Raw genomic sequence first — 131,938 nt, forward strand, 5'->3', positions numbered from 1 at the left:
GCCAATTAATCTATGACAAAGGTGGCAAGACTATAGAATGGAGGAAAGACAGTCCCTTCAATAAATGGAGCTGAGGAAACGGGACAGCTACATGTAAAAAAATGAAATTAGAGAATTCCCTGGTGCTGCAGTGGTTAATAACCTGCCTGCCAATGCAGGGGACATAGGTTCAAGCCCTGGCCCAGGAAGAATTCCACATGCCGCAGAGCAACTAAGCCCATGTGCCACAACTACTGAGCCCACGTGCTGCAACTACTGAAGCCTGTGCGCCTAGAGTCCATGCTCCACAACAAGAGAAGCCACTGCAATGAGAAGCCTGTGCACTGCAACAAAGAGTAACCCCCGCTCGCCCCAACTAGAGAAAGCCCACGCACAGCAACAAAGACCCAATGCAGACAAAAATAAAAATATATAAATAAAATAAAGTATCTTTAAAAAAATGAAAATAAAACATTCTTTGACCCCATACACAAAAGTAAACTCAAAATGGATTAAAGACCTAAATGTAAGACTGGATACTATAAAACTATAAGAGGAAAACATAGGCAGAACACTCTTTGACATAAATTGCAGCAATATGTTTTTCGATTTGTCTCCCAGAGTAACGGAAATAAAAACAAAGATTAACAAATGAGACTTAATTAAACTCAAAAGCTTTTGCACAGCAAAGGAAACCATAAACAAAATGAAAAGAAAACCCACAGAATGGGAGAAAATATTTGCAAACAATGCGACCAACAAGGAATTAGTCTCCAAAATTTACAAACAGCTTATACAGCTTAATATCAAAAAACAACAAACAACCCAATCAAAAAATGGGTAGAAGACCCTAAGAAACATTTCTCCAAACAAGACATACAGATGGCCAAGAGGCACATGAAAAGATGCTCAACGTCGCTAATTATTAGAGAAATGCAAATCAAAGCTACAATGAGATATCACCTCACACCAGTCAGAATGGCCATCATCAAAATATCTGCAAACAGTAAATGCTGGAGAGGGTGTGGAGAATAGGGAACCCTCCTACACTGTTGGTGGGAATGCAAATTGGTACAGCCACTATGGAGAACAGTATGGAGGTTTCTTAAGAAACTAAAAATAACATTTTATTTTTAAAAAAAGAAACTAAAAATAGAGCTACCATATGACACTGCAATCCCACTCTTGGGCATATATCCAGAGAAAACCATGGTTCAAAAGGATACAGGCACTCCAGTATTCATTGCAGCATTGTTTACAATAGCCAAGACATGGAAGCAACCTAAAAAATTTCCATCAACAGATGAATGGATAAATAAGATGTGGTACATATATATGATGGAATATTACTCAGCCATTAAAAAGAATGAAATAATGCCATTTGCAGCATTATGGATAGACCTGGAGATTATCATACTAAGTTAAGTAAGTCAGACAGAGAAAGACATGTATCATATAATATCACTTATATGTTGAATCTAAAAAAAAAAAAAGATACAAATGAACTTATTTACAGAACAGAAACAGACTCACAGACTTAGAGAACAAATGTATGGTTACCAAGAGGGAAGGGTGGGGGGAGAGATAAGCTGGGCGTTTGGGATTGACATATACACACTACTATATTTAATATAAAATGCCAGGACTTCCCTGGTGGTTCAGTGGTTAAGAATCCACCTTCCAATGCAGGGGACATGGGTTCAATCCCTGGTCAGGGAACTAAGATCCCACATGCTGTGGGGAAACTAAGCCCGTGTGCCGCAACTACTGAGCCTGCATGCCACAACTAGAGAGCCCATGTGCTGCAATTACAGAGCCCATATGCTCTGGAGCCCATGCACCACAACGAGAGAGAAGCCCACACCCCACAATAGAAAGAAGCCCACATGCCACAATGAAGAGCCCATGCACCACAATGAAAAATCCTGTGTACCGCAACTAAGACTTGACCCAGCCATAAATAAATAAATAAATAAATAAAATGCCTTTCCATGAAAGAAACAATTTTTTAAATAAACTATATTACAAAGATATAGTAATCAGAACAGTATGGTACGGGGGGGGGTTCCCTGGTGGCCTAGGGGTTAGGATTCCAGGCTTTCACTGCCATAGCCTGGGTTCAATCCCTGATCAGGGAACTGAGATCCCACAAGCTACACAGTGCAGCCAAAAACAAAACAAACAAAAAAACCAGTATGGTATAGGTGTAAAAGTAGGCACTCAATAGGGCTTCCCTGGTGGTGCAGTGGTTGAGAGTCTGCCTGCTGATGCAGGAGACACGGGTTCGTGCCCTGGTCTGGGAAGATCCCACATGCCGTGAAGCAACTGAGCCTGTGCTCCACAACTACTGAGCCTGTGCTCTACAGCCCGTGAGCCACAACTACTGACCCCATGTGCTGCAACTATGGAAGCCCATGCCCCTACAGCCCGTGCTCCACAACGAGAGAAGCCACTGCAATGAGAAGCCCACGCACTGCAACAAAGAGTAGCCCCTGCTCTCCGCAACTAGAGAAAGCCCGCATGCTGCAATGAACACTCAACACAGCCAAAAATAAATAAATAAAATAAATAAATTTATAAAAAAAATTTTAAAAAAGAAATACTTTAAAAAAATGATAATCCAGTTTTAAAATAAGCAAAGGCACAGGTGTGGAAAACAAACTTATAGTTACCAGAGGGGAAGCGGGGGAGGGATAAATTAGGAGATTGGGACTGACACTACTATATGTAAAGTAGATAACTAATAAGGACCTACTGTATAGCACAGGGAACTCTTCTCAATACTCTATAATGAGCTATATGGGAAAAGAATCTAAAAAAGAGTGTATATATGTATATGTATAACTGATTCACTTTGCTGTACAGCAGAAAAAAAAAGAAAATATACATACTCCTAGGCTTTCTGTGTAGACAATTATGTTTGAAAATAATGACAATTTTTTTAAACCTTTCCTTTTGAAAAAATAAAATAAAATGAGCAAATGACCCAAATAGACATTTTTCCAAAGAAGACATACAGATGTCCAACAGGTACAAGAAAATGTGCTCAACATCACTAATCATCAGAGAAATGCAATTCAAAACCACAATGAACCATAACCTCATACCTGTTAGGATGGATTTTATCAAAAAGATAAGCAATAAGAAGTGTTGATGAGGGGACTTCCCTGGTGGTGAAATGATTAAGAATCCACTTGCCAATGCAGGGGACACGGGTCCAAGTCCTGGTCCGGGAAGATCCCACATGCCGCGGAACAACTAAGCCCGTGCGCCACAACTACTGAGCTTGTGCTCTAGAGCCCATGAGCCACAACTACTGAGCCCACGTGCTACAACCACTGAAGCCCGCATGCTCTAGGGCCCGTGCTCTGCAACAAAGAGAAGCCGCTGCAATGAGAAGCGCACACACCGCAACAAAGAGTAGCCCCCGCTCGCCACAACTAGAGAAAGCCCGCGCGCAGCAACGAAGACCCAACGCAGCCAAAAATAAATAAATAAATAAATTGGAAAAAAAAAAAGAAGTGTTGATGAGGATGTGGAGAAAAGGGAACCCTTGTCATTCTTGGTGTGAATGTAATAATATGCATAATGTACAACCATTATGGAAATGGTATGGAGGTTCCTGAGATCATGAAAATTATTATAACTACCATATCATCCAGGAATCCCACTTCACAGTGTATATATGAAGGAAATAAACTCAGTATCTCAAAGAGCTTATCTATTCCCAAGTTTGTTGCAGCATTATTCACAGTAGCTAAGATATGGACACAACCAAAGAGTCTGCCAATGAATGAGTGGATAAAGAAGATGTATATATACATATATACGTATGTATGTATATATACATATGTATATACACACACACACACTAGAATATTATTCAGCCATAAGAAAGAAGGAAATCTGGACATTTGTGAAAACATGAATGAACTAAAACACATAATGCTAAGTAAAATAAGCCAGATAGAGAAAGATAAGTATTTATGATCTCTCTTATATGTGGGATCTAAAAAACAAAACAAAACCCCTCAAAAAGGTGCAATTCATACAAACAGAGAGTAGAATGGTGGTTACCAGTGTCTGGAAATGGGGGAAACAGAGAGATGCTGGTCAAAGTGTAGAAGCCTTCAGTTATAAGATGAATAAGTTCTGTGGACCTAATGTACGTACAGCAGAGTGACTTTAGTAAATAATACCACATTGTTTTCTTGAAATTTGCTAAGAGAGTAAATCCTAAGCATTCTTGCCACAAAAAAGGCAACTATGTAACATGCTGGATACGTTAATTAACCTAATTGTGGTAATCATTTCACAAAGTATTCATATAGGAAATCATCATGTACACTTTAAATATATACAGTTTTATTTGTCAATTATATCTCAATAAAGCTGTAGAAAAAAAGTAATGTACCAGGACTTCCCTGGTGGTCCAGTGGATAAGACTCCACGCTCCCAATTCGGGGGCCCTAGGTTCGATCCCTGGTCAGGGAACTAGATCCCTCATGCATGCAGCAACTAAGAGTTCACATGCTGCAACTAAGAAGTCCACATGCTGCAACTAAGAAGTCTGCATGCCACAACTATGAGACTGTATGCCGTAACTAAAAGATCCTACATGCCTCAACTAAAGATCCCACATGCCACAGTGAAGATCCTGCATGCTGCAACTAAGACCTGGCACAGCCTAAAAAACTAAAAAATAAATAAATAAATATTTTTTAAGACATCTTAAAAAAAAAGTAATGTACCAGATTAATAGAATGAAGGGGAAAAAGAACACATGACCATTTTGATTGAGGCAGAAAAGGCATTTAACAAAGTTCAACACTGTTTATTTTTTAAAATTCTTTTCCATTATAGTTTATTACAAGGTATTGACTGTAGTTCCCTGTGCTATACAGTAGGACTTTGTTATTTATCTATTTTATACATAGTAGCTTGCATCTGCCAATCCCAAATCCTAATTTATTCTTCCCCCCAATACATACACTTTACCCTTTGGTAACCATAAGTTTGTTTTCTGTCTGTGAGTCTATTTCTGTTTTGTAAATAAGTTCATTTGTATCACATATCTAAAATGATACCACATATAAGTGATGTCACATGATATTTGTCTTTCTATGTCTGACTTACTTCATTTAGTATGGTAATCTCTAGGTCTATCCATGTTGCTGCAAATGGCATTATTTCATCCTTTTTTATCCTGAATAATATTCCATTGTCCATATATACCACATCTTCTTTACTAGCCATCCATCGATGGACATTTACGTTGCTTCCATGTCTTCACTATTGTAAATAGCACTGCTGTGAACATTAGGGTGAATGTATCTTTTTGAATTAGAGTTTTCTCCGGATATGGTAACTCTATTTTTAGTTTTTTAAGAAACCTCCATACTGCTCTCCATAGTGAATGCACCAATTTACATTCCCACCAATAGTGTAGGAGGGTTCCCTGTTGTCCATACCCTCTCTAGCATTTATTATTTGCAGACTTTTTAATGATAGCCATTCTGACCAGTGTGAGGTGATACCTCATTGTAGTTTTGATTTGCGTTTCTCTAATGATTAGCAAGGCTGAGCATCTTTTCATTTGCTTATCAGCCATCTGTATGTCTTTTTTGGAGAAATGTCTATTTAGGTCTTCTGTACATTTTTTGATTGGGCTGTTTGGGATTTTTTTGTTATTAAGTTGTATGAGCTGTTTCTATATTTTGAAAATTAAACCCTTGTCAGTTTCATTGTTTGCAAATGTTTTTTCCCAGTCCGTATGTTGTCTTTTCGTTTTGTTTATGATTTTCTTTGGGGCCCCAAAGCTTATAACTTTGATTAGGTCCCATTTGTCTATTTTTGCTTTTATTTCTATTGCCTTGGGAGACTGACCTAAGAAAACATTGCTATGATTTATGTCAGAGAATGTTTTGCCTGTGTTCTCTTCTAGGAGTTTTATGGTGTCATGTCTTATATTTAAGTCTTTAAGCCATTCTGAGTTTATTTTTGTGTATGGTCAAAACCCTTTCATGATAAAAACAATAACAGAAAACAGCAAGTGTTGGTGTGTTATGGACATGGAGAAATTGGAACCCTTGCGGGAATGTGGTGGGAATGTAAAATGGGACAGCTGCTGTGGAAAGCAGTATTGCAGTTCCTAAAAAAATTCAACATGGGATTACCATTTGATCCAGCAATTCCACATCTGGGTATATACATAAAATAATTTGAAGAAGGGACTCAAACAGATATTTGCATACCAATATTCATAGCACCATTCATCACAAATAGCAGAAAGGTGGAAACAACCCAAATGCCCATCCATGGATGAATGGATATACAAAATGTGGTATATACATACAATGGAATATTATTCACACATAAAAAGGAATGTACCTTTAATATATGCTACGTCATGGACTGAACTTGAAAACATTATGCCTAATGAAATAAGCCAGACAGGACTTCCCTGGTGGCGCAGTGGTTAAGAATCCACCTGCCAATGCGGGGGACACAGGTTCAATCCCTGGTCCGAGAAGATCCCACAAGCCACAGAGCAGCTAAGCCCATGTGCCACAACTACTGAACCTGCACTCTAGAGCCCACAAACCCCAACTACTGAGCCTATGCACCACAACTACTGAAGCCTGCAAGCTCTAGGGTCCACATGCCGCAACTACCGAGCCCATCTGCTGCAACTACTGAAGCCCACGTACCTAGAGCCTGCGCTCCGCAACAAGATGCTACCGCAATGAGAAGCCCACACACCACAACGAAGAGTAGCCCCTGCTCGCCACAACTAGAGAAGCCCACGCGCAGCAACGAAGACCCAACGCAGCCAAAAATAAATTTTAAAAAAGAGCCAGACACAAAAAGGAAAATATTGTGTAATACCACTTGTATGAGGTACCTAATGTAGTCAAATTCATAGACACAAACAGCAGAGCAGTGGTTACCAGGGACTTGGGGGAGGGAAGAGGGAGAATATTTTTAATAGATTTACTTTTTTCAAGTTTTATAGAAATGTAATCGACATATAACATTGTATAAATTCGCAAAATGATTACAAGTGTAGTTAGTCTCCATCACCCTGCATATTTACAATTTTTTTTCTTTTTCTTTTCCTTTCTTTTTTGGCCACGCTGTGCAGCATGTGGGATCTTAGTTCCCCAACCAGGGATCAGACCTGTGCCCCCTGCATAGGGAGCATGAAGTCTTAACCACTGGACTGCCAGGGAAGTCTCTACAGTTTTTTCTTGCAATGAGAAATTTTAAGATCTTTTAGCACCTGTCAAATATACAATACAGTAATGTTAACTATAGTCATCATGATGTAATTACATCCCCTGAACTTATTTATCTTATAACTAGAAGTTTTACCTTTTGACCTCCTTCACCCATTTCCCTCACCCCTCACCCCCACCACTAGTAACCACCAATCTGTTCTCAGTTTCTATGACTTCAGTTTTTTTTTTGGATTCCACGTATAAGTGATATCAAACAGTATTTGTCTTTCTTTGTCCAGTCTTTCTTTGCCCTTCTCACTCTACTTGGTCTTTGACCTCTTACACTGGGCATACTCCTCCATCCCCATTGCATTTGTGCAATGGCTCCACCGTTTCACACCAGCTGCCACTGCCATCGCCCCGCAACACACACAGTTGCCCTCCTCACCACTCTTGGACCTAACACCTTGGGCTGGTTGCTGTCACCCCTCCCTATGGATGCCCTCTTTACCCAGCTGGAATTCCAATTCTCCACATTTGCCTTCTTCATCCCACTTGAGTCCAACACCCCATGGTCCCTCCTTTTATTGCCCCCTCCCCAATATGTGGATACATTCTTCATTCTTGCCGGGCTTCAACACCTTGCTTTGGGCCATTACCACCACTGTCCCCCTCCCCCGCGCACAGACTCCGACATCCCACACCATACTGCAGGGATATCCTCCTCCCCTAACTTGTGAAACCACACGTTGAGCTGCTTCACACCCACAGAGACTTACCTTGCTTGGAACCACCTGATGGCTTTTGGAATGAATTTTGCAGAAATGAAGGGAGGGAAGGAGGGAGGGAGGAAGGGTTACTTTTTGTTCATGGCTAACACTGATTTTTCATTTATGGCATATATAGAATACAATTTTTTTAGTAGTTTATTTTTAGAGCAGTTTCAGGTTCACAAAAAATTAAACAGAAGGTACACAGATTTCTCATATATACCCTGTCTCCACAAACTATCAAAAGATGACAGCAGAATAGTTTATTTGTCATAATCAAGGAACATACATCGACACGTCATTATCACCCAAAGCCCATAGTTTACATTAGGGTTCATTCTTGGTGTACATTATATGGGTTTTTACAAATGTGTAATGATATGTATCTACCATTATAGTATTGTACAAAATAGTTTCACTGCCCTAAGAATCCTCTGTTCCACCTGTTCATCCCTCCCTCCCCCTTAACCTCTGACAACCACTGTGTCCATTGTTTTGCCTTTTCCAGAATTTCGTATAATTGGAATCATACAGTATGTAGCCTTTTCAGATTGGCTTCTTTCACTCAGTAATATGCATTTAAGCTTCCTCCACATCTTTTTAGGGCTTGATAGCTCATTTCGTTTTAGCGCTGAATGATATTCTATAGTCTGGATGTACCACAGTTTGTTTATCCATTTCACCCATTGAAGGACATCTTGGTTGCTTCCAAATTTAGGCAATTGTGAATTAAGCTTCTATAAACATTGTGTGCAGATATTTGTGTGAAGATAAGGTTTCAAGTTATTTTGAAAAATACCAAGGGGCACAATACAGTAAGAATATGTTTAATTTTGTAAGAAACTGTCCAACTGTCTTCCAAAGTGGCTGTAGCATTTTGCATTCCCACCAGTAATGAATAAGAGTTCCTGTTGCTGCACAACTTCACCAGCATTTGTTGTTCTGGATTTTGGCTATTCCAATAGGTGGCATTTCATCATTTCAGTTTGCATTTCCCTAATGACATGCGATGTAGAACATATTTCCTTATGCTTATTTGACATCTGTATATCATTTCTGGCAAGGTGTTTTTTCAGGCCTTTTGCCCATTTTTTAATTGAATTGTTCATGTTCTTACTTTTGAATTTGACGAGTTCCTTTTTTCCAGTTTTATTGAGATATAAATGACATTTAACACTGTATAAGTTTAAATTGTACAATGTAATGATTTGATATATATATTTATTGTGAAATTATGACCACAATAAGTTAAAACATCCATCACCTCACATAATTACAAAAGTATTTTTTCCTTATGATGAGGACTCTCAAAATCTACTCTCTTAGCAACTTGAAAAAATACAAAACAGTATTGTTAGCTATAGTCATCATTTTCTCTTTTTTTTAAGCAGCCCTAATCTTTTTTTTTTAATTAATTAATTTATTTTTGGCTGTGTTGGGTCTTCGATGCTGCTTGTGGGCCCTCTCTGGCTGCCGCAAGCGTGGGGCCACTCTTTGCTGCAGTGTGCAGGCCTCTCACCACGATGGCCTCTCCTGTGGCAGAGCATGGGCTCCAGGGTGCAGAGGCTTCAGTAGTTGTGGCACACAGGCTCAGTAGTTGTGGCTCGCGGGCTCCAGAGTGCAGGCTTCAGCAGTTGTCACACATGGGCTTAGTTGCTCCGCAGCATGTGGGTTCTTCCCTGACCAGGGCTCGAAACCATGTCCCCTGAATTGGCAGGTGGATTCTTAACCACTGCGCCACCAGGGAAGCCCCTCATTTTCTTATAACTGGAACTTTTGACCACCTTTACCCAATCCCCTCCTCCCCGCCTATACTAATCTGATCTCTGTTTCTATGAGTTGGGTTTTTTTAAGTTTCACATATAAGTGAAATAAAACAAATATTGTATGTCTTTCTCTGTCTGGTTTATTTCAGTTAGCATGATGCCCTCAAGGTCCATCCATGTTGTTGCAAATGACACAATTTCCTTCTCTTTTATGACCTAATAGTATTCCATTGTGTATATACCATATTTTCTTTAGCCAATCATTCATTGATGGACACAGGTTGTTTATTTTTATTTATTTATTATTATTATTTTTTAATGAGGTACGCAGCCCTCTCACTGTTGTGGCCTCTCCCGTTGCGGAGCACAGGCTCCGGACGCGCAGGCTCAGCGGCCATGGCTCACGGGCCCAGCCACTCCGCGGCATGTGGAATCCTTCCGGACTGGGGCACAAACCCACATCCCCTGCATCGGTAGGCGGACTCCCAGCCACTGCGCCACCAGGGAAGCCCGGGTGTTTATTTTTTTAAATGATTTTTTTTTAATTGAAGTATAGTTGATTTACAATATTATGTTAGTTTCAGTTGTACAGCAAAGTGATTCATTTACACATATATATGTATATATCTATATTCCTTTTTTTGATTCTTTTTTATTATAGTTTATTACAATATATTGAATATAGTTCCCTGTGTATACAGTAAATCCTTATTGTCTATCTATTTTATACATGGTAGTGTGCATGTGTTAATCCCATACTCCCAATTTATCCCTTCCCCACCCCTTACCCTTTGGTAACCATACATTTGTCTTCTATGTCAGTGAGTCTGCTTCTGTTTTGTGTATGCATTCATTTGTATTATTTTTTAGATTCCACATATAAGTGATATCATATAGTATTTGTCTTTCTCTGTCTAACTTATTTCACTAAGCATTATATTCTCTAGGTGCATCCATGTTGCTACAAATGGCAATATTTCATTATTTTTATGACTGAGTAATATTGCATTATATGTATATGTATATGTATATGTATGTATACCACAATGTCTTAAGCCATCCTCTATTGATGGGCACTTGGGTTGCTTCGATGTCTTGGCTATTGTAAATAGTGGTGCTATGAACATTGGGGATGCATGTATCTTCTCAAATTAAAGTTTTCATTTTTTCCAGATATATATCCAGGAGTGGAATTGCTAGACCATATGGTTGTTCTGTTTTCAGTTTTTTGTTTTTTGTTTTTTTGGGGGTTTTTGTGGTACGCGGGCCTCTCACTGCTGTGGCCTCTCCCGTTGCGGAGCACAGGCTCCGGACGCGCAGGCTCAGCAGCCATGGCTCACAGGCCCAGCCGCTCCACGGCATGTGGGATCTTCCTGGACTGGGGCACAAACCCATGTCCCCTGCATTGGCAGATGGACTCTCAACCACTGCGCTGCCAGGGAAGCCCTGTTTTTAGTTTTTTAAGGAACCTCCATGCTGTTCTCAATAGTGGCTGCACCAACAGTGTACAAGGGTTTCCTTTTTTCTACATCCTCTCCAGCATTTATTATTTATAGACTTTTTGATGATAGCCATTCTAACCAGTGTGAGGTGATACCTCATTCTGTTTTTGTTTTTAATTTATTTATTATTTCATATTTATTTTTGGTTGCATTGGCTGTGTGGGGTCTTCGCTGCTGTGTGGGGGCTTTCTCTAGTTGCAGCGAGAGGGGGCGACTCTTCGTTGTGGTGCGTGGGCTTCTCATTGCAGTGGCTTCTCTTGTTGCGGAGCACAGGCTCTAGGCACATGGGCTTCAGTAGTTCTGGTGTACAGGCTCAGTAGTTGTGGCTCGCAGGTTCCAGAACACAGGCTCGGTAGTTGTGGCACATGGGCTTTGTTGCTCCGCAGCATGGGGATCTTCCTGGACCAGGTCTTGAACCCATGTCTCGTGCATTGACAGGCAGATTCTTAACCACTGCGCCACCAGGGAAGTCCTCTCATTCTGGTTTTGATTTGCATTTCTCTAATTATTAGCGATGTTGAGCATCTTTTCATGTGCCTCTTGGCCATCTGTATATTTTCTTTGGAAAAAATGTCCATTTAGATCTTCTGCTCATTTTTTGATTGGGTTGTTTGTTTGCTTTGATATTGAGTTGTATGAGTTATTTGTATATTTTGGATATTAATCCCTTGTCGGTCACATCATTTGCAAATATTTTCCCCCATTCCACAGGTCGTCTTTTCGTTTTGTTGATGGTTCCCTTTGCTGTGCAAAAACTTTTAAGTTTGAATAGGTCCCATTTGTTTATTTTTGCTTTTATTTCTTTTGCTTTGGGAGACTGATCTTGGAAAATATTGCTACAATTCATGTCATAGAATTTCACCCATAAATTTCACCTATGTTCTCTTCTATGCATTTTATGGTGTCATGTCTTACATTTAGGTCTTTAAGCCATTTTGAGTTTACTTTTGTATATGGTGTGAGGAAATGTTCTCATTTCATTGATTTGTATGCAGCTGTCCAGCTTTCCCAACACCACTTGTTGAAAAGACTATCCCTTCTTCATTATATATTCTTGCCTCCTTGTTGTAGATTAATTGACTGTAGGTGCATGGGTTTATTTCTGGGCTCTCTGTTCTGTTCCATTGATCTGTGTCTGTTTTTGTGCCAATATCAGGCTTTTTAAATTACTGTATCTTTGTGGTATAGTCTGAAGTCTGAAGGATTATATATCCAACTTTGTTCTTTTTTCTCAAGAATTGCTTTGGCAATTCTGGGTCTTTTGTGGTCCCACGTGAATTTTAGGATTATTTGTTCTCATTCTGTGAAAAATGTCATGGGTATTTTGACAGAGATTGCATTAAATCTGTAGATTGCTTTGGGTTGTATGGCCATTTTAACAATATTAATTCTTCCGGTCCGTTTCTTCTAGGTTGTCCAATTTGTTGGCATATAACTGTTCATAGTATTCTCTTATGATTTTGTTGTTGTATCAGTTGTTATTTCTCCTCTTTCATTTCTTATTTTGTCTATTTGGGTCCTGTCTCTTTTCTTCTTGGTGAGCCTGGCTAGAGGTTTGTCAATTTTGTTTATCTTCTCAAAAAACCAACTCTTGGTTTTATTGATCTTTTCTATTTTTTTAATCTCTATTTTATTTATTTCCTCTCTGATCTTTGTTATTTCCTTTCTTCTGCTGACTTTGGATTTTATTTGTTCTTCTTTGTCTAATTCTTTTTTTTTTTTTTTTTTGAGGTATGCAGGCCTCTCACTGTTGTGGCCTCTCCCGTTTCGGAGCACAGGCTCCGGATGCGCAGGCTCAGCGGCCATGGCTCACAGGCCCAGCCGCTCCATGGCATGTGGGATCTTCCCAGACTGGGGCACGAACCCGTGTCCCCTGCATCGGCAGGCAGACTCTCAACCACTGCGCCACCAGGGAAGTCCCTGTCTAATTCTTTTAGGTGGTAGATTAGCTTGTTTATTTGAGATTTTTCTTGTTTCTTGAGGAAGGCCTGTATCACTATAAACTTCCCTCTTAGAACTGCTTTTGCTGAATCCCATAGATTTTGTAAAGTTGTGTTTTCATTTTCATTTGTCTCGAGGTATTTTCTGATTTCTTCTTTGATTTGACCTCATTTCTTCTTCTTCTTTGACCCATTGGTTATGTAGTATCTGTTGTTTAGTCTCTACATTTAGGTTGTTTCTATGTCTTGGCTACTGTAAATAATGTTGCAGTGAACACAGGGGTGCAAATATCTCTTCAGGACAGTGACTTATTCTCCTTTGGATATATACTGAGAAAATGAGTTGCTAAATTATACAGTAGTTCTATTTTTAATTTTTTGAGGAACCTCCATACTGTTTTCCATAGTGCTTGTACTAATTCACATTCTTACTAATATGCACAAGGGTTCCCTTTCCTTTGCATCCTCACAAGCATTTGTTATCTCTTGTCTTTTTGATGATAGTGATTCTGACACGTGTGAGGTGATTTCTTAATGTGGTTTTGACTTGCATTTGCCTGATGATTAGAGATGTTGAGCACCTTTTCGTTTACCTCTTGGCCATTTGTATGTCTTTTTTGGAAAAAAGAAGGTCCTTTGCCCATTTTTTAATTGGCAATATTATTATTATTGCTAATGAGTTGTATGAGTTCCTTACATATTTTGGACATTAACCTTTTTCAGATGTGTGGTTTGCAAATATTTTCTCACATTCTGAGGTTGCCTTTTTGTTTTCTTCATTATTTCTTTAGCTGTGCAGAAGCTTTTTAGTTTGATGTAGTCCCACTTGTTTATTTTTTTATTTTGTTGTTTGTGCTTTAGTGTTATATCCAAAAAAATCATTACCAAGACCCATGACAAGAAGCTTTTCTTTGTTCTCATCTAGGAGTTTTATGGTTTCAGGTCTTACATTTAAGTGTTTAATCCATTTCAAGTCAATTTTTGTGAGTGGCATAAGATAGGAGTCTAGTTTCATTTTTGGCGAGTAAATATCCAATTTTCAGAGCACCATTTATTGAAGAGACTATCTTTTCTCCATTGAATAGTCTTGTCTCCCTTGTCAATTATTAGTCGACTGTGTATTGCATGGGTTTTTTCACTGGACTCTTGATTCTGTTCCACTCGTCTATATGTCTATTTTTATGCCAATATCATACTGTTATGACAACTATAGCTTTGTAATATAATTTGAAATCAAGAAGCACTTGTCTTCTCTCTCATGATTACTTTGGCTATTCAGGGACTTTTGTGGTTCCATATGAATTATACTTTTTTTTTTTCCATTTCTGTAAAGTTGCCACTGTAATCTTGATAAGGATTGTGTTGAATGTATAGATGGCTTTGGGTAGTATGGACATTTTAACAATATTAATTCTTCCAATCCATGAACATGGGCTATCTTTCCAGTTGTTTGTGTCATCTTCAATTTCTTTTGTTAATGTCTTATAGTTTTCAGTGTAAAGATGTTTCACCTCTTAGTTAAATTTATTCCTAACTATTTTGTTTTTGATGCTTTGGTCAGTGGGATTATTTGCTTTATTTCTTTTTCAGATAATAAGTTGTTAGTGTATTGAAACTAGTGTCTTTAGGATTTTCTACATATAAAATCATCTGCAAATAGAGACAGTTTTGCTTCTTCCTTATCTTTTTTTTTGTGTGTGTGGTACGCGGGCCTCTAACTGTTGTGGCCTCTCCCGCTGCGGAGCACAGTCTCTGGACGCGCAGGCTCAGCGGCTATGGCTCACGGACCCAGCCACTCCGTGGCATGTGGGATCTTCCCGGACTGGGGCACGAACCTGTGTCCCCTGCATCGGCAGGCAGACTCTCAACAACTGCACCACCAGGGAAGCCCTTCCTTATCTTTTTTTTTTTTTTTCCGGTACGTGGGCCTCTCACTGTTGTGGCCTCTCCCGTTGCAGAGCACAGGCTCCAGATGCGCAGGCCCAGCGGCCATGGCTCACGGGCCCAGCCGCTCTGCGGCATGTGGGATCCTCCCGGACAGGGGCACAAACCCACGTCCCCTGCATTGGCAGGCGGACTCTCAACCACTGTGCCACCAGGGAAGCCCATTCCTTCCTTATCATTTTTGATGCTTTTATTTTTCTTGCCTGATTGTTCTGGCTGACACTTCCAGTACTATGTTAAATTGAAGTGGCCCATGTGGGCACTTTTGTCTTTTTCCTGATCTTAGAGGAAAAGCTTTAACATTTCACCATTAATAAGATGTTAGCTGTAGGTCTGTCATATATGGCCTTTTTATGATGAGATATGTTCCTTCTATACCTGATTTGTTGAGGGTTTTTATCATGAATGGGTGTTGAATTTTATCAAATGCTTTTTCTACATGTATTGAGATGGTCATATGATGTTTATCTTTCATTCCTTTAATGTCATGTATCACATGTACTGATTTGTGTATGTTGAACTATCCTGGTATCTCAGGGATGAATTCCTCATGATCATAGTGTATGATCCTATATTGTGCTGCTGAATTTGGTTTGCTAGTATGTTGAGAATTTTTGGATCTGTATTTCAGGGATATTGGCCTGCAGTTTTTTTTTCTTACAGAGTCCTTCTCTGGCTTTCATATCAGCCAGAATGTTGGCCTCATAAAATTAGTTTGGAAGTGTTCCCTCCTCTTCCATTTTTTGGAAGAATTTGAGGATTGGCATTAATTCTTCATTAACTGTTTGTTAGATCCAATAAAGATGTTAAAAAAAAGATGTTTGGTAGAATTCACTAGTGAATATTTCTGGTCCTGGGCTTTTCTTTCTTGGGATATTTTTGATTAATGATTTAATCTCCTTACTCATTATTGATGTGTTCAGATTTTCTATTTTTCCTGATTTGGTTTAGGTAGGTTGTATGTGTCTAGGAATTTATCCATTTCTTCTAGGTTGTCCAGTTTGTTGGTGTTTTAATTTTTCATAGTAGTCTTCTATGATCCTTTGTATTTCTGTGGTATTACTTGTTATGTCTCCTGTTTCATTTATGATTTCACATTGATTTTTGTTCTTTCTCTTCTTGGTAGTCTAGCTAAAGCTTTGTCAATTCTGTTTATCTTTTCAAAGAACCAACTCATTTTCATTGATCTTTTCTATTGTTTTTATTTTCTCTGTTTTGTTTATTTTTGCTCCAGTCTTTGTTATTCCTTCCTTATGTTAACTTTGAGCTTAGTTTATCCTTCTTTTCCTTGTTTCTTTATGTGTAATATTAGGTTGTTTATTTGAGATCTTTCTATCTTCTTGATGTATGTGTTTACATATATAAACTTCCCTCTTAAAACTTCTTTTGCTGCATCCCATTGGTTTTGGTATATTGTGTTTCCATTGTCATTTGTCTCAAGATACTTTTAATTTCTCTTTTAATTTCTTCTTTGATCCATTAGTTGTTCAGAAGTATGTTAATTTCCATGTATTTGTGAGTTTTCCAGTCTTCCTCCCATTATTGTTATCTAGCTTTATGCCACTGTGTTCAGTGACAATACTTGGTATGTTTTCACTCTTCTCAAATTTGCTAAGACTTGCATCTCATGAATCTGGATGTCCATTTTTCTCCCCAGGTTAAGAAAGTTTTCAGCCATTATTGCTTTAAATATACTTTCGGTCCCTATCTTTTTCTCTTCTCCTAAGATTCCCATAATGTGAATGTGGTTTCTCTTGATGGTGTCCCATAAGTCCCCTAGGCTTTCTTCATTCTTTTTCTCATTTACCTGATACTACATGATCCTTGATTCCTGTTGATTGCAATCTGCACATTTGAGTAAACTCTGCTCTTTCAGACAAAACAGATTCACTTTGGCAGAGATAGTCCTTCACCAGTTAGCTCAGCTTGGGGTTCCAGATGGGTCAGCTGGTATTGTCCTTGGGCAGGTTGGGAATGCAAAGTTCTTATGGACTCAGAAATTCATAGGGAATTACTTCCACTATATTCTGTTGGCAACACAGGGCCAGGCCATATTCACTGTGAAAGGGAACTACACATGGACATACCGTTAATTCTCATTATTTGCAGTATTTAAATTCTATAAGTTTTGTAAATCAACTATAGTTAAATAAAAAATAAATTTAAATAAATAAATGAATTCTAGAAAGTCATCATGAACACTGAATTAGTGAATACAGACAGAACCATTGCTCCTAGGGGAAATATAAGGTTAGGTTCCTGAAACCCTCTGGTCACAATTTTTTTTTTTTAATGGAGTATTGCTTTACAATGTTGTGTTAGTTTCTGCTGTACAATGAAGTGAATCAGCTATATGTATACATATATCCCCTCCCTCTGGGATCTCCCTCCCTGCTCCATCCCACTCATCTAGATCATCACAGAGCACTGAGCTGAGCTCCCTGTACTATACAGCAGGTTCTCACTAGCTATCTATTTTACATACGGTAGTGTATTTATGTCAAACCTAATCTCCCAATTCATCCCACCCTCCCCTTCCACCTCTGTGTCCACATGTCCATTCTCTAAGTCTCCCTTTCTATTCCTGCTCTACAAATAGGTTCAACTGTACCATTTTTCTAGATTCCACATATATGCATTAATATACAATATTTTTGTTTTTCTCTTTCTGACTTACTTCACTCTGTATGACAGACTCTAGGTCCATTGACGTCTCTGCCAATGACCCAATTTCATTTCTTTTTACGACTGAGTAATATTCCATTATATATATGTACCACATCTTCTTTATCCATTCATCTGTTGATGGACATTTAGGTTGTTTCCATGTCCTGGCTATTGTAAATAGTGCTTCAACTAACACTGGGGTACATGTGACTTTTTGAATTATGGTTTTCTTGGGGTATATGCCCAGTAGTGAGTTTGCTGGGTCATATGGTAGTTCTATTTTTAGTTTTTAAGGAACTTCCATACGGTTCTCCACAGTGGCTGTATCAATTTACATTCCCACCAACAGTGCAAGAAGGTTCCCTTTTCTCTGCAACCTCTCCAGCATTTATTGTTTGTAGATTTTTTTTAATTAATTAATTTATTTATTTTTGGCTGCATTTGGGTCTTTATTGCTACGTGCGGGCTTTCTCTAGTTGCGGAGAGCAGGGGCTACTCTTCATTGCGATACGCAGGCTTCTCATTGTGGTGGCTTGTCTTTGTTGTGGAGCATGGGCTCTAGGTGCAGGGGCTTCAGTAGTTGTGGCATGTGGGCTCAGTAGTTGTGGCTCGCGGGCTGTAGAGCGCAGGCTCAGTAGTTTTGGTGCACAGGCTTAGTTGCTCCATGGCATGTGGGATCTTCCCAGATCAGGGCTCGAACCCGTGTCCCCTGCATTAGCAGGTGGATTCTTAACCCCTGTGCCACCAGGGATGTCCTATTTTGGAGATTAATCCTTTGTCCGCTGCTTCATTTGCAGATATTTTCTCCCATTCTGAGGGTTGTCTTTTTGTCTTGTTTATGGTTTCCTTTGCTGTGCAAAAGCTTTTCAGTTTAATTAGGTCCCATTTGCTTATTTTTGTTTTTATTTTCATTACTCTGGAAGGTGGGTCATAAAAGATCTCAAAGTGTGTTTTTCCTGGGCTTCCCTGGTGGCGCAGTGGTTGAGAGTCCGCCTGCCAATGCAGGGGGCACGTGTTCGTGCCCCGGTCCGGGAAGATCCCACATGCCGTGGAGCGTCTGGGTCCGTGAGCCATAGCCACTGGGCCTGCGCGTCCGGAGCCTGTGCTCTGCAATGGGAGAGGCCGCAACAGTAACAGGCCCACGTACCAAAAAAAAAAAAAAAAGTTTGTTTTCCTATGTTTTCCTCCAAGAGTTTTATAGTATCCAGTCTTAACATTTAGGTCACAACGTTTCTGTCAACTGATTAATCCATAACCTATTTTTATGCTTGTTTCCATTTAAAGACACCTTATTTACTATATATTGTTGGCTATAATCTAATAGCCAATGGCACTCTAACTCATGCCAGAACAAAGCTTATTTAATAAGCTTATCATATTTTCTCCATAAGATAATCACAGACTTCTTGTGCTTAGTAACACCAGATAGCACTTCAGCACTCTTCTTGAGGATTACTAAATAGACTAATAAAGGCAATCACTAATCTACTTTTAGTCTCTATTAATTTACCTTTTCTGATGATTTTCTGTAAATGGAATCCTATCATATAGCCTGTAGTGTTTTCCAACACTACACCAAGTATGTGGGGGTTTTTCCCCGTATTAACCAATTCTCCAACTCCCTAGACACTAACTGGGTGTCCTACAATTCAATACATTCCTTTTTTTCTTTTTCTTTTTGTTTTAGCCGCACTGTGCCGTTTGCAGGATCTTAGTCCCCCAACCAGGGATCAAACCCAGGCCCTTGGTAGTGAAAGCGTGGAGTTCTAACCACTGGAGTGCCAGGGAATTCCCCAATACATTTCTGATCCAACTGGAGTTAGTACAGAACCCACATTTTAAGGACTTAGTCCCATAAGACTGCCCCTTTAGATACCAGTTGCAAGCCCCAGGTAGCCACCTTACTTCTGACCAACCCACTATAAATCAGGAGTTCCTGTGAATTGCTCCTCAGTTTCAATTATTTTCTAGAACAGCTCACAGGACTTAGGAAAACATATTACTTACTATTACCAGTTTATTAGAAGAGGATACAAGTCAGTAACAGCTAAATGGAAGAGATGCATAGGACAAGGTATGGGTCTACAGGTACAGGGCTTCCATTCCCTCTCTAGGCACACCACCTTCCTTGCACTTCGATGTGAAAGCTCTCCAAACCCCATTATTTAGGGGTTTTTATGGTGGTTCCACTGCATAAGCATAATTGATTAAATCATTGGCCGTTGGTGGTTGAACTCAATGTTCAGCCCCTCTCATTTCCCCAGAGATCCAGAGATGGGCTGAAAGTTCCAACCCTCTGATTTACATGGTTGGTTCCTTTTGAAACCACCCCCCATCCTGAAGCTATCTAGGGGCTCACCAAGAGATATTTAATTAGCATAAGCCTTGGTATGGTCAAAAGGGGCTTATGAATAACAAAAGCTGCTCCTAACACCCTTATCACTCAAGAAATTCCAAAGGTTTTTGAAGCTCTGTGTCAGGAACTAGGGACAAAGACCAAATATATTTATTATTGTATCACATACAGCATGTTGCCTTTTATGTCTGGCTTCTTTCACTTAGCATAATGTTTTCAAGGTTCTTCTATGTTGTGGAAAGTATCAGTACTTTGTTTCTTTTTATAGCTGTATTACATTCAATTGTATGGATATACCGCATTTGTTTATCCATTCACAGTTGATGGACATTTGGGTTGTTTCCACTTTTTAGCTGTTATGAAAAATGTTGCTGTAAACATCTGTATAAAAGGTTTTGTGTAGACATGTTTTCCTTTTCTCCTAGGTATATACCTAGTTTTGGAATTACAGGATAATATGGTAACTTTATGTTTAACTTTTTAAGCAACTGCCAAACTGTTTTCCAAAGCAGTTCCGCTATTTTTTTGTTGTCTCTTTAATTCAGTAATCTTTCTTTAAAAAGATTATTTTGACAAGAAAAAAAATTTTGTAACTATGTATGGTGTTGGATGTTAACTAGACTTACTGTGGTGATCATTTAGTAATATATACAAATATCAAATCATTATGTTGTACATCTGAAACAAATATAATGTTATATGTCAATTATACATCAATTTACAAAAGATTATTTTGATTTTTAATTTATTTCTTTGTGTTTTGTTTGTATATGTTATTTAAGTTTTGACAGTTTCATTGTTTCATTTGTCAGTATACTTCCATGAATAATACACCACAATCTTAGCTCTTGACTGTTAATTTTGGCTTTTATTGGCAAAAAACCAGAAACAATAAAGTTTGTTTTGCCACATTGGGGTGAAAAATAAATTTTCCTTCTCTAATTTAGCTAATAATTTTAAGCTAGATATATATTTCTTTTAAGACTTAATTATCTATAAAAATTTAAACGATTATAAATTTGGGAGCAGCTTAACCACGTGGTTCTGGCACAGAATCTCTTACAAGGAGGTGGCAATCAAGCTGTCAGCGGGGCTACAGCCATCTGACTGACTAGAGCTGGAGGATATGCTTCCAAGGTGACTCACATGTGGCTGTTGGCAGGAGGCCCCGGTTCCTCACCCCATGGGCTTATCCACAGGGATATTTGAGTGTCCTCATGGCATGTCAGCAGACTCCCTCCAGATCAAGTGACCTAAAAGAGAGAGCTAGGGTAAAGTTGTGATTTCGTTCATTACCAAGTCTCAGAAGTCACAAACCATCCTGTCTACTATATTCTGTTTACTAGAAGTGAGTTGGGACTTCCCTGGCCGTCCAGTCATTAAGATTCCATGCTGCCACTGCTGGGGGCACAGGTTCAGTCCCTGGTCACGGAACTAGGATCCCGTGTACTGAGCAGCACGTCCAAAAAAAAGAGTCATAGTTCTTACCTTCCCTAAACTACTGTAGTGAACATAAAAGTTCCATTTCCATTCATTTAAGATACCAAAAAATATGCTTGAAATGAGCAAAAACAGTACAGGAATGTAAATAATTATAAAAAGAAAACAAAAGAGAAGTGAGTTAACAAGTCCAGTCCATACTCAAGAAGAGAATTAAGCTCTTCCTCTTAAGAGAGATGTATTAAAGAATTTGTGGACATCTTTTAAAACCACCACACTGGCTGTTGGCAAGAAGCCTCAGGTCCTCACCATGTGGGCTTCTCCACTGGACTGCTTGAGTGTCCTTATTACATGGCAGCATGGCTTCCACTGTGGAAGTAGGTGACCCAAGAGAGAACAATAAGGAATTCACAATATCTTTTATGGTCTAACTTAAGAAGTTACACTCTGTCATTTCTGCAGTATCCTATTGGTTACACAGGTCAGCCTTATTCAGGGTGGCAAGAGACTAAATGAGGACATGTATCTCAGGAACCAGGAATGACTGGGAGCCATCCTGGATGCTGGCAACCACATATACCCACAGGAAGTAATAACTAATTCTGCCAGGGCATTCTGGGGTGGGGTCCACAAAGGAATGACATAGAGATGGGCTTTTTGGATCCCACCTTTCGATCCCACAGACTCTGAGAAAAATCTGAAGGATCAGTAAAGGTCATCTAGTCTATCCCTTATTTGAAGACAGAAAGTAAGAAAGAACCAGGACAGATGCCAGGGGAGTCTACTTTCCACTGGCTTTTGATGCTATTTCTAACTTTGCTCAAGAGCTCTCATGTGTGCTGCTAAAATGCCTGTAGGTACTCTAGTCTCACAATATGCCATTAGGCCAGGCAGGAGCTTCTTTAATAACAGGTATTAAGTACTTGATGAACCAAAATGGCTATTTAAAGCCGCTTTTTGTTCTCTCTTGTAATTCGGATGTGCGCTTCCTCAGGGGGGTTGGGAGAAATGAGGTAACAGCCCCCACCTCTACTCCTGTCAGTGTTTTCACATTCAGAACACAAAATCTCTACTGAGGAGCCTTTTAAAGCTTCTATATTTTTGGTGGGAGAGGAGACGAAGAGCAGTGAGAAGCTCAGCAGATTCTTAAAATATAAAATTTCCCATTCCTCTTGGAAAACCAGAAATAACTCCTGAGTTACAAATTAGAGGTCTTTGTTCTTTATTGTTTTTCCCCCAAAAGGTTTGGCATCATCACAACACTGCAAAGGTGGTCATTTCATTTTTTTAAATATTTATTTATTTATTTTGGCTGCACCGGGTCTTAGTTGCGGCACTCGTGATCTTCGCTGCGGCATGTCTAGCTGCGGCATGCAGGAGCTTTAGTTGCAGCATGTAGACTTCGTAGTTGTGGTATGCGGACTCTTAGTTGCAGCATGCATGTGGGATTTAGTTCCCCAACCAGGGATGGAAACTGTGCCCCCTGCATTGGGAGTGTGGAGTCTTACCCACTGGACCACCAGGGAAGTCCTGGTCATTTCATGTTTACTCTTTTTATTTTGTTATAAACTTTACATATTTCCACAAAAGAATAGTCTACAAACAACAATAAAAAAAGTAAATACAAAGAACTGTCCATGTAAAGAGAAAGAGGGTGAAGAAGCCTCCCTCATCTTTGTCCTGAAAGAGAGCTTTTCTTTCCTTCCTATGAGGCCAATAACACACTGGATCAGGGAGCACTTGTTGCAGGAAAGCCACAGGCTCAAAGCAACTCAAGACACCAGCCGTCCTTTACAGCTGGGTACCTCTGGACAGTGCAAGACACGTACCCCCACTGGCCTGCCCTGGAAACAGAGGGGCCTCCAGAGGTGCCCATGCCTTGCTTTCCCTACTTTGTTTTTTCCTCTCATACTATTAAATACTATTTTGGGACATCTTCTCTGTGCCTGTGCTTTACATTTATTGACCTTCATCCTTCTGAAACCCTGTCACATTTTACAGTTACAGAAAGTAAAGCTCAGAGATCATATTAATCAAGAAGCTTTCTTTTACTGAAATGGAAAACTCAAATTCAAAATGGCTTAAGCAGAAAGACTGTTCATTGGCTCAGAGAACCAAAAAAGCCAAGCATATGACGGGCTTCAGGCATAGCTGGATCTACGTAGTCAAGTGAGCCACCAATACCGCCACCAAGACCACATTTCTCTCTCGGCCTCTTGTTTCTATACTCCGTGCAGGCAAGCTCTTCCTTCCTGGTATCGGGGGGGTGGCTGAGACAACAAAGACACTACATTTGATTAAGTGTGGCAGCTGAAGGGGTGCTCCATTTGGATCTCCCTTCTTAAAGAACTTGCCATTCAGCTGAAGGAGCACCTTTAGCTGACAGCCTCCAGCTGTACCAGCTTCAGGATCCATGACCTTCCTGGTCCACTACCAGCCAATGCCTGGACATGGCAGGGCCTGGTCACTTCTGCCCAATGCATGACTCTTCTAATGCGTCAGAGTTCCCGTGGGATTGGCTGAGAAAGTCAGAGCAGATAGTGTTCTGAGGCTCCTCCTTTATCAGACATTACCCTCTCCCCTAAATAAACCTCTTGTGCCTCAAACTCCATCTCAGTAGCTTCCTCCTTCAGGGGTTAACTGAATCATCACATCTCACTGGCTTACTCGCCACTAGAAGCAGATGTTCTTGCTTCACACAGATCCCTTTGGATAACTTTGTACTGATTTTCAGTGTGCTCTTCTAACACCCAGCACCTTCAGCTGTGCCCTGGAGTTAGCGCTTCACCCTAAATGAACATTCAGATGGTCCAGGACCTACATCATCCCCTGCTTCCTCTCCTCCTTGCCCACCTGACGAATGACTGGCAGGTTAAGAGTCTCAATGCCAAGCCTCTTTGCCTCCAGGCAGACCTTGTAAGAAATAACCTGCCCCCCAAAGTTCCTTGGAGGGGTCAGGGTAAAGCTACCTTCCACAGGACTCTGCCAGAAATCACTTTGCCTGGCCTTCTCACCTTCTCTGCCCTGCTTCTCCCCCTCCACTTCCCATCTGTCTGGGCATACTTCCTTACTAAATCACTTACATGTAAATCCTTCTCTAAGGGTGTGCTTCTCAGGAACCCAACCAAGAACCACAGCTGGGGCCACAGCACCTGTCAAGTGGATCTCTCCTATGGAACAGTCCTTCTGGGTCCTCTCCCGCTTTTTGCTCCATCTGGCCTATGGGTGCTAGCTGCTTCCTACTGTCACTAACTCTACAGCGCTTTCCTGGTCCTTGATTATTTCCCTGGGTCCCTTCCCATCCTTTTTGAGTAGCCCTTTCATTAAACTCTCCCCAGTCACCCCTTTGAAGTGTGCTGCCTGTTTCCTGCCAGAACCCTGAATGATAAATGTGATCATTCCAGGATTTTTTTTTTTAATTACCTATCTAGGGACTTTCCTGGTGGCGCAGTGGTTAAGAATCTGCCTGCCAATGCAGGGGACACGGGTTCGAGCCCTGGTCCGGGAAGATCCCACATGCCACAGAACAACTAAGCCTGTGCACCACAACTACTGAGCCTGCTCTCTAGAGCCCATGAGCCACAACTACTGAAGCCCGCACTCCTAGAGGCTGTTCTCCGAAACAAGAGAAGCCACCGCAATGAGAAGCCCGCGCACCGCAACGAAGAGTAGCCCCCACCCGACGCAACTAGAGAAAGCATGCACGCAGCAGTGAAGACTCAATGCAGCCAAAAATAAATAAATTTATTTTTTTAAAAAATTACCTATCTATCTGTCTATCTATGTATCTATCTATCTATGAAATTCATAGTAACCTAGAGGTTTGGAAAGAGACACAAATTTTACACTGAGGAATGATTGCCCTTTTATCCCATCCAGTCAGTTTGGCTGTGGGACTGACTGTATGTAATATAATAAGCTAAATTAGAGATAATATCAAGAGTCTGATTTTAAGGTTCTTCCTGATGTGAGGGCAGAGGTAATGATCTCCTAACTCCATTCAGCTCTCAAAAAGCCTTCCAGCTGGAAACAGCCAGTAAACAGCTTGCAGAAGGTGACATCTGGCACTAGATGGCAGTCATGCCCACTGGTGCTCCTGCTCACAGAAGCCACTGAGAGTCCCAGCTTGCCTGGCCCTGCAAAAGCCAGTTCGCCTGCCAGCTCTCTACTCTTAAATCAGGGTTGTTCCACATTCCTCCAACATAGAAGCAGCTTGTGGGTTTTCCAGCAGCTTGTGGTTTTCCAGCACCTTGGGCCAGGGCCTGGGAAGGTTCCTATTTGTATCTCCTTCTATTGGCCCTCCCACAGTACCTCTGTTGCTAGACACTCAAACACTGATGCAGACCCACAGACCCACTGGGTCTATGGGGAAGAGGCTGTAGAACATAGATGCTTAGGGGGAATCCCTCCTGGTGCAGGAAATATTGGTGTGTTTGGGCTGCCACTCTTCCTTGCTCAATGACCTCCACAATTGCTTTAGTGGGCCTCCCCTACCACCTTTGAATTTAGCAAATGAGTGACATTAGTTAAAATCATTATAGGGACTTCCCTGGTGGTCCAGTGGTTAAGAATCCCCCTTCCAATGCAGAGGACGCGGGTTCGATCCCTGGTCGGGGAACTAAGATCCCGCAAGCTGCGCGGCACAGCCAAAAAAAAAAAAAGAGACACTTTAAGTTGCAAGTAACTGAAGCCCTATGAAAATGAGCTTAAGCCAATAAAAAGATAGAAGAATTGTTTAGTCAATAGCGTTAAGAGCCATACATATGTGAATTTAGTCACAACTGTATCCACATGAGCTTCAGGCGTGTCTGGAAAAAAAAAATGATCAGTAATCCATTTGTCTCCATCCATCTCTTCTCTTCTCTCTTGAGTGCAAACTCCCAAGTGCTGAAAGAAATAAATGTTTTTCTTCGTAGTTCTGCCAAGATCCCTAGACTAATCACGTGGAAGGGGGCCTGGGAGATGACATACCCAGTTTGGTTAGGTCAAGTGCCCATTGCTAGAAAGAGGCATAGGTCAGGATGAGAATGAGGGAGGCTTGGATTTCCAAGAAAAAAATCAAGGTACTCTCACCTGAACAAGGGACACAGGACAAGCCATGTCAGCAGATGCCCATGACGACCAGGCAGCTATGTAGTTCCCTTTCCCTTTATTACACTCACTTATCTATTGACTCATCCAGTACACCCAGGGGCTCCTGCCAGCTCTCGCTCTCCATTCCTGCTGAGGTAAAAGTCCTGCTTATTCAAGGACTCCTATCACACAGTCTTCTAACATCCTGTTCTTTTCCTTCAAAGCACTGATCAGTTCAAGATTATGTAGTGACATGTGTGATTATTAATCTGATATACATCTTTCCTCTAGATTTTGGTGCCCCTAGAGCCTCGCACAGTGACTGGCACATAGCAGATACTCAGTAAACATGTGTTTATTCATTGATTTTATGCTTATCTATTAGACCCCCAGGTATAGTAAGTCCAACCAGACATGGCCCCCACCCGGCTTCTATCCTAGTGATGGAGACAGACAAGTAAAGCAATGCTCACAGTCCAAATGCAATGCTTTCTACAAGAGTGGTGGACTCAAGGGAGCCTGGGAGAGGAATATCTAAATCAGAATGGTCCAGGAAGTTTCCCTTCAGAGTCATGATGTTGGTCTAACTTTAGAAAAATGAGAAGGCATATGCAGCAAGATGAAGGAGAGGAGGATGCCCTCAGAAGCACATTGGAAAACAAGGAAATGGGACGTAGCCTGATGTAGTCTCAGTCTCAGTGCATTGACCCTCTGGGACAGGGGGTAACCACATAAGAATTATGTCTTTTAGCTAAGCCAGTAACTTTTTGTGAAAAAGAAAATAAAAGGGGACGGCATCAAAAAACAATTTTGGGGCTTCCCTGGTGGCGCAGTGGTTGAGAGTCCACCTGCCAATGCAGGGGACACGGGTTTGTGCCCCGGTCCGGGAAGATCCCACATGCCACGGAGCGGCTGGGCCCATGAGCCATGGCCACTGAGCCTGCGCGTCCGGAGCCTGTGCTCCGCCGCAACGGGAGAGGCCGCAGCAGTGAGAGGCCCGCGTACCGCCAAAAAAAAAAAAAAAATTTGCGGGCAAAAAACTAGCTTAAAAGGATATGGAGAAGCCCTCTGATTATAGTAGCACCTGGCAGGGCAACTGCCACATATTAGGCCCTCAATAAATGTGTGAGTGCGTGGATGAAAGTCATTGGAATCAATATGTTTTGCTTAAAACAGAAAACAAAGCCAACCTGGGATATGGCCCATTAAGAATCCAAGCAGACCCCTAAAGTTACACAAAATAAAAGGCAAAAGACATTACTGTAAAACGAGATTTATATAACCCTATCTGCGTGGAATAAAAATGTGCCCAGTTTCACATGCCACTTGCTGCCAGGATCTGAGATTGTGCTGAGAAAGGGGTGGGAGGAGGCTGTTGGGGGGAATCATGTACAAGGCCAAGACACAGGCACAGAGAATTCAACATTTGGGGGTTTGAAAAGAAGCCCTGGAACACAAGCCTCTTTTGTTTCTCAGCCTTCTCTTAACTGCCATGTTTGAGACCTGGGATTTATGAAGGAAGTACTATTCAAAATGGCAGTTTCCACTTCATTATAAAGAAAGTTCAGTCACAGTCCCCAATTTCCCCTCAAGTTGTATTACTCGAAAACTGGTGGGTGTCGAGCCAAAAGACACAACAAAGCCAAACATCGGGAGAAGGAAGGATTTACTATTACTTGCAGCAAGTAAGGAGAACGCCAGGAATTGGCAAAATTGGGGAAGTTTTAAGCTAAGCGTACATGCATATTCATGAAGGCGCTTGGGCAGTTGACAGAGTCCAAGCTTTAGTTGAGAGCACCTCAGGCTAATCTTTACCATTGAAACAGAACTGGGAGTCTTTGCAACTGATATATTATCATTGCTATTGTTACTTCTCTTGCCAGATAACAGTTGTTTCTGTATTCTTTTGTTCCTTTAAGATCATTAATTACTGAGACCTGTTCAAGGGCAAGCATTGTGGCCAGGATTAAATCACAAAATGGCTTAGGCCAAAAATGGCTTCCCTTATGTCAAGAAAGCCATGCCTGGTTCTCTTTCTCCAGGGACCCCCTATCTGCTTACAGTTGCAACCTGAGTCATTTGTGGAACAGCTGTGTTAAGTGGAGAGGAGAGTTATAAATAAAATCAGTGTGTTTTGTTGCAAATTGAAGCAGTTGCTGCTCCCCAGGCTGCCAGCAAAATCATGATTCAGAGTCTAAAGTTCTAGAACAATGTTTGTGAATCAACTCTCACAAAGGGCAATCAGCAGTTATGCCCTCACCCCCAGATTTCCTCTGTGTGAACCACCCCCAAGTATGCAAATTCATTGAACCTGGAAGCTCTTCATTCCAAACTAAGATGGGTGAGCTTTTGAAAGGGGTCTCTTCCCGTCACTGTATCTCACAGCCTTAGGCCAAAGGAAACCTGTCTTCTTTATTCAATACTTAATGTACAGAGAATTTTCCTTATTCTCCCCTCCAGATCATTAAATCTCTCTCAATAATAGCAAAGGCTTCTCTAGATCTTGTCCCAAGCCAGTCACTGTTTTAAGTGTTATATGCATATTTAATTAATTTGATGTCACAACAATCTTAGGGGGGACATGCTATCATCCTCCACTTTTCAGATGAGAAAGCTGAGGCCAGAGGTTTGTTAACTTGCCCAGGGTCATACAGCCCTCAAATGGTAAAGCCAATATTAGAACCAAAGCCATGTGTCTCCACAGCACACATTCTCAACCACTGTGATGCCTCATATGAGGGGTGCCACCTAAGCAGGGCTGAGCTATCCCTGTCACAGCCCCACTCTACTAACCATGCCTGATTCCCTCCTCCTTCCCTCTTCATTCAAGGGATTCGGAAGAAGCTGCTAACCTTGACCAGGCATGAGCCAATCATCCATTTTCCCTGCCTCAGTGATTGGCTCAGAGCTGGGCTTGTGACCCAGTCAGAGCCAGTGAGTCATGACCAGACTTTTCCTGGGGCTTCTGGGAGAAAGAAGTCCTCCGTTCCTTCCTGGTTTTGGTGGATGGGAGGAGGTGGGGAAGAGGCGCTACTACAGCACTTTTATTGCTTTGAAGAGAGGCCAGCGAGGGGGAGTCAACAAACCGAGAAAACAGAACAAAAAGAGGGACCCACAGCATAGAACTCCAAGGGCATTGCCAAGAGTACATAGTGTTGGGCTCATGCCACACAATATAACGAGGCCCCCTGGAGTTGGGCCAGGCATATTGCCACGACCTGATTTGCGCTCTGAATCCAGTGACTCTTGAAGTGCCAAGGACCTCCACACTCTTTGGTTCCATGAGTCAATACATACCTTTTTAAAAGCCAATACGAGTAGGGTTTTCTGCAACTTGAATCAGAATGCAGCTTAATCAAAACAATCTCAATAAACCTTGTGAAGACTGGGCCAAAAAGCCCATTAGTTACCAATGCTATGATAGAACAGTAGGCTTGCTGATCAGAGATGAATCATGCCTCAAGTTTCTCACCATGCTAAAGAACAGAGAAAGGGCCAAGTTCCTAAAATTCTCAACTGTTCTCAAGTTTTACATTTTTGTACAAATGGAGGACAACAGCAGCTCAGATAATCCTCCAAAATGGCTGTGAATGGATTCACTTTCCTAATTACATTTAACTCTGGTTAATGTTAAAATGACTTTAAATGCTCTTTCAGCAAGGCAGAGGGTCATGGACCAGCAGTCTGTTGAAGGGGCAAAGTCAGCCAGGCGTCAAAAAATAGCCAGGGAACCTGGGCTGGTGAGGAGTGTCCAAAGAGGACTTTAGCCTTATGTATGTGTTGATATCTTATAAAGGAATGTATTTGTAAATTATTTGTTATTAAATAAAAATTAACTTTAAAACAGATAGGGTTAAAGGACAAGTCATGTAATTGCATTATCTTTGATGAATGTTTACTTTTTTTTTTTAAATAATGGAACCTGTCAAATGAAACATTATATGAATCACCATAGTGAACATCTGTTGTGTTTCTCCTTCTTTGGTATAGAATTTTAAAATGTAATAGCTTGCTTTTTGGGAAACACCTTCTCCTATTAACACCTGTGATTCAGGTACACAGTACTTGGTCCTGGTCTGGCCATGGGAGCAAATACAATAATTTGCTTCCTGAGCTCTCCTGGCTCTTTTTTCCTCCCTAACAATACTGGAAAGACAAAGCAGCAGCATAGTTTTTTAATCTCCCTGATCTTCTCTCCATCAAAAGAAAAGAAAAGAAAAGAAAAGCAGACAGAGCAACTAGATAGTAAAACCAAAAACTATGGACAACATCTACAACAAAACCAGGTGATAAGATGTGCCTGCCAAAAGTCCAAAATACAGGAAAGGGAGGACAACCACTACCAACACTATAAGATCTAAAGGATATTCACATTTATGCAGGAGAAACCAGAGGGAAGAAACCAGGGCATCTGATGGGCCAGCAAAAGGGTATTCATAGGAAGGCAGAGTGGACTGATTTGAGCGAAGCGGTTGAAGTGACAAGGGTTTGGCCTGCTCCAATATCAGATGAGTACAAGGCATCTCTGATTTCAAAAGATACAAGATATCAAAGATTAACATAAATCAGAACTAGAAAATTATGGAATTAAGTGATAAATCTCAGGAAAAATTAGGAATAAATAAAAGTTATTTCAGGAATGAAACTAAATCAAAAAGAAAGCAAGAGTGAATACACATTATAGATATTGCCTTATGAGAAATAGAAGGTGAAAAAAGTTTTAAAATTAAAAAGAATGAAGAAAGAAAAAGGATTCAAGAGAAAGTGACAAATACTGAAACCATGTAAATAAGATTCAACATATTATAATAGGAGTAACTGAAAGAAAATCAAACCAAGGGAACAATATGACAAGTACTAAAAATTATAATTCCACAAAACTTTCTTGAAATAAGATTTGAGGGGCTTTCCTGGTGGCGCAGTGGTTAAGAATCTGCCCACCAATGCAGGGGACACGGATTCAAACCCTGGTCCGGGAAGATCCCACATGCTGTGGAGCAACTAGGCCTGTGCGCCACAACTACTGAGCCTGCGCTCTAGAGCCCGCGAGCTACAACAACTGAAGCCTGTGCACCTACAGGTCATGTTCCGCAACAAGAGAAGCCACCGCAATGAGAAGCCCGCGCACTGCAACAAAGAGTAGCCCCTGCTCACCACAACAAGAGAAAGCCCATGTGCAGCAATGAAAACCCAACACAGCCAAAAATAAAATAAATTAGAAACAAATAAATAAATTTATTTTAAAAAATAAGATTTGAAATTACATACTGAAAAGGCACACCTACACCTGAAAATGTTGACCCAGAATGACCAACACCAAGAAATACTCTAGACTTTAAAGGAAAAGAATTAAATTGGCCCTTTTTTGCATCAAGGCAAAAAGGCCAAGTGAATTATGATGGAAAGAAAATTAGATTTTCATTAACCTTTCCACAGCAATGCTTTATGCTGGAAGAAAATAGAGTCATATATAAGATAATCAAGGAGAGAAAATATGAGCCAAGGGTTTTGTATCCAATTGAACTGAGTATCCAACAGGGTAAAGGGGCACAGAAACAAATAACACATTATCAACATGCAAAAACTCAGGGAATCTTTTTTTTCTTTTTAAGATTTATTTATTATTTTATTTATTTTCAGCTGAGTCAGGTCTTAGTTGCTGCAGGCGGGATCTTCATTGAGGCATGCAGAATCTTTTCATTACAGCGCACGGTCTGCTTGGGTTTCTGTCTAATTGCAGTGCACTGGCTTCTCTCTAGTTGTGGCACGCAGGTTTTCTCTCTCTAGTTGTGGCACGGGCTCCAGAGCGTGTGGGCTCTGAAGTTTGCAGTGTTTGCGGCATGCGGGCTCTAGTTGAGGCGTGTGAGTTCAGTAGTTGTGGTGCGCAGGCTTAGTTGCCCCCGTGGCATGTGGGATCTTAATTCTCTGACCAGGGATCACACCCGCGTTTCCAGCATTTAAGGCAGATTCTTTACTACTAGACCACCAGGGAAGTCCCTCGGGGAATCTTGCTTCGGTTTGTGGTCACTTTGAAAAAGGAGTGTTTGTGATTGAGATGAGGCATATGGATGGCTTCTGAGATGGCTGACAATGTTTTATCTCTTTTCCTGAGTGGTGGTTTTAAGAGTATTCACCTTACAATAATTCACTGATCTATATGTATGTTTGGTATAGTTTTCTGTAAATGTGTTTTATTTTATAATAAGTTTAAAACAACAAAAATAAAATAAAATAGACAATTACACTTAGAGAGATTTGAACATAAACTAAGGATGATATCAGGGAACTATTGTTAAATTTTAGGTATGATATAATTGTATTGTAGTTATGTAGTAGAATGTTCTTATTTTTTTGGAGATGCATGTTGAAAAATTTACTGTAATTTACTTTAAAATGCTCTAGCAAAACAAAATTGATTCTGAGTAATATTTTGTTACTTTAAGTTTTATAAGACATTATGTATTATATAAAGATCTTAAGTGGTACAGTTACATGAGTTTTGACAAATGCCATTACTCTATCAAAATACAGAATATTTTCCCCAGAAAATTTTCTCCTGGCTCTTCCTAATGAATCCCCTCTCCTGCCTTAAGGGAACCACTGTTCTGATAATCTCTTTCACCATAGATTAGTTTTACCTGATCTAGAACTTCATCTAATGGAATTATGTAATATATACTCCTTAGACACACTTTTTTTTTTAACATTTTTAATATCCCTGAAATTGGAATGTATCTTAGAAATTGGTGGTGTCTTAACAATTAAATGGCAGTGTTTCCTCATTTTTACTGTTTTATAAAATAATGGAATGTCTTACAGTCAATGTCACCTTCTATTTGATGAAGTGTATTATATATATACAGATGAAGCAAATATGGTGAAAATGTTAACAGTTGTTGAATCTAGTTGGTGTTACATGGGTGTCCTACTTTTCTGTGAGTTTGAAAAGTTTTATATAAGAAAGTTTACTGAATACAGAAGTAAATAAAAGGATACCACAATTGTTATACCTTTTTTCCCCGTTAATTAAAGTGATGCTTAAATAACGGAATTGGCTGGAGCCCTTCTTGTCCTCTGCGAGGCCCTGATTATAGTAGGGACCTGGACACTCTAGACAGAGTAGCACATGATTATCAGTCTTTGTAAGATTTGCTTTTTTCTCACATATATTAGTTTTCTTCCCTCTATCTCCCCAAACTTTTCAAAAGCCAAGAGCCTCTGTCCTCTGTGTCCCAAGGCAGTGAGAAAGGGGAGCTCTGCACTTGTGACCAAAGTGTCTAATCAAGCATCTAATCCAAATCTATGGCAAGAAAGAAAAGCTGGAGGCCCAGAACCAGGGCCTTGCAGCTGGAAGGCCAAGGTGCTGGTCCTCTAAGTAGAGAAACACTTCCAGTTGCTCCTTGTGAGTGGTGCTTCTGGCGTGAAAGCTGACACTTTTCTTTGCACTTATAGGGAAGGTGGCAGTGGCCAGCAGGCCCTATCCTCATCATCTGGGACTTGCATCACTGCTGTACCATCCAGCAGAAATGGTCCTAAAAGGTCTGAACTCCTTTCCTTTCCTGGAATCTGGCTTCCCCAGTCCCTTACCCTGTCACCTTTAGGAAGAGGCAGCCTGCCCTTTGTCCATGGAGGCAGAGAAGGTGACTCCACACTGCATATGTCACTTCGGCCACAGGCAGAATTACAGCTGACCACATCATGGCACAGACGTAGGTTTCCAATGGGAAGTTCAGACTTTGCCATTAGATAACCCATGTGGCCCAGAAGAAATCTGGAGCTCTTCCATTCCCAGTTTCCTCATTTGTAGGACAGGCTAACAGCACCCACCGCTCAGGGTGGCTGAAAATTAAGAGGACGAAAGGGAAAGCACTTAGCAAACTGTAAAACTACTTTCAATGTGGGCAGTTAACTTTTGGGGGGGAAGGGTGAGAGAAATATTTGTCAGCTGAAAAAAAAAGCACAACCTAAAAGTTGAGAATTATGCTTTATTTGGGGGACAAAACTGAGGACTTAAGCCCGGAAGACAGACTCTCAGATAGCTCTGAGGGACTGCTCTGAAGAAGTAAATGAGGAGCCAGGATATATAAGAGTTTTTGCAACAAAACTCAGGTGGTTGGAACATGAAAAAATTACTGGGTTTTTAAAATTTATTTATTTTATTTATTTATTTTTGGCTGTGCTAGGTCTTTGTTGCTGTGCGTGAGCTTTTCTCTAGCTGCGGCGAGCAGGGGCTACTCTTCATTGCGGTGTGAGGGCTTCTCATTGTGGTGCCTTGTCTTTGTTGCAGAGCACGGGCTCTAGGCGCGGGGGCTTCGGTAGTGGTGGCTAATGGGCTCTAGATCGTGGGCTCAGTAGTTGTGGCGCACAGGCTTAGTTGCTCCATGGCATGTGGGATCTTCCCAGACCAGGGCTCAAACCCGTGTCCCCTGCATTGGCAGGTGGATACTTAACCACTGTGCCACCAGGGAAGTCCCTTTTTTTTTTTTTTTTAATTTATTTATTTCGGCTGTGTCAGGTCTTAGTTGCAGCATGCGGGCTTCTTAGTTGCAGCACGCAGACTTCTTAGTTGTGGCATGTGGACTCTTAGTTGCAGCACGCAGGCTTCTTAGTTGCAGCAAGCGGACTCAGTTGGGCAGCATGCGGGCTTCTTAGTTGCCGCATGCATGTGGGATCTAGTTCCCCGACCAGGGATCAAACCTGGGCCCCCTGCATTAGGAACGCAGAGTCTTATGCACTGGACCACCAGGGAAGTCCCAAAAGATTACCGTTAATTAAAGAAAACCAGACATCTCAAGTTAATGAATTTAATGATTTTCTGTGTTTGGGAAGATGCGAGAGTCTGGGCTCATTGAAATCATTCCTTTGATGTGCATCTTAACTATCTAGGGCCAGTGTCCTGTTTTCTCCATCCTGAGTCCCCTCAGGGTGCACAGTGAGGGTTGGCTGCAGTGGCTGCCGGCTTGATGGCTGCAACATCCTTTGCTTACTGATCTGGCAGGCAATATTTTTCATCCACACACTTCACCTCAGATCTCAATTGGCTGATGGGTGGGCAGCAGTCATAGCCCCCACTGGCCCCTATCCTCATGGAGCCAATGAGACGCTCCATGGAGGAAATAAAGACACCAGCTTCCTGGTGTTTTTACCAGGCCCTGGCTTGTCCCACTTCACCTGTTACCTACCTGGTGGAGACCACAGGGAATTTACTATGGTCACATGTTATTTAAAAGGTGCTTAGAGTGACATCAGCAAGATGGTGGACTAGGAAGCACTAGGCCCTTGGAATGTTCCCCCATGGAAACATTAAATCAACAACTAGAGATTGGCTAAACTAACTTAAGAGGAGCTCTGCAAATCAGTCAAAGACCTATAGCAACCAAGCAAATGCCCAGTTTAAGTAAAAGCCACATTCAAAATGCAAGAAGTTTTGTGGTGTTTTTACTTGCCCCTGCCCCACACTCTCCTCAGCGTGGCACACAGTGGTTTAGGGGAAGTGGCAATCCAATCCCCAGTTTTCCTCCATGAACCAGAGAAGGCAGAGTGGACCTAATTTTCAACATTTTAACCTGTGTGGAAGCTGTCTGATTGGTCCCTGTGTCGCCTAACTTGGAGCTCAGATGGCCAAACATGGCACAGCTCAGATCTCAGGCTGGGAAAACCTGTGGGCAACAGTGGGCATGGCTCATGAAAGCCACAGGGGGAATACAGACCCACATATGCCTGGGGCAGAAGATTACTGATTGAAGAATACAATATACCACCTAGATCCCTTTAAAAAGCAGGGTGAGACACTTAGGGAAATTAAAACATTTAAAAGGTGCTGTGTATATGGGAGAATTGGGAATCGGAGTTTTTCGCTAACAGGGTGGCTCAAAGTGAGCCCTTAGATATTTTCAAGAGAGGAGTAGGCCATGCAGTTGATTAGAGGGTTGGAAATGTCAGCCCCACCTCCCAAACTCCAGAGAGGTGCGTGAGTCTAGAGGTTAAGTTTAATCACCAGTGGTCAATGATGTAATCAATCATGCCTATGTAATGAAGCCTTGATTAAAAACTCTTGAACAGGGAGCCTTGGGGAGCTCATAGGTTGGTGAACGCGAAACCAAGTCCCCCTAAAACCAAGATCCCTTACCGAGTTTATGATTAATCTCTCTATCCAAAACATTATTTCTTTTCTTCCCTCTGACCTCAATTCTGTGCTAACTGAACACTAATCAACCAGAGTCAGATGACTAAAATTGCTGTTGTAGGTAACATCATTAAGATAACATTGTTAATGTACAAAAATCGGTTGTAGATCTCATCATTAACGACAAACTCAGGTTGTTTCTCCAGGGCAGGATGAGCCCCCCCAGGCCATGGACCACCTGACCAGAGACATCCTGACTCCTGAAACTATGATCAAGAAATGTCGCAAGACGATGATTAATCCCAGCCTCTTTTTTCTTCCCCTTTAAAAAAACCCTGAACTCAAAGACCAAGTAGGAATGGGTCTGAGGCTTGTCTCCCCACTCCTTTGCTTTGATGCCCTACAGTAAACGCTGTACTTTCCTTCCCACAGCTTGGTGTCAGTAGATTGGCTTTGCAGTGCATCAGCAAGTGGACTCAAGTTTGGTAAGGTAACAAACACACCCATGTGCTGGGAGGAGGGTATGCCCTCCTCCACTTCTCGTGCCACTGCTCTCCTCTCCATACCTGCCCTACACATCTCTTCCATTTGGCTGCTCCTGAGTTATATCCTTTATAATAAAATTGTTATAATAAGTATAGAACTTCCCTGAGTTCTGTGAGTCATCCTAGAGAATTACTGAATCTGATCAAGGGGTTGTGGGATCCCTTGAGTTTGTAGTTGTCGGGCACAAGGGCAGGTAGCCTGGGGACTCCATTTGTGGCTAGTGTCACAAGTGGGGGCAGTCTTATGGGACTGAACCTTTAACCTTTGAGATCCTAAGTTCAGGTCTCAGCTCTGCCACTTATTAGCTGTGTGATCTTGATAAGCAGCCCAATCTCTCTGAACATCAGTTTTGCTATCTGTGTAATAAGGATCATAGTAGTAAATATGTTAGGGTTGCTCTGAGGCTTGTATGAAATGATGCAGTAAAGCACTAAGCACAGTATCTGACACATTAAAAATGCTTAATAACTACTAGCTATAATTTTAATAATATTATTACTAATAAAGAAAGCTTTGGGCCAGGCCACCCTGATACTAAACCTAAATCACAGATAATCTGTGCCTGTTTCCCGAGGCATAAAATAGGAAACAGATTCCCTTTCTTTAAGAACTAGAATCCAGGAGTTCAGGGTTTTTAGAGCACTAGTCACCCATCCTCCTTGTATTGACGCCTTTACAATAAATGTTGCGTTTTCCTTCCCCACACACACAAAATAATAATAATAATAATAATAATTAAAAGAATTAGAATCCAAAACTCCAAAAACTAAAGGAGTAAATGAGAACAACAAATGACAAGGGCTTATGGTATTGCACAAATATTTTTTTCTCTTAAGTTCCTAAGTCCCAAAACTATTTTGCAATCTTCTCTAGGTGAAAGATTCTGTGGCTTCATGAAGAAAATATCTGGGAAAACTCAGAGGGTAAACCAGTTGGAAGTATTGATTTGAGCCATTGCTTAACATTTTGTCTGTTTGGGGCACTGAATAGCTGAGGTCATTGAGTTTGCTGCTAAGGATTCTCTTTATATTAATCCCTTGGACTGTTTCTGAAACCTTTCCCAAATGTCCTCCATGGAAGAAGTAAAGTCAAAGAGTCCTCATATCCCGGCAAGACCAGGGAGCAAGAAATCAAGGAATGTGGAACAACAGACACACTCTGAATAAAGGAGGTTGCATTTGCTTCTGAAGCTTATACAACTGTTCTTTCTCTTTCGCTCCTCTACTCTTCCCTCTCCCTGTTCTCCAATACGTGGATTTTGTTGAGTCAGCTGCTAAGACCACAACGTGTCTGCATCTGTTTTGAAGTGTTATCAATTCAATACTGAACTGCAAATACTGCTTTTGTGAAATGTCTCTATTCAGCACTCACGTGCTGCCCATCTCCTGCTGGACTGCAAACACCTTGAGAGCATGGACCTTGTAGAATTGACTTCCTCATTCATTCAACAAAAATTTACTGAGAACCTCTGTGTGCCAGGTATCATTCCAGGTTCTAGGGATGCAGAGGAGCCTGTCCATTTCCCATCACCCCACACCCTAGTCCAGGCCAACCCTGGACCTTATTTGTGCCACAGTTCATCCTCCTGCACCCTCTATTGCCCCCCTCCAATTCATCCTCCACACAGCAGAATTTTAAACATAAATATGATCATGTCACTCCCTAGTTTTTTAGGCCTTCCAGGGGCTTCTAATTGTTCTTAGGATGAAAACCAAAATTCTTACATTCAGGACCTGGCCTGCCTGTCCTACCACTGCTCACCTCTGACCCCTGTCTTTCAGCCCTGCCCCTCCCTCACTGTCTGACCTGCAGTCACCCTAGCCTTCTTGGAGGTCTTCAGACCTCTCAGCCTTCAGCGATCCCTGGCCTGGGATGCTGTCCACCTCACCACTGACACTGAGATGGAGTGTGAGGTACAAGATGGATATTAGGAATCCACTCCTGTAAGAGGAAGTGGGAGGAAGCAGTATCAGGCAGAGAAAGAAAAACCATGATGCAGGTCTGCCAAAGCTTTGGCCAACCTCCTGGGGAAGGCCTGGAGCAAATACTGCTCCAGCATGTCCCACAGGCTTCTCCAGTTAGGGTGTGATGGTGATCTCTCAAGGCGGTTCTGTGCAGGTGCTGTGCAAGGCTGTCTGCTGACCGCACCCCTTGGGTAAAGGCAAGTTCTCCCTTGACAGGTGAGAGGGCACATCTCTGTGTCTACCACACCTGCCAGTACTGCTATCCCTCATCATCCAGCCAGGCTGCCAGGCAGCTCCAGCTTGCGGGCCACTTTCTCTGGGAAAGCTTTGCTCAGACCTTTGGGCTATAAGTGCTCATAAAACTCCTCAGCAGTTATCATAGTTTGTAATCATGTTTGTGTGTGCAATCAATGTCTGCCTTCCCTAAGAAACTATATGTTCTGTGTAGGCAAGGAAGGTCTGTGAGACTCATTATAGACCCAGAGTTCAGCCAGCACCTGGCCCCTGGTAGGTACCCAGTAAAAACCTGCTGAGGAAAGAAATAAAGATTGGTACCATGTCTTGCACACGTATGACTTTCACAACTGTGTGGGTCCTCAAGAGCTTGCTGTGTATTTGGATCTCTCAGCTAGCTCACAGGGAGGGCATTTATGATTATTTCAATCAGGTTTTATCTCTGATATTTAGGAGCCTGCCTCCTGCCCTATCTTGACCTGGTCTAGAGGCAAAATAAAGGCAGAGTTCACACTATTACCACCACCATCATCATCACCACGACTACCACCCAAAAGCCTTTTAAGGGCTCAGTGCATTGCAATGGGCAGCTCCAATTTCCAAACCCAGAGAGCTACACAAGCCTGGTCTCTGCATGTATGGGCTGCAGCACTGGGTTAGGAATCACACTTCCTGCTCTACACTTAACTGTGCCACCTGAAAAGATTAAGTAACAAGTCAATCTCTCTGAGCTTCAACTGTAAAATAGGGATAATGTCTGCCCTTTCTCTTTCATTGATGTCTATCAGGTTCAAACTCCATGATAGGCAAGAAAGTGCTTTGCAAATTGTGAAGTGTGGTTCACAGGAAAGTAAGGGAGCTTTCTTCTCATGCAATCATGACAGGTTGGCAAAGGACATATTTGGGACACTAGTTTTCTACAATGGTGACGTGGGAGCCCACGTACATGGACTATGTGCTGGGCGTAGATGGGCTATGTGCTGGGTGTTGTTTTTCTCAGTTACGCAGATGGATTTGTGCTCACCTAAGCCCGCCCTACCTCCCAGTCCACTGTCCCTTCTGATCAGGGGTGGAGACAGCAGGAAGGGACTGTGTTTACAGCATACACAGGTCAAGGTTAAGCGTGTTTTGGAGGTAGAAAGGAGCATGTGGGTGTGTGGCTCCCGAAGTGGGCAGAGCGAGTAAGAATATGACATTAAAGGCAGTGGAGTCCTTAGAGAAGCTAAGCTCCCCAGGGGAGAATCTTTAACCTGGAGACTGAATACCTAGCCATTGAGACAGAGACTAGGAAGGAGCTAGTGCAGACACAGGTGCTGGGGATGGGACCAGTGATGAGAAGCCCAAATAACTTTCCAGGGACCTCGGCAGGCCAAGACAGTTTGCTAACATAGGAATTCTCAGCGCGATCTTTGGTTTCTGTTGCTCTCCCCATCCCCCTTTCCCCTTCATTGGTAATCAATTTATTTAACCAAAGTATATGGCATTCCCTTGATAAGGATGAACAAGAGTGATCCACAGCACTAGGTTCCAAACTCTTGACTTTTACAGTTACCTCACTGAACTTTCCCCAGAGTCCCACTAGGTAGGTGTGTTACCCCTTTTCACAGATGGGGAAACTAGGCTTACAAAGGCTAAATAACATGTTCAAAGTCAGCCAAGTGGTAAGTGGCTATATGCACCTATATTCAAACCCAGATTTTCTAGTACCTTCTCCCTTACACTGCTGTGTTTTTAAAGTTCCTCTTGCCCCCCACTTTCACGAATCTAATGTGTGTGTATTTGTTGGGGTGAGGAAGCTCTGGACTGTTTATCTGCCTGAAAACACCTAGACACAGAATTTCCAAGCCCAGGAGGGACCTCAGAGGTCATTTAATCCAACTTATTTTGCAGATAGAGAATCTGAGGCCCAGAGACAGGAAGTGACTTCTCCCACATCCTCTCTGTCGATTTTGTTGTCTCAGAACAGTTGTCTTCCATTCCTACTCCTGCCCTGTACTCACTCTGGGTAAGCCAGGATGCCTTTTCCTGCAGGTACCTCAGCCAAAATAATAGTTACCATGCGCTGAGCATTCATCAGCAAACGTTTACTGGGTGCTTACTATGTACTGCGAACACTCAGAGGTGTTGTGAATATGATGAACAAGAAAAACGCCGCCCCTGCCCTCTAGAGCTTTCATGGTTAATGGGGGTAGAAAGGAAATTAACACAGGTAACGGAGGTGTGGTAGCGTTTCAAATGGAGCTGTCAGGAAGCCTGACCACCTGGTATATACCAGCTGCTTAGTCCTTTAATTTTCACGACATTCCTCAGAGGCTGTGACCTGATCTCCGTTTTGACGACAAGGAAACCGACGCTGACACGGGTAAGAGTGGCAGTCAAGTCCAAAACTCCTAAGCCCCACTTCTTACCAGCCGCCTTCTTACCAGCCCCCTTCTTACCAGCCCCCGTAGAGCGGCCACTGCCACCGTCGGGCCCTGGATGATGAAACCCGGGGCGAGGACTGCACCATCTCTCAGCCTGTGTCCTTGCAGGTGTTGGGGGAAGGGATGTAGGGGGGAATGCAGGATGCGCTTCCAGGGAGAAGCTGCAAATAGCTCTAAATTCGCAGAAGTTTGAGAAGGGCAGACCCCGCCAGGACCCGTCCCGGCACCGCATCCCCTCTGCCAGACAAAAGAGCCCGCCCAGCCTACAGCAGAGCTAGACCACCGCTCCCGCCTCTTGCCCGGCCCCCGATCAGGCCAGCGCGGGGCACTATGGGACTTGTAGTTCTACCAGCTCTCCACACCTGCTACGAAAACAGACTAGGGAACTACAAGGCCCAGGAGCCAGCTGGCAGGCCCGGGCGGACTCGCCGGCGGTGGGTGTGCGAGCGCAGGAGCCGTGTAGTGCCGGAGCTGGGATGCTGCTGCGGGCGCCAGAGCCGAGGAGCAGCTCCAGGCGCGCGGTCTAGCCGGACTAGAAGAGGGGGTGGCCAGGTGGCGACAGGCACGTTGCATGCATGCATTGGGAGCAGACTTTGCAAAACCCCTGTCGTGCGGTGCTTTGGCTCTGCAGCGGCGAGGTGCAGGGTCCGAGTCGACGGGGGATGGGCACCCGTCCCAGAAGCCAGGCTGGCACCGCTAGCTGAAAGAGCCCTTGGCTGGGCTTGGGGACGGGTGTCGGCGTGCCCGCCTTGGGCTGTGCGTGACGTGTGTGTTCTCTTCTCCTTTTTGTCCCAAGGTTTCTCTGGGCGGGCGCGCGATGCAGCGGGCGGCGGCGCTGGTCCGGCGGGGCTGCTACCCCCGGACCCTCGGCCCCTGGGGCCGTGGTCAGAGCAGCGCGGCCGCCGAGGCCTCGGCGGTGCTCAAGGTGCGGCCCGAGCGGAGCCGGCGCGACCGCATCCTTACGCTCGAGTCCATGAACCCGCAGGTGAAGGCGGTGGAGTACGCGGTGCGGGGACCCATCGTGCTCAAGGCCGGCGAGATCGAGCTCGAGCTGCAGAGGGTGAGCGCTGGCTCCAGGGTTCGTGGGGCGGGAGGGCCCTGGGAGGCTAGGGGCCACTGGTGGGGGGGGGGGAAGAGTAGCAGCTGTCCCCTGCTGGGGTTCGCCCGCTGGACTTCCTCCCACCAGCGTGGCCAGCTCTTTCATTCGGCCCACCTTGGCTAAAACGATAGAATGCCCTCCCCCCATCCCTTTACCCGCCAGTGCCTGGCACCTGGCACAAAGAAAGGCCCTCAGATACGGTTCACTTGTTGAATTGAATTCATCAGTTATAATTGAGCTGCCCTTAGTGCCAGGCACTGCCTGCTATGTGGCCGTCCTACCCGCGTGGAACCAAGATCCATGGGGGGGTGGGGGTGGGGGTGAGGACGACAACAGGCAGTAAAGAAAGAAACCAGAATTTCAGAGATCACATTAGGTACCAGGGGAGGGAGGAAGGCTCTGAGGAGACTTAGGTTTGCTCACGAAGATTTTCTTTCTCTGTCTGAGACCTTTTGGGTCATTTTGCCAGTAATGATTCCCTGACAAAAGTGGAGTTGTTGCAGAGTGTCCTGCACAATTCCTTCCCTTAGGCCCCCTTTGGAACCCTGACTGACAGCCATATCTTGTTCTCCCAGTGGGTAGCAGAGGCTTGGGCCTTTTGGGCCTTGGTAGGGTGGCCCTGGGACGTTCTTCCTCCTGGTGGCCGGCTGGCTGGGACCTTAACTTGAGTTCATAGCTGTGTGTAAAGTGACCACACACCCAGTAGTGATTTCTGCCTCCCTGCAACCAGGGCGGCTGGGGTGGGTGTAAGAGATGCCCCTGTAGGATACCAGAGTTCTAACCCAGGTGGAATTCAGGAGGCGGAGTCAAGAGGGTAATGTAAAAAAAAGTAAACACTCCTAAGATTTGTAAGAACTGATGACAGCGGTCACCCAGCTGCTTGCCTAAGATAGTTCTAACCCAGAAGGGGGGAGGGTTCCTTGATCTCGCTCTCACAGGCACCAGAACTGGATGTCTTGGGGGTGAGTTGGCCACTTAATGTTCTTTGAATGCATGGGAGGAAGCCGTGGTGGGACCGTTACATTAACGTGGGGACTTTGGGGGGTTGATGAGCTCATGGCTCGCTGACACCTTGTTGGGACACTCAGTTCTGCTGACTCAAAACAGTGAGTTGGACAAGTCAGAGTCCAGTGTCTCCCTCTGACTCCTTGCAGGGCTAAGTTTAAAGCTTGGCCCACAGAAGGCTGGCTCGGTTTCTGTGCCTCCCTGTCCCGAAGGTGGGCCACAGGCAGAGAAAACGGGCTTTTGCTGCTCTGCTCCTTGCTGATACCTGGCAGACTCTAGCTGGCCCTCCTTAAGACAACAGTCTCCCTGATAAGGCTGAGATTAAATTGTTTCCGGTTTATCACTTTACAACTGATTTTTCTGGTTCCAGAACTTGTAGGGGTTCCACGGATTATCTCTGCCTGTTGTTAAATAGCAGCTTGCGTGTGGGCTCCATGAAGTACAAGGATGATTAAGGCAGAAGGGGACACTGTCTTTGCCTTCAGGGATCTGATTGCCATATTGTCCTCTGGACCTGAGCTTCTCTTCCCCCAATTCTTTAAGGATTGGTGGGATTTTTTTTAGCAGGCACAGAAAATGTGAGAGCATTCCAGGTGGAAGGAGGGCTGTGAGCAAAGACAGAAGGTTGGGAAGTTCTGGGCATTTGGGGAAGGGAATTGGTGCTATTTGGAGAGCACTGTCTGGCAGAGAGATATGGTAGATGAATAAGATGGAAAAGGGGGACTGGAGTCTTGTGTGCTGGGCTCAGGACTTTATGGTGCAAAGTTTAGTGTGCAATGGGGAACCAGGATGGTGTTCCAACAGGGTATAGCTCCATCATTGAGGTGGAGAAATTTCTTGGTCATTTGGGCTGGAAACACCCTGTGATTTCTAGGACAGATGGCCCCACTGCCATGTTCTACCCCTGAGTAAGTTGAGACATTCTTTCTGTCCACCTACATTCTCCGGTGCTTTCGTTCAAATTCATCCCTTATTCTCTTCTCACTTGGTCGAATCTCAGTTGCCTGATTCTTGGTGCTGGAGATAATAGCCCCAGCCAAGCCAGCATAGCCTTGCTTAAACCTTTCATTCTCTAGAGACAGCCTCTCCATTCTGCTAGCTTAGACAGTGCCCCTTCTGAGAGAGCCATATTTTCCCAGTCTTTTTTTTTTTTTTGGCTTGGCTTGGCTTGCGTTGGCTTTGCACAGCTTCGTTTTTTTCTACCTCCATTTTGAACTCTAATGATCAAAACTGGACTGATGTTATTTTAAAGGGTTCGATTTGGTTAGAGATGGGATTTGTAGAGAGTTGAGTGACTTGGGGTAAATCTTCAATCCTTTCTGGGCTTTGGTTTCCCTAGTCTATAAAAGGAAGGTCGGGTGGGCCCAGGGTTTTTCCCCAGGTCCTGACTTTTGTGCCTTTTTGTCCATCTGAAGACCTTTAAGCTGCCTTATGGAATCATTTCACCAGGTGCTCTGTAAATAGTACCGGCTGATTGGCTGGACACGTGGCTCTGGGTTTTTTTTTTAACATCTTTATTGAAGTATAATTGCTTTACAATGGTGTGTTAGTTTCTGCTGTATAACAGAGTGAACCAACTATACGCATACGTATATCCCCATATCCCCTCCCTCTTGCGTCTCCCTCCCACCCTCCCTATCCCACCCCTCTAGGTGGTCACAAAGCACCGAGCTGATCTCCCTGTGCTATGCGGCTGCTTCCCACTAGCTATTTTACATTTAGTAGTGTATATATGTCAATGTGGTTTTTGACTGTGGGGTGGCTTGCCAGGCAAGTCTCGTCTATCTTGCTTGGTGGTAGGAGTGGAGGAGAATGTTCAGGAGAGCCTGAAGGAGGAGGGGCACTTGACTAAGTGGGTGTGTGAAAGGGACCATTCTCCTCCAGCCTGGGCTGTGTGCTCTCAGGGAGGCCCTGTTTCTCCCTGACAGCAGCTCTAAGTGGGAGAACCTATCAGCTTTTCAGATCCTGGTGTTCATTGGGAGCAGCATTTAAAAATAAGCTGCCATTAGTAGGAGTTTTGAAAAGATCTGTCTGTTCCTCCTCAACCTACTTCTTTTTCCCTTGTTTTATTGGGGGAAGGGAGGAGGTTGGCATAAGTGGAGACAGGAAGGCTTCTGTTTGTAAAAGTACACAGACTCAGGGCAAAACATTTACGAAGGGAAAAACTGAATAGTGTTAACATCAGTGTGTGCTGCATCTAAACACAGTAAAAGTGGAGAATGCTGTAGCACCTCCTTATCGTTAGTTAAGAACTAAGTCTGGAAACTCTGGATGCGCCAAGCACAAGAGGTGAAATCTCATCGGTCATTTTCTTTAGAGCTTAGATGCAATCTTAAAATAAAGAAATTTGTAGTGTAGGCTTCCATTTGGAACCCTCCACCCACCCACCCTGCCCAAGTCACCAAGGACCTGCATCCTGGGCTTTGCCTTTATGTGCTGTGGGCCTCAGACAAGTTACTCAGAGCACCTTGGCCTCAGTTATTCCTCTGCAAAATGAGCCCAATTTATTTCTCCTAAAGACTAGTTGGAGATGTTTAGTGATGATGCTTTGAACAGCTAGAAACCAGTCAGAACTCTTTTTTTTTTTTTGGTCCGCACTAAATGGCTTTTGGGATCTTATTAGTTCCCCGACCAGGGATTGAACTTATGCCCTCAGCAGTGAAAGTGTGGAGCCCTAACCACTGGACCACCAGGGAGTTCCCCAGTCAGAACTCTTAAGAGTCTTCATTTTCAAGATAATGAGAGTTGCTTGGGGAGAGTGCCAGGGGTCACTCTTTCCTTGCCTTCCCCTTGAGTCTCTGGGTCTAGGAATGTGGGGTTTGCTCTCCTGCCTGGGCCTTAACCTTGCTATCTTGAATTATCCTGTTTGGAGCTCATTCAGCTTTCATCCCTGCAAACCTCAGCTTCTACGGTTGACCCTCCCACAGGCCCCTAGACTTCAGGAACCTACGTCCAGCCTTCCCTGCTTCCATGGTTAGGAAACTCAGCCCTTGGAGCTCCCACCTCATCTCTTTTTTTTTTTTTTTTTTTGCGGTACGCGGGCCTCTCACTGTTGTGGCCTCTCCTGCTGCAGAGTACAGGCTCCGGACGCGCAGGCTCAGCGGCCATGGTTCACGGGCCCAGCCGCTCTGCGGCATGTGGGATCCTCCCGGACCGGGGCACGAACCCGTGTCCCCTGCATTGGCAGGCAGACTCTCAACCACTGCGCCACCAGGGAAGCCCCCACCTCATCTCTTAATCACAGGCCTGTATAGGTTTGGCTCGGTTTCTTCCAGCTTTGCCTGTCATAATGGTCGGGGCCAGACCCTGTGCTGAGCCTCGGTTTCCTCAGCTGTGCAGCGCACCTGTTTTCAGGGACCCTGGGGACTAGCTGGGTTTGTCTCTGGGGCTTCCGTCTGGAGCTCTCTGTTGGACTTCCTGCCTGCCCAGTCTTGCTCATGGCCCTGGGGTCTTTTCACGTGGCCTTCCTGGCCTGGAGCCAGCTGTGCCCTCTCTCCCTTCTCTGAGTCCACTTTTTCATCAGCCTGGGCTCTGAAGGTGGTAGCCTCTCCTGTGTTGCCCACTTCTGTCACAGGGCATGATTCATAAGTGTTTGTTGAAGGAGAGGGAGGCTCTCTGGGGACTCACCGTCCTACCAAACTTTCCCGCTCGCATGTCACATGAAATGACAGGAGCTACCCCTACCTTGAGGAAACTGCCTTGTGCCTGTTAGAATTGTCCATTGTCCTAATGCTGGGCCTGTGAGCTGGGAAGGACAATGCTAACTCCTTTTTCCTTCTCCCTGCTAACACCCTCTGAAATATGCCATTCCCAGAGCCTGGGGGCCTTCTCCTTGAGCCCTCCTTGAGCTGAACTGTGGGAAGAGAGCCCCCCTGTGTTGGCTCTCATCTCAGTGCCCCACAGGGAGGCAGCTCTGGGCAGGATGTGTGCAGATGAGTTAAACAGGTGGGCTCTAGGATGCTGGGAATTAGAACTAGAAAGCTATGTGCTGACCTGGCAGGCTCCCGGAGGGCGGGGCTGAGGTGAGGTTGCCATTGGGTGTGCGTGCAGGCCTGGATGAGTCACTGTGGGCAGGAGCCTGCCCCTGACTCCTTGGTATTTCCCAACCCATGTAGATCTCAAGTGCCTAGATACAGGAGTCTCCTTTGTATGGTGGCCCTTGGCTGGGCAGGCTGGTCCCCTGCCCATTCAGAGGAGCCAGTTTCCCACCCTGCAGCTCGTCCATCATAGCGAAGTGTCTGGAGACCATAGGTACCCAGACCCGAGAGAGGAGATGCTCTATGCTCCTAGGCTGCTTGTTGGCAGGCCCCAGATTGGTTGAGCAGTGCAGGGTGAGGGCACAGGAAAGGAACATCCAGGGATCTGTTCCAGGCATTATTCTCTCCCTGCATTGGGCTGGCTGAGGGCCCGCAGCTGTGTGTTGTAGTTCCTGGCCCTTGACTGTGACACATTTACTGCCTACCGAAGAATGGGCTGTGCCCACACCATGGAAATCACCTGAGTTCAGCTAGCTAGCCCTGGGGGACTGTGGCAATTGAGTCAGGCTGACAGAGCGTCCCATGCCAGGAGCCCAGGCCAGTGCCAAGGAGTGGATCAGGTCTGCCCCTTTGCACACAGTGGCCTGGATTGCTCCACCTGTGGGACGAGCCCTGAGGCCACATGCCCCGAAGCCTGTCTCCAGGGTGCCTGCCCTCACCCCAGCCCAGCCCTGGGCAGCAGGTGGTGCTGTCCCCCTGCCTTGGCCCCCTGAGATGTCTTTCCATATTGGCCAGCCCTGAAGAACTTGGTAAAAGGAGCAGGAGGGAATTAAAAGGCCTTTCTCCCCGCTACCCGCCACCAAACGTAGCTTTTGGAGACTTATCAGGCCCTGTTTATGACGGTCCAGTGCTGTTTCTGGGGTGCCCTCCTCAGCGCCCCATGCCTCCTGGCTCCCGAAGCAGCTGGAGAATTTCTGTATGGGAGGGGCTGAGGAATGGCAGATGAGGGTCAGGAAGACTTGTTCGGCAGGCAGCTGCTTTCATCCCTTAAGCCCACTGGTCTTTACTTAAGGGGTATATTACTGAGTTAAAAAAGGGAGAGTTTTCTAAAGTTGCTTTTATGCACACATTGTGTGAAATGGAGAAGGCAAGTGTCAGAACCATAGAATTGTACCTTTAAAATTTGTATTTAGGGTGCCTTTGGGGAAAGGGCAGCTGGAGATATGGAAAGGTGGCCAGGCATTCCACCCAGACCCCCCCTTGGTACTGCCACCCCTTGCCCCACCGCCTTCTTCCTCCACCATGACCCTTGTGACCTTGTTCCTGGTCCAGCTTTGTAAGATGATGATGTTTGTACTCTGCCAAGTGCTTTCATACTGTTTGTCTCAGATAATCCTTTCAGCTGCCCTGGGAGGTCCTTGAACCTGCTGTTGATTCTAACTCTTACAGTGGCTAATTCTGGATTTATCAGTGAGCTGCGTGGAGTTCCCACATTTCCAGATCCCCACAGTTCTCCATCCAAAATGCATTTTCTCCTTAGCAGCAGCCGGGGTGTCCTGCAGTCACCTCCCCAGTGACATTGTTGCCAGGGTTTCCGAGTTCCTCCTCTCTCTGCCATCTCTGTTCTGTGCTAAACGCATTGCTCAGGCAGTGGCCTCAGTTTTGCTCTTCAGCCAGGCTTTTCATCCCTGACGCTTTTTTTTTTTTTCAATATGAAAATCAGCCCACATTCTTCATCCTGCAAAGACAGGGTTGCAAGAGAATGACCCCCAAGAGGTCCCTGCTGATCAGTGTCTTCTGGAGGGGAGGGTGGCTGCAGTGCCCCAGTCATTCACTTAGGGGTGGAGGTGGAGCTGCGCGTGGGGGGAGGGAGCCGGCAGTTGTGGGATCCTCTCCCTGATGTTTTCTGCTGCAGACCCCTCCCTCCCTCCCACCACATTTGCCCCAGGGTCAGCGTGGACCTGCAGCTGCCTCAGGGTGCTCTGGCAGCCCAGGAAGCTCTTCTGGCCTTTTCAGAAAATGGGTAACCTTTTGAAGCTTTAATTTCCTAATCTGTAAAAAGGGTTGTATATGCGTTGGCCGAAAAGTTCATTCGGATTTTTCCATAACATCTTATGAAAAACCGAAACCAATTTTTGGGCCAACCCAATACTGGCCCTTCCTCATAGGGGTAGTTGTGAAGGTCAAATGGGACCAAGCATGTCAAGGGCACTGGGCCTGACACCTGGCAAGGCTCAGAATAGGGCTGCTTATTAATATCCTGTTGAGCATTGCTTGGCCTCTGGAATCCAGGGTCTGAGAGTCACTAAGTAACACCTGTTGCTTTCTCTCTACTCAGGGTATCAAAAAACCATTCACTGAGGTCATCCGTGCCAACATCGGGGATGCCCAAGCCATGGGCCAGCAGCCAATCACCTTCCTCCGACAGGTGAGCTGGCCCTCAGGAACAGAGGCCACTGGGACAGCAGGGAACCAGCCAGCCAGGCCCATTACATTACCTCTGCCTCCTTGCCTGTCCAGCTCCCTCAGGACACAGCAGACACCAGGATCCCACAGGGAGGTGCCATTGAAGTAGCAGCCCCTCCAGTGCCTGATGTCCCCACTGGTTCTCTCCCTCAGTCTCCTCCCCTTCCAAAGCTGTCTGAAATTCCTAAACCCATTTTGAGGATGCTCTAGTATACAAGGCTCCCAGGTGCATGGTCCTGGATGCTGAGTTTGGAGCTGGGTTGGTGAGGGCATCAGAGAGTAGATGGGAGAGGTAGAGGCCCAATGGGCTGGGAGATGGTGCGTGGGGGTCCAGGTATGGCTTCCCAAGTGAGAATCCCCAGGTTTGAGTGTTGGCTTTGCTGCTTACCTGCTGGGTGGCTTTGGGCAAGTGGAGATCACCAGACACTGCCTCGGAGGACTGCTGGGGGACTCCATGAGATGGAGAGTGTGAAGGCCCTCAAGAGGCACATTGCAGTGTTTCAGTTTGAGTGCCAATTGCAAGGATGCTGCATGGGCCAAAACTGTGGGATTGGTGGGCTAGAGGGGAAAAGATAAGGTGGGAGAGTACTCCAGGGCCTGCTAGAAAGAGGTTGGAGACCAGCTACAGCAAAAGCTTTTCCCTGGAGAAGGAATGGGGCAAAATTTGGTCCTTGTGTGGCTAAGGTTGGCAGGCTGGGGCAGGCAGCAAAGCTGAGTGCTGAATGCCCTGGTCTTTTCCTGCCCGTATTTCCTGCTGCAGGGACTGGCACACAGGAGGGGCTATCCTACCCTGCTCCCTGGGTGGAGGGTTGTTGGGGGCCCCGGGGCCTCAGCCTTCAGCCCCTCAGGGAATTCACACAGGGTATGGGGGAGAAGAACCAAGGCTGGCAACGACCTCAGGAACATCCACTGCATGGACTCCCATGGCCACTGTTGCAGACCTCAGGAGCGTGCCAGCTGCCCATGAATGTCAGAGGCCCCAAGCTGGGCCCGTGGGGAGGAAGTGGATCAGACAAGACAGAGAGGCTCTGCCAGGGAAGTGGAGCAAGAGGAGGTCAGAGCATCCTGGTTGTCCTGGAAGCTCGTCCTGGAAGCACACAGCTTAGGAGAGGAGAGGCCCAAGGTGGCTTCCCTCTGCAGAGGTTTCCCCACATGTGCCTGGGGCGCCTCCTGTTGCCTCAGCCTTTTCTGGCTGGCTGGCACACTCCCGGATCCAGCCCTGCTGCCGGCTGTGGCAGGCCCGGCCTCTCCCACTTGGTGCTGGCCTCCTCCAGCCTTCACAAGCACCCCAGGGAGGAGGGCAGGCTGGGTCACTGCCTATTGCACAAATCTTTTTGAAGAAAAGCCGGGCTCCAAGAAGCCTGCGCCCGCCCAAAGTCCCCCAGCCGTGAGCCACAGCCTGCCTCAGTGCTCCTGGCATTGCTCTTAAGCTTCCAGCTTAGACTTGCCTGGTGAGCGGGGGTTTGCCAGCACTTTTGCAAACATTTCCTTGCTTAATCCTCTTAATTTGTGAGGTTAGGGTGATTTTCTGTGTTACAGAGGTGAAAAAGCTGAATCGGTTTTCAGTTCTGGCCAGGAAAAGGGGTGATGGGGGGTGCTCAGGCTGTAGGCAGAGGTCTGTGCAATCCTGTCATCTGGGGTGCACCTGCCTCCTCAGCCCCAGCCCCCTGCTCTGGAACCCCTGGTTCTTGTGGCCTTGGGTATGTGAGCTGCTGTCCTTTATGGAGGAAGTGGGGCAGAGTAAGCAGCCTCCTTCTGTCCCCTGGCTCCTCGGAGGGTGGTGGCCCACCCTCCGCCCAGGCCCAGGTCATCATGGACCTTGCCTCTCACCATCTCCCTTCCGCTGCAGAGCGTCCACTGTCCTCCTCCCCGCCTGTCCCCAGGCCCCCACAGGCTGGGGCCCTTGTGGAGAGGCCTGTGAGGGCACTGTCCCTCAGAGTTGTCATCTCACACCGTCGCCTGCCCAGAGTCCTTTGTGCCCCTCCGGGGTGGGCGGTACTGGGAGCCCAGCCCATGCCTCTGTTCCTCCAGGTGATGGCACTCTGTACCTACCCGAACCTGTTGGACAGCCCCAGCTTCCCAGAAGATGCTAAGAAACGAGCCCGGCGGATCCTACAGGCTTGTGGCGGGAACAGCTTGGGTGAGGCCCCGACTTGCCAGGTCCCAGCGGGCGTGAAAAGAACGTGTGTTCTCAGCGTGGGCCTGGGCCTTGGCCCAGAATGAAGGGTTACACGTTGAGTGAGTGTGTGAATGTGTGTGGTGGCTGACGTGCAGAGTAAATGACAATGTTCTTCTTGTCCGTGCTCTGTCAGCCTCTTGTTTGCTGAGCTTATGGGGTCGATGCCATCTTTTGGTGGATTGGGGCACTTCAGGCGCAAGAGCCTGCATTTGGCTGGATTTGGGGTTTACACTGGGAGCTGGCTTTGATGCTGAGCCCACCCTCAGAGCAGAAGGTTGAGCCCGAGGCAGCCTCCGAAGCCGGAGGCCAGAGGGAGGCACATGCCCCGCTGGCCCGGCTTCTCACTTCCCTGTGGCCACGCTGTGAGGTGCCTGTGGCCCCCTTTTGGTGGTTTCCTTGCTCTGAAGGTGCCGCCCACCCGCCCCCAACTTGTGTGTTATGTTCCCGTCACCGGACTGTGCTCCTTTGTGCTGGGGGCCCAGGCCCAGCCTCGGCCCCCAGCACCAGAGGGCTCCGTGGAGGAAGGCCCTGTGGATGTGAAAATGATCTTCTCTCCCTTCCCTGCTGAGATGGATTTCCAGCCTCTGGGCCTCTGGCTCTTTGTTCTCATCTCATGTTCTTTTTCCTGTTTATTTTTGCTTCATTCCTTTGCCCAGTGCCTACATAGGGAATCCAGCTTCCTTTGTCCTGAGGAAAATCGTTGTCCTTAGGGCTTTTTTAGGACTAGTGCCTGAATGTTTCAAAACATGGGACGGGGATTCTTGTGGCTTGTTCAGCAGGGGATCAGCCACAATTGGCATCTCTGTCACCTCCCTGCCTTTCCCCTCCCCCTTTTCTGCTCTGTCCCTTTATGGAGAGTCCTATGCTTACTTTCCTGGCTGTGGTCACCCTACCAGCCCTCTGTCCAAGTTTGTGTCCTTCACAGTGTCCCTCTCAGGAAGGGGCCAGCTTCCCTGCCCGCCAGCCTGCTTGGCGTGTGGGCCAGCACCTTGTGTGGCAAGGACTGAACCACAAGCTGGCAGAGGCCAGCCCAGAGGCCTGGCCTCCAGGCTCCTTTCCTCCTGCACCCTCTGCCCGGCCCAGAGGACAAAGGCGCTTCTCGAAGACCCATGGCAGTGGGCCTGAGACTCCAGGAACTGCAACCCGGAGGTGGAGGGAGGGGGTTTGCTCTTGCATATCTGATGTCAGTGTCTGGGGAACGGGGAGGGGATTTTGTTCCATGCACTAAGCCTCATCGACAAGTTTTGTTCTGTGTCAGCCAGGGCTGGGAGAATGGCATTGGGAGGCCATGTCCGTGTGAGTCGGGACTGTTGGCCTTTGGGGTTTTGGGAACCTGCATTGAGTTCTGTCTGGGGAGCTCATGAGGACAGGTGAGGTAGGTGCTCTCTGAGCCTCCTTCCTCATCCTTGAATTAGGAGATACTTTGTACCCACCTCCCGGGCTTGCAGGAAGGTTGGCATTTGTGCCCCTTGTCAGATGTGGAGAAGCCCCGCCCTGGAGGTCACTACCTGTTCCTGCCCATCGTTGGGGGAGGGGCAGTGTCCTGGCCAAGACTGGGACAATGGGGGGGGCTGCTCTGTCAACTAAGGCTTGGGCAGCCTGAGCACCTGCCCACAAAAATAAAGGAAATGGAAAATGTCAGTATGCCCAGGGCTACCCTGGCCCACGGAGAGATTATAAAATGTGTACACAAGGTCTTAGGGCCCACCTGGGCGTGTTTTTATCATGCCCTTCAAAATTATTTCTTACTGGGGCTCCATTTATTTTTTGTTTGATGAGTAATCCAGTTCTCAGGCTGTGCCCCGGATTTTAAGTAGGATTGAGGTGAAACCTAGACACACCTGGGGGAGGTGGGAGCCGGGAGATAACGCCCTCGTCACGCTCCTCTCTGGGCCCACGCCGTGTACCAGGCGCTGCTCTAGGCCCTGAGGGACACTGGTGAACAAGGCAGGTGGAGTTTCTGTGCTTGTGAAGCTCACTGTCAGATTTGGGAAAAACAAACATTAAAAAGAATTAACACAAAAACATAATCCCCAGTTTTCATGAGTTCTTAGAGAAAGAGCAGAGAGCTGTGGGGTTATAACAAGGGATTCTAATGTAGAGGGAGGGTTTAAGGAGAAACTGGCATTCAAATTCATGTGGAAGATGACTAAGAGATTCTGTTAATGCACACCAGACAGAGGAAATGGTGTGTGCAAAGGCCTTGAGGTTTAAGGCTGAGTGTGATCGAGTGAAAGGGTCTGGGTGCGATGGCGCTGGGGGTTTGGCAGATGGTGCCAGTTTGTGGGCAGTGGGAGGCAGGTTGCCATGGGTCCCAGGGCAGAGTCCTACACAGGGGTACGTGCTCTACAGCGATGAACAGAAGAAATAGGTGATGGTCCCTGCCCTCAAGTCAACATGGGGAGGCAGGGGTTCATCTGTATAAAATAAGATAACTGGAGAAATCACAGACTGGGAGAAAGGCTGGGGTGGGGCCCTATCTCAGCCTTCCTAGAGAGAGACTAGGTCTGAGCTGTGAAGGATCAGTGTGGTTCAGAGCATAACAGAAGGTGGAAGTCTGTGGCTGGCAGGAGCAGGGAGCTTGCCCGTGGGGGAACGTCTAGGAATTCAGGGAAGCAGGTGAACTAAAGGCAGGAAGAAGAGGAGGCTTAGCTGGTGTGGAAATGGCCAGGCCTCATGGAGTGGAGGGGAGGGCACTGAAAGAAGGCAGAGGGAAATAGGGAGCACAGGAAACTTTCTGAGCATGGGAGCTCAAGAAATATCAAATAAGACATCCAGTAGAAGAAGGATTCTCTAACACCGGCTTCTGTACCTCCCCACTTTTTTATTTGCAAAATATTTCAGATGCATTCAATACCCCAAATAATGTGACAAGGCTCTGTACTCACCACCCAGGTTTGATACGTGTTAATGTTTGCCACTTGATCCTTAGAGAAGTGGTCCAGCCTCCTTCCCCCCTCCCCCACCCCCACTTACAACTGGTCAGAGGGGAAAGGCCAGCCCAGTGCTGCACAGACCCTGAAACCCAGTACCTCCTGGGTGCTGGGCCTTGGATGCTGTGCGCTGAGACCCAGAGAAGAGCTGGCCACTTTCCAGAGCTCCATCCTGCCTCCTGGTGGTGCTGTTGCAGTAGTCTTAGAAGGAATGAGCTGGTTTTCTTTAAATGTGTATAAAATTCAAATGGTATAAAAGGATATAGAGTGAAAGATCTGCCTCCCATCTCTGACCCCAAGCCTCCTGGTTCACTTCCCCAGAGAATTCACCTCACCAGTTTGAGTCTCCTTCAGAGAGATTTTGTGCATGTGCAGGTACCTATTTTCAGTTGCTTTTTAAAAACATAAGTAGTGGCTTGACATTTTGAAAAAGTTTTTATGCAAACAGTAAAAAGCACAAATATTAATGTACAGCACCTATGTGTGCACACCTGTGTAACCCCTGCCCAGATCACGACACTGACCATTCCCAGCATCACAAAAGGCTCCTCTGTGCCCCTTTGCAGTCAATACCCCCAAGCCCAAAGTGGTCACCACTGTTTTTGAACTTCATGTAAATGGTGGTTTGGATTTTGATCCAAATTGGCAGCCTGAGCATGCTGTTGGCATGGGGTGGGGGTAGGTGGGTCATGCCTCACAGCCCCAGGGGATCTGTGGTTAGTGCTGGTGAGGGTTCTGGATTCCTGGGCTGGCAGGCGGTGCCATTTTGGGGTGACCATTCTCTCAAGTTTTGTGGAACCATGTGTAGGCAACAGTGATGGAAGCATAGCAGTCCCAGCTGTAATGGTACATACTGTCATAGAACGTGTAAACCCCAGTAGGGTAGGTAAAGCAGGTATGGGCACCATTTAACTGGTTAGAAGCCAGGGCCTGGAATAATGCTTGATGTGTAAGTAGGTTCTCAGCAAATACTGGGGGGATGAATGGATGAGTGTGTGGGTGGACAGATGAACAGAAGGGCAGGTGGGTGGGTGGGTGGGTGGGCAGGTGAATGGATGTATGGATGAATGGATGGATAGCAGATGGACAGATGGTTGAGTGAGTGGGCAGCTACATGGGTAGATGGATGGATGACGGGATGGGTGGATGAAGCCCAGATAGGTAGTTAAGCAGCTTGCCACAGTTCCAGAGCCTAGAGTAGTGAGAATAGGGCCACACTGAGCCCTCCCTGACCTCCCCCTCCTTCCCACTCCCAGTTAATTATATGGATATCACAGACGCTATGGAGCCAGACATCCTGCCTCTAGTCACTGTCTTGCTTGCTGTCTTAACAGGATCTTACAGCGCTAGCCAGGGCGTCAACTGCATCCGTGAAGATGTGGCTGCCTATGTCACCAGGAGAGATGGTGGTGTACCTGCAGACCCGGACAACATTTACCTGACCACTGGAGCTAGTGACGGCATTTCCGTACGTGTGAGGGTAGCTTGTTGTTGTCCACTGTTCACCCACGTGAAGAACAGCCTTGCATGTTAGGGCCGAGTGTGTGAGCCTGTTAGCAGGGGGACAGCCTGGGAGGAGAGGTTGGCCTCCCTCTGGTCGCTGCTGTTTGCCCCACCCTGGTAGCCTGCTCTCCTTACCTTGTTCAGTCTTCATGAACCTGGGTACCCCTGCAGCCTCAGTTTCCCTCCAGAGTGGCACCAGCAGGTCCAGCTGGGAGGAGTCAGGGGTCACTCGAGGGTGCCCGTCTTCCTGGCGACATCGGCCTTTCTCTCACTCAGCACATACGGTGTATCTGCTCTGCGAGGCACTGTGCCAGGTGCTGGGGAGACAAACACGTTTGGCCTCTGCTTACACATCAGTGCTGGATAAGACTGGCATTAATAGCACATAAATACATGTCAAATCTTAAGCTTTCAGTTTCTCTTCTGGAAGAGGACAAAGTGTTACAGGAGGGAGCAGCAGGGACTCTGACCTGGGGGGCTGGGGAGGGCAGGAAGGTTTCTCCAAGGAAGGCTGAACAGATAGAGATCTGGAAGCTGCGTACCTGTGAACTCAGGAAGGCAGGGGAGAGACAGGTTCGGAGCAGAAGGTCAGAATATGTAGAGGCCTTGAGCTGGAAGGAGGCTGTGTGTCTGGAAACAGCATCGGGGGGACGAGCACACATGGTGAGGGCCAGTTACTAGCAGTGGGCTGGGAAGCAGGTGGGGCCTTGTTGTCCTGAGAGCCTGGGAGCCACTGAAGGATTTGAAGTAGGCGGAGGGACATAATTATATTTAGGTTCTTAAGCTTTAAGTGTGGCAGGAGGGAGCATAATAGATGTAAGGGAGTGTTTAGGAGGCAAGAGAAGAGGTGGCTTGGGCTGGGGATCAGCCGTGGAAGAGGTGACGAGGGGCTGGTATCAAGTGTTCCATAGCAGAAGGGGCTGAACCCAGGGCCTGAGGAACCTGCAGCCTCCCTTCCCTTCCAGCACCCTGCCCCCGTGCCCAGTCAGTGCTGAGTGCCATCCACTCACTTTGTTCTCCCTACTCAGGGAGCCTGTCCTGTCTGACCCTTCCTGTAATGGAGTTATCTTTGTCTGTGTCTCTTGACTTCCAAAGGCTCCTGTTTTTGTTGTTTGTTAAATGCTTTAGTCCTTTCCTAAAGCCTTTCAAATGCATTAAACTCTTCCTGGAACCCAGGAGGAAACTGAGGCCCAGAGACCTTAGGTGGTCTGCCTGCTCTAAGTCAGCCTCTTGTGGCATTTGAGATTCTAGTGTTGGACTCAGGCTCCCAACCATGGCATCTTCCACCGTGTTCTGCCAAGGCCCGTCTCTATTCCCAGATAAGCCCAGGTATAGGTAGAGGTTCCAGAGGAGGGTTGGGGGAGGGGTCCTCAAGATTTAGTGAAAGAATCAAGTCATTGCAGTTTTTAATCCAGTGGCATTCTTGCAGCAAGGAGCCGAACCTGAGAAAGGAGCTAAGTCTGTGTAAAGTGGGGACTCGCCCAGAAGAGTTTGGGCTTATTAATCCAGTGAATTATTGCCACGTCCACCAGTGCCCCACAGGACTCCCCAGGCCTGGTTTCTCAGGAATCCTATGAACCTAGGGCGCGCTCAGCTTTGGAAACAGCCAGGTTGAAGCGCCACCTGGTGGCCATAGCTGGGTATTTTATCCCATTTCAACAATCCCTTGTTCAGGGGTCTGTCCAGCCTTGGGCACTGATAGCTACCGACCAGACAGATTCCTGGGCTCCACCCAAGACATACAGAATGAGTTTCAGGGGTGAGGTCAGAATAATTCTGAGACAGGGCCAGTTTGTGGCCTACTGCTTTAAAAGACCTCTTTAAAAAATACTAACAAGTATTGCGTGTTAAACTACATACCATGCACTGTACTGAGAACTTTAAAACATTTTGCTTATTTCTCACAGCAGACCTCATTTTACAGATGAGGAAAGTGAGGCTCAGGGAAGTTCAGCCACTCCCATGGGGCTGCACTGGAGGCAGGCAGTGGGGTGGCTGGTGAAAGGCAGGGTTGGGGCCTTCCAGCTTGCCTGCTGCTGGTCAGCCCCCGCGGGTGGGAAGTGGCAGTGGCCTTGCAAGATATGACTTCTCGGTTGCAGACGATCCTGAAGATCCTGGTCTCCGGGGGTGGCAAGTCACGGACGGGTGTGATGATACCCATCCCGCAGTACCCCCTCTACTCGGCGGTCATCTCTGAACTCGATGCCATCCAGGTGAACTATTACCTGGATGAGGACAACTGCTGGGCCCTAAACGTGAATGAGCTCCGGCGGGCCGTGCGGGAGGCCAAAGAGCACTGTGACCCCAAGGTGCTGTGCATCATCAACCCCGGGAACCCCACAGGTCTGTGCTTTACTACCTTGCCAGTTTCTTGGGGAGCAGGGGCAGGGTGGCTGGAGTACTGGATGTCTGGACACTAAAGATCTAAGAAATGATGAAGTCCTCTTTGCTCCCAGGTTCCCAATCCAACTTCAGATTTGCTAACCTAAAGCCATAAAATTTGCTGCAGACCACCTTAGGAGGTGAGCAAATGCAGGCATTTTCCTGGGCAGGGTTGTATTAAGACCAGTTTTTCTCCTGTTCTTGCATTTGCAAAGAATCTTCTCTTTGAGGTCACGCACAAACCGTCACCATTAATCATAGGCCTCATTTTACCCTTACTCCTACTTGTTTTTCTGAACCAGTTTTCAGATTGCTGGTGTGTGCGTTGTTTTTCTTTGACACAGCATTACTGTGTACTTTGAGGCCTGAAAAGGAAATGCCATATTAAAAACAAAAGCGAACAAACCAAAAAAACCTGATTCCAGAAGTTGAAAATCACTCCTAATTTTGCGTATTTTTCTTTTTTAAAAAAAATGCACAGTTCTGCCTGTTTTGATCTTTCCAGGCTGCTGGCTTCATGTGCCCCCGATGCTATTCGGATGCAGAGAACAAGGGCTCCTCTCTCCTCCTTTGTTGAGATAAACTGGGTCAGGGCCAAAGCGTGGTGGAGTTGATTGTGGAATCTGTTTCTTGGGAACATCAAATGATGCTTCAATCAGCTGAAAGCGCCACTTGAATTCCTGAGCGCAGAAAATGGGTGCAGCTGCCCTCCACCCTGGTTTATTTACGCCAACTGCTTGGGGGAAGGGATGAAGGGTCTAACCCTGGTTCAGTAGGAAAATGACAAAGCTGGGTTCTCAATCCTGGTTGCACATTAGAATCACAAAGGGAGCTTTTAAAAATGTTAAAGGCCAGGCTGCACCTCAGAATCTCTGGGGATGGGGCCCAGGCATCAATATTCTGTGCAGCTGAGGATGAGAAACACTGCCCTAGGATGATCGTTCTAAAACTTTAGCTTGTTAAGAAAAAAACAAACTGCTGGGCCCCACTTCTAGGTATTCTGATGTAATTAGGCTGGAGTGGGGCTTGACAATTTGCATTTCTAACAAGCCCCCAGGTGATGCTGATGCTACTGGTCCCAAAGTTGGAGTAGTAGGCCCTACATCTTAGGAAATACTCTGTATACCTAGTTTATATCATAGGGTTGGTGACTTCTTGGCCAGGTGCTAACATAAATCTTCACCTGGCTGTCCTGGGAGAAATAACTGCACTAGAGACTTTCCTGTTTTAGGTCAAAGGTGGGGGAGTCATGTGAGTATATGTTAATATAAGCAGTTTTTTTGGGTTTTTTGGCCATGCTGCACAGCTTGTGGGATCTTAGCTCTCTGACCAGGGATTGAACCTGGGCCCTGAGAGTGAAATCACTGAGTCCTTACCATTGGACCATCAGGGAATTCCCTCTCTGGGGTCTTAATGGGTGAAAATCAGCTATTGGAAGATGGGGGATGGAAAAATAGAAACCTATCTGTGATAACCATGTATCTTGCCTGAACCACACACTGTGACCACTTTGGCTAAAAGGTATCAAAATGGACTGGGATATAAGTGGCTAACAGGGCTCTTTGGGATTGAAGACAGAAACTCATCTTAAGACTTGAAGGGAGTGGATCTGTGACGTCCAGGGTAAAGCAGCACACTTGAATCAGCGTCATTGTCATAGGAACCCCAGGCCATTTCCCAGCTCTGCTCTTCTCTGGGTTGGAATCCTTCTCAGGAAGCATCTGTCCTGGGAGTGGCCTTCAGCAGTTCCAGTCATTGCCCAGCACCTAAGCGTCCTCCACAGAGAGCCTTGCCTATAGTTTCAGCCAAAGCCACAGGCCAGACTCTCATTGGCCCACGTTGACCAACCTGCCCGTGCCTGACCTAGTTAAATCACTGAGGCTGATTGGCTGGGTCTGTATCCCATGTCCCTTGCTGGAGTTTAAAGAGAGGGAGTTCTCCCTGGGACAGCTGAGTGTTGTTGCTCAAAAAAGGGCAGAATGCAGGGCTGGTGCAAGCAACAGGTATCCCCATTAGTTTGTGGGAAATTCCTTTGGCCTGGCCTCTGGGAAGGGGCACTTAGACCTCTCCCCAGCTTTGAGGCCTACAGCAGAGCCACCTCTTTTGTGCAGTGGGCTCATGTCTCCCCCTGCTGGGCACAGCTGTGCCCTGCCCCTCTAGAGCCTATGTGACTCTCCTCCTGTACCACCATGTGTGTTTGTCCATCCATTGGCTCAGCAGGCATGTTCTGAGTGACTCCTTCGTCCCAGGCGAAGACTGGAGAGAAGTAAGCTCTGTCCTTGTCCTACAGTTTGCATCGCTCATATCACAGGGATTATTTGCGCACAGCAGGTCTCCTTTGCTCTCCCGAGCTACAGGCTTCCTGAGGCCTGGCCCTTACTCAGTTCTCTCAGCACTCCCCCTGGCAGTATGTACACATGGTTTGATGCTCTTGGTGCTCAAACCTTTGCTTGCATTCTAACAGGATACACTTTGTGGGATGGCAGCCCTGGGAGAGAAGACCAGCAGCATTTTTAGGCAGGCTCAGCCCCCTGGATAGGCAGCTCCTGTCTGTCTGTGGGAACAGCAGCTGGTTCCTTGTAGCATCCAGGGCTACTACCCTTCCTAATTCCCAGAGCCATGAGCTTGCTTCATAGGAAGCCCGGTTGACCCTTTCTTGGCAGGAGACAGGTTGTTCCCTTAGGAAAGGAATTGGTTCATTGCTTAGACAGTTTAAGTCTGAAATTCTGGCTGAATCATACCATACTTTTATAAGATACATCTATACATTTTTTCTAAGACTTATTCTTGTTATTCTTACATGGGCAAGAATATAGTTAGTTTTAACAAGAAGGTAACATACTCTACATACTAGTTTGCATCTAGATATAGATACATATATAAATGACACATGTGCCCATACATACACACATAAATATATACATATATGTAACATCCATAGATGCACATTTATGTATAGTAAAGAAACAGCCTTTTGTGAGAAGTCAGCATGCCTGACTAGTGCTTTCCCAGAGGCTATGTGAGCACGTCAGACAACCCAGTGCCACACTTACAGTGGGCCTCAGGAAATATTGGGAAAAGGTTCATTTCTACCTTGTTGCATTTGTTCCTTTCCCCACCTAAACCCACAGTATTTCCTGTGAACTGATGGGTGAATATTTTGCTGCTGGCTGGCACTCATTTCTCTAAGATGGATGAAATGTTGAGTCAAGCCCTGAAGGGAGACCCTGGCAGGGACACTGCGGGTACCCGGAAGCATCCTCAGAGGGCAGCTCCCATGTAGCTGCTGACAGGAGAAGCCAGAGCTAGCAGGCAGGCTCATCTCATTTAGAGCTTATTCCACAGTATTTACCGGGGCCCTGCTGAGTGCTGGCTTTGAGGGTCAGCACTGAGCCCACAGACCTTGTCCCTGCCTCACGGAGCTTGTGTGGGCAGAAGGTGTAGCCAGTGCAGTTCTCCTGGTGTTGCCGCTGTGGGGTGAGGACGAGAGTGGGGCTGAATGATTAAACTCCTTCAGTTTAACTTTCCCGCTCTTTATGATGTTGTCATGCCTTCTTGCCCTCCAGCACAGATTAATACAAATATACCCCCTCCACACACACACACCTCCAATAAGAATAGCAAGAAGGCTGGGTGTGAAACACTGCTCCCTCCACGTACCCAGCTTAAGTGAGTCAGAGGGACGGGGCTGACCGTCGGGACTCCCTGGAGGTTGACTGAACCCCCCGAGTCACAGCAGCTAGGGAGGGTGGTCCCACAGGGTCCTGGGGAATACAGATACCTGAGCGATTCTGGTTGGGGTTCTTGCCTGGGGACAATTTAAACAGCATTACAACCTACCTTCTGCTTTTGTTTGGGGACTTTTTAGGTCAGGTGCAGAGCAGAAAGTGCATAGAAGACGTGATTCACTTTGCCTGGGAAGAGAAGCTCTTTCTCCTGGCTGATGAGGTAAGAGCAGCCTTGGCTCTCAGAGGTGAGGGTGCACTTTCTCTTCTGGGAGAGGGAGGCAGGCCTGGTTTTTCTATAGCCAGAGAGAATTTTCTAGGTGTTGGAAGAGAGATTCTAACAAGGTTGAGGATGTTCAGTGTTACACCCTGTGAGACTGACCAAAAATCATCCCAACATTGGTTTGGAATCTTGGTTATAAGTTTCAGAAATCTAACCCAAACTACTTTAAACTTGAAAAGTAAAAAGGTGGTAGGGTCTCAGGAGTGGGGCTGGATCCAGGGACTCAGACCACATCTTCCACCTCCTTTCATTCCATCCTGCTGCCTTGGCCTCACACACGGGCCTGCTATCTTCGCAGTCTAGAAAGAGAGCATTTCTTCCTGGTGGTTCCAGCAAAAGTCTCAGAATTGAGCTTCACTGGTGCAGCTTGGGTCAAACACCCATTGCTGAGCCAATTACTGTGGCCCCGTGGTTGCAATATGCAAACTGACCAGGCCTGGGCACGGGGCAGTGTCTCTGCCCGGTGCCCCCAAACCTGCAGAGAGCGGGGGGTGGTCGTGTTCACTGAGGCAAATTCAGGGCCTCTTTCTCAAGCAGGGAAAGTGGGTGCTAGGTGGGCCTGATGCTATGTCCTGTGAGGAGGGGAGTCTTAATTAACCCCCCACAGCTGCTGCTTCTTGAACCCCAGTTCTGGAGACAAGGCATGCCCATTCTTTTCCTGCAAGGAAAGAAATGAAAGACCCGTCATATCCTGTTTTCATTTCTTCATTGCTGCATGATTTCTAGTTAGTCGTAGCTTCTAACACACAAGCTTCATTTCTTTGCTTCTCAGCACCCGCACCGCCCCGCCCCACACACAGAGCTTACCCACCAAATTGTTGCCGTGATTAATAGCAGATGGACCTAAAATGTTCATTTCTATAGGAAAGAACGTACAGCAGAGTGACCTGGTGCACAAACCTCTTCCCTCGGGGTCTGGGAATGGAGGGGTGGGGGAGAAGGAAGCTCTGCCTGGCTTGTTGAAGGTGCAGCTGGCTTGACCCTCCTGCTGACCCACAGCACTCCAGAGAGCCTCGGTTTCCCTGATGTCCAAACTGGGTATGGGACGCTCATCTCCAAGGGCAGATGGGACGCTTGCCTGCGGCGCGCTAGACTGTGTGGGGACAGGGAGGCGCTGCTCCGTCCAGTGTGGGGGCTGCTGGGTCCAGTGTGGGTGCTGTTTGGTCCAGTGTCGGGGCTGTTTGGTCCAGTGTGGGCGCTGTTTGGTCCATTGTGGGGGCTGCTGGGTCCAGTGTGGGGACTGCTGGGTCCAGTGTGGGGGCTGTTTGGTCCAGTGTGGGGGCTGCTGGGTCCAGTGTGGGTGCTGTTTGGTCCAGTGTCGGGGCTGTTTGGTCCAGTGTGGGGGCTGTTTGGTCCAGTGTGGGGGCTGCTGGGTCCAGTGTGGGCGCTGTTTGGTCCATTGTGGGGGCTGCTGGGTCCAGTGTGGGCGCTGTTTGGTCCAGTGTCGGGGCTGTTTGGTCCAGTGTGGGGGCTGTTTGGTCCAGCGTGGGTGCTGTTTGGTCCAGTGTGGGGGCTGTTTGGTCCAGTGTGGGGGCTGCTGGGTCCAGTGTGGGTGCTGTTTGGTCCAGTGTGGGGGCTGCTGGGTCCAGTGTGGGTGCTGTTTGGTCCAGTGTGGGGGCTGCTGGGTCCAGTGTGGGGACTGCTGGGTCCAGTGTGGGTGCTGTTTGGTCCAGTGTGGGGCTGTTTGGTCCAGTGTGGGGGCTGCTGGGTCCAGTGTGGGTGCTGTTTGGTCCAGTGTGGGCGCTGTTTGGTCCATTGTGGGGGCTGCTGGGTCCAGTGTGGGGGCTGTTTGGTCCAGTGTGGGTGCTGTTTGGTCCAGTGTGGGGCTGTTTGGTCCAGTGTGGGGGCTGCTGGGTCCAGTGTGGGGGCTGTTTGGTCCAGTGTGGGGCTGTTTGGTGCAGTGTGGGGACTGCTGGGTCCAGTGTGGGGGCTGTTTGGTCCAGTGTGGGGGCTGCTGGGTCCAGTGTGAGTGCTGTTTGGTCCAGTGTGGGGGCTGCTGGGTCCAGTGTGGGGGCTGTTTGGTCCAGTGTGGGGGCTGCTGGGTCCAGTGTGGGTGCTGTTTGGTCCAGTGTGGGGCTGTTTGGTCCAGTGTAGGGGCTGCTGGGTCCAGTGTGGGGGCTGTTTGGTCCAGTGTGGGTGCTGTTTGGTCCAGTGTGGGGCTGTTTGGTCCATTGTGGGGGCTGCTGGGTCCAGTGTGGGGGCTGTTTGGTCCAGTGTGGGGCTGTTTGGTCCAGTGTGGGGACTGCTGGGTCCAGTGTGGGGGCTGTTTGGTCCAGTGTGGGGGCTGCTGGGTCCAGTGTGAGTGCTGTTTGGTCCAGTGTGGGGGCTGCTGGGTCCAGTGTGGGGGCTGTTTGGTCCAGTGTGGGGGCTGCTGGGTCCAGTGTGGGTGCTGTTTGGTCCAGTGTGGGGCTGTTTGGTCCAGTGTAGGGGATGCTGGGTCCAGTGTGGGGCTGTTTGGTCCAGTGTGGGGCTGTTTGGTCCAGTGTGGGTGCTGTTTGGTCCAGTGTGGGGGCTGCTGGGTCCAGTGTGGGCGCTGACAGCAATGGTGGACAGAGAGCTGGGTGAGTGCCGTGACGTGCGGAGGGTACACAGTTAGCACTTCAGGTGCGGAGGTCAGGACAGGTACACGAACTGCTTTCACCACTCATCTTATTGACGGAAGTGAGCATCACACTCCGGGAGGAAACCTGCTTGGGCAGGTGGGGTATTTGATGTCGTCACTGGCACATGAGGCAGAAAGGAGATCTGGAGACTGGGTGGGAGAATCCAGTGGGCATGCATCCCGAGGCCTTCCCTCCTTGCTCTTCTGTAAGGTTCCCTCAGGCATGTCTGGCTTGGCAGTGGTGTCCGAGGCTGGGCTTCACGGCAGGCTGCCTGGCTGCAGTTTGGCCTGGAGCACCCGTGCCCTCCCTCAGCCGGCGCCTAGGTGGCTCAGGCTTCTGGGGGACTTGCGATGACTGTCTCCATCCCGTCCCCTCCTGCAGGTGTACCAGGACAACGTGTACTCTCCAGACTGCAGATTTCACTCCTTTAAGAAGGTGCTTTACGAGATGGGGCCCGAGTACTCCAGCAACGTGGAGCTCGCCTCCTTCCACTCCACCTCCAAGGGCTACATGGGCGAGTATGTGGGCCCCCACCTCCCTCCCGCTGCCCCTGGGCCTGCTTGGTCCCTGTGCTTCTCCGCTCTGCCCCACCTCAGTCTGCTGGACAGAGACAGCTGCCCTTATCCACCGACTCTGCTGATCTAAGAAGCAGGAGGAGACAGACCACACCTCCCCAAAGGGAGCATGGTGGTGTGAGGACAGACCTTGTGCAAGGGCTCGTGTAAAATAAGGCTGTGATGAAAATGAAAACAGGACCTCACAGCAGCTTCCAACGCTAGTGTTTTCTGCCAGCCATGTCGCTGTTGCTCTGACAGTGACTGAACTCTGAGGGCCAGGGAAGGCAGGTTGAGTGGACAAATGCTGTCAGGCCAGTAGGGCAAGCTCTGTGTGCAGGAGCTCTGTATGCACCCTGCCTCAGCACTATGTGACCTCTGGGGCCAGAGTCAGCTTCAATCCTGTATTCATTCATTCAGCTAATATTTATTGAGCACATGCTATGAGTCCAGTACTGATCTCGGCACTGAGGTTATAGCAGTGAGCAAACAACAGCCATCCCTGCCCTCACAGAGTTATGCTTTAGTGAGGAGAGAGAGGCAATAGACAAACGAATATCACATGTCAAGTGGGCAAAAATAATTAGAGAAGAGATGGGAATGCCGAGAGGTGGGGTCTGGTCACTGAGGAGTTGGCTTTTGAGTTAAGACCCAAGGGAGGGGTTGTGGGGAGCTACACAGATGTCTGAGGAAAGAGCATTCCAGACAGAGGGAACAGCACATGCAAAGGCCCTGAGGTGGAAGGAGCAGCTGTTTGAGGAGTGGCAAGGAGACTAGAAAGGAGTGAGAGAGAAAGTGGCAGAAGTTGCGACCAAAAAAAGTCATAGGAGGCCAGATCACCCGAGCTACTTAGGTTATTTTTTACTTTTACTCAGAGTGAGATGGGAACCCTTGGAGGGTTTACACAGAGGTGTGACTTCTCCTGACTTATGTTTTACCAGATTCTCTGGTTGCTGTGTGATGAGGGTAGGGACAGAAGTGGGCATTCGAGTCAAAAGGCTGTTATGGTCCAGGGGAGATATCGTGGGCCAGGGTAGAGGTGGGGAGAAGATGTTTGATCTTGGATATGTTTGAAGGTAGAGTTGACAGGTGTTGCTTGATGGAAAAGGTGGGTGTGAGAGAGGGAAGTCTCGGATGATTCCCAAGTTTTTTGTTCAAACAGCAGGAAGGATAGAGTTGCCATCAATAGATGAGGATTGCTGTTTGTGAAGCAGGTTTTGGGGTAAAATTAGAAGTTGGTTTTGGATGTGTAGAATTTGCAGATGCCTATTGGATGTCCAGATGGAGATGGATGTGTGAGTCTGCAGCTCAGGGCTGATATCCAGCTGGAGATTAAAGTTTATGAGATGTCAATGTATGAGTTGTTAGACAGATCTCTGAGCCTGGATGTCTCACCAGGGGTGAGTACAAATAGAGAAGAGGTCCAAGGACTGGGCCCAGGCCCTCCCTGCTCAGCAGTTAGGGGAGGAGAGGAGGAGCCTACAAACTAGACTGAGATGGAAAGGCCAGTGTATTTACAGCTAAGGACATTCATTCCCCAGCGTTGTGGGAGTTCTGCTTTATGCCAGGTGTCAGGAGGAGGTGTGCAGGCCAGTGTAACTGCGAAGCTTCAAGAAATATTTTAGCCAGGTCAAGGGAGCTGTCCCCTTGGGATGGTCACCCAACTGTTCTTGGCTATATTTGATGTGGGCAGGGGTTGATCTATGCTGGTCTTTCTGGTCTACCCCAGTAGTGATGCTGTCTCCTTGCTAGGCTTTCATGTGTTGTGTAGCTCTTTTCCTAAACAAATATGTTCTCCATTAACTCATTTTTCAAACTCAAGTGTGTTTGTCACATACCCACCCATCTTTCCATCTGTGTTACTGATGACTGTTTTAATGGTAATACCCTGGATGTTGGTAACCTGAGGTGGTATCCTGTTGCCCTCAGATCCTGATTACCTAGGATCAGACTGATTTGCCCAATTTGATATTCTGCTCATCAGCAGAGAATAAAGCAGAAAGTTTCTTCTTTCAACTTTGTTACAGGAAACGTTTCCGAGATGCCAGAATTTATCTTCCCGCATTGGAAAAGCGAGTTGAGGGATCACATGGGGATCTGTCTCTGCCAGTTCATTCTGCAGCCTGATCCCAAAAGTGTTTTATCGAGTGTCTCATCGTATCAGGTGCTCTGAGGTTGTGTGGGTGTGGTACACGTACAGAGGAAGGCAGGAGCTGGTGCCTGCGTTTCTGTGCTTATTAGTCTGAATGTTATCAATCACAGTCCAGAAAGTGTGGCTGATGGAGCTGACTTCGTTCTGAAAGGTTTTTGTTTTTGTTTTTGACTGTATGATCTCAGCTTATTTTCATGAGATTTGACTGTATATCAGTCAGGATGCTTTTGGAAATACGTAACAGAAACTCAAGTTGAACTGGCCTATATCAAAGAGGCTTTTTAAAAAATCCATATCAGGGCACTTCCCTGGTGGTCCAGTGGTAAAGAATCTGCCTTACAGGGACTTGCCTGGTGGCACAGTGGTTAAGAATCCACATGCCAGTGCAGGGGACGTGGGTTCGATTCCCTGGTCAGGGAAGATCCCACATGCCGCAGAGCAACTAAGCCCGTACGCCACAACTACTGAGCCTGTGCTCTAGAGTCCTCGAGCTGCAATACTGAAGCCCGCACACCTAGAACCTGTGCTCCACAACAAGAGAAGCCACCACAATGAGAAGCCCGCACACTGCAGTAAAGAGTAGCCCCCCTCACCGCAACTAAAGAAAGCCCGCGTGCAGCAATGAAGACCCAACACAGCCAAAAATAAAATTAAAAAATAAAGTAAAATAAAGAATCCGCCTTACAATGCAGGGTACGTGGGTTTGATTCCTAGCCAGGGAACTAAGATCCCACATGCCATGGGGCAACTAAGCCCACGGGCCACAACTACTGAGTTTGCACGCCTCAACTAGAGCCCACGTACCACAAACAACAGAGCCCACGCACCACAACTAGAGAGAAAACCCGCACGCCACAACTAGAGAGAAGCCCATGCGCCGCAATGAAAGATCCCACACGCCTCAACGAATATCCCACGTGCCGCAACTAAGACCTGACGGAGCCAAAAATAAAGTTAAATAAATAAGTAAATAATAAATCTTAAAAAAAATTTATTTTAATCTTTATCAGTAAAAAGTCAAGGAGGGCTTCCCTGGTGGTGCAGTGGTTGAGAGTCCGCCTGCCGATGCATGGGACACGGGTTCGTGACCCGGTCCGGGAAGATCCCACATGCTGCGGAGCAGCTGGGCCTGTGAGCCATGGCCGCTGAGCCTGCGCACCTGGAGCCTGTGCTCCGCAACGGGAGAGGCCACAGCAGTGAGAGGCCTGTGTATCGCAAAAAAAAAAAAAAAAAAAATCAAGGAGTGGACTTCCCTGGTGGTGCAGTGTTTAAGAATCCGCCTGCCAGTGCAGGGGACACGGGTTTGAGCCCTGGTCTGGGAAGATCCCACATGCTGCAGAGCAACTAAGCCCATGCACCACAACTACTGAGCATGTGCTCTAGAGCTCGCGAGCCACAACTACTGAAGCCCGCACACCTAGAACCCGTGCTCTGCAACAAGAGAAGCCACCACAATGAGAAGCCTGTGCACCGCAACGAAGAGTAGCCCCTGCTCACCGCAGCTAGAGAAAGCCCGCACACAGCAACAAACACCCAACGCAGCCAAAAAAAAAATAAAAAGTAAATAAAATTTAAAAAGTCAAAGAGTAAAGTTTAATCAGGGGGCTTAAAAGTGTCACCAGATCTCTTTCTGCTTTCTGGCCTTGTCTTGTTTTCTTTCTCAGCTCTGCTTTCCTTTTTTTTGGCCACACTGCCTGGCTTGTGGGGTCTTAGTTCCCTTACCAGGAATTGAACCCTGGCCCTCGGCGGTGGAAGTGCCAAGTCCTAACCACTGGACTGCCAGGGAATTCCCTGCTTTGCTCTCCTTTGGGTTGGCTTTGTTTTCAGGCATCAGAAAGTTCTAGCCAAATCCTCAGGCTACTGCTCACATGCCCACCCCTCGAACCTGTGCAGGGGGTGCCCAGCCTGAATCACATGCCCCTTTGGAGCAGGGCTAGCGTATAAGTTAAGAGTCAGGCTAAGCTGCTCTAACCAAAAGGCCCCAAAATACAGTGGCTCAAACAAGATGGAAGTGTGTCTCTGTGATAACAGCCCAAAGGTAGGGGGAGTCCAGGACTGGCTCTGCCCCGTGAGGTCATTCAGAGATGGGCTGGTGGGCTGGCCCTGTTTTCTCAACATGGGGCACTGAGGCTGCTGCTCTGGTGTGTGCATTCCTCAGGAAGTGGGGAAAGGGAGAGAGGAAGGAGAGAGCATGCTTTTAAGGAAGTGATGTGGAATTTACACATATCACTCCCTTTCACTTTCCACTGGCAAGAACTCAGCCACACCTGGAAACTCAGTGTTGGGCATGGGGATGTTTACAGAAGATTCTGGCCGGCTGGATGCACTTAGTAGAGGTCTCTCTGTGACTGGTGGGTCCTCTCCCTGTCTTCAACCTTTTAGGTGTGGCTACAGAGGAGGCTACATGGAGGTGATCAACCTGCACCCTGAGATCAAGGGCCAGCTGGTAAAGCTGCTCTCGGTGCGTCTGTGCCCGCCAGTGTCTGGGCAGGCTGCCATGGACATCGTTGTGAACCCCCCGGTGCCAGGAGAGGAATCCTTCGAGCAGTTCAGCAGGGTGAGTCAGCTTGTCCCACGGCCTGTCTGCATCACTGCTGTGACCAGTGTTCACCATGTATTGTCTCAATGGCCAGCCTCTGTCTAGATGGCCTCCTGGGGGTGCTCGTGGTTCCACGTGGCGCCTGACTCACCCCAATGAGGTTAAGTCTCAGGATGCAGCTGGGCTGTATTTGAAGTGGGAGGACTGTTGCATGTGGGGGGGGGCGGGGTGCACCCCTTCCTGTTTCTCGCCTGTGAGCACCACGGATGGGCAGGCGCCCAGAGGGAATGGCCTTGTGTCCTGAGAACACCCTGGGTGGGAGTGGGAGGGGAATGATTCTGTTACTAAACTAAAAGGGGGAGATGGATGAGCATGGCATTGATTCTAGGCCACGGGCCACAGCTGCAGGCTGTCCTTGCAGCTTGAAGTGATGCAGTCAAACCTTTTTAACTGCAAGTGAGAAAAACCCAACTCTAAGTAGTTTAAACAGAAATGGAATTTATTGGTCATATAACCAAGAAGTCAGTTCCCAGCTGTTCTAGATTCACAACCTTTTTTAAAAATTGTGGTAAGATACACAGAACATGCAATTTACCATTTGGATCATTTTTAACTGAACAGTTTAATGCATAAAGTACACTCATTGTTGTGCAACCATTACCACCGTCCATCTCCAGGAACTTTTCATCATCCCAGACTGAAGCTCTGTACCCATTAAACAATAACTCCTCATTTCCCCCTCCCCCCCAGCCCCTGGTAACCTCTACTCTACTCTCTATGAATATGACTACTCTAGGTACCTCATATACAGTGTTTGTCTTCTTGTGACTTTATTTCAATTAGCATGACGTCCTCAGGGTTTATCCCTGTTGTGGCATGTGTCGGACTGTGCCTCCTGTTTAAGGCTGAGTGACATTCCCCTGTGTGTACATGCTACATTTTGCTGATCCGCTCATCCGCAGGCCACAGCTCTTCACCCACACATTCCAGTAGTACTTGCAGAAGTGCTGGACTGCTTCCTCCAGCTTTGGACACATGTCCAGCTCTGAGCCTGTCACTGATGTGCTTTGCCTGGATCACGTGCCCCAAACACACCACATGGATTGGGGGAAGGGTGACTCCCCAAAATGAAGTGGTGGGGCTGTCTCCTAGAAGCATGTTCTAGGGTGTTCCATCCAGGCCCAAGTTCATTCAGACCAATGGGCAGGGACTGGTTTTTCTCATTTTCAGGAATGACATCCTGGTACAAGAGTAGAACCCATGGGCTTCCCTGGTGGCGCAGTGGTTGAGAGTCCGCCTACCGATGCAGGGGACACGGGTTCGTGCCCCGGTCTGGGAAGATCCCACATGCCATGGAGCGGCTGAGCCCGTGAGCCATGGCCGCTAAGCCTGGGCGTCCGGAGCCTGTGCTCCGCAACGGGAGAGGCCACAACAGTGAGAGGCCCGCGTACCGCAAAAAAAAAAAAAAAAGTAGAACCCATGACACAGGCTACCTAGGACCTACCTGTGGCCCGTGTGCTCCTGCCCCAGGGCACATGGCAGCCTCATGGGCTGAGCGTCTATGGAAGAAGTTCCTGCAGAGGGACATGTGTTTTGCCCACCTCCCCCATTTGCTGTGCTTATGCACACGCAAGCTCACCTTCACCAGTCTGCCCTGACGCCCCAGTTTGAAGGGATAGTTTCCAGGGTCTGGAGCCATGATGTCCAGAGATGCTAACTCCTGTGCTTTCTCTGTCTCATCAGGAGAAAGAGTCCGTCTTGGGTAATCTGGCCAGAAAAGCTAAGCTGACAGAAGACCTGTTTAACCAAGTCCCAGGAATTCACTGCAACCCCTTGCAGGGGGCCATGTACGCCTTTCCTCGAATCTTCATCCCTGCCAAAGCCATGGAGGCAGCTCAGGTCAGGGGTGCCAGGTCAGGGCTGGCTCTCTCACTGGGTTCACATGGGACTGCTTCTTGCCATGGGGAGCTAAAGTGTTGGCCCTAGAGGCTCTGAACTTTGTGTATCTGTTGGTCAGATGGTACTTAGTGTGTAAAGATGACGGGCTCTCAGAGACCCAGCCCTGCAGCATGCTGTGTTGATGTGGTGGGTGTGAGGCCGGCCCCAGGTGAGCGGTGTGCTGAAGGCAGGTGCCCACATGTGATATGATGCATTTAAAACTGAACAGAGGGCTTCCCTGGTGGCGCAGTGGTTGAGAGTCCGCCTGCCGATACAGGGAACACGGGTTCGTGCCCCAGTTCAGGAAGATCCCACGTGCCGCGGAGCGGCTGGGCCCGTGAGCCATGGCCGCTGAGCCTGCGCGTCCGTTGCCTGTTGAACAGATGCTGGGGAAGCATCAAGAGCAGTCTCTTTCACCTGGCCACAGTACCCTAGAGCAGCGCTTCTCAGACTTGAGTGTGTACGTGGATCACCTGGGGTCCTGTTAAAAATGCCGATACTGGTTCAAGAAATCTTTGGAGGGGCCCAAGATTCTGCGTTTCTAGTAAGTTCTCAGGTGGTGCCACAGACCCTGGTTTGAGGATCAAGGGCCAGAGCCGTATCTCTGAAAGTGTCCTTCTACCTGCTTACCTCCTCGATACCTTGTTAAACATTCAAAATCTGGCCCCACCCCTCAGCCAATTGAATCAGAATTTCTGGTGTTGGAGCCTGAGAACCTATTTAACAGGTGGCCTGATTGTGCAAACCGAAGTGTGAGAAGCACCAACAGTAGGGCCCCTGAGAGGCTTGTTCCTTGAGGCCCCCTGGGCAGAGACCTCAGGGCCCTGGCTTGGCGTATAGGACACAGCCAATGCTTGTGGAGCTGCTCCGTGGGGGTAGGGTACACAGGCAACAGGCTGGCACTCCCCACTGGAGAGCAGAAGCCCCGCAGCCCATGGCTGTCCCACAGTGGCCTTTGGGTTCTTTGTTCCTGGCCCCAGCTGCTTACAGCACCCAGCATCCTGCCTTGGTTCTCACAGGAAGGGAGGGCAGAAGGGCCCTGCCATGGGAAAGAACCTGCCATCTCAAGTGTATTTGGCTTTGAGATTGTAATGTTTGTACAGTGCGAAACCAGGAATGAATCCTAAGTTCTGTCCCACTCCCACAGGCCCATAAGATGGCCCCCGACATGTTCTACTGCATGAAGCTCCTGGAGGAGACGGGCATCTGTGTCGTGCCCGGCAGTGGCTTTGGGCAGAGGGAAGGCACCTACCACTTCAGGTACCACTTCCTCTGCACCGGCGGGCTGGTCCCGGGTTTGTCTTGGGAAACTTGGGCTTCTTAACATCAAGGCACCTACAGAGACTGGGATGTGTGGAGCCCCTGTCCCCCCATCCCACTCCCATTCTGTCCTGCTGCAGAGGTAGCTGAGACCCTGTGCCAGGGACTAAGGAAGACTGTGGGCGACGCCAGGGTCATCTCCTTGACTGCTCTATCTCCCCTCCACTGCCCCCATCTATCATATGCCATCTGCAGTGTTCCCGTGCTATGTTTTCTTTTCCTTCCCCTGTCCCTTTTCAACTCTGTGATGGTATCATACAGCATCCAGGAGCTCAATAGCTTGTCCATTGCACCAAAAGCCTGCTGAGATGTTGCCTCTGAGACATGGTGGAATTGCTGTGCCTCCTTTCACAGGCATGTGACTCTGCTGGGCGAGCCGGAGCAGGTCAGCCAGGTCTTCCGCTGAGGCCAGTTCTGTTCCAAACAGCACCCTCTCCATGCGCAGCACTCTCAGATGTTTCCTGCAGCAGATGCTAAAAAAAGAAATATCATGGGCTTAGCACCTGGGGCTAAGTGTTGAGGCAGTGAAGGTCCGTGGGTAGGGCCCCACCCCCCATCCCCCGCAGTGGACAAACGTGTGGGTGGTGTGGATGGCCTTTCCACCCTTGTTGGATTCACCTTGGCAATTCACAGGTCATTCAAGAGGTGGTTACTTCTCCAGGGCTGCCCTTAAGGCTGGGAAGCAGGCTGACCGTATTGGAGGGAGGAGTTAGTTACCATGGCAATGTGGGAATTCCTGTGGAGGAAAGTTATGACTGGAGGTTCTCACTGTGAGACTGATGGTGGAGATGGAAAAGGCCTGTCTAGCAGGAATGGAGTCTCGCTCTGTAGCCATAGGAAATACCAAGAGTCGTGCGCTGGAGAAAGTTCTATGCACCTGTCAGAGTGTTGGGCAGACCTTCTGTGATTATGGGTGGATGTGTTAGTGAGCTGAGATGCTGCCACCAGCTTATTGCTTTTGTTCACGTATACGAGTTGGGTAAAAAAATGTGTGAATGGTGGGAGAAAGTGGTTCAACAAGTGCCAGGTGCTGTCCAGAGCCTGGAGCCATCGCAGTGGACAAGACAGGCCTGTCCCTCCCCACACAACTTGCCCGCACCACCTGGTCTCTGCAGCTGCAGGTGGAGGAGTGACCTGCCAGGTTCACTTCTCTCCCCTTTTCCAGAGCCACTTGTCTCTGACTGACGCTGTTCTCTTTCCTGACAGAATGACCATTCTTCCTCCGGTGGAGAAGCTAAAGACGGTTCTACAGAAGGTGAAGGACTTTCACATAAAGTTCCTGGAGAAGTACGCGTGACGACTCCTCAGGCCCCAGAGGGAGACCTGGCCCTCAGCCTTCCTCCTGATGCCCACCCAGCCCAGACTGGATTCGCCCCCCCAGCGACTCCGCCTCAGGCCTTACGAAGGCCACTGGTCGCTTTCATCGTCATTTTGCCCCAGGAGACTTCTTTCTTTGTGCCTTGATGTTGGGAGCACCTCTCTTCTGAGCAAATGTGAATTGGGGTTGTCTCAGAAGCCCTGTTTTTTGATGCAACCAAAGTAGAGGGGACTTGCTCAGCATATATGGTGGTGTTTTCTGAATCTGTTGTTGTTGCTTTTGGAAAAGTCTTTTGGGGTTGAAACAACCAGGGTGTGTTGGGTGAGCTGTTTCAGATCTGGAGAAACAAGGTGTCGGGAAATGTATAACTTAACCATGGTGAGGACTGGAAATCGCAAACTCACCACCATGATCTGTGAAATAAAACCTTTAGCAGTATGAAAATCTAGTCCTTCAAACAGGAGAGCCTAGAGTCCACTGGAGGCTCCGAGAGGGCCCGCCCTTCTGACCTGGAGGCAGGCAGCCTGCTCTCAGACAAGAATGGTAAGGGCAGCAGCGCATGGGGCTGGACCGCATGCCAGACTAGGTGGTGGCGGGCACCGGGGGCTATGGCCAAGGTCAGAGGGTCCTGCAGGGGAGGAGTGGGTGTGAGCCAGGCTCCGATTTGAACCGGGCCTCCACGTGGGAGCACACAGCAGGTAGTGAGGACTCTGCACACACGAGGGCTTTGGGTGAAGGGTTCTCTTGGGCATGCTTAGGCTGGGACGCCCGTCCAGGGATCTCCTTGGACTCCAGGGGCACAGGGTTCAGCCCAGCAATATCCCAGTCACGTAGAGGGATTCTACCTGGTGGTGTGTGGATCCATCCCACTGTTACCCAGCAAACAAGCAGTCTCATCCAAGGGCTTGAGTGAGCCTTTAGGTGATAGTAGGGCAAGGAAACACTGAAAACGTTCTAGTGAGGGAGGGGTATCCTTAAGGACATGAAGACAGTTAAACCACACCCCCTTCCCATAGTGTTTGTTGAGTTGTTTCAAGCGGAATTTGGTCCCTTTCCTAGCTCTTAATTGGTCAAAGTGCCTGGTAGCGTGGCTGCTGTGTACATGTGATCCGATTCAAAGTTTATAGAAGTATTTTACCTTATATGCAAAGTGTTTTGCCTCCACATCTGCTTCTGGCTCCCCTCCCAGACTCTGCAGACTGTCCTGTAGCATCAGTCATCTCTCGGGGGAGGGGGTGGGAGTTGGGGGATCATCCACCAAGTGCACAGTTTCCCTGGTATGAGCAAACCTGGGTGCAGGGCCCAACCTGTGCCCCCAGAAAGTGGGCACTACGGGTGGCAGCAGGCTTACGCCCTCTTTTCCTACTGTGGGCCTTCCCTGGTGGGCGGTTAGGGAAGCCAAGGCCAGCTCAGGAGTCTGGGGATCCAGCAAGTCCCAAAGTGGAATTGAAGGGACTGGAGAGAAATCTGAAAAGGCTAAAGGAGTGAGCTTTGAAAGCAGCCTCCTGTGCTATAATTCCCATGCCGGGTCCATGCAGGGGATGCAATAGGAAACTTCAAACTGTCCTTACCACTAGCATTACAGTCCCTATGAAGAAAGTAGCCACAATCTCAAGTAACAAAGGGAATGTTTGGGGACTTTTTCTTCCTTAAAAATTTGAGAAAATTGCACTTGTGCTTGTTGATGGTATAAAAACCAGGATGTGTCCCAGAGTTGTGAGATTTCTGGTGGAAAGGTTAAATAGTAGAAGCTAGTATATTTTTTATATTTTTGTAACAATTGCTTTTTTCATGGGGGGGTGGGGTAGGGTTAGTATTTGTAGTTTTAACAAGTCCAGTAGTTTTTTTAATAAATCTCTTCAGATTATAAATAACCCCTAAAAATTTTGCAATGTTTACATGATTTTTTTAAAAAGATGTCATATACACTTGGTTTGGTTTTAAAATAAATGAGTAAAAACTTAATAAGGTCAGCTGGTTTAGGAGGTTAACTTCATTCAGGTAGGAACGCTGATCATGATAGATTTGATTTTCTGCAGATTCTGATGTCTTGTTTGGGCACCACCAGAGTAAGTCGTTTGTCATTTGAGGTCGCACTTTAAATCCACACCTGTGAAGTTTTCTGCTGTTCATCTAGATCTGCCTGTGGGGATGCTGGGCTATACCTTGTTGGTCCATCACCTTGCACCTTGAGGCCGAACTGGTTGTCCCCATGTTTGTGGATTTGCAGGAAGAGCTGACAGGCCTGCCTGTCCCTGTTTGCCGTTCTGGATTCTCGTAGGCATCTCCTGACAAAGGTACTTCGTGATAAGCTCTGGTGGAAATTTCTGAACAATAAAATATATGTCCAAAATGGTGACTGTGTTTAACTTGCTTTGTAGTTTAAATCTAAATATCAAGCGGACATCACTAATTGTATATCTTCACTCTTATGTTCATTCTTACGTTCCTAAGTCACAGCTTTTCAGTTTCCATTCTTCTTAGGTGTCAACTCCAAGGACTCTGGGCTGCTTTTTATTGCTTGAGGTGGGGAAACTTCACCGATTCTTTAGAATGTTGTTCAAATGAAAACAGACCTTGATTTTCTAGTGGAAGTGAAACAGGAACTAGCAGCTTCTTCGCAGGGGGCAGGGGAGGGCAGGCAGGCAGGGAGAGCCAGAGAAGCAGTCCTGAGGCCAGTGGGGAAAGGGGAGCTGCCTATACAAGCGATTTCATTCATTTCCCTAGCCTTTCCCAGATCCATGTCAATGTTAAAGTGTGGTTCTGGGATTCAGAACTTTATTTTTCACTTAAAACAGAAACGTCTGTCTTTATTATAGAAAATTTGGAAAATATATTTTTTAAAAAATAGGATTCTTTCAGGAGGAAGACATGGAAACCTACTCAAAGTAGCTTCAGCAGAAGAGAATTTATTGTGTCATGTAAGAGGAATTTATTGAAATCCTGGAGGGATGCTGACTTTAGTTTTGATGTGCACTGTTAAGTGCAAAGCCTGCCTGTCCATCTGTCCAGTTCTGCATCGAAAAATCCCACGGAGGGGCTCTGCCTTGGTCCACATGCCCTTCTCTGAACAGTCACTGTGGCCCTTGAGAATAGAGTCCTTTGGCTGGCCCTGTGCATGAGCGGTGGTAGAGGAGGGTCTAGAATGGCCAGACCCCTCAGGGCCATTGGAGGAGAAGCTGCTCCCCACAGAAATGGGGGCTGGAGGTGGTGCCACACCCACAAACCTCATTTAACCACAGGTGGCTCTTTAGAGAGGGGCTGGGGAAGGAGGCGGTGTGTTCAAGGCAGGTTGAAAGTCATTACTGGTTGATAACCAAGGGGACTGAAGATGCTCTGCACACACACACTGTACACACACATACACACACACACACAGGGACATGTGCATCTTCTTGTCTGGGGAGCAAACTTGGTGTAGTTTATTCTACAAAGATTTTATTAAATAGACAAGGATGGGGAAATACAGTAATTATTCTAGACTATTTTTGGTATAGTGTTTGCTGTAAACACACCTAGAAAGCTTTCAAATGTTTGATTTGAAAGCATAAGCCACAGACTTCTAGGGAATGGGGAATCAGAAGCTAATAAGATGTGGTCACTGTCCTCAAAAAGCCTACAGATGGAATGGCCACCAGATGGTTCAGTGCTCAAATCCCATCCACCCAACAGGGCTGGGCTTAAAAGAAGAATGTGGGTGACGCAAAGGAGGGAGGGACTGATGCTGTTCTCTACCTAGTTGGGGGTGCCTCTACCTACCTCTACTCTTTCCACAATGCCTTCTGAGGTCTTCCATATATCTTCCTTTTGGGCTTCATCCTGCCACCGAGCCAGGAGACCCCTCAAGAAAAAGAAAGATGAAACTCACTGCCAGACACCCACCCAACTCTCTTCCTTAAGAGGGCATGTCAGTTAGAGTTTCCTATTTCATTCTCCCACTTGAAAAAATAAGAGGCACCCACACACCTATGGTCAATCAATCTATGGCATAGGGGCAAGAATGTACAATGGAGAGAAGACAGTCACTTCAATAAGTGGTGCAGGGAAAACTGGACAGCTACATGTAAAACAGTGATTAGAACATTTCTTCCCTCACGCCACCTACAAAAATAAACCCAAAATGGATTAAAGACCTAAATGGAAGACCCCAAACCATAAAACTCCTAGAAGAGAATGTAGGCAGTACATTTTTTTTTTTTTTCGTTACGCGGGCCTCTCACTGTTGTGGAGCACAGGCTCCGGACGAGCAGGCCCAGCGGCCATGGCTCACGGGCCCAGCTGCTCCGTGGCATGTGGGATCTTCCTGGACCGGGGCACGAGCCCGTGTCCCCTGCATCGGCAGGCGGACTCTCAACCACTGCACCACCAGGGAAGCCCGGCAGTACATTCTTTGACATAAATCGTAGCAATATTTCTTTGGATCTCTCTCTCAAGGCCAAAGAAATAAAAGCAAAAATAAACAAATTGGCCTTAATTAGACTTCAAAGTTTTTGCACAGCAAAGGAAACCATTTGCAAAATGAAAAGAACATACTGACTGGGAGAAAATATTTGCAAATGACCTGACTGACAAGGGGTTAATATCCAAAATCAGCTCATACAGTTCAAGGTTAAAAAAAAAAAAAAAAAAAAAAATGGGCAGGGGCTTCCCTGGTGGCGCTAGTGGTTGAGAGTCTGTCTGCCGATGCAGGGGACACGGGTTCGTGCCCCGGTCCGGGAAGATCCCACATGCCGCGGAGCGGCTGGGCCCGTGAGCCATGGCCGCTGAGCCTTCGCGTCCGGAGCCTGTGCTCCGCAACGGGAGAGGCCACAACAGTGAGGGGCCCGCGTACAGCAAAAAAAAAAAAAAAAAAAGGGCAGAAAACCTGAATAGACATTTTTCGAAAGAAGACGTAACAGATGGCTAACAGGCACATGAAAAGATGCTTGATGTCGCTAATTATTAGAGAAAGAAAGAAAAAAATACCACCTCACACTGGTCAGAATGGCTATCATCAAAAAGTCTACAAATAACAAATTCTGGAGAGGGTGCAGGGAAAAGGGAACCCTGCTACACTATTGGTGGGAATGTAAATTGATACAGCCACTATGGAGACAGTATGGAGGTTCCTCAAAAACTAAAAATAGAACTACCATATGATCCAACAATCCCACTCTTGGGTATATATCTGGAAAAAATGAAAACACTCATTCACAAAGATACATGCATCCCAATGTTCATTGCAGCACTGTTTACAATAGCCAAGACATGGAAACAATCCAAGTGCCCATCATCAGAAGATTGGCTTAAGAAGATGTTGTATATATACATACATACACACGATGGAATACAGCCATAAAAAAGAATGAAATAATGCCATTTGCAGCAATGTGGATGGACCTAGAGAATATCATACGAAGTGAAGTAAGTCAGAGAAAGACAAATTGTGTATTGCATCACTTATACGTGAAATCTAAAAAATGAATGTGTATAGCAAAACAGTATCATATAGAAAACAAACTACTGGTTACTAGTGGGGAGAGGGAAAGGGGAAAGGACATGATAGGAGTATGGGATTAAAAGATACAAACTACTATATATAAAGTAGATAAGCAACAGGGATATATTGTACAGCAGAGGGAACTATAGTCATTATTTTGCAGTAACTTTTAATGGAGTATAATCTATTAAAATACTGAGCCACTATGCTGTACGCCTGAAAGTAATATAATATTGTAAATCAACTACAATTTAAAAAAAGAATCTGTCACTAAAAAAATTAGAAGATATAGAGTCGTCCCTTAGTATCCATGGGTGATTGGTCCCAGGATCTCCCAGGATACCAAAACCTGAGGATGCTCAAATCCCTTATATAAAATGGTACAGTATTTGCATATAACTCACACATATTCTTCCATATACTTTAAATCATCTCTACATCACTTATAATACCGAATACAATGTAAATGCTACATGAATAGTTGTAAATACAATGTATATAGTGGCTGGTGTGTGGCTAATTCAACTTTTGCTTTTTGGAATTTTCTGAAAAAAATATTTTTTGATTTGAGGTTGGTTCAATTCACAGATATGAAGGGCTGACTCATGTTTTTGTGGGGTTTTTTTTTTAACATCTTTATTGTGGTATAATTGCTTTACAATGGTGTTTTAGTTTCTGCTTTATAACAAAGTGAATCAGTTATACATATACATATGTTCCCATATCTCTTCACTCTTGCGTCTCCCTCCCTCCCACCCTCCCTATCCCACCCTTCCAGGTGGTCACAGAGCACCGAGCTGATCTCCCTGTGCTATGCGGCTGCTTTCCACTAGCTATCTACCTTACGTTTGGTAGTGTATATACGTCCATGCCTCTCTCGCTTTGTCACAGCTCACCCTTCCCCGTTTTTTTTTTTTTAATCTCCTCCCCAGTTTCGTCTGCTTTGCTCTGAATGCATAACCTTGAAGTCCTTTTGAAGATATTAAATTTCAAAACTGTAAAAACATCGAGAATCCTAGTGATGCTTATGTCAGAGCACAAAAGTGTACATTAAATCACAGTGTAAAACAAAAAGTATTCTGATTATCAGAGTAAAGATGTTCATGTGGAAAAACTAGAAAATAAAAGTCAAGGAAGAAATTTTAAAATCCCCTGTAATTCTCTAACCAGAATTAGTCAAGCCTACATTCCTTTTTTGGGGACGCGCCACATGGTTTGCGGGATCCTAGTTCCCCAACCTTGACCAGGGATCGAGCCCAGGCCCCTGGCAGTGAAAGTGTGGAGTCCTAACCACTAGACCGCCAAGGAATTCCCCTAACATTCCTTACTGTCCTTTTCCTGAGAGTATTTTTATATGGTTGAGACGTATGTGTGTGTTTAGATCCTTTTTTTTTTCCCCCTTAACATTAGAACATGCTAATAAAAGTGCCTGATGAGCAGTTTGGTTGGCTACTTCATCAATGCTATGAATAAATAGTCATTTGGCTAACTGCACACTTAAGCATTTAGATTATATACAGTTCCTGGGTTTTAAAAATAATGCCACTTAATACATCCATACATAGAGAGGGTATTCCCCTCCCTCACCCTTGTGTTTTAAGGCTTGTTGTGGAACATGCTCAGGAGTGGGTGTTTTCCATGAACCGCCAGGTCCTTCACCCCTGAGGCAGAGCAAGAGCTGGGCAAATCATTGTGCACACCTTGGCTCTAGCACTTACCAGCTAAGAGGTCACTGAGCCTCAGTGTTGCCATTTGCAAAATGGGACTAATCATACCTATTCATGGGGTAATAGAACAACTGTGAGCACTGAATAGGAAAATGTATGTGTGTGGGGGGGAATTAGCATATCTCATGCAAGTAGCTTCATTTGTTGACCACTTTCTGTGATAATCTGATTAATCTTTAGAGCAGTGCTGATATGATACATGTTCAATAAATGTTTAAATTGAAGGGAAAAATACACCCTTGGAATGCTAGATACAATATGAAAATGACACGTAGAGGAAGTGAGGACTCTTTCCCAATACTTCTGAACATACTCTGCTAGACAAAGTACACAGGTTATTTTTTCTGTCAGTGGTAACTTTTTTTGTCACAGTTTCTGAAATAAAAATGCATTGGGTCCAGTTACACTAGACTCCTTATGATGTAGGTCCAATAAAAAACAACACTTTTACAACTCTAGTGAAACTGGACATTTGTTTTTGGTGCAGGTCTATCTTGACGTGCTGGGACCAGTTAGGAACCGGTATTTACATGGAGTTGTGTCCTCTCCCAAAAGGAACTTTGTGGACCTTTTTCCCTTTATGGTTAAAGTAAGCTGCTATTTGCCGTTTCCACCTTAAAACTTTAAAACAAAATGCTCCCAGTCGTTTGAGTCAGCATCATGGTACACTTTGAGTGACAGAGCCCCACTCCAGGAGTTAGAGTGCATATGTTAGGATTCTTTTGGTTGTACATGACAGAAAACCAAATCTGAGAAGTCAAGAAGACCTGGAGAAGTCAAACCTACATTCCCCAGGCTCCCTTGCGGCTATGTGTGGCCATAAATTTAATGGGACATCATAAATAGTGTCATGTGGCAGCTTCTGGGAACTTTCCTTAGGAGAAACCTGCCCTGTGTCCCTTTTCTTCCTTGTCCTGTCCTCTAACTGCTTGGAATGCATGGGTGACAACTGAGACATGACAACAAGTGTTTCTTGTGCAGAAACACTGTGTAAGATTTTGCTATTATTTTTGTTGTTATTACTCCACCCTAATCCTAATGACATAATCTTTTGTGCTTTCAGAATCATTTGCCTGGAATTTAGCTTGATCATCTCATCTTTGTTACTTACCAGGGCAGCCTAATAAGTGTTGGCAACAGTCATAGAAATGCTAACAACGTCTGTCACGCATGTAGCACTGGCTGAGTAGCTGTGTGTCAGGCACAGTGCTTGGTGATGGGGAACCAGCAGTGAGTAAGACGTGGTCTAATGGTTTATAAGGTTGATGATGCTTATGCTGATAAGAGTGAGAGAAGTAACAGTGATACACTGTTGATAGGAGTATAAGTCTGTACCATTTTTTTGGGAGAGCATTTTGGCATGGTCAACATTAAATATACACATGCCAACTTTAAAACTGCAGTAACTTGGGATTTCACTGGTGGCGCAGTGGATAAGACTCCACACTCCCAGTGCAGGGACCCAGGTTCGATCCCTGGTCAGGGAACTAGATCCCACATGTATGCCGCAACTAAGAGTTCCAATGCCACAACTAAGGAGCCCACATGCCACAAATAAGGAGCCAGTGAGTCGCACCTAAGGAGCCTGCCCACCACAACTGAGACCTGGTGCAACTAAATAAATAAATAAATATTTAAAAAGAAAAAAAAAACTACAGTAATCAAGACAGTATGGTATTACTTTAAGGAGAGACAAAAATAAAGAACAGAATAGAGTCCAGAAATAGAACCACATACATTTATCACTTTGGCATAAAAGAGACCACACACACACGTATCTTTGACACATCTGTATTGACAAAATAATTTTTGACAAGCATGCTAAAGCAATCCAGCAGGAAAGGAAAGTCTCTTCAACAAATGGTGCTGCAACACCTGGGTATTCATATGGGGAAACAAATGAACTTCAACTCCTGCCTCACACATGTGCAAAATTTGGGGTGGATCATAGACCTAAATTTAAGAGCTAAAATGATAAATCTTCTAGAGGAAAAACGTAAGAGAAAAATCTTTGCGACTTATGATATAAATATTTCTCAGGACAAAAAGGCACAAATCTTAAAACAAAAAAAATTGATAAATTGAACCACATCAAAATTAAGAGCTTCAGGGGCTTCCCTGGTGGCGCAGTGGTTGGGAGTCCGCCTGCCGATGCAGGGGACACGGGTCCGTGCCCCGGTCCGGGAGGGTCCCACATGCCGCGGAGCGGCTGGGCCTGTGAGCCGTGGCCGCTGAGCCTGCGCGTCCGGAGCCTGTGCACCACAACGGGAGAGGCCACAACGGTGAGAGGCCCGCGTACCGCCAAAAAAAAAAAATTAAGAGCTTCTGCCTTCTAAAAGGACATGATTAGGAAATTAAAAGGCAAACCACATGCTGAGAGAAAACATTTTCAGAACATAAATCTCATAAAAGTCTTGTAACAAGAGTATATAAAGAACTTCAAAAGTCAATAAGACAAACAACCCAATTAAAAAACAGAGGTGGGATGAACTGGGAGATTGAGATTGACATATATACACTATTATGTATAAAATAGATAACTAATGAGAACCTATTATATAGCACAGGGAACTCTACTTGGTGCTCTGTGGCGACATAAATGGGAAGGAAATTCAAAAATGAGGGGATATATGTATACATATGGCTGATTCACTTTGCTGTGCAGCAGAAACTGACACAGCAGTGTAAAGCAACTATACGCCAATAAAAAAAAATTTTGTTTTTAAATGGGAAAGACTTGAACAGACACTTCACAAAAGAAGATATACAAATGGCCAATGAGCACATGGGAAGATGCCCAACATCATCAGTGACTGAAAGGAATGCAAATTAAAAGCACTGAGATGTCACTAGAGTGACTAAACTGAAGAAGATTGACAATACCAAATGCTGAAGGCATGGAATAACCAAAATCTCGGGGGTGATGCAATCACTTTGGAAGACTGCTGGCTTCTTACAAAGTCAAACATACATCTACTTAGTGACCCAGTAATTCCACTTCTAGCTAGGTGTTTCCCTAAGAAAAATAAATGTCCACACATGTCCACAGAGGCCTTGTCTGCTAAGGCTCTGTTTGGGAACCCCTCCCTGCACTGTGGCCTGGAATCTCTCATGAGGCAGAAAGCTGGGGCCATCCTAGGGCTCCCTTCATTTGGTCCCCATCTCTCAGGGAACACTGTCTTGTGTTGCCTGTTGTCCATTGTCTGAAAAATATTGTTTCCTGTGTTTTTTCCACTCAGTTTTTAGTTTTTTAAGGTGGTTGGGTAAATCCAGTGCCCGTTACTCCATCATAGCCTGGAGCAAAATTTTCCTGTTCCATGTCTTCATAGGGCTGTGTGCTACACTGTTACATTCATCTGTCAAAAATTATAGAACTGTCCACTTAGGATTTGTGTATTTCACTGTAAGTAAATTATAACTCAACAGACTTTACTGGGGTTGGGAAGGGAATACATGTGTCCCTTGATCCAGAAATTTCACCTCTAGGAATTTATCCTAGAATGTTTTCCCACTTGTGAAAGATGTGTTTGTGTATGTATATATATATATATATATATATATATATATATATATATATATATATGAAATAAAATTTATATTTTAAGGCAGGACAAGAAAAAATTAAAGATAAAATTCTCTCTCTGTGTTTGTTTGGGCCGCCTTACCCCCTCCCTAATGTGCAGCGCACATCTACATTACATTAACCAGAGCTCCTCAAAGATGGGAGTGCCTGCTCAACCACAAAGATCTCTTTTTTTTTCTTTCTTCGGACACTAGCAGTGTACATTTTTAGAAGAATAATGTTCTTTCCCATCTCTGTAGGGGTCATGATGACTTGCTTCTCACTTTGTACGTGCTTACCTGGACTATGTAACCTTGGTGAACTTTATGTAACGTATCAGTATGTCATTTTCATGTACGATCTTTTGTCTCAAAAATGTATATGACTGTGCCTTCAACTTCTAATAGGCATTCTCAGAGCTTTCTGAGAATCTGCTTCCCGAGTTATAATCCTCAGTTTGGCTTGAATAAAATGCCCTTTGTTTCTTCTTAACTTGACAGTTAATTGAATTTTCGTTGACAGTATTCAAGGATGTTCTTGGCAGCATTGTTGGCCATAGCAAAAGAGGGGGAAAACCTACATATCCACTAATGAGGGATTGGTGTATCCCTCCAAATGAATACCATGCAACTGTTAATCCAGATTAGTACATCTGTATCTACTGACATGAAAAGTCATCCAAGATCCACTATTAAATTGAAGTTGCAATTGTAATTGCCGTACGTAGTACAGTGGTGGACATCTCAGTATTGTCTGATCAGACTCACCCTCTCCTGGGAATGTTCTCCCCCCACGTCAGGAGCTGCCTCACTCTAAGGTGACTCTGTACCCCCTGGACTGCAGATGGATCAGTAAGTCCATTCCCACGATTGTCTAACTTGAAATATACTCTAATTCTCGAAAGGCTAAATTATTTTTAAAAAATGAAACTCAAGCCCCAGAGAAAAACGTGGATCTTGTCTCATGGAGGAAAGCGGTCTTCAATGAGACAACAGAACTGACATTCAGAGAAGATCAGAGATGAGAGTCCACGGCACAAAGGCCTTCACGGGTTTTGCCTTGAATTTCTTCAGTTGTTTTCAAAGTTCCCAGCTACATCTTCGCCGTTCCTGTGGCTTGGTTATCTGATTTATTGGATCCTAAGTGCCAATAAATTCTCCTTTTGGCCATGTTAGCCAGAGTTAAGTTCCTGTTGCTGCAGACAAAGCGTATGTTAGTATATGCATAAGGAAAATTGAGGGGAAAAAAAGTTTTATATATATATATATATGTATGTATGTATATATCTGGTCTATAGATGCTCAAACTGCTCAGCTTGATTTTTAATAAAGGGAACTGGGAGGAGGAAATAGTGTGACCACAGCTATCCACAGCTGTTGCTGGGTTTATCAGGGCAGTAAGTGAGGCTGGGGCTAGTTTCGTTTAAAGGTAGAAATGTGGATTTTGAGCGGGGAGTGGGGGTCTCCTGGGTAACCTTGAGATAGCTCTGTTCCTGATTAGTATTTGATTATGGAAATCAGTCTCTCTCACTTGCTCTGTCTCTGTCTCTTTCACTCTCTGTGTCTCTGTCTGTCTCTTAAAGACAAAGGATTTTCCCTCATAATGTTGTTCTGCCTTAAAATACTTAAGCTGACAAATCCTTAAGAAGAATTCTTAAAAAACATTAAGCAGCTAAAAAGTTGCAAGCCCTTACTTGTCTTTAGAGCTTTGCTGGATTCATCAGATTTAGTATTTAATCGCTTAATGTAATCTGTGTTCCTGGGGAAAAAAATGTGTAAATCAAAGGATTTTTTTTTTTTTTTTTTTTTTTCAGTACGCGGGCCTCTCACTGTTGTGGCCTCTCCCGCTGCGGAGCACAGGCTCTGGACGTGCAGGCTCAGCGGCCAAGGCTCACGGGCCCAGCCGCTCCACGGCATGTGGGATCTTCCCAGACCGGGGCACGAACCCGTGTCTCTTGCATCGGCAGGCGGACTCTCAACCACAGCGCCACCAGGGAAGCCCCTATCAAAGGATTTTAAATTTCTGTTTGAATTTTATTTATTTTATTTTTTATACAGCAAGTTCTTATTAGTTATCTATTTTATACATTTTAGAGTTATATATGTCAATCCCAATCTCCCAATTCATCCCACCACTGCCCCTGCCCCCCTCACTTTCCCTCCATTGGTGTTCATACATTTGTTCTCTACATCTGTGTCTCAACTTCTGCCCTGCAAACCAGTTCATCTGTACCATTTTTCTAGGTTCCACATACATGCGTTAATATATGATATTTGTTTTTCTCTTTCTGATTTACTTCACTCTGTATGACAGTCCCTAGATCCATCCACGTCTCAACAAATGACCCAATTTCATTGGCTTTTTATGGCTGAGTAATATTCCATTGTATATATGTGTCACAACTTCTTTATCCGTTTGTCTGTTGATGTGCATTTAGGTTGCTTCCATGACCTGGCTATTGTAAATAGTGCTGCAATGAACATTGGGGTGCATGCGTCTTTTTGAATTATGGTTTTCTCTGGGTATATGCCCAGTAGTGGGATTGCTGGATCATATGGTAATTCTATTTTTGGTTTTTTAAGGAACCTCCATACTGTTCTCCATAGTGGCTGTAGCAATTTACATTCCCACCAACAGTGCAAGAGGCTTCCCTTTTCTCCACACCCTCTCCAGCATTTGTTGTTTGTAGATTTCCTGATGCTGCCCATTCTAACTGGTGTGAGGTTGTTTTTGTAGGTCCTTTTCTTCTCTTGTGTTTCCCACTTAGAGAAGTTCCTTTAGCATTTGTTGTAGAGCTCGTTTGGTGATGCTGATTTCTCTTAGATTTGCTTGTCTGTAAAGTTTTGATTTGTCTGTCGAATCTGAATGAGATCCTTGCTTGGTATAGTAATCTTGGTTGCAGTTTCTTCCATTTCATCAGTTTAAATATATTGTGCCACTCCCTTCTGACTTGATTTCTGCTGAGAAATCAGCTGTTAACCTTATGGGAGTTCCGTTGTATGTTATTTGTCATTTTTCCCTTGTTGCTTTTAATAATTTTTCTTTGCTTTTAATTTTTGTCAGTTTGATTACTATGTATCTTGGCATGTTTCTCCTTGGGTTTATCCTACCTGGGACTCTCTGTGCTTCCTGGACTTGGGTGGCTCTTTCCTTTCCCATGTTAGGGAAGTTTTCGACTATAATCTCTTCAAATATGTTCTCGGGTCCTTTCTCCCTCTCTTCTCCTTCTGGGACCCCTATAATGTGAATGTTGGTGCATTTAATGTTGTCCTAGAGGTCTCTTAGGGTGTTTTCCTTTCTTTTCATTCTTTTTTCTTTATTCTGTTCCATGGCAGTGAATTCCACCATTCTGTCTTCCAGGTTATTCTTCTGTCTCAGTTATTCTGCTATGGATTCCTTCTAGTGTAGTTTTCATTTCAGTTATTGTACTGTTCATCTCTGTTTGTTTGTTCTTTAATTCTTCTAGGCATTTTTTATTTAATTCTTCTAGGTCTTTGTTAAACATTTCTTGCATCTTCTCGATCTTTGCCTCCATTCTTTTTCTGAGGTCTTGGATCATCTTCACTCTCACTATTGTGAATTCTTTTTCTGGAAGGTTGCCTATCTCTACTTCATTGAATTGTTTTTCTAGGGTTTTATCTTGTTCCTTCATCTGGTTCATTCCTCTGCCTTTTCATTTTGTCTGTCTTTCAATGAATGTGGTTTTCACTCCACAGGCTGCAGGATTGTAGTTCTTCTTGCTTCTGCTCAAAGGATTTTTAATTGTTTAAACTGTGGCTTTTTAATAATAGTTGTTATGTTTATTTGTAAAAAAAATTAGCAAACACAGATAAGAAAAAATAAGAGAAAATCACTCATGGAAATGCAAATATAATCTGGGTAGTGCAGAAACTGAAGGGTTTATTGTTAATATGTTAGGTGTGATAATGGCATTGTAAACACATAAGAAATGTCCTTTTCAAAGATGCATGTTGAATTATATAGGGATAACATTCAATGATGTCTGATATTTGCTTTAAAATACTTCAGGAGAGAGAGGTCTGTTTTTAAAAATAGGTATGAAATGTTACTGTTCAAAAAAGTAGTGTAAGTTTTAAGATTAAACGGATTTCTTTATTGGAAAAAAAATAGGTGAAGCAAGTGTGGCCAAATATTGATGATAATTAATGAATAGGGGCAATAGATTATAGAGGTTCATTTTATTATTTGACTTTTGTGTATATTTTCATAATAAAAAGCATTTTTAAACACCTGTAACCTTCAAATGCAGAGAAAAATCATTATTTTCAACTTCACGTACATCCTATCAGAACAGTTATGCAGGCATATATTTTAAAAACAGCAACATATTGAATGCATTTTCTAGTATATAATTGACATCATGCCATAAAACATCCTTTACAACATTGTTTTTTAACAACTACATACTATGCATTGAATGGATGTAACAAAGTTTAATGGGAGGATGTTCAGGTAATTTTCAATTCCTTACAATCATAATCTTTCAATAAACATTCTTGTATTGCATCTTGTTGCACAGTCATAATTTTCCCAAGATAAAGGACTAGAAAGGGAATTCCCAGATGAAAAAATGTTTAAGCACCAGGGGGAGCTGGTCACCTATCCGATACCCAGAGGCTCTGTGTGTGTGTGTGTGTGTGTGTGTGTGTGTGTGTTTAAAAGCAAACCCTCGCCCTTGAACTTAGTAGCTGAGCCCATCTCTTGTATCATATTTCAGCTTTGTGAGATGAAAGTGCAAAACACCTGGGCACACAGCCCCTAAAGAATGCCTGATACTCAGGAACACTTAACAGAGCCCCCAGTCTTTGAAACACTCTTACCAAGACAGAAAACAATGGATTAAATAGACATTATGGACATGTGTCAATGTAGAGATTCTGTGCAGTGGCAGGCAGGATGGGTTCTGGGTGAGTGGGTGGATGTGCACACCAGACTCTAGTCAGGTGTGAACATCCACTGGGCAGGTTTTAGCCTACAGGTGATTCTCTCTGCTACATTCTCATTTTGTAGGCCGTCTTGTAGTTATTTAGACCCTCTGACTGGCTTTGAGAGCCAGATCAGACTCTTTCACCAGGTTGCAGGGAAGGAAACCAAGATATTTAACAACTGACTTGCCTCAGAGGTTGTCAAGATACTAATTCAGGTGCTGTCCCCCAGGCTCTATTCCCTGGTAGATACACATCTCTTTGTCAGAAAGGGTCCTCTAGGGATGACCTCTGAACATTCCAGCTGGTCAAAGATGACAAAGGACAGAGCACAACAGCCAGGAGTGGAGGTAACACACCAACTCCCGGCCTCTCCCTGCCCACCCCCTGACAAATGTGGACAATTGATGTTTCTCAAACACACAAAATGCTCTCACCTTCCAGTCCCGAACACTTCTATATGAAAATGCTGGCACTGCCACTGCCCAGGTCATGTCATTTAGGTGAGAATGGCCCCACCTCAGGCTCACAGTTGGACACGGGACCCAGCCTGGTGCCCCTGACCCCAGTGATTGGTTCAAGGATGGCACATGACCAACACCAGGCCAATGGGCGCCCCACACAGGATTTGTGCTAGGAGGGTGGAAAAAGAGGTGCTGCTTCTACAGGCTTGCTGACTTGGTTGTCTAGCACTGTATTAAAGAGCCTGGGCCTTGGAGTTTGGACTTGAATTGGACTCCTCCCTTCATCACTTTTTGGCCACGTGACCTTTCTGAAATTTCTTCATATCTCTGAGATTTGGCTTCCTTACCTATAAACTGGAGCGACAGTAATTTCTACCTTACAGCGTTGTTGTGTGATGTAACATATGTAAAACACTAAGCCCTGAGCCTGGCACATGTCAGTCATTCCATGCTGTTGGATGGCTGTTATGACACTGTCCGCACCCTGAGATATAGAAGAAGACAGCAAGCTTCCATCCTGCTAAGCCTCTTAGTCCACAACACTATTGCCCTCTCATCAAAGATATATACATCTGGGTTTCCCTGGTGGCGCAGTGGTTGAGAGTCCGCCTGCCAATGCAGGGGACACGGGTTCGTGCCCCAGTCCGGGAAGATCCCACATGTCGCGGAGCGGCTGGGCCTGTGAGCCATGGCCGCTGGGCCTGCGCGTCCGGAGCCTGTGCTCCGCAACGGGAGAGGCCACAACAGTGAGAGGCCCGCGTATGGCAAAAAAAAAATGTAGTCAATAGTCCTCTGTGAGTAAATACAAAGGACAAGGAAACTCTGGACAAACTCTTTGAAGTCAAAGCCGTCCTAAAAATGAGTCAGAGGGTTTCTAAAGGACTGATGGCCAGTGGAGCACTGCTTCTTCATCCTTGGTCTTTGAACTTTCCCACCTCTGAAGGATCAGCTATGGCAAGAGCCTAGCCAGTAGCTGAATCTCTCTTTTTTGTTGTTGTTTTGTTTTGATAGCAAGAAATGAAGTATTCAAAGCATAAATTTCTATAGTGGGGCCATTATTGTGGATGTCTCTAGACTGTTGGGATACACAGGGAATATCCAACACTGCCTGTCTTTCCTAGGATGATCATTCTGCGTACCTAGCTACTAACTGATGTCTAGGATCAAACAAGAGAGGATTTAGAACCAAAGGAGCTTTAAATAAGACACTCCTGGATCAACGGGATGAAAGGAGAATGGGCTAGGGTATCACCATGTTGTCCTGTCATGCCACTGCCATCCATATTGATAGGTTTCTTTGGAGAGCCTGGTCATCAAGAGCACTGAGAACAAAGGATCAGCTATGCCTTCAAGGAAGTGGCTCAACCCTCCTGGTGAGCTCTGTAGAATCCACCTTTTAGATGCCTGAGCCAGGTCAGAACCTCAGAGACTTGAGTCCAGCTGAAACCAATTGCCCATATGGGAAGATCAAGTCACTTCCTTCATTCAATAAATATTTATTTAGGTTCTACTATGTGCCAGTGTTCTTTGCATTAGAAGCTTAACTTTGTAATCTGTGCATTGTGCACAAATGCAGAAACATATTTATGAAGATATTATGCATATCATTGTAATAAGAAATAATTGGAAACGATCCCAATATCTATCAATAGAAGAATGAATAATGGTTAGAATGAATAATGGTTCATTCAAACAATAGAACTTTGAGATCACTAAAAAGAAGACATAGATGTTTATGTATTAGTATGCAAATATGGCAAAGGAATAATAAGACCAAAGAAAAGTTATAAAGTAAGTTGTATCCCATTTTTACACACACAAGAAATTGATAAAAGTGGTTGCCTGTGAGAGGAGGACTAAAGATGGGAGATTTGGTTCTATATGCATTAAAAAAAATCTTGAAGAATAAAGACAAATCTATTTGTATTGATAGTCTCATGAGCATGGGATTTGATGGGGGCAGTGGATTGCTCATATTTCCAAGCACATAGTTCTTTAATATTTGGTTGTTGTTTTTTTCCGGTACGCGGGCCTCTCACTGCCGTGGCCTCTTCCGTTGCGGAGCACAGGCTCCGGACGCGCAGGCCCAGCGGCCACGGCTCACGGGCCCAGCCGCTCTGCGGCATGCGGGATCCTCCCGGACCGAGGCTCGAACCCGCGTCCCCTGCATCGGCAGGCGGACTCTCAACCACTGCGCCACCAGGGAAGCCCAATGTTTGATTTTTTAATGGCTATGTACTGCATTCTTAACAGAAAAAATAATTTGTGGCTCACAAGAGGGGATTAGCTGTTAACACATAGACTATTAAAAGTACACCAACTGATTGAAAGTTCTCAACCTATCCCTGCTAAAGAGATTTCTCAGGCCCTTTTCTTCCTATAGCTGAGAAGTCAGGTCTTCTAGCATCTTTAGCTTGACTCATTTGGCCCACTTTGACTAGAGACTTAACTGAAATTTCAGAAATTAAAAACAAGAATCACACTAACAATATTCTCTAGAAGTCTGTGCCAGATTACGTGGGCTTCAGAATTTTATCAAATCCCTTGCAACTGGAGCTGACTTAATCACAAGACTTTGGGAGTCTTTATTATTATTATTATTATTTTGGCTGAGCCACTTGGCTTGCGAGATGTTAGTTCCCTGACAAGGGATCCAACCAGGGCCCTGGCAACGAAAGCACCGAGTCCTAACCACTGGACTGCCAGGGAATTCCCTGGAGTCTTTATTATTAGATTACGTGCATCCCTTTGTAATCAAACTCCAGCTATTTATATTAATATAAAATGTGTTTACTTAATGAAATACTATAAAAACTTCCAAGCTAGTAAGCCAGAAAAGGAAGACTAGGTTTATGGATCTAACTTACTAAGTGTGGCATAAGTAAATAGGTTAGCAAGGAAAAGCAAGAAAATGAGTGGGTGTAGCAGCCACTGTGGAAAACAGTATGAAGAGCTCTCAAAAAAATAAAACTATAACTACCATACGTACGATCCAGCAATTCATTTTCCCAAACAAAACGAAAACACTAATTTGAAAAGATGTATGCACGTCTGTGTTCATTGTAACATTATTTAAAATAGCTAAGATATGGAAGCAACCCAAGTGCCCATCAATAGATGAATGGATAAAAATATATATATATATATATATATATATAGTGGAATATTAGCCACAAGAAAGAATAAAATCTTGCCATTTGTGACAACATGGGTGGACCTGGAGGATATTATGCTAAGTGAAATAAGTCAGACAAAGACAAATAGTGTATGATTCCACTTACCTGTGGAATCTAAAAAACAAAACAAATGAACAAACATAACTAAAGAGATACAGAGTCATAGATATAGAGAACATACAGGTGGTTGCCAAGGGACGAGGAATGGGGGGATGAGAGAAATACATGAGAGAGATTAAGAGGTAATGAACTTTAAGTTACAAAATAAATGAGTACAGGTATGAAATGTACAGTGTGGGGAATACAATCAATAATACTATAATATCTTTGTATAATGACACATGACAACTAGATTTATCAAAGGATCATTTTGAAATGTATGGAAATATCAAATCACTATGTTGTGTACCAGGAATTAACATAAAGTTGTAGGTCAATTATAACTCAAAAACTCATACCAAAGAGATCAGATTTGTGGTTACCAGAGGCAGAGGTGTGTGTGTGGGGGATTGGATGAAGACAGTCAAAAGGCACACACTTCCAGTTATAAGTACTAGGGATGTAATGTACAACGTAATAAATGTCATTAACACTGCTATATATTATATAAAAGTTTAGGCAGCAAATCCTGAGTTCCCGTTACACACAAAAAGTATATTTTTCTATTTCTTTACTGTTATCTATATGAGATGATGGATGTTCACTAAACTTATTGACAATCATTTCATGATTATGAAAGTCAAATCATTATGCTGTCACACCTTAAACTTATACAGTGCTGTATGTCAATTGTATTTCAATAAAACGGAAAGAAATATATTTCTTTATAATATAATCAGTACTTGGGGCAAAATACCCAAGACTTAATTGATGTAACTGTTGAACAGTAACTTCATGTAGGCTTCCCAAGTAAATTATTAATAACCAAGCAAGGTCTACAATGTCCTATGTACTCCCAGAGCCAGATGACTGCTGTATGTAAAAAACCAGCTACTATACCTCAATGAACACTGAAGGTCATTTCCGGTGTTATACCCTTTGGTTAAAAATTTTATATAAGTAATAAAAAAAATAAATTGGACTTAATGAAAATTTTAAAAACTTTGTGCTTCAAAGGACACTATCAAGAAAGTGAAGACAACCCATGGAATGGGAAAAAATATTTGCAAATCTAATATCTGATAAGGTGGGACTTCCCTGGTAGTCCAGTGGTTAAGAATCCCCCTTCCAATGCAGGAGACGTGGGTCCGATCCCTGGTCAGGGAACTAAGATCCCACATGCTGAGGGGCAACTAAGCCTGAGCACCGCAACTACTGAGCCTACGTGCCGCAACTCAGACCCGACACAGCCAAAAATAAACAAATAAATCTGATAAGGGATAAACTGTGGTATAGCCATACAATGGAATCTTTTTCAGCAATAATAAGAAATGAGCTATCAAGCCACAAAAAGACAAGAACGCATCTTTTTTTTTTAAGATTTTTTTTTTTATTTGGACCATTTTTTTTAACGTCTTTATTGAATTTTTGTTACAATATTGCTTCTGTTTTATGTTTTGGCTTTTTGGCCATGAGGCATGTGGAATCCTAGCTCCCCAACCAGGGATTGAACCCACACTCCCTGCATTGGAAGGTGAAGTCTTAACCACTGGGCCACCAGGGGAAGTCCCCAAGACATGAACACATCTTAAGTGCATATTGCTAAGTGAAAGACTGAAAAGGCTACATACTATATTACTCTATAAGAAATTTTGGAAAAGGCAAAACAGTAAGTACTTGCCACAGAATCAGAAGTGGGAGAGGAGTTGAATAGGTCAAGTTCAGGGGATTTTTTTATTGTGTCTGACATACTAGTGAATACATGACACTACGCATTTGTCAAGACATTGTGAACTTCACAACACAAAGAGTGACCCTCAATGTACGCAGATTTTATTTATTTTTGGCCACTCTGCACAGCTTGTGGGATTTTACTTCCCCAACCAGGGATTGAACCTGTGCCCTCAGCAGTGAAAGCGTGGAGTCCTAACCACTGGACCACCAGGGAATTCCCTGTACGCAGATTTCAAAAAATCATTTAGGAGGTGTTGGTGGGGTGGTTCCTAGGATAGAATGTAGAATGCAATCACACAATTTAACTATATTACAAACGTATGAAACAATCTCATGGAAGGGGGTGGGGGGAAAGGCTCCTTTCCTAAGTAACTTTGGAAATGGAGTCTGTGAAATTAAAGATAAAAGGAACTATGCTTAGCACTGTACTCTAGTTGATTAGGTTTTTTTTTTTCCCATGTGGGTATGGGTTAACAATTCTGATACTACCATACGTGTATACTGGAATTGAACAACTAAGCAAAAAGTTGGCAGATGGTGGGAGCAAAGTTTCCCATGTTTCTCCCAAAGTACACAATGATTCACTCATGCAAGTAAGACTATTAGAAATAACTTTTACACGTGCCTTGACAGAGTTTATAATATGCAGCCGTTTCACTGAAATATAACACTGTGACACTGTGATAGAATAAGAAAAATAATTTGGTTTTCATCCCTGGTTCCTGGCAGAGAGCTCCCCAAACCCATGGAACTTCCTGATAGGGGTTAGTGATGTGTCTTTAAATTTATAACAAGCCACTTTCAGCTATTCCTGAGTTTATATTAATGAGGGGGGCTGCTTACCAGAGTGAACCAACCATATGGTAAGAAGGTTGGAACTTTCGGTCCCACCCCTAGACCACTGGGAAGGGGAGACCCCTAGACCCTATTCCATTTGGCTGTTCCTGAGTTGTATCTCTTATAATAACCTGGTAATCAATCTAGTAAGAAAAGTGTTCCTGAGTTCTATGAGCCATTCTAGCAAATTACTGAAACCGAGGAGGGGGTTGTGGGTACCCTGCATTTATAACCAGTTGGTCAAAAGTACAGGTGACAATCTGGGACTTGTGATTGGTGTCTGAAGACCAGGCAGTCTTATGGGACTGAGCCCTTAACCTGTGGGGTCTAACTCCAGGTAGTATCAAGTGTTATGAGTGGAGAAAACAGGTTTTTCTTTTAAACATCATACTGATACATTCCTGCAACTAGTACTATCAGAATCAACTTTTACATGTTAATACTAATATTACATTGTTCATTCTACAAAATACCTGACTACTATTGCTCAAAATTGTCTAGGTCACCAATCAAAACCAAATAAAATCAGAACTGTTACAGCCAAGAGGAACCTATGCAGATATGACTAAGTGTAAGATGGTGTCCTAGAACAGAAAAAGGTTATAAAGTAAGAAAATCTATTGAATAAAGTATGGGAAAAGGATCTGAAATAGACATTTCTCCAGAAACACACAGATGGCCAGTAAGTACATGAAAAGATGCTTAACATCATTAGTTGTAGGAAATGCAAATCAAAATCACTTCATACCCACTAGGATAGCTATACTAAAAGACAGCAAGTGTTGGCAGTTACATGGAAAAACTGAAACCCTCATATATTGTGGTATTGTAAAATGGTGCAGCCTTTTTGGAAGTTTGGCAGTTCTTCAAAAGATTAAACAGTTACCATGTGACCCAGCAATTCCACTCCTAGGTTTATCGAAAAGAATTTTAAACATGTCCACACACAAATTTGTACATGAATGTTCACAGCAGCATTATTCCAAATGGAAAAAACTCAAATGTCCACCAACTGATGGATGAGTAAACAAACATGGTATTTCTATACAATGGAGTATTATTTTGCCATAAAAATGAAATACCAATACATGCTATGACAGGAATGAACCTTGAAAACATACTAAATGAACACGTCACAAACAGCTACATACTGTCATGATTCCATTTTATAGAAAATATCTGAAATAGGCAAATACTTAGAAACTAGAGATTGCAAGTAAATACTAACGGATTTTTCTTTTCTGGCGTGATGAAAATATTCTGGAATCAGTGGTGATGGTTGCAAAACACTGTGAATACACTAAAAACCACTGAATTGCACACTTTTTTTTTTTTTTGGCTGCGCAGCTTGCAGAATCTTAGTTCCCAGACCACAGATAGAACCCAGGGCCCCAGCAGTGGAAGCAAAGTTCTAACCACTGGACTACCAGGGAATTCCCTGCACACATTCCTTAAAAAGTAGATTTAATGATATATGAATTATATTTCAATAAAGCTGTTATAAAAGGTTCTTTGTACTGATGATATATGCTTATTCTTTAGACAGATGCTCTACAACGTAGAGCCAGTAGACTCAGTGAAATAACAGACCTTAACAAGGTTTTATTCCCCTTCCATATGGTTCTCTACTGTAGTCCAAAAACCTGGGTAGAACTGAAAGAAAGACTACACTGAACAGCTCTAATGTTTTATAAACCTTTATTGGAAAGGCTACAAACTTTGTATTGCCACTGCATTTCTTACTTAAAGTTGTTGTGGGGAAGTAACCTTGGATACAAAACTACTATGCTGTTGCATCTTGCCCAGGCTGGTTGTAAAATAGTTTTTGTACAATGGAGGTAGAGTGGATAGGGCAATAATTTAAACCTCAAGGCCTTGATTAATGCCAGGACACCTTTTTTTTTTTCATTCAGGTTCTAGCAGACCTAGAAATAAACTACAAGTACTACAATTAGGCTCAGGGATGGCATAATACATTGAAAATTTTTAGTTTTCGGCTTTCTCCCATTTGTCCTTTTACAAATGTAAAATCTATAAATGATGTCTCTTTTCCCTAAAATTAAAGTGTGTTCTAAAAATACCTACTCTGGGAATGAAAAGAAGGTAGAAGATGAAAGAAGAGCAATACAACATCCTTTTCATAGTAGTTTTACCTGATTTTTCTCATACCAGCCTAAGAGTCTTACTTTTCTATAAAACAATAGTAATCAATGCTTCCCCCCAATCTCAAATATTCAACTTAATGGACACAAGAGAATCTTTAACTTAACATTTAATGAAAACAGAGCATTTTAACAGGTTCTATGCAGACATGGTTCTAATATTGATTTACTGTTACCTTATTTTTTTAAAAAGGGGGTGAGGTGAGGAAATACAGGCCAGGTTAACCTGGCCCCAGTGCTCAGGATCATAACTTAGAAGTTACATAACTCAGATATCCTTGACTCTACAAAGCATTAATTGAAGCCAATAAAGCCTGTTTCTACCAACATATCAAACTCTCTTTTATCTTTTGAAACTATAAAATGGGCATGTGCCTGAGGCATAAGCTTCAGGCCAATGGGTTTTTAAGGGCTGTTTAAGAACCAGAACTAAGGGTACATTCTCCAGTTTAAGGATAGATTTTACAGTTCAAAATACTTCTTCCTTCTAAAAATGTGAGACAAAGAGTAATTTACACCAACTGCTTTTTATTATTGAGTTTCAGAAACCTTTCACAAGATGGTAAAAAAAAAAAAAAAGAAAGAAAGAAAAAAAAAGGAAAAAAAAAGGGCCGGGGGAGAAACCCCAAACTTTACAACCACAGCTCAGCTAATGTTATTTTTTCCATTGTTCCCAGTCAGCTCCAAACCCATTGTGTGCAAAGCCCATTTTTCCATGCATCTAAATGATAGATACAGGCTATGAAATTCTTTATTCTATTTGTAGCAGCTTATGCAGGTGCAGCCAAACACAAAGCTTCAGGACAAATTGTACACAAACTTTACAATGTGGGATTTGAATTTAAAATATGAAACATAAAATCTACACAAAACTGATAAAAATCAAGCACAGATACCAGGACTGAAACTTATAACCCACATGTGAAAGGGAGTCTTGTTTCCTTTCAAGTGCTTTATTCTGCTACAGAACAGTCGAAATGAAGATGTAAAGCTTTGTGGTTAGTTTAAATTATACACTCTGTAGATACTATACCAATTTTAAAAGTTACACATAGACCAACAGATGTCCATCAGTTCATCTGGGTTGACCAGCTGGATCGCTGAAAACAAACCAGGCAAGTGTGGAAAGAAAATCCACCTGTGCAATTTGTTTGCAGAGTTTACTGATGGGCACATTGCACTCCTGGTCCATGATGGCTACTGCTTTCTTCATCAGAGCTATCATTATAGGCTTCACGCCTCTGACCACCTCCTGAGCCCCGAGTGCTATCAAACTCTTGAAGCTCTACCTCCTCTGTGTCTCCAATAATGTTCGGAACTTCTGGTCTAGATGGCAGAAGATCTTCTAATTCCTTCATTAAAATAAAGAAAAATAAGGTTAGCTGGAAGATTATCTTCATCCACTATCAAGTTCCCTTTTGATACAATCCAAGGTATATGTTTGACAGTTAGTCTTTGCACTTTAAGCCAGAGATCACAAATGGATGATCCACAGACCAAATCTGTAGACATCTTTTGGACAACCCATCTATTGCTTAGAAAACAAAAACCAGAATTAGTTGCTAACATTTAAACACTGGAAAATTTCACACTAGACATGCCTTCCTGCATGAACAACCAGTAGACGCTAAGCTGGGGGGTTGACCTCTTCAGGTGAGATATCTGTTCTCCAGGGAGCCCCAATCCTCCCACCACCACCTCACACGCAGTCTGCTTTACTCCTTCACTATTCCCTACTCGGCCCCATAAACTTTTACATCAGGTATCCTCACTTTAAAAACAACCAGGACAGCCCATCAATCACTCAAATTAATAAACTGTGTAATCTAATCTTAGCACCCAAAACAAAGGGAAGGTGACACAGAAATACAACTATTATTAAACTTAACTCATCTGTTGCCTAAATTTAGAGAACACTTACAGAAAGCTTGTCTGGGTTGATCCAGTTGTTTTCAGGAAACTGCACATCAAATTTTATGTAAAGATCACCTTTTTCAAAGGGATTACGATACTGTGGCATTCCTTCACCTCGAACTACACGGACACATCCTATTATTTGAGTAAATAAAGGGGAAAATATTAAGAATTTTACCCAAGAAGGTGCACAACAATATTTTGAGTCACCTACTGTAGAAAGAATCTTGGATCAGGCAAAAATCAAGATTTACCTGGCTCAATTACTTTGCCAGGGGGGTATTTCACCACAATCTGACGTCCATCAAGGTGCTTAAATGTGAACTGAAATCCACATAGAGCTTCAACAAGTCCTATCTTATATGTCATGTGCAAATCATTTCCGTCTCTCTGGAACACCTACAAATAAAGCACACCAGAAACATCTTTTTAAAAAATTATGGAGGCATACTGTTGTTCTGTGCTCCTTGAATCAATTTCAAAACCTTAGTTCTACCATTTACTGCAAAAGCCAAACTGCCACCATCCCTAGGTTTCCTAAATTTATATAAGGAAACCTAGCTATTCTCAAGTAATATGCTAAAAGCTTCTATCACGAAAGAATTGGAATTGGGAAAACAATGACTCATAAGGTACAACTGAAACTTCAAAAACAGAACCAGGTATATTTTACAATTATGGACCATTTCGAAACACTGCCTGTGAGTGAAAAGGTGTACAAGGCCCAGTGGGATTCTGGAGAACAGGTTCACTTGGAGTTTCCTCCAGATGTGATTCTAACAGGGAAAGGTGAAAGCCCAAGTTCAACTAAAAAAGCTCAACCAGTAATGCTCAGCCAGTAAAGGGGCTCAAACCCCATGCTTCATACAAATACAAACAAATTTTACCTCACCTAAAATTCAAAACTTGCTTAGGTGAATGTAAAACAAATGCTAAAGTTGGCTTATTATTACACCATAAGCCTATGGACTAGGTAATGCAAAGGTTATTCAATAAACATTAAAAAATGAGCGTTCAATGTGTAGGGAAAAATACATCCAATTTCACACATGCCCAACTTAAAACGTTTGCTTATTAGAATTCACAAATATCTATAGTTAACTTTTGAAATTTAAGCTGAAATAAAATTAACTGCAGTGAAAGGTCACCTAATTTTTTTTCAATACAATAGTTATCTCTTCTAAAGAATAATCCTGGCTGGTTCAGTCAGAGAAGAGAGGAAATCTGAAAGATATCCTCTTTTCCTAAATTATCCTCCTAAATTTACCTATGAAGAAAAGTTAATCTCAAACCATTATCTTGACCAGTGGTCCTGGACCAGCAGCCTCAGCAGCACCAGTAAACTGGTTAGGAATGCACATTCTTGGGCCTCATCCCATAACCACTGCATCAGAATCTATAAAGGTGAGGACCTGCAATCTGTAGTTTTAATAAACCCTCCAGGGGATTCTAATGTATGCTAAAGTTTGAGAACCACTGAATGTATATTTCCTATGAGAGTTTACTCAGCTGTTTCTCACAATGGGTGGAAAAATTAACTTCAATACGGTTTCTTTCATGCAGCACTTTTCAGTGCTTTTGCAAGTTCATAAAATGAAAGTGTTTCTGAACATATCATTACATTACTGTTCCAAAAACTATCTTTAACCAAATATCCTTTGGTTAAAGCTATATTAGCAGTAGGGAGTGGACTTCCCTGGTGGTCCAGTGGTTAATACTCCGCATTCCCAATGCAGGGGACACAGGTTCCATCCCTGGTTGGGGAAGTTCCACATGCTGCACAGTGAGACCAAATAAATAAATTAAAAAAAAAAAAAAGAAGTAGGAAGCATGAAGGGATACTATGTTCTTGTATAGGAGAGCTCAACTTAAAGTAATTCCAATAAAAAATGGTATTAGGGTTTTTTTGGGGGTGGGGCAGGGGACCAGCAGGAAGGGTGGTTATATTAGACAATTTGATGCTAAAATTCAAACAGAGAATAAACAGGCAAGAATGGCCAGGATATTTTGAAAAAACAGACTAATGAGGAGAAATTACCAAGAACCAGACAGTAAAACACATAAAAGCTGTAATAATTTCTGAAAAATAAAGAGTATAGAAGAGAGACTAACATCACCAGATCTTACCCACCACTGTGGTTCTTTGCTGTACAAATGCACCATGATAGCAAGATTACCAAAATACACACACACCAGTACTGAAAGATGATACACATGCATACACAGCACTCTCAAAATTGAATTGTTTTTTGATCAGAAGATTTACACTCTGTTTCAGCTACAGTACCCACCCTGATCTCACGGCCTCACAATTCCTTCAGCACAAGTGTTGAGAGCTTTTTTAAAAAAGAAAGCCCCAAACAAAATACGAGTATGTTCATGAACTAGTCAAACTAATCAATTTTTCTTAAGAAGGTTAAGAATATTCTCAGTGGTATAAACAAAACAAGATACCTAAATCTCATTTTGGGCTCAAATTTACTTTACCGGTCACAATAAAACCAAGAAGGAACAATCTTTGACCTCTTACTAGATGAACTTCCATTCTAACCTTTATCATCTTCTACTTTCTACTTTAGACAACCAGTAACATCTGCTGTCTGTTGGAAATTCCATGCAATTCCACTGCTGCCAATAATTTTGGAGGTGATTTACTTCCAAATGCCTCCTCCTCACAGCCTCAAGAAAGAAGAGCAGCTTATTCATTATCTCATTTGATTCTACACCATCTTTCTGAGGGATGACTTTTTTTTTTTAGTATGCAAAGCCAAGCCCAGGGAAGCTAAAGCTAATAAATGGGAGCCAGAACTTAAGTCCCTTGTCTCCAAGGTCAGTGATTTCTATTTTTTAAAATCCCAAATTCTTACAGAATATTTTAATCCATAACACTCTAAGGCAGAATTCTAGAAATTACTCCTTAAAAAAAACAACCACAAAAGCAATCTAGGGACCCTTGCCACTGGTAAGTTTGGCAATATTCACAAAAGGCCAAGATATATAGCAATTTACAGCTTTGCTGAGGCAATAAATTCGACTAGTATACCTTGAGAAAGGCTTGTCTAGGAGAGCAAGCCACAATCTAATGAGGGAATGAATCAAATCAAATTCCCAGAATCTGCATCTCAATATGGCTTTAATCTCTATTGGATTCTTGAAGTGATTTTTAAAATTTACTTCATTTGTAGAAATCACCATCAAATGGGAGAAAATTCTGGTGTGAACTAAAAAAGGCGGCTGACTTGTAATCTAAATGCTTCCAAAGGAACTCAAAATGGCAGTGCGATCAAGTACAAAGCCAGAATCCTGTCAAATGCTTCTATATCCAAGAATTTAGGGGACTTCCCTGGTGGCCCAGTGGTTAAGACTTCATCTTCCAATGCAGGGGTTGCGGGTTCAATCCCTGGTCGGGGAGCTAAGATCCCATATGCCTCGTGGCCAAAGAAACCAAAACATAAAACAGAAGCAATATTGTAACAAATTCAACAAAGACTTTAAAAATGGTCCAAATCAAAAAACAAACAAAAAACTTAAAATATACTCCATCGCACATTTAAAAAATACAGATACAATGGTATAATCAAAATAATATATACCAGGCCACATCATCAGCCCAGTACATTTTGCCATGTACATTAATGGATACAATACACAGTCAATGAGCAATTTAAAAATAGGGTGTTCCCTGGCAGTCCAGTGGTTAGGACTCGGTGCTTTCACTGCCGTGGGCCCAGGTTCAATCCCTGGCTGGGGAACTAAGATCCCACAAGCTGCGCAGCACAGCCAAAAAAAAAAAAAAAAGAAATTTAAAAATAAAATGTTTTTAAAACCGCAGAACCTTTTCTTTCAAGAAAGCTCACATAGATACCCAATATGTAAAACAAGTCAACAGAGCAGTACTGAGGACTGAAGCCCTCACCAACCATCCAAGGAGTTTCACAGTGAAACCTAGGCTGCCTAGATTATCTGGTCCAATGCCCTTATTTTCATAAATAAGGAAACCGAGGTACAGACACAACAGGATTACTTAAGGTTATACTGCCAGTCAATGGCAGAGCTGGGACCCAGACCAACTCCTTCTACAGTGCTTCTGACAGCACCTGTCTTGTTGGTCTACTAAAGAAGTCAGTTCTTATGAACTCAGCCTAAGGACTTAACAACTTCATCTATGTTCAGTGTTGCTTCAGGAAACTCAAACTGATCTAACCTATATCTTGCATACAAGACCCATTTCTGGTCTTCTGAGGCAAAAATAAAACAAACAAAAAGGAAATTACCTCATGTTCTTTTTCTTGTAGCAAAAGAACAATGTCTCCTGGTTCCACTCCTGGGGCCTGGTCTGCTTCCCCAGTAAATGTAATTCTCTGTCCATGTTTCATGCCTTTGTCTACGTGGACTTCAAGAATCTTGACTTCTTTAATCACCTTCTTCCCTTCACATTTTTTACAGCGGTCCTTTTCATTAATTACCTCCCCTGGAAAAAGAGGTCATTCAAACTTCCAGCAAGGGTACTCTACCGCACTCTTAAGTAAGATAGGTCTTGATAATGCCTTTATTCACTAAATAAATTTCCTGAATGTCTTTAAACTGCTACCTGAACTTTTGATTGAAATATCATTCTTAATAACAAAACTCACATCTTACTGCAGGTTACCTAAAGGACCCAGCTACCTAGTCTCCTCTATTCCAGAGTATAAAGTATCTTAAACAATATTTTCTTAACTCGTGACTCTACTTCCTAAGTTAAAACAAAGCCTAATGATCAAGCAAACAAAATGGGTGGTCGGATGCTGGAACTTCTACAACTGCTTTTTCATTTTTTTGTCTTAGTTTCATTTAAATTTAACAATGGAGAGAGACAACCCAAATAAAGATTTAAACATCCTTTATAACTCTAACAGTTTTTTTCTTCTATGTATTCTTCTGAAATATTTGATCAGTGCTATAATAAAATAAAACCAAAGCTGTACATATAGTATACTGTGAAAAAAAAATACCATCAATTTCTGATGGCTGATTAGTGGCACACTTTAATGCTCAGATGACATGTATAAGTGACTTCAGGAACACTGCTTCTGCAAAGTATGTTCTGCAAAGCACCAGTTCCTTAAAATGGTAATGGCACATGGGAAAAGATTTCAGTCAATTCTGATTTCTTGAGAGTGGGAATTGTTAGCAACTTTAATAAGGTAAAATGCCCTGAGACGCTCCAGAAGGGGAATATGATATGCAGCTTCTCCAAATTATCTTGTCTCTGCCAGAAGCAATTTGGAAAAGGATGTTCTAGAACTGCCCAATGTGGTAGCCACTAGCCAATGTGGCTATTTAATTTAAAAATAATTAAAATTAAAAGTTCAGGGCTTCCCTGGTGGCGCAGTGGTTTAGAGTCCGCCTGCCGATGCAGGGGACACGGGTTCGTGCCCTGGTCCGGGAAGATCCCACATGCCGTGGAGCGGCTGGGCCCATGAGCCATGGCTGCTGAGCCTGCGCGTCTGGAGCCTGTGCTCCGCAACGGGAGAGGCCACAACAGTGAGAGGCCCACGTACCGCAAAAAAAAAAAAAGGTTCAGTTCCTCAGTCATACACAGGTGGCTAGTGGCTACTATACTAGACATTACATACACAGAACTTTCCCATCATCACAGAAAAATTCTTTTGGATAGCACTGCTCTAGAACAAGGGCTGGCAAACTAAGGCTCACAGGCCAAAATGGGCATGCCCTTGTTTCTATAAGTAATGTTTATCTAGAAGACAGTCATGCCCACTTGTTTACATATTGTCTGTGGCTATAAAAGTGCTAAAAGGGCAGAAGTGAATAGCAGTTTCAGAAAACATTCGCCCACAAAGCCTAAAATATTTACTTCTGTAAAAAGAGCTTCAATTGCAATAATCTATCCTCAAAAGCTAACTAAAGCTTACAGTAAAATTCTCCACTTATCAGAATGAGAACTAAACAATTTGCTCTCTTTTACCAAATATAACTTTTTAAAATATAAAGGGACAAAAAACTTTGCCCCATCTTTTTGGAATGAAAAAAGACTAACATTTCACTCAACATAATATAAGTTTACTGTTTATCTGTGTTCACTGGGCCTATACATAAGGAAATATTATTTTTACATTTCTCTTTCAGAACCCTCTGTATCTTTAATAAGATGAATACAAACACACGTTGAAAAAGAAAAACTGTAAGCCTCTCCAACTTCTGCATTCCCAATCCATCCAACATAAAAGCAGAGAAACACTGGCATGCATACCTTCTCCATTACAGTCAGAACACACAGACTGCATCTGTTGTACCATTCCTGGAGCCAGCTGTCTGATCATGATGCGTACACCTCGACCCCGACAAGCACTACACTTCTGAACAGCTCCAGACTTTCCACCTTGGCTAAAGCAAGCAAAAGTATAAATTAGAATATGCCCCCTAGGCCATGACAAATAGGAATTGTGCTTTTCACCTTCATCTTCAACGCCCAATGACTGGTATTTAAAGACTTTCAGAGGTATCAAAGTGTTCTGGGTTGGGTAGTCAGTTTGAAATCATGAACAATTTTTATCTGATATGGACTCAATGTGCCACTGAAAGAATGGATGAAATTCATTTCATAACCAGAAAACACACTTACCCACTGCATGCGCTACAGAGTACATTCTTGCTAAGTTGTAGTTTGGTTGTCTTGCCATTATACAGATCTTCTAAAGATACTCTGGGGAGAAAAGAATTAGGTTCAAATTTTGCCAAGTTCTCTTAAATTCAAGATATAAACGATAGCTGATATAGCAAATTCCACTATAATCTTTTAAACAAAGAATTCAAGAACATCTTACATAAATCAACTGAGTGAGATTTTATTTTGTAGCTCAAATTGTTTATGGCTATAAACAATATATGTATTGCTCAAAGCCAGAACTTAAAGGATCAGGCCAATAATTTACTGTGCTGCATTTCCTGATAACTGCACAAACTCAAAACATCACACCTTCTTCTGGCCTCAAGAAGACCTCCACCTAATCCAACCCCCTGAATGAGGTAAAATTATTATCCTCATGTTACAGGACAAAACTGAGGCACAGAGAAGTAACTTGCCCAAGATCACATAGGCAGTCTGGCTCCAGAGTCCAGGCTCTACTATAAGGCTCTGTCCCCTTCAAGGACAATTCAGAAACGCTACAAAGTTACATTACAATTTACAGGAGGCAATTAGATTGCATATGTCTTAAAAAAAAAAAAAAATTGGCCTTATCTAGAGTGTGAAAGATGAGAAGAATAGGTTTCCAAGAGAGAGCCTACAGCAAGTTTTAGATGTCTGAAAAACGCAGTGAATTATAACCAAAACTTGAGCAACTTTTGCAAAAATTTCAAAGGGGTCTATGACCCCAAAATGGCCAAGTTAAAAAGCCTATTAAAAATCCCAACTGATAAAACCCAACTCGTCTTTATTCATACAGCATATCTGAACTGCAGGACCATTCATTTCCAAATCTATATACATCAAAAGTCTCAAAAATATTATTTACAATTTGCAAGCAATGCATTTAATTTGGTTTTACCTTTCTCATGGTGTTTTTAAATCTCCTTTAATGGTAAAAGTTTACTTTAAAATAGAGGAACAGGGCTTCCCTGGTGGCGCAGTGGTTGGGAGTCCGCCTGCCGATGCAGGGGACACGGGTTCGTGCCCCGGTCGGGGAAGATCCCATGTGCCGCGGAGCAGCTGGGCCCGTGAGCCATGGCCACTAAGCCTGCGCGTCCGGAGCCTGTGCTCCGCAGCGGGGGAGGCCACAGCAGTGAGAGGCCCGCGTACCGCGCAAAAAAAAAAAAATAGAGGATCAAAAGAAGTTAAATGTGCTTTGCAAAGCATCTATACTATTTTGTGGCATTCAAACTTTCTCAAAATTGTTATCTTTTATACATTCTAGACAGTATAATAAAACATTTATGGTCAAAACACTACCAGCACTTCCAAACAATGGCATATCTAGACCTTAGACCAAAGCACTTGGTTCCATCAGGCTTTAACCTCCTCCTAAGAACCTTTAACCAACGACTTACATGATAGGTAGGTCTTCTTCCCCTAACATATTAAACTACAATTAGTAAGCAACACTGCTGTGTAAGAGGCCAGAAAAATCTTCACTTCAACAAACATGGCAAAAGAAGGAAAAATGTGGGTAATGGTCTAGTGAAGCTGGCACTCTCCACCAGTGGGGCTAAACTGGCACAATCCTCTACAAGGCAATTTAGTTATATTTATCAGCCTCAAAACACTGATGCCTGCCCAGGAATCTCTGCCAAGGAGAGACAAAGCTGTATATAAAGATACTCATAGCAGCGCTATTTATGATAGGAAAAAACTGGTAACATCCTACAGAAAAGGGAATGATTAAATAAATGATGGAATGGAATATTATAAAGCCATCCAAAATGAAATGTTGTAATAACAGGAAAATTTTAACAAATTACACTTTACTTCCTCTTACCTACTCAAATGTATAAACTAGATACTATGAAATATTTCAAATAAACACTTGAACTTCAGTCTCTGGCATTTACTAGTATAACCATTACTGGTCCATGAAAAGTTAACGGGACAAAAGATCTCACAAATTTTGCAAAGTAAAATAGTTATTTTCATATTGGGTTCACAGTTTAAGATCAAGGTCAGGTACCATTCATATGTTGGCAGGTTAATGTCAGGCTTGAGGCCAGCAAGCTCAGTGGAAATCAATTTAGGACAGTTCAGACTGAGGAACAAGTAATGAGTTACTGTAACATGTTAACAAACTAGCCAGATGGTCACTCAATTTGTAAGTTTTTAAATAAAAAGTAACTCAGGAGGTCTAAATACTTCAAAGAAAAGAATCTTCATAATTGAAAATTTAAAAACAAGCAGCCTCAGAAGCATATACCAAATCAATCTTCCTACTCTGTAAAAACACCAACCATCCTTTAAGATCTGTTAGCAAAATACCAACATTCAGGTTATTAAATTCAACTTAGTCACCCAATGAGGACAGCATGGTAAATGGAAGATTTTTTTTTTTTTCTGATGGACAGAGTATTTTTTGATGCCTCTTCTCTTTTACTGAGTACTTCTACTTGAAAAAAAGTATTTAGCATTTTTTTTAAAAAAGAAAAAAGATATTCACTTGAGTGGATGCATCATGTCCTCTCCTCTTCTTCTGCCATTTCGACTTCTGCTCTGATTGCCCATGAAGCCGAATAATCCCCCACCAAAAATGTGAGAGAAAATATCATCCATGCCACCACCTCCGCCGCTACCTTCCCGAAGACCTTGTTCTCCATATCTGTCATATAGTTCGCGCTTCTCAGGATTTGATAGTACTTCATATGCAAAACTTATTTCTTTGAACTATAAAGAAAAAGTAAAACAATTGGATTTACAAATAAAAAGCTACAGGAATCTAGAATTCATTTAATTCTAAAAGAAAAGTTACAAGTTACCTTTGGTTTGATTCTGGTCCTATTTACCACCTACCACTGCCCCGAATGTTAGTATTCCCATTGTAAAACCAAAATACTCTTAACATAAAACTTTGGCACTATGGGAATAAATGGACTTTTCTTACAACATTCCCTTTTTTTCCCAAGAAGGGCGATTTAAGTTTAAAACAGAAATCTCAGGGGAAAAAAGTCTCAAATAACTTACTTTGTCACCAGCATTTGGATTCTTATCGGGATGGTATTCCTTGGCTAACTTTCTGTATGCCTTCAATAAAAGATTTTTAAAAAAAAGGTTATATATAAAGACCAGTTTAAAGATTTGTGAGTACTAACGTAACATCCAATTTTCTGAGAAGCAATGTTCTAAAATCATAACCTCCCAAAATATCCTTTATTCATTAGCATTGTTGGGCATATTCCATCTTAATATTGTTTTCTCACTAATAACAAAGCAGACAGTAGTTATACTTGAAAACAAGTTATACTAAAGCCAGATACAAACAATGAAACAAAGCCACAGAGAAAAACAAAATACTGAAAAATCCCCTATTTTCACTATTGTCAAATGTCTTTGATGGCCCGTAAGCAGACCAAGACGACTCCAATTAACTCTAAAGAGAAATGACTGTTAAGCTCTACAGCCTGCAAAAACACTATTATTAAAATTAAGCTAAGCGAAGAGATATGGGAACATATGTATAATTGATTCACTCTGTTATAAAGCAGAAAGTAACACACCATTGTAAAGCAATTATACTCCAATAAAGATGTTAAAAAAAAATTAAGCTAAGGTAAGAATCTGGCTCACGATTGCTCCTCTAATTGTAGCATCAGGAAAAAGCCAAGACAAGCTCCTAGGTCATGGTTTATTTTCATACGGTGGATTGATTGGGGTCTTAACTGGAGTGACCTCGGTCTTAGTGAAGCTGCATACATTTGGGTGGCTGAGATATAAAGCACTTAAGCGTTCATTCACAGACACCTGAATTATGTAACACAGAATAGCATTTCCGGTAAGGTAACAGGAAGTGCTTTTACTCTCAATTGCACCCGTCCCACTGCCTAAGGAGCATTCTCATTTTTCTAAGCTTACAAATTCGGATACTCTAAGCCCCGTGAAGATGCTGTGTGGCTTAATCAAATGCCTCAAATGCTTTGAAATCCTGAGATAAAAGATTCGCAGCAATGCAAACAGCGATAATGAGGCCTTCTATTTATTTTTAGTCAGTGTACGCTCAGGTGTTTGGCTGGGACCCACAGCTTTTTCCTGAAACGAGCACATAACATTTGGGTTACCTGCCCACAGAACAATGCACCCAGACACAGACCCACGCCACCTCCGGGTCAATGGGCGAGGGAGAAAAGCGGGGAGAAGCTCCGCGGCCGCGGCTCCCAGGAAACATCCCTAAGTTCCCACAGGCACCCGGCGGGGGCGGCCTCGACCCTCCGCCAGGCCCCAGACCAACCCCGACGCGGCTCGGGTGCCGACGTCCGCGGCGCGGTCAACTCCTCTCCCAGGGCCGGGATGCGCTGGGCGTCTCGGTCCAACCTGTTTTTCCAGGGTGGTGACCTCGGCCGGGGAGGGCCGGGCACGCAGCTGCCTCCCGAGAGCGCCAGGCCTCCGGCGCCCGCCGGGGGAGGGAGGAAGGAAGCGTTTTCGTCGTGTTTGCTCAGGGGTGGGTTTTATTTGCTGCATCTGTAGGCGGGCGGGCGGGGCCGGCGGCCCAAGGTCAGCCGAGGCTGGAGTGCGCGGCCCGCGGCGGGCCGGTCTCGCCGCCGGCCCCCAGCCTGGGCCCGCCGCCGCCGGCTAGCGGGCCGCCCCACAGCGCGGCCTGGCAGTCCCAGCCGCTCAGGCCTGCGCCCCTCACACCCTGCCCGGGCGGCCCGCTCCCCAATACCTTCTTCAGCTCGTTCTCGCTGGCGCCGGGCGGAACGCCCAGGATGTCGTACAGCTTCGTGTCGGCCACGTTCGCCATGGCGGCCGGCCTGGCAGCGCTCAGGGAGGAAGGCGGCGGAGCAGGCGGAGCGGAGCCGGGCCCACGGCAGCGGCGGCGGCGGCGGCGGCAGCGGCAGCGCAGGCCGAGCGAGACAGCGAGGGGGAGGCGGGGGCAGGGCCGACCTTTGAACCGACGCACGGCGCGCCGTGACGTTGCTTCTTGGAGCCCGCCTCGAGCACTCGGCCGAGGTGGTGGCGGCGTCTCGGGCGCTGAGGAAGTGGGTGAGGTGGTCTACTGCCTTGAGGCTCTGGGCCGCTGGGCGAAGTCCAGCGTAGAAACCGGGATAACTAAGTCTGCACGCTACCCTCCGTGACACCAGCTCTCTCCAGAGGCGTTTAGGGGGGTGCTGAAAGGATGAAGAGGCCGATGCGGCCCACAGCCGCCCCCTCGGTCCGCTTCGAGTCCGGCGGGAGAGAAAGGCGGTCCGGGCTCGCGGAGGTAGTCCTCAGAATCCGAGCTGCCGCCGGTGGACCCTCTGGATCTGGTTCCCTCGGGGTTTACGATGAAAAACAGCACCTGGGTGTGTGTGTGCTGTGTGTGTTTTATATTAGGGCATTTTCAGACATTCACCAAAAGTAGTATAATATACCGAACGGTTAGCTACATTTTGCCCACTTTGTTTCATCTATTCCCCCCATACTCCCTACTTCCAGTGTTTTAAGGGAAATCATTAAGTTTATAAATACTCTATATAAGTCTAACAGATGACTTTTTAAGGCATAATCACATCACCACATGTAATGAAATGAATTCCTTCACCTAATTCCTAGTCCGTGTTTAGATTTTCACAATTGTCTCATGTCCCTTCACAATTGGTTTGTGGCATCTAGATCCACAAGTTTCACCTGTTACCTCCGGATCATGTGTTTAGGTCTCTTGGTAGCTTTAAAATTAGCCAACACCAGAGGTCTAGATGGTATCAGGCAGCCTGGTTGGGCGCACAGTCATCTGGTGATTGTTGCCCATGATTTAGATTTGCTTCAGAAAATGTTTGCTATGCACCTGCCATGTGCTAAGAGCTATGGACGCCTGGACTGGTGGAGTGGAGTGTTAAGAATAAGCCATGGTGCCTACCTTCAACCCACTAACGATTTATGGAGACAGAAAAAATAAGATGTTCTGATCCTTTGGAACCTGAACCGGGAACAAAGACTCCAGCATAGGCATCTCACTTAGGATAATCCCTTCTCCCTGGCTTTCCCCCAGACCTAGTTTGGAGGGCATTGAGTGCCATGCCAAAGAGTTGAAATTTATCCTGAAAACCCTGGGGAGTTAATTGATGTGAAGTCATGATGCTCCTTTCACCTAACTCTTCCAGTTTTCTCAAATCCTGTCCAAAATGCTGCTGTTTCAGTGACGTCTTCCTAGATTCCACAACCTGGTGAACATTGCTATCTCATTTGAGTTCCCACTATCCTTGGCTTGTGCCTTTTGTAAGATAGGTCTGATGTGGGACTTGAGTGGTATTTTGCTGTGAGTCTGAACTCCATTAATGGGCTGTAAGTTCCTTAGGGGAAGTTCACTCTGTTTTTGAATGCAGATGGTCTAGTTTTGAATGCAGTAAAGGCCTCAATAATTTCAATTCCCCCACTTCCTTTTCACATTTTGAGTGGTTCATAAGAGGCAGTATAAAGTTGTGGTGGAGTTAGAGTGTGTGGGCTGGTAGCCTGACTCCGCCATTTATTAACAATGTGACCTTGAACAAGTTACTTAGCTTTTCTGAGGCTGTCGCCTCGCGTGTGAAATGGGGTTTAATAGTATTTATAGCATTGGCTTGTTTTGAGGATTAAAAAAGTTAATACAGAGTACTAAAAACAGGAGCTAAAACTAAGTAAGTATTAGCAACTTTTTTTGGCCCGTTTGCCTATAAGCTGTCTCCACGTCTCTATTCATTGTCTTTATTTAAATTCTTGGATTCCCAAGTGGAATTCCCCAACTTCCTCCATTGCCTATGTGGAATACTCCTCAGTCCTTCTTCCTGATCTCAGATATCCAGCTCTCCCTGCTTGCCAAGTACCATATTCTCTTCTTCCTCCATCCGTTTGTACTCCACACGAGAATATAAACTGAAAACTTTGTCTTTATTGCAACCTTCATATAGTTTATTATTTTATTTTCATCTTATTTTCTTTCTGTCCATAACGAGTCAAAAAGAGCTGAACTTTTCTATTTGTTTCAGTTTTACTTAATGTTTTTATAGCAAGTGTTTTCCCTTGGTTCAATTTTAGCTTCTGTTTTCTAGTGAAGAGTAGCTGGGTGAATCCCCCCACCCCACCCCAGGTCTAAGTTATTTTTTTTACCTGACTGAAATCAGTCGCCACAGTTCATATATTTTTTATTTTCATTTAGTCACAATATTTTCTCCATTTCTGAGTGTTAATTGTAGTCAGCATTGTTATTTGCTAAAGTTACAGGTCAAGTTATTTCAGAACGGTTCTGTGTGCTTCAGCTGACACTTGCCGTCCTCCCTGTCATCACATATTGAGTCAGATCTGCGTGAGGTTGAGCGCTGTAACATTTCAGCCACTGAGTTTGTGTTTTTAAGGTACCTCATTTATTTTCGCTCCATATTTAGGTAATGCCATGAAGGGAACAAGACCTTTATCTCATTTCATGTCTCAGGCATCATAAAATGCTGAGTCACAGTGCATCTGAGGGCTGCTCTCACTAGGCAAATTATTTAAAGTTTGAAGTTGGAGTGATTTCAGATTTCTGCTAGGTTTATATTGTTCAATTTCTTTTATCTGTTTTTTTTTTTAAATTTGGTATACTTGTGTAACTTTGTGGGGTTGAGGTGGGGAGTAGGTGGATAAGGACTAGGGAGAGACTGTGTGAACCAGAAAGGCCATTCATATTGTTCCCAGCTAACTGAATACAGAGGCATGTAACCCATTATTTTAGATAGCCTTGTGTATATGATTCAGGCAGTTCAAACAGTAGTTTTGCTTTCTGCCTTTTATCTAACTAGTTTTTTTTGTGTGTGTGTATGTTTGTGTGTGCACTTGAAAAGAATGTTTATTCTGCTGTTGTTATGTGGAGTGTTCTATAAATCTAACTAGTTTTGAATGTACAGAGCCGGTGACGCCATTTGAAATATTTTTCATGGTATATGGAAGGCAGTACTCTTGTCATGAGGATATTAGTGCCATTAGAATCGATGATTGTTGGTACTCTGAGAAGAAAAAATTGTGGGGTTTGGATCACTGGATAGTCTGCATTCCTTGCAGTTGCTAAACTGGATAGGACGCATGGTTATATATAGTATATATGTATCTATGTTTACATACATATATACATTTGTATACATACACATGTACGTATAGTGTATATGACTGTATAGTCCCACTGCTAACCTGTCAAACCCTGTCATGTCAAACCCTTCCAAGTCAATTAGCACATTTAAACTTTCAGTTTGCTTATATCATTGCAATGGTATAGTAAGCAGAGAAACTGGAAAGTTTAACCATTTGTGTGGGGAAAAATAGTGGTGAAAATATGTCTATATATTAATTCATTCATCAGATATGTATTATGGACCCACTGTGTGTCAGGCACTTTTCAGGGCTAAGGATACAATCATAAACAAAACAAAATCTCTTCCTTCACAGAACTTACATCCTAGTGGTGAAGACAGAAGGTAAACAAGCAAGTAAATACACAGTATAACAGATGAGAAAGAAGAGAGATAAGGAAGTATTGAAGTTGGACACTATTTTTATTTATGTTATTTGGGGAAGACTTCACTGATAAGGTGATATTTGAACTTTAAAGGAAGTGAGGGAGTTAGCTAGGAGTATATTTGAGAAAACTTCCCAGCAGTGGGCCTGCAAAGGCCCTAAGGCAGAGCATGCCTGGTTTATTAGAGGAAGGAAGCCAGTATGGCTGGGTGACAGCAAGTTAAGTAGATAGTAGGATTTGAAGTCAGACGTTGTGAAAGACCCAATTAGGTCCATTGTAAAGACTTTGGCTTTTATCCTGAGTGAGATGGGAAGCCTTTAAAGGGTTTGAGCAGAAGAGCAACATAAACCAAGTGGTATTTTAAATGCATCTGGTGGCTGTGTTGAGAATCTATTGTAATAAAACCCTGGAGAGGGATGACTTGGGCCCAGGTAGAAGAGCTGGAGTTGGTGAGGAATGGTTGGATTCTGGATATATTTTGAACTTGGAGCTGATAGAATTAAATTTGGGGCGGAAATGGGAGTGGGGTAAAAATAAGAGTTCATGTTAAATTAGAGATGCTTATTAGACGTTCAAGGAACAATGCTGAGGAAGCAGTGGGTTTATAAGAATAGAGTTAGAAGGGCTGCAGTCCAGGCTGAAGATGTAAATTTAGGACCCTGTCAACACATTGATGGTGTATAAAGAGATAAGACTGGGTAATCTCACCTATGATAGTTGACTCAATAACTGCACATTAGAACCCCTGGAGGGACTTTTTAAAAATTCCAGTGTCCTCCCAGAGCTCCTGACTGAATTGATCAGAAATAGGGCAAGACATTGTTGTAAGGCCAACTAGCCCGAGGCAGGGGAACGCAATCAGATTCACAGGTTGCATCAGACCGAAACTCTCCGGACCACCCAGTTCCAGAAACGGACCTGGAGACTTTCCGGACCACCCAGTTCCAGGAACTGACCTGGGGACTTTCCACCCGGCCCAGCCTTCCCGCCTTTCGAGGAGCGGGACTAACGGTCCCCCACGATACCCGAAAAGCCCACCAAATAAGGAATACCCTGCGCCCTCCCAGATTCACCACACCCCTTTCCCTTCTTCCCATAAATTCTGCCCAAACCCTCGCCCGGGAGCGACTTCTCTGGCCCCTTTCTCTCGGACTAGTGAACCTCGCCCGGGAGCGCTCCCTAATAAAGCTCACTTGAAGCTTTCCTCTGTTTCGCGGTGCCGTTTGTTAAGATCTGACCTTACAATTGTATTCTTAAAAATACTCTATGGTGGGCTTCCCTAGTGGCGCAGTGGTTGAGAGTCCGCCTGCCGATGCAGGGGACGCAGGTTCGTTCCCCGGTCCGGGAGGATCTCGCTTGCCGCGGAGCGGCTGGGCCCGTGAGCCATGGCCGCTGAGCCTGCGCGTCCGGAGCCTGTGTTCCGCAACGGGAGAGGCCACAGCAGTGAGAGGCCCGCGTACCGCCAAAAAAAAAAAAAAAAGTCTATGGTGATTCTATTTTTGAATACTTAGATTGTTTATAGGTTTTTTTTAACATTGTAAACAATGCTTCTGTGAACTGCCTTATAGTCTAATTTCTTGTGCATAGTCTTAGTTGCTTCCATAGGATATGTTTCTAGAATACTGTTAATATTTTTATTTTGTCAATTCACACATGAAGAACACATGCTTTTGTTCTTGAATACAATTCTTAAAGTTTTCTAAAGTTGTGAATCTGCTTAATAAAATTTCCATACCTTAAGTGTTAGAACAATTGTTATTTAACAATTGATAATATAGATTAGGAAAATCATCCAAAATCTATAGTGATATTTAAGTGTCAAATCTTTGTTCCTAGACATAGTGCTAAGAGGTCTTAACATTGCTTAATCAGAAAAGAAATCATAGCTAAGAAAGAGCAAAAAATGAATAGAAAACAGCTCATTCAATTCTGACTTAGTCATCAAGGTAGTCACAATCTGGGAGTCAGTTTAATATTCTTATGAGATACCTTCTTTCTCTGTGAATTTCATCAGGTTAAAATAAATCACAGTATCAATGACACACAATGTAAAATGTTGGTAGACAAGGATCAAGCAAACCAATTAGGAAGCTCATTTGCAGGGGTTCAGGAGAGAGAGAGAAAGGTAGACAGCGTGGACTAGGATGGCAACAGTAAAACTGGAGAGGAGTGAATGGATTTGGTATATATTTTAGAAGTAAAGCCTGCAGATAATATGGGTGAATCTCATTGCTATTTCCAGATATTTCTTCCTCCCATTTTCCTGAAAATGTAAAGCCTTTAGTTTTTAGTCACCAGACAATATCACCTATTACCTGATATTTCATTGTCAATTTATTGACCCCTAGAATCCCTCTTATTTCTCAAAAATTGTAACTCTTGGCTTACTCTCCAACTCCACTACTGTCCTAATTTTTAGCTTGTAAATGATACTTCCAACAGCCTGGCCTCTCACTTCCTTGAACTTACATCCAGTGGTCTGATCCTCTGTCGCCCGTGGAGCTACTCACTCCCTTGGTTTTATGACTTTGTCATTGCCAAACTCTCCTTAATCTCATTCACTGATTACACCTATTTTTCCACTCCCTCTAATACTCTGACCCTAACAGTCTTTCAACCACACCAGGATTGGATTTAGCAAAGTGGAGACCATTATGAGAATAGAACAAGGACTTTGAGGGTGTGCAGGAGACAGATGATAATGTTTGATGGTGAATGTCAGTGAGAATGTGGTACTTTCAGTGGATTATGGGTCCTCTTCTTATAGGACTTGCTGATGGATTTGATATAAATATTTGAAAGATGAGAAAAATCAAGATGATTTCAGATTTTTATCTGAGTCACTAAAGTGGTAGTAAAGTCATTTATAGAGATGAAAAAAGCTGAGGAAGAAGATTTGGTGGTTGTGTGAATCGAGAACTCTATTTTGGTGAATTAAATTGGAAATTCCAATATCTAACTAGAGATGTAGACTAAGGAATCAGATCTGATCACTTAGAGCTCAGGGTCAGGATTGGGATAGAAATTTTACAACAGTTATCCTAGGTGGCATTCAATGTCTGGGAACTGGTTGAAGTCACCCTCCAGGCCCAGGGGAAAGGAGGAAAAACAGCCACAGTTTAAGAGGGCTGCAGTTTCCATTTGAATAAGAAGGCAAAGGGAAAGTTCACAGGAGTTGAGGATATAGGAATTTTGATGGGCAGTGAATTCCAGAGGGCAGAGGAAGAATTTCAGACTTCATAATTTTAGACCCAATCAACGGGAATTTAAATTTCTTCTAGTACCAGCCAGTATTGCTTTAAAGCAGTTCAAATCTGGTGTGATCTGCCTGCAAAAACCCTAGAATGATTTATTGCAGAACTTTAATTATATTAAAAGATATTGGATATTTTTCCCATTCTAGCCTAATCAAGAGTCCTAATGCTTTCTCTCTAAATTTCTGGATCTGAAGGATTGATCAGTTTCTTAAAGGAAAAAGAAGAAGAAAAAAAAGAACTTGATTCAGTCTTCCTTAGAAAAATTTCATTAAATGATTTTCAGAATCACCTATTTTTCAGTTTCGTCTATCTCAACTTGAATGTTTCTTAGACCTATGACTTTATGAATGTAGACATCTTGCTTACAAGGAAATTAAGGTTTTTTATAAATACATTTATGTAGTTCAAAATTATACAAAGGAAACCTTGCTTCCATCCCTGTCCTCTCCACTCCTGTTTACCTCACCCCAGTTGCCTATATTTCTTACTTATCCTTCCATTGTTTCTTTATACAAGTCAAGCAATACAAATTTATATTCTTACCTCCACTTTTTTTAAATATAAAAAGTAAAATACTATATGTACTGCTCTGCACTGGCTTTGGTCACCTAATGAATCCTGAAAATCCTTCCACAACAGTATATAGAGATTTTCCTCATTTTTTTTTTCTGATTCTTTTTTGTAGCAATGTACATTGTGAGAATGTACCATGATTTATTTAATTAGCTCTTTATTGATGGACAATTGACGTGTTATCTGGTAATTAAGATATGTATCTATGCCAGAGATGAAAACACCTTAGAAATTATTCTTTATTTCCCAACTTTTAGAAAATAGGATCTAATTCTTCAGAAGTATTCTACAAGGCTGAAAGATATTTTGAATTTATTTTTGATAGCTTAATTTTTAAAGGAAATTGCTTTAATCAAAAGAAAATTTCAAATTTTCTTTAGAGCAGGAGGCATTAATTTCAAATATCTTAGAATTAAGGAGCTCCCAGGGGACTATCTAAAGCTAACAGCCATCAGCATCAGTGTTTGTCATTTGAGCTCAGTCATTAACTTTCTCCTATGTTTCAGGGAAAGATATCTCGAAATTGTAAGAACAGTAGCTTTGAATTACGGTTTCTAGGTCAACGTAATGGAGACATTACTTTAGATGTGGTTTAGCTGTGAACTTGGCTAGCAGATTTATTCTGCTAAAGAAACAAGCTACTCAGGTCCAACTGGAAAAATACATAGAAGAAATCCAGAGGATTGTTGGCCTTGGCGATGGAAGCCCTCTTTTCCTCTAAAAGAAACCCCAGTAGGGGGATATCCATGAGTGATAAAACTCACTGAAATGATTATAGTTCCAGTCTGTGTCTCCTTGGAAAGAAGATCCCATTCTGAAGTTTTCTTTCAGCAAACCAAAGATCAGTTATTTAAATATTTTTTTCCAGCCAGATTGGGGGTTGGCAGACTAAGAAGGTTCATAAATGCATAGCTCTCCTTATCTAAAAAGCCACCATATCAATGGTGACCTGAAGTGAAGTGCCGCACCTCCTGCAAGAATTTCTTATAAGAGTTCTTTTTTCTCTTTCTTAGCAGGATTAATGAAGTTCTAAACCTTAGCTGTGACCACTCCTCTAAAAGTTGCTCCGGGAAAGGCCACAAGTTGTGGCTATTCTTTGCTGAGGTGGTCAGTAACAACAATAACTACCATTTACTGAATACTCACTCTTGCCAGGTGCTATAGAATGGGCATGGCCTCTTTCCTCAAAGACTATTCACCATGAAGACAGCTTCAACACTGCCTGTGTTTTCCAGCAATTGGATTCCAGAATTGGATGAACATTGAGACGTGAATGTGGTTTATCAGTAATAAGAAGGATTCCATTGCTCTTTGGAGATGGGAGATAAATACTAATTGTTAGGTTCCAGGATGCTCTATAAGGGTAAAGGAAATGTCATCTGTAGATTTGTGCACAGCCCGAAGACCACAGTTCTTATATCCTGTTGTGCAGTAAGTTTTCTGAGGGTGTAAGTAAAGATCCCTTCCTACTTTTCTGTAAGTTTCATGGGAGCAGGAATTATATCTCTCTTGCTTGTTTTATTTCCTCTACTTTAAAAAGTGCTTCATACATAGTGGTAAAATATTAAAATGACACTTGTTAAAGCATAGTAAGGAAGACTTTACAGGGGGTGGGAGGGGGAAGAGCACTATAGTGATAGGTATAGTACCACTGGGGTGGAATTTTGCATTGAGAGAGAAAGATTGCACTTAACTCTTAACATAGCATGGACAAGAGGGAATTTATAGCCAAGGAGCAGAGTGGGGGTCAGTGGGTGGAAAATTACTAGGAAACAACATCAGAGGTAAGGGGAGATTCTGGCTAAACTGACCTAACAGGATTCTTGCTGAAGGCAGCCCAGGGTGATCAGACATCATCTGGGGGATGGTAGAGGATGAGGAACCTGATTAGATATTGAGGGTGATGAGATATGCAGGATGGGAGATTCTGGCTAAACAGATTTCTCAGGATTCTTGTTTAAATTGGACAATGAAGTAGTGAATAAAGAAGTGCAAAAGTCACGTGTAGTTGAAAACAAGTTCAGGGGAATCTGAGTAGAATTTGGTTTGGTCAATGAGCGAATCTTTTTTTTTTTTTTTTTTCCGGTACGCGCGGGCCTCTCACTGTTGTGGCCTCTCCGTTGCGGAGCACAGGCTCCGGACACGCAGGCTCAGCAGCCATGGCTCACGGGCCCAGCCGCTCCACGGCATGTGGAATCTTCCCAGACCGGGGCACGAACCCACGTCCCCTGCATCGGCAGGCAGACTCCCAACCACTGCGCCACCAGGGAAGCCCAATGAGAGAATCTTTTTCAAAAGCAGTCAGATATCTGTGGAATGAATAATAAATAATAATGAATTCCTTATATAAAATATTCATGTATTCATCCATTTGTTCATTTCACAAATATATAAGTGAAATATTTATAGTATAGGCACTGTTCTAGGCCCTTGGGGGGAAAAGTCAGTGGACAATTGCCAGATTCAGTCCCTGCCCTCATGGAACTTATATTCTAGTTGGTAAACGAGATAAGTAAGTAAAATAATATGTTAAGTGTGATTGTGATCAATGCTAAGGAGAAGAAAAAGCAGGAAAAGAGAATAGGAACTGTTAGGGGAAGGATATGGTATTGAAATCTTAGATATGGTGGCCAGAGAAGACCTCCCTAAGATGGTGATATTTAAGTAAAGCCCACATAGAAGTGAGGGAAGGAAGGATCTACCAGATACCCGGGGAAAGAACATTCCAATTCAAGCAGAAGGAACAGCAGGTGTACAGATCCTGCGTCAGGAGTGTGCCAAGGAGTGTGACAGGGTCAGAAATGTAAAGTAAAGCAGGACACACAGAGTGTTATGTTCATTGTATAGACTTTGGCCTTTACCCAGGGTGAGATGGGAAGACATTGAAAGATTTTGAGCAGGGAAGCAATGTGGTGGATGGACATTTTCAAAGGGTACTCTGCTGCATTGAGAATGGATTGAAGAGCAGTAAGGGCATAAGCTAGGAGGTTATTGCAACAATCCAGGCAAGAGATGTCCAGGGTGTTATTGTTGCCAGATACTTAGCAGTGGCTGAATTCAGGATTGATTTTTAAAGATGACACAGAAAGTAATGGCTTATGGATCTGTTGTGAGGTGTGAAAAAAAGTGAAGGGTGAAAACCATGGGGAAATGCTCTTATAATTGGTGTTGAGTTGTGTCTGCAACCACAGTATGTTGCACTGACACAGTGTTCACATGTGTAAAGCTAAAATATAAAGCCCCCTAAAAAACGGTAATGCTAAGTAGCATGCCCCGGCCAATTTCTTGACTTGTGCATGTGCTTAGCATTTACTGCACTGGATTATGTTTAACTTGAATGTTGAACCCAGTAGAATTTAGGTTCTTAATGGGTAGGGTTTGTGACTTTTGTCTTTATTTCTCTATTTCCTAGCAAAGTACCTGGCATAGAGTAGACTGAATACGTTTGCTGAGTGAATAAATTTTTCTGAATGTGTTATGTTCCCAAGCATTTACCATATGAATTTATTTTAAAATCTTTTTGTTTAGAAAACACAAAGTTTTTTTATATTAAAATATATACACATGTAAATGGTACCAGGGTTCTGCTCAGAAACATCTACTCTTGTGCTTTTTCTGTACATGCTGTAATTCAATTAAAATTTCTTTTTTTTTTAATTTTAATTTTATTTTTGGCTGCATTGGGTCTTAGTTGTGACACGCGGGATCTTCGTTGTGGCGTGTGGGCTTGCATGGGCTCTCTAGTTGTGGTGCGTGTGGTCAGTAGTTGCGGTGCGTGGGCTTAGTTGCCCCACGGCATGTGGGATCTTAGTTCCCCGACCAGGGATCAAACCCGTGTCCCCTGTGTTGGAAGGTGGATTCTTAACCACTGGACCACCAGGGAAGTCCCTCAATTAAAATTTCTTTAGACTCCTGTTGAAGTTGTATTATTAATATGTCCCTATCAAAAAAAAATGTCCCCTATTAATGCTAAATTGTGAATTTGAGAATTTGTAATAAGTCTGATGTCTCTTAACTGTTATGTTCTAAGAAGTTTGTAAAGCAGAAAAGTGGCCCTGCATACACTCAAATTTCCACTGCCCCATTGCCCCAGCACTTCCACCTTTATACAATGACCTCATCCTTTCAGTTGCTCCCATCACAAACCTCTCTTATTCACCCTGAAATCCACTTTCTCACTTCCATCCACTCACATGATTTAGCTCCTGTCTACTCTTAAGCTGGCAGATGAAGTGGCTTCTACATGTTGAATCCAACTTGGTGACTGGTTTTCAGAGTTTATATCAACTTTGAAAGAAAATAAAGTTAAATAAATCTTTTTGGATCTCCTTCATTTCCCATCTCCCCTACAACACCGGACAATGGAAAAGCCAAGGGAACCTTTCCCTCACTTTCTTTCCATCCCTAGCAATTGTTATTCAGATTCTCCTACTGAAAGGACCCAAACCTGCCCAGCAGAAAATTCTCTTCCTAAATATTCTTAAATGTTTTGAACCATTTGTCACCCCGGGAAATATGTGGAGTATTTAAAAAGCAGGTCACTCTGAGCAGACATATTTATAAATTTTTACATACATTATCTTAATCTTTATAACATTAGCTATGCTGTGAAGATTATCAACCATCTTTATTTATCTCAGAAGGCTAAATAAGAAACGTGCCCCAGGGACTTCCCTGGTGGCGCAGTGGTTAAGACTCACCTGCCAACGCAGTGGACACGGGTTTGAGCCCTGGTCCAGGAAGATCCCACATGCTGCGGAGCAACTAAGCCCGTGCGTCACAACAACTGAGCCTGCGCTCTAGAGCCTGTGAGCCACAACTACTGAGCCTGTGTGCCACAATTACTGAAGCCGATGTGCCTAGAGCCCCTGCTCCACAACAAGAGAAGCCACCACAATTAGAAGCCCGTGCACTGCAACGAAGAGTAGCCCCCACTCGCTGCAACTACAGAAAGCCCGCGTGTAGCAATGAAAACCCAACACAGCCAAAAATAAATAAATTTATATATATTAAAAAAAAGAAAAGTGCCCCTAATCACGCAGCATGTAGAAGATTCAAATTTGGTCTAAGAACAGAGCACTCGTGGCTTTAACAGTCTCAGTGAGGCCTGTGGATATTGTGTGTATAAGGGTAAAATATATGCTCACCAAGCCTAGTATCCCTCCTAATGTGCAGCCACTTGATTTGTCTTTGTAAGTGTCATCTATATAGTGAAAGGATTTATCTCAGACACACGGGGAGTATGTGTGGAAAATGTCCAGCAATTTTGTAAGACTCATCTGTGTGTCTTCTTTTCAATATACAGATTTCATTCAGTCTTTCCACAAATTTTTGATGAGCACTTATTCTATGCCAGACACTGTGCTAGAGCCTAGAGATAAAATTGTGAATAAAACAGCAAATTCCTTGCTCTCATAGAGCTTGCATTTCAGTTAGGAGGAGGGGAAGACAAAAAACAAATTAAAGATTATCTAATAGTACTAAAAGCTAGGGACAAAATAAAGGAGAGAATGAGGCTACAGAGTGCTGGGAAGGCATGGGACTGTGGGTGGTAGAAGGTATTTTAAATAAGATGGCCAGAGAAGACCTCATTATAAAGAAGACAATTGAGCAGAGAAAGAGGGTGAGGGAACTGGCCATGCTGCTCTTTGAGAGAAGAAACTTCAAGGAAGAGGGAACAGCAGGTGCAAAGGCCTTGAAGCTGGAATGTATTTAGTGGGCTTTGTTGGTTAGTTGGGTTTGTTTTTGTTTTTGTTTTTTTCAGGAAAGCAGCTTCTTCTGACTCCTATTGAAAGGAAACGTTTGATATTTCAGCAGGTCACTCCCATTCAGTTACTGTATACATTCTACCTTCTTTTAATTTCAGAGGGGTTTATGGATCACCAAAATCACAAAATCCACTTTCAACTGAAATATATTAATAAATAAAATGCATCATCATATTAATAACTATAAAAAAATCTGCCCAAATAGCACCTATTACCTATATGATACAGAATTCAGCCCATCTATCAGAACCATGGCCAAGAGAAGGCAGATGAGAGACAACAAAGTTGCCACAAAGGGTGAAAAACACAGGGTAAAAATTGTGAATCAGACCCCTTCCCATTGCTCATGGGGAGAGTACATAAGCTGGGACTCTCTGGTCTAGATATTTTGTTTTCAAATCAGCCTTTCTTCCCAGGAGACTGGTGATTTCAGTAGGACTCTTTGGGTGGCAGGGAACAGAGATGCCCTTGAGCTTATTCAGGCAAAGAAGGTTTGTTCCCCTCCCACCCTGGGCCACAAGGCTTGTGGGATCTTAGTTCCCTGAACAGGGATTGAACCCGGGCTCTCAGCAGTGAGAGCATGGAGTCCTAACCACTGGACCACCAGGGAATTCCCCAAAGATAGTTTTATTATAAGGATTTATAAGGTTTGGCCCAAACCTTGATCCAATACCAGGAGCTACCACAGGAACCTGGGACCAGTAACTGTGGGAGCTGTGTGCCCCCAGTTTTGAGGGCCTACTCTGTCCTGCTCTCTGCTCACTGGCTTCCTCTGCCTACTCCTCTAATAACTTTGATTTACCAATGGCTTTGGGGTTTTTTTGGTTTTGTTGTTGTTGTTGTTATCGTCATCGTTTTGGCTAATTGCTGATGTTGTTTTTAAAATTAAAATGATACATTCATGAATAAAGAATTATTTCTCTTCCACTCCAGACTCTTAGCCTTTTTCCTCAGAAGATAATTTCTGTTAATAACAGTCTCTTATGTATAATCTCAGGCATTTTCTATGCACATGTAAGCATATATACATTTTATACACAAATAATTGTATAGAACACACAGTTTTTCTTTTCCACCAAATTTTAATAAAAATTATACCTAGAAACAGATTGGTTTACTAATTTACCTTATTTGGTCAAAGCAGTTCATGTTAGAAAAAGATTCAGTGAAACAGTGTCTGCTTTTTCTGTAGTCTTTTTCACTCCTTAGTTAGCTATTCACTCCTTTTTAATTTTCCAAATCAGATGACCCCTTGGGAGGCATATTAAAGGATTTAAAATTTAGATCATAAAATAAATCACTCATTCCCAATAAGCAATACAACACCATGCATTGTTCAGTTCAGATATATTGACCATGGCTGTGTGTGGCTGGAAATGTTTTATGATTTTATCTTCATGGTGCTATCGCCCTTGGCTAAAACCAGTGCAGTTTACATTTTGCAGTGGGCATACAACTGAGGTAGGCAAGAAATAGAACTTTTTCTGTTGTTCTATAACTCAATTTCTATCTAAGACCCCTATTTGACCAAGGCTGTGGAAACTTGGAGCTCCTCCCTTTCCTGTGGTTATGTCTAAGCTCTAGGGGCTTTTGTCATACCAGGAAGTTGAGGTGTGTCCTCTTTGTTGCCTATCAAGTGTCCATGAAGCCGTCCCTCCCTGAATCTGCCTGAACCCTTTAGGTCATGTAGCTGGGTCCACACTTGTGAATGGCATCGCTGCTGCTGCTTCCATTGCTGTGCTTAGGCTTTGAGAAGTAACTGTGTCTCTCTGCAGCCACATCTGCCTAGCCTCCTACGTATTCATTTCCTCCCTGGGGTTTTGCAGTTTTCCCCATGCAAGGGGACACAAACCTATTTGCTCTCAGACTCTCGGGTTTTAGTGTTTCTTTGTGTCATTGTCCACCGGACAGCATTCATTCCCGTTTACCCAGTTTTCACCTGTGTTTAAACCTTCATCACTTTCTCTCCACCTCTCTTTTCTCCCCACCAGTCTACCAGCCCTCAATCAGGGTGTCTTTTGTTTTAGTCTGGAATGGATGAAGATGGGGAAGAGATGAAGAGCAAAGAGCTAGAATTATACTGCTACAGTAAAATCTCTTAGCATTTCTTTTAGGTTTCTATTCTGGGAAAATGCCCAGTTGTCCCTCCCCTCCACCTACATCTGGCCCCATCCCATCCAGCCCCAGCATATCAGCCTCCTCCTGTTACATCATGTAAAGGAAAATCCATTAGAAGTGCTCCACCTGGTCGGCATTTAATTTTCCAGAGGGCTCTATTTGTTAAAGTTCCGTCTTCCCCTTTGTATCCCACTTCATAGGGTTAAAAGGGGGCAGGGTATTTGGCAAACCTGAACCAGACGGCAGTAGAATCTGTTCTTCGTCTGCTCCTGATGAGAGAAGCCCTAAGGGAACAGCTGAGAAGGCCCAGAAAGTGGGCTGGATCAAGCTTGGTCCCAGGAGATGAATAATTTGGGTGGGGGTGGTGCAGCCATCTATGTCTTTCCAGCTCACATTGGTCCTGTCTACCTTTGGGACAACTGGACTTTGTGGTTTCCTGCCTTCAAGCCAACTTTCCAGATGCATCTCTACCAACTCCTGCTTTAGAGAGAGGGAGCCCAATACACAGTGTATATGACTCTTGATTCAGAGCTCTAAGATGTGGCAGAATATTTAGAAATGCTTAAGACAAAATGAATTATAATAAACAGGAAAAGCAGTATATACATTCTATTAGGCTGAAAAAAAATAAATCAGTTCCTTTTTTCCTTTTTTAATATACAGTATTATCATAGATGAAGCTTTTAGGAAAAAAGTGAAAATATGTATAGTTTTGTTCATGGCATAGACATTAAAAAGTCAATGTCCAACATTATCTGAGAAGTTGGAATGATAGCATGCATCTCTGTTGTGTTTGTGCTGCTCTGCCCTGAGCAGGCTGTGTCAGCAGCAAAGTCTCTAACTGTGCTGTCACTATGGTAAAAGATACAGAAAAGGCATTCATCTCTTTCCCTCTTTCAACACCATTGATCATGCTTCATCATCTGTGAACTGATGTTTGCCAGTCACAATTACACTTCAAATTTAGAAAAACACTCAGCATGTAATTTAAAGTCATTAGGACTGCATAGAATCCCACAGCAATTGCAAAGGTGGGTACTGATTGGGAACTGACTTTGCTTCTTGCCTTGTGTACCAAGAACCCCAAATTTTGATTGGCAGCTTCAATAATACTATCCGAAAATTAGTACATTTATAATAAATTGTTAATTTCTTTATTACTTTATTCTAAAAATTGTAAGCAGCTGATTTTAAGCTGGTTCTATAGGGTTTTATAGCATTTGTACCAGGTTCATTTTGCTTCATATATTTAGTTATTTTCTCTCTCTTTATGACACTTAAAAGAAAATCATTTAGACAAAGAAGGCATTTGATATTCTAGATCAGGACTTGGAAATTTAATTAGCTGCAGAGGGGCACAAATGGGGTAAGCTGAGGGTACTACAGTTTGGATCGATGAGGATTGTGGTTTTCTGAAGGACTCATATGTCAACTAAATGAAGAAGCCCCTTTTCAGGTCCAGCTAATTGTAGCCAGATAGATAGAAAATAGAAATGTGAGTCCTGGGACTTCCCTGGTGATCCAGTGGTTAAGACTCCATGCTTCCACTGCATGGGACACGGGTTCGATCCCTGGTAAGAGAAGTAAGATCCCGCATGCTGTGCAGAAAAAAAGAAAGAAGGAAGGAAAGAAAGAAAGAAAGAAAGAAAGAAAGATAGAAAGGAAGGAAGAAAGGAAGGAAGAAAGAAAGAGAAAGAGAAAGAAAGAAAGAAAGGAAGGAAGGAAGGGGGGAAGGAAGAAGGAGAAAGAAAGAAAAAAAAAATGTGAGTCCCATGTTGACAGAACTGCTGTTTCAAGACAATGTGAAAATCCAAGTTTTCATGGGAAATGGATTGTTTTTTTTGAGCTATATGGGACCTACCAAGACAAACGTGCATGCCAGATTTGGTTGCAACTTCTATTTTTGACTTTCTGGTTTATATTACTTCTATTATAAAAATTAAACTGTGACACTCTATAAGCAAGATCTTGGCAGATTTCTGCCAAATTAATACAGACATTAGAGAAATATTTTTAATCCATGAGAGTGAGAAATTAAAGCTCCCTCCAAATAGTGAAAATTTTGACACCTTTCTTCAGAGAATAAGAATAGAGCAAAAATTTGCACTAAAAGAATTTGCACATGGGGGAAAATATCTTTTAGAAAAGGATACAACAGAGGCATCACAAAGATGACAGAGTAGGAAGGGCCTGAGCTCACCTCCTCCCACAGACACACCAAAATTACAACTATTTACAGAGCAACTCTCTATGAGAACTACCTGAAGACTAGCAGAAAAGATTTTCCATAACTAAAAATATAAAGAAGGAAATGTGAGACAGGTAGGAGGAACAGAGACTCAGCATAGTCAAGACCCAAACCCACAGGTAGGCGACCCACAAATAGGATCATCACAATTGCAGAGGTTCTTTCCAAGAAGTGAGGGGTCCAAGCCTCATATTGGGCTCCCCAGCCCAGGGGTCCTGCAGCAGGAAAATAAGCCCCCAGAACATCTGACTTTGAAGGTCAGTGGGAGTGTGTGGGAGAGCAGGAGGGCTGTAAGAAACAGACTGCTCTTGAAGGATACTCACAAAATCTCACACACTTTGAGTCCCAGCACAGAGGCAGTAATTTGAAAGGAGCCTGGGTCAGACCCACTTGCTGATCTTAGAGAGCCTCCTGGAGACGCAGGAGGTAACTGGGACTCACCCCAGGGACACAGATGCTGGCAGCAGCCATTTGGGGGAGCTTGATCTACCATGAGAGCACTGTGCTAGCAAATACCATTTTGCAGTCTTCCCTCTAGCCTATTATCTCCAGGGGCTTACACACCTTCCAGTGGGCCTACATGAGCCGCCAGAACCCAGCCCTGCTACCAGTGGGCCAACAGCAGCCGTGGGATCCAGCCCCACCTACCAGTGGGCTAGCACCATCCCTGGACCCCAGCTCCCACAGCCAGCCACCCTGACACCTAGCCCTGCCCACTAGTGGGCTGGCACTAGCCCAGGACTCCTTTGGCCTCCCCACATCCAGGTGCCCCAAGACCCAGCCCTGCCCATGTGTGGACTGGCACCAGCCC

At 44.2% G+C, this 131,938-nt stretch overlaps 2 protein-coding genes across 3 annotated transcripts; one reads left to right on the forward strand and one right to left on the reverse strand.

Moving 5' to 3' along the window:
• The first annotated feature begins 42,372 nt into the window (after window positions 1-42,372).
• On the forward strand, window positions 42,373-78,285 carry GPT2 (glutamic--pyruvic transaminase 2). 2 transcript variants are annotated; one of them, XR_004034430.2, is made up of 12 exons: window positions 42,373-42,512; window positions 42,747-43,010; window positions 50,370-50,459; window positions 52,529-52,637; window positions 56,944-57,077; window positions 59,212-59,455; window positions 63,363-63,442; window positions 66,487-66,623; window positions 71,194-71,368; window positions 73,094-73,263; window positions 74,436-74,548; window positions 75,815-78,285. XR_004034430.2 is itself a non-coding variant. In XM_030833065.2 (12 exons), the coding sequence occupies exons 2-12, from the start codon at window positions 42,768-42,770 to the stop codon at window positions 75,903-75,905; spliced, it is 1,572 nt and encodes a 523-aa protein (XP_030688925.1). In that variant the 5' UTR covers window positions 42,373-42,512; window positions 42,747-42,767; the 3' UTR covers window positions 75,906-78,285. The 2 variants fall into 2 exon arrangements, 1 of the variants encoding a protein (XP_030688925.1); XM_030833065.2 differs by having other exon boundaries at window positions 73,094-73,249.
• A 21,346-nt stretch (window positions 78,286-99,631) lies between these two features.
• Window positions 99,632-113,590, reverse strand: DNAJA2 (DnaJ heat shock protein family (Hsp40) member A2). Its single transcript, XM_030833062.3, has 9 exons — window positions 113,387-113,590; window positions 111,694-111,753; window positions 111,173-111,396; window positions 108,652-108,732; window positions 108,280-108,413; window positions 106,301-106,497; window positions 102,281-102,425; window positions 102,034-102,161; window positions 99,632-101,464 (listed from the first exon to the last, which is right to left on the reverse strand). The coding sequence occupies exons 1-9, from the start codon at window positions 113,462-113,464 to the stop codon at window positions 101,273-101,275; spliced, it is 1,239 nt and encodes a 412-aa protein (XP_030688922.1). The 5' UTR covers window positions 113,465-113,590; the 3' UTR covers window positions 99,632-101,272.
• Between the last annotated feature and the right edge of the window lie 18,348 nt (window positions 113,591-131,938).

Source organism: Globicephala melas, chromosome 19 (assembly GCF_963455315.2).
Source record: "Globicephala melas chromosome 19, mGloMel1.2, whole genome shotgun sequence".
Classification (NCBI taxonomy): Eukaryota; Metazoa; Chordata; class Mammalia; order Artiodactyla; family Delphinidae; genus Globicephala; species Globicephala melas.

Bases quoted from the DNA above. Each gene is read 5' to 3' on its own strand.
- GPT2 (XM_030833065.2), top strand. From the start codon at position 42,768: ATGCAGCGGGCGGCGGCGCTGGTCCGGCGGGGCTGCTACCCCCGGACC. The intron at 50,460-52,528 runs GTGAGCTGGCCC...CTGTTCCTCCAG, and splicing joins CAATCACCTTCCTCCGACAG to GTGATGGCACTCTGTACCTA. The intron at 57,078-59,211 runs GTACGTGTGAGG...TCTCGGTTGCAG, and splicing joins GAGCTAGTGACGGCATTTCC to ACGATCCTGAAGATCCTGGT.
- DNAJA2 (XM_030833062.3), bottom strand. From the start codon at position 113,464: ATGGCGAACGTGGCCGACACGAAGCTGTACGACATCCTGGGCGTTCCG. The intron at 111,754-113,386 runs GTATTGGGGAGC...CTTTTATTGAAG, and splicing joins GCGAGAACGAGCTGAAGAAG to GCATACAGAAAGTTAGCCAA. The intron at 102,162-102,280 runs GTAAATCTTGAT...CTCAAATAATAG, and splicing joins TGGCAAAGTAATTGAGCCAG to GATGTGTCCGTGTAGTTCGA.